The following is a 144179-nucleotide window of genomic DNA, read 5'->3' as shown; positions in this document are numbered from 1 at the left end:
AGAACTGTTCTGAGTTTTACTGATAAACTTGCATTGCTTTTTGAGACTGCATTTTATATTTCTGCCTATGAAAATATATTTCCCAATAAATTCTCCTCTGCAAAATGTTTCAATGCCTTCACATGTACTTCGGCAAGAGGTGTGAGGAGGACATTACAATGTAATAATATGTAATAATAATTATAGATGATGTACATAGGATACTGTAAAATATGAGTAATGTTCAGTAAAAATCTACAATTTTGTGTCTTAAAAGTATTGAATGAATGGTACATGAGAGAATTATAATATATTCTATAGAATAAATGATTGATTGATTGATTGATTGATTGACTTAGGTATGTGCGCTCTGTAGTCTGCGAAGTTGGAAGCCCAACGCACAAACCTTTGCATGCAGAAGCAAGACATGCAGTATGTTCTGCTTTGTTATACACTGACTGCAGACCATGGGTCTAATTACATTGTTGTTGGTCCAGAAACAAGGGTCCCGGTAAGCTCACCGGCACCCTTGTTTCCAGACCAGCAAACTACGAGTTTGCCTGCCGGAGCCACTGTGCCTGACAGGTCTGACCCTGCCAGGCGAAGCAATCACGTAGGCAAACCCGGCCGTTGCTAATGGTGCCGGTGCTTCTGTGTCCCCACTCCTATAGAGTCCTGTTGGACTCTATGGGAATGGGAAATGTACAAATATATGGTCGTCTGACTTCCTGGCTGCCGGACTCGAGCTTGTGGCACCGAGAAGTCAGGCGCTGGTAAATTTGTATAGGTCCGGGTAGCACCGGCATGGTTACAGCCGGGCCCATAATGAGGCCCTATGAACAGGTGAGGATCGGTGCCACAGAAGGTAAGTGGAATAGGTTGGGAGATGCGTGCGGCAAGACCACAGAGCCGAGGGGAAACACGTGATTGACCCCCCTTGAAAAGGGCCAGGAGAGGGGGCCAGGAACAAAAGACTGATATTGAAGGGGGCAGCCTTCATGGGCTGCATTCCACAAAGTCATTCTTTTCCCAGCCTTCAGACACCAACACAAATTAGGACATTTATGTAGCACACAAAATACAAAAATTGTATCAGGAATCTTTTTCTGGAATTTAGCTCTAAAGGGCTATAAGTCATTCTGTGAAGTAGACATTCTGCTCCTGTAAGGGACATGTGTGAAGATAGTTAAGGGTGCCCCGGAGTTGGGCTGGGTGAAATTTCCACCATCAGAGTGAAAAAGGCAGATTTCACCCCTGATTTTTAGCAGTAGTAGTAGTAGTAGAAGTAGCAGTAGTAATAGTAGTTTTAGTAGTAGCAGTAGTATTAGTGTATTTATTGAGCACAGATTTATCTTTGGAGAGCACTTTACAACCAAAGAAGAAACCGGTGAAGGAAGCAGATAAACAGTAGAAAGGGGAGCTAACAACAGTGGTGGGGGATGAAGGGCAATTTGGCAGATTGACAATTTGGGTTCTGCTTCTGCCTTCTTTGATTAATAAAGGACTTTAACTGGCTTTTATTTGTTTTCTCTCCTTCGGCAGAAATGTCGCCTTTCCAGTAATTTGTGCAAGCATTTGTCCAACTTGTGTATCTCTCATGCACTTGGGGGGAAGGTCAAACTTGTGTATCTCTCGTGCATTTGGGGCGCAGGATCAACTTGTTTATCTCTCATGCATTAGGGTGGCAGGGCCAGCTTGTGTATCTCTAATATGGGGCAGACTTGTGTGCCTCTCATGCATTTGTGTGGTGGCATGTTCTTGAGTTTTGTTGTGTTATGCATCCATACAGCCCTTCACCCATATCTCATATGCATTTGGGGACATGGCTTCTTCTTGTGTTGTGGTGGATACAACACCGAAATAGAGCAGGAACAGCAGGGACCCGACAAGTGTGTTTCAATGGTGTCCTTGTCAACATCGCCAGAGGTGGTAGGCTCCTGGATTATGCACTTTGAGAAATACCAGTGGTAGTTGCTTCCATGCCAGTCATTGTGGTGGTCATTATTTTCATCATCATGGTTGTGGTGGGTGCATTGTCTGTGGCCATCAGTGGTGCAGACCAATTGGCACATTTAAGGATGTTGTGGTGTCATTCAAGATAAGGTACATGGCCAATGTGCCATGTGCATGCAGATGACAGTTGCAGCGGATTCGAGATGGAAGTGCAAATTGCCTGTGGTTCCATGTGTTACTTCTGCGAGTGGTTTCAGTGACAGCTGGTCTTGCGGATGCTGTTCTGGTGGTAGTGGTGGCAGCTGATAGTCCGTGGTGGTGGCAGCTGTTGGACCAGCATTGGTGGTTGGAGCTGCTTTCCCGTGCTGCTGTTTGCAGCTCCTGGTCTGGCAAATGCTGATCCAGTGGTGGTGGCAACAGTGATTGGCCCAGTGGTGCTGCAGCACTGCTGGGCTGCCAAACATGCTATCACTAAATCTGACATCTGAAAGTTGTAAGTTGATGATTTAATCCGCTCCTGGTGTGGCCTACTTCAAGTATGCATTGGCTCCTGCTCTTTCTGTGCTGGCGGTGTGTGCTCCCACAGCTGGATGGGTACGATATGGAATCCCATTTTATGGCCCTCCTGAGCCCTAGAGAATGAATGCTCATGTAAATTAGAGTGCTTGGAAATGTCAAGGTAGGGAAAGCATGGTATGTTAAGGGAAGCAAGAGAGGAAGAGAAATAAAACATTTTTAAAAGGAGAAGAAAGGGAAAGGGAATGGAAAAGGAAGAAAGACATTGGAGAGGTGCTGCTGTGATGGTGCTTTCTGATGGTGCTGCGTGTCCTGCTGCTTTTCCTGTGGCTGTTCCTTCTGTTGCTGCCTCTGATGCTGCACCTCTCCCAAAGAGAAGAAATGTGGTGGAGACTGGGGGTAACGCTAATTTATATTGCCAGGGCCACACACAGGTAACCGATCAGTTAATGCTATTTTGAGTGTGCTTCTGTTTCTTACACAAGAGAAACATATGTTCCTCACCCCCAACATTTGTGAGTAAGTGAAATGCATGGTTCGCAACACGGAGCAACGTGTGACGCAATGTGCATGCATGTAAAAGTGAAGCATGCCGTGTGGTAATCTGGCGAGACACACAATGTAAAGCACCAGTGTGTGAAAGAGAAGCATACGTGATATCGAATCATACAGTTGCATGCATTTGCGCCATAATGTAACGCAAGCTTTGAGCGATGCAAGCAAAAGATGCATGCGTGTGAAATTGAATCACATGGCCTGCACCCCTGAGGCAAAAGCAGGATGCTAGACAAAAATGTGCACTAAAAACAAATCACCAGACCCTTCCAAGGGTGTTGCCCTGTTAATGTAATGGGTCCCTCCCAAGTGTATTGCCCTTTTAAGATGGAGGGGAGCCCCTGCAAGCATGAGCATCAGAATGGCTGCAGACTCCCAAAGAGGTTTCTCATTTAGGCCTGAAGACTCACACAATGTGAGCACGGGCCTACAGGCCATGATGCTGTGAGGCCATTGTGCCAGCAAGGTGGCAAGGGTCTGCATGGTCAGGGTATGGCCCGTCCTGCCCCCACCTAAGACCGGGACGGGCTCCCATGCTACCAATGGGTGCCGTCATGATGCCAATAGCCGGCCCCCACAACACTGACCAGCTTTGTCTGAAGCGGATGAGGAACACAAGATGCATATGCACACATTGGTACGGCAAAGCGAGGCGTTACAAGCCAAATAAAACAGAGAGTTAGGTTTTGTGGTGGGCATGTTTAAAAAAAAGTGGCCTTGAATAACCAGAAACATTTCCAAATTCCCACTCGCTGAATAGTCAGTCATATTATTTGGTGGAGGCCGAATGGTGGACCCCCGCTGAAAAGAATCAGAAGCTGGAGCATTTTGTACTTGTGTCTCGAGGATCACTATCGGACCAATTCACCTAGCCCTACCCAGGGGCTGCTAAATTCTTATTGATAATAGAAAAGCTTTATACGTTATTATTTTTATTCAATAAGGAACCATTTCGAAGTTAGAGTGATGACATTGTTATGTATAGTGCACAAAATCATGCTTGCTTAGTTGTTTTGTAGCAGGTGCAGTTGGTAGAATAATCCTTTATTTACACCAACCTAAGATGTGTTACTATAATAGAGATTTGTCAAGATGAGATGTTGAGTAATCTTGCCTTTTTGCTATATCTCCAGGTATGGGGAGATATTGAGTAATCTTGCCTTTTTGTTATATCTCCAGGTATGGGGAGATATTGAGTAATCTTGCCTTTTTGCTATATCTCCAGGTATGGGGAGATATTGAGTAATCTTGCCTTTTTGCTATATCTCCAGGTATGGGGAGATATTGAGTAATCTTGCCTTTTTGCTATATCTCCAGGTATGGGGAGATTATGAGGAGTTGTAAAAGTATTTTTTGAAAAATTAGATTAACTTGAGGAGTGAAAATCAAATGCATGCTTGTGGGTTTAGCTTTACATATGGGAGCTGGGGTCTTTCTCGTGTCTAATGTCCAATAAGAAGAAACATTAATGTGGCTTCGACCACCCAAACAGATATCAGTTTTCCCTGAATTCAGGCACAGGTTGTTGCCAAAACCTAAATCTTGGACCTTCTAAAGAAAATCAATAATGATATTTGATGCATTACCTAATTGACGGATTTCAAGTGCAATTTGTCAGTATCTACATATAGTTTGTCGTTATTGGGGAAATACTCTATTAGGTCGTTCACGGGTCTCGCATGCACATTAAAGGACGCAGTTATTAAATGGAGCTTTCTGGAACCTTGCAAAGGATAAGAAAAATGGGGGATTCTGAAGTCTATGAATTTCATTTGAGTGGAAGTTTGAGATCCTGGAGAGGGTGCTAACTCCAATGAATGGTGTATGTGTAATTCTGCAATAATATGATTACTACTGGTCTTTTGTTGTACAGCCATTTTAAGATGTTATCAGGTCTTGGTACTTCTTTTGGGTCTCAGTTCAGATAAGCTGACAATTAGTATACACAGTGCAGGAAGACAATAGAGAAGCGTTTGCTTTCTCAGGTACTTTCACCAGGCAGAGATGGGATTAATGTGTTCTGGAATGGCAAGGTTTGAGTTCCATGTTTCCAATGATGGTATGATACTAGACTATTTCAATAGTGACAACATTTCTCCTTTTTTAAGAGAGCATAAGCATTATATTTGATTTCATTTGATTTTGATTTCTTACTAGCTCCGAACGGGTTCTGTAGACAGACAAGATAACACTGATCCTGTGGGTCACTGTTCCAATTTGATTTTCACTTGATGTGCTTTGCATCCTGAAGTGTAGTGAACTGTACTGAGAATGGGTGCTTGTGGCTGGCTGACATACCCCGGAGCAGAAGTTAGGGGGAAGTGAGAGTTGGTGTGCTACTGCATTGTAGATTCTTCTTTGCTCTCTCCCCACATGTCGCCTCACCCTGCTGTGGTGCAGTTTGTTGCGATGCATTGCAGTGTAAATATCGTGGAAACAATGCATCCTAGGGCATGGACATTGAGTTTTGTTCCTCATGTCGGGACCGATCCTTCTATGACCACAATGATGCTTCATTGATTTCTGTCTAATGTGTGAAGCTGCTGAAATCTGGGGTAAGGTGTGGGATGTCCAGATGTCATGTAGCTAGTAATGACTGGCCGTTCTAAGAGGTAACTATGAAATATTTGGTGCAGATTGGTGAAACAGTGTGGAATTGTGTAAGGAACAATGCTTTGCCAAGCCACAAACCAACAACCACATTTTGACGTGTGCTGAAATATGGTGGATGCGGTGGGGTGTCCAAATGTCATGTCCCCAGTAATGTGTGGTGAGTCCTAACAGAAAACTATGCAAAATTTGGTTCAGATTTGTGAAACGGTGTACTGTCGACCGACATGATAACACTGATCCTGTGGGTCACTGTTCCTATTTGCTTATTGCATGATGTGCTTTGAACCCCGAACAAACTGCACTGAGAATGGGCATTTTAGGGGTGCGTGGGACACCTGCGGTCACTGCATTATCAGCTTTGACTACATGCATCATGTTTCCATGGAGGCACTTTTCATGCAGGGAGAAAGAGAGACAGTGGGAATTAAATCCCCATGAGACTATATATAAGTATTCACTGCAAATGCCATCATCTCAATCAACCAGAAGAAATATCTAATATTGTCGTATGGTCTCTGGTGTCAAGTTACTCCTAAAGAACTTGCAATGGCTTCAGGTGTTGGCACTGCCATTACAGTCTCTGTAGGCAGAGATACATGCCTGTGGGTGTCCACTTCTACTTGCTCATTGGCATGCCCATGTGAGTGGGATCTTGATGTCCTAGTAGCTGTTCCTTGCTTTGATGCTGAGGAGAGGCTTCACCAGTATGTATATTCTGCAGATTCTTGTATCAAGGACTTAATATAACTAGCGCCTAGATCTAGATGCCTGAGGGTTTTGTGCACTGTAATAAATGCCAAATAAATAAAAATAAATGGTGTTGATATGTTCAGCCTTGCAATGAGAAGAGAATCAGCATATTGTTTCATCTTGTCTTTCTGATTGTGTGCTCTGACTCTGAGGGAGGATGAGTGGCAGGTGATTCATCTATTGTTGACGAATGAAGAATGTGTGTTCTGATTGTGCTCCAAAACACCAACTCTGAGGGTCATCAGGTGGTGGACGATTAAGGGTTGTTTTGAAAGTCTTGAAGTAGCTAATGGAATGCTGGGGCTTCCGGCTTCTGTATGAGTGCGCAGGCTTGTGTGACTATCCTGATGGTTCCCATGAATCTCGCTTTCACTCAGAGAGGTGTTATCGTCCATTAAAGGCATCCAAGATAGTTGGCAAAAGCCTTGAACTCAGTCCCTTTGAAGGGGCGTCTTTTTGCAGGATTTGATTAGGGGCGCGGCAAGGATTTCTGGCTATGGAATATATTTACTTTTTGAAAGAGTTTCTAATCCTAATGTTTTGTTGATTTAAAACTAGCAAAAAGTACGCATTCTCTGAACGGGTTATGCGGACAGACATGACAACATTCGCATCAGTTGTTAAAAATCAATGATCCTGTATGTCGCTGTTCCGATTCGCTTATTGCTTGATGTGCCTGCACGGAGAATAGGCGTGTGTGGCTGACTGATATACCCCGGACATACCCCCCAGCAGACGATGGTGGGAGGCGAGAGTGGGGTGCTGCTGCAAACTGGGACCTACTGCGCTCTCTCCCCACCTGTTGCCTCACCGTGGCATGGTGTAGTTCGTTGCAGTGCAAATGTCACATAAACCTTGCATTTTAATGTTGAGGACCGGTCCTTCTGTGACCACACTGGCGTAACAGCGGCCCCTGCAGCCTACGCGGTGCGGGGGCACCAGCAGCACATGTCCTGAGAGGGGGCCCCACTTGAAAAAAAAGGAAATTTACTTTTTTTTTTTTAACAAAATCAAAGTTTTTGGAATCTACTCTGCATTCATAAAGAAATTATTTCTGTAACAGAAAACATTTTTTTATGAAGGCAGAGTGACCACAAAAAGAAACTTTCTTTTTGAAGTCTGAGGGCTCCCCCCACCCCAGGACATGGAAGACCCTATGCTGTTGGCATCCATATCATGGGATTGGGGGGGGGGGCTTTATGACTTCAAAAATAAATAGTTTATTTTTGAAGTCACCCTGCCTTCATAAAGAAATAGTTTCCGTTATGGTTCGGTCCTTAACTGAAATAATTTGTTCATGAAGTTAGAGTGACTTCAAAAAGAAACAATGGGGCTCATTCTGACCATGCCGGTCCGGAAACAGCGATGCTGGTAAGCTTGCCGGCACCGTTGTTTCTGCACCAGCATATTACAGGTCTGCCGGCTGGGGCCACCATGCCCAACAGGTCTGACCATGCCGGACACAGCAGCCACGGTAGGCAGATCCGTCACGGAAGTACTGGCGCCGTTAACAACGCACTGGTGCTCCGTGTCCCCATTCCAGTGGAGTCCTATGGGACTCCTATGGGACTCCACGGGAATGGGGATTAATGAAATTACCGGTGCCTGACTTCCTGGCCTCCAGACTTAGAATAGCCCAGTGGCACCGGGAAGTCAGGCACCAGTAATAGTTTACGGGTCCGGCAGAAACCCGCTGGTAGCACACTTAAATGTATAGGTGGCTGCCTGTGTCAGTGTATGTTGAAAGGGTGCACACAAATGTATGGGTGGCTGAGTGTGATTGTATGGTGAAAGGGTGCACACTTAAATGTTAATGTATGGGTAGCTGCATGGGTGTGTCTGTATGGTGAATGAAAGGGTGCACACTTAAATGTATAGGTGGCTGCCTATGTGAGTGTAGGGTCAAAGGGTGCACACTTAAATGTATGAGTGGGTGCCTGTGTGTGTGCCTGTATGGTGAAAGGGTGCACACTTAAATGTACGGGTGGCTGCCTGAGTGTGCCTGTATGGTAAAAGGGTGCATACTTAAAAGTATGGATGGCTGCCTGGGTGTGCCTGTATGGTGAAAGAGTGCACACTTAAATGTATGGATGGCTGGGTGTCTATACGGCGAATGGTGTGTGTGCTTGTGTACGGGGGTACAACAAAACCTAAATTTCAGGGGGACTAATACGTCAAATGTTGGGAGAGGTGCAAACTTCATGGGCAGTGGGCAGGGGCAAACTTATTTGTATGGGGGCATCTAACTTCTTTACGCATTTTAATGAGACTATTCTAGTGCATCTTCAATGTTACAAGCAGTTAACTCTCTCATGTAAGTCTCCTGTTCCCTCTATACCCTTCCAATCATTCCCCTGGCATGCAAGTACTAAACCTACATCACAATTTCAATTCCCTAAGAAATGTGGCATTTGAATGCAGGTAGTAACAATGAAATGCTTTACGTTGGTAACTGCTGGGCCCTTGTTAACAGCAAAACCCAGCTGCCGTTTACCATTTGTGTACTGGTCTGTCCGAGTCAACATAGCCCAAAATTTCAGGGGGGGTGCTGAAGCCCAGTCAACTCAATGGTGTTGCACCACTACTTGTGTGTAATGTCTGGATTACTCATATCCCTATTCTTCCTTGTCCCAGTACTTATGTATGAGGCAGTATTTGTGTATGAAGCTCTCTGCCTCATACACAAGTACTGGGATGAGGTAGAGGTACATGGAGGTAATGCCTGACCTAGCTACCTGTAATCTTCATTACTCCTAGTCCCACTCTTCCTCATCCCAAGGAGCCTCATATGTAAGCTCTGGGATAAGAAAGAGGAACGTGGAGGTAATTCTGGGCCAATGAGCTGATTTTGGAGGTTGGGGTAGGGGTGTGGGGGAGAGGGGATCTGTGGGGGGAGCAGGATTGTGCGATAAATCATAATGGTTGTCCATATCCAGGCTAAGAAGGCATGATACGTGGTATTAGTAGCTAGAGAGGTATTTGGTGCAGCGAGTCTAGTCATTTCTCAGTTTGGAATAACTTTCTTTTAACTGGGCATTTTTGATAAAGCAGTCCTGCTAAATGTAATTACCTGGCTAGATTGGCATTTAGGTGCTGCCATTCTAGCCATTTCTTACTGTGGCATCGTATATTTTTCTGGCGATCTGTGATAAAATGATATGATATGATGCAAGTAATTTATAACACGCCTGTACACAAGTGTTTCTACGCACGACAAGACAAAGGAGGGAAGATAGACGGAGGAAAGACAAATGATCTCACTAGGCCTTGTGTCATTGCAAGAACGAGAAGTGCAGGGGGAAAGGGAGGGAGGCAGGGCAAGGGGGAGGGGAAAACAGGGCATCAATGCTCTGAGTAAGTGCAGCCAGGGCAGCACGGCTATGGGTAGTGCAAGGAGAACAAGGGACTGCAGGGTTACAGTTACAGCCCCTAAGTGCATGGTAGGCCTGGAAGCAGTGTACGAGTGACTGGTCAAGCATGAGCCTGGCCTCAGAGAAACTCTGAGGGTAGCCAAGCATCAAGTCAGTACAGCAGACAGGTAGGTGAGCAGGTGAGGGAGACAGAGAAAGCAGAGAAAAAGAGGAACGTTTTGAGCTGCTTCTGAAACTTCAGGTGGTCCGGCTCAAGTTTGAGAGGGGCAAGGAGGTCATTACTAAGGAAGGCACCAGCAGAGGAGAGAGCTCTACCCCCCCACTTTCTGCCTGAGGAAGCGTCTAACCCTTTGAGGGTTGGAGGTAGCTGAGTAAAGGGCTCGAGAAGGAAGGTATTTTGAAAGAGAGGTGTAGATGTAGTGCAGGCCCCGGCCCCCAGCCCCAGAAAGCCTTCTGGACAATGAAAAGGGACTTAAACTTGATCCTTGCTGCCACCGGGAGCCAGTGGAGAGATTTCAGGGCTGGAGAGATATGATCCCTGGGCTTGAGGCCAAGGATAAGTCTTGCAGTCCTGTTCTGAATTAGTTGCAGATGTCAGAGTAGAGGAAGGCAGATTGAGAAAGATGCTGGTGCAGTAGTCCAGCCTAGAGAGAACCAGGGCTCTGTATAGCTTCTGGTGGAAAGTGAGAAAGGGAAGAGTCCCTTTGAGGAGGAGCAGCTGGTAGTGGGACTTCTTTTCAACGTCCAAGATGTGAGGAGAGAAAGAAAGAGTGGCGTTGAAGATGACAACAAGGTTTTTGCCTTGCAGGAAGGCGAAGGAAGAGGGCCCAAGGTGGGTGGCCAGAGTGAGAGAGGGAAAGCAGGGGCAGGGGTCCCAATGCAAAGGATCTCCATTTTACTGGCATTAAGGCAGAGATCATTGGAGGTGCACCAATCCAGAATCGCAGATAGACAGTCAGGAATGAGCGAGAGAGGAGAGGAGGCTGAGGGAAGCCTGAAGGAAAGCTGAGTCATCCGCATAACACTGAAAGTTAGAGGAGAAGGTAGAGATCAGGTGGGCCAAAGGGGCCAAGTAGAGATTGAAAACCCAGGGTGAGAGGAAATAGCCCTAGGGAACTCCACAGGTAGAGAGAGGTGGCGGAGAGAATGGGACCAAGTTGGACCTTGGCGGGATGGGCAGTCCAAGAGGAAGGAGGTCAGTCACTCCAGGGCCTCGCCAGAGTCGATTGTGAGATGATGTAACCCACTTTTTGCTCTGCCATGCGGCATCACTGTGTTCTGATGGTGCCAAAAATAGTAAAATGGCCGCAAAACCCTTGTGCGCACCAAACCCTCTGAAAATCACGCTTCGCGAAGCACAAAAAGATGGCTGCCCAATCTGCCATGCATGGTGTCAGTAGTGGAACAGAGATCTCACTCCTGAAACAGGTCACTGGGCTCCACAACATGTGAATCTGGAGTACAGAAGGAAAAGCAGTGCTTTGCTAAAGGAAACCACAAAATCTTGTTTTAAATCTTTTTTCTTTGTTGCTGAAACTGCAGAATGTCGGTACAAAACCCCCTTAAACATCCAAAAATCTTGCTGGGTGCTACAATTCACTTAGTTTAAGAAAGCATTGTGAACATACAATGTCCTGAAAAGCTGAAAGCATTAAGGGATTTCCACAGCAAAACTGGCCTGTCTGTGGATCTGTCAAAATCTGGGTGCAGTACCCTGGGCCGCCTGAATAACAGCTGTCAGAGGCCTGCAGAATTAAACTTTAAACATGTATAAACTTAAAACAAATTTCTACAATCTAAGAGGCCTGTTATTTTAGAGTAACCCATCTTGTAATTGTTTTGATTCCATGGTTTAAAATATTGAATAAGTATTTAGCTGTGATGTGATCCCACAAGTTTGTTGTATGTTAAGGGAAGATTCAAAATAATTAACAGTTCAAATAAGCTGGCTAAAGCTACCAAACCGGAATAACAGCTTTCCTCACAGAGGCAAGGCCTCTTCCTCCAGCTCCCTCCATCAGGATAACACACCAAAGCGATAATTATAGGGTGGGGGAAGAACCTGGTCTGCAGTGGGAAAGAAAAAATGAACAGCTGCAAAGCAGGAAATACGAGGTGTGAGGACCGTCGTAAATGGACTCTGCCAAGAGCCAACAAGGAGGAGATGCTTCTGGACTGAAGGGAGAGAAAAAGAGGCAAACCCAACCAGCCATCTGTGGCTGAACATTCATAAAGAACATTTTTTTTAAAATACATATAACTTGCCACTTAAAATTGTCAAAAACACAAAAGAAACAGAATTGTAAATCTAAATGTTGGCTGCACATTTCAAGAGGTAGCAAGATCATGTGATATAATTTGGAAGGAAACAGCAGAAAATGTGATTTTACACCAAATGTATTTCTGCTAGAAGTATGAAACTTTATACACTTATGCCCAGGTTATACGTGCATACTTGTAGAAATTTGCTGATAAATTGGACATTGTGTTCCAGATGAAAAAGGCACAATTCTGTGAAAAGCAGAGCCAAGATCCCATGGCTACAGGGTTTGGGGGGATAGCTGATATATAAAATATGTGATCTATATATGTGGTTTTTAGAGAGGTTGTACATGTGTAAATATTTATTGTGATAAAAGTACATTTTGTGTTCAAGAGGCTAGGGGTGGACTCTAGGCCTCATAAACCCACACCATAAAGGTGACACACTGTTTTCCTCCTCCGAGCAAGGCAGATAGGAGATTCTGACCAATCCCTGTCAAATGAGCGAGCTTAGGCTAAACTTTCCATCTTCCTTGCTCCAGACTCCAGAAACTTGGCAAAGCAGAAAGGCCCATTGCATGGCTGAACCATTTTCAGCTAGGCCTTAAATTCCAGGACCAACCCCACAGACCCACGGGGTCTGTACTGCTTGCCTGCTGAAATAATTATCATCAGAACCAAAAAGGGCAGATCCAATCCAGTCCTGTGCCGTGCTGTGACCAGAGTGCCTTGCAGATTTGATCTAGTCCAGTGCTGTGCTGTGACCAGAGCGCCTCGCTGATTGCAAATCCAATCCGATGTGCCCAGCTGTCTGTCCCAGAACCAGATTCCCTTCCCTGACCAGGTCTTGACGGACCAGAATCCTGACGGTTCCTTTAAAAATATATCTAGTGAGTATCTATAGATAGAACTGTGTCACTAGCATATGTACCTTGTCTAGTTAATCCCTATCTTAAACCCACCCTATCTTGTATTCAGAACCTGTGTTGTTAGACATATTTTTGAATTGTCTGAACTCTCCATCCAATCCCTCCTATCTTCCTCCTGTACTAGTATTGCTAAAACTATCTTTTCTCATCTGAAGAAGGCGAGTACCCGGCAGGCAGTCATTCTGATCAAGTGGCTGTGTTCTTGTGGGGATTCATTTTGTTCATAGTCATCCTCTAGTGTTAGAAATCTCATTTGTCATTTTAAAAGGGCATTCCCGTTTTCCATTCTTGCGCCAATCTAAAAAAAAAATATCTCCACTAAAATGTCCATAACTTCCTCAGTGTTTGTGCTAGAAACAGAATGTCAACTTCTGCTTGTAGCAACATCCACAGTTTTAATTTGCATCTAAAGCCGCATCCCACTTCCATACCATTCTCCCGTTATCGTGATTATCGCGCAGTGAAATGTTTGCCGCAAATTTCGTTTTTGGGAAATTCTGACACGTTCAAAACAGATTTTGATTGCTCCCGACTTGAATTTAAGATTTCAAATTGTTTCTTGGTATTACATCATTGCTTTTGTTTGTGTGCAACTATCCAAAGCAGCTCCCATAAGAATTTATACTATTTCAGCAATTTAGACCATATTTAGTGTTTTGCCCAGTCCATTCTCAAGGTAACTTTAAAAGCCATTCTGACAGGGGGTAGTGGGATTGATATTCTGTTTGAATTCTGCCATTCCTGAAAACCTGTTCTCTCCACCTATTTCTTTACATTGCCTATTGGGGATTGAGGAGTGTGCAGGGGAAACCGCTAACCACAGTGCTATTTGTTCTGAACACACACACAAAATAATTATTTCTGTGCTGAATTGTTTTTCTCACTAGTACTCCTTGTGTTTTAAAGAGATAATTTATTGTTACATCACCCCATTGGTGATTATTGTATAACCATTAAACACAGTGGCCCTCATTACGACCCTGGCGGAAAGGGTTTTACGGCAGCGTAATGCATGGCGTACCTTTCCGCCTTACTACGAGTTCCCGTAGCACCAGGGTGGTTTTTTCGCCTGGTTTTTCCGGGCGGAAAAATCCATGGCGCTACGGGACCTGTTGTTAATTACGCCACCGTAATTTACGGTGGCGTAATTAACGCCTTCCCCACTCCCATTATACCCTATGGGGCAAAAATGGGAATGGGGAAGGGTAAATGGGGATTGGGGACTTACCGCCCCTCCAAGGTCGGAATGGGGCGGTAAGTCCGCCAACCCCCATGGCGTAATGAGGGCCAGTGTGATTATATTGTGAAATACATAAATACATACTTTAACTTTGAAATCCAGCCTGATTCCTGGTTCAGTGTGACCGGGGGGGTTCCAGGAGAGGGGCGTGATATGATTGGTACATCGTTCAGAATAAAATAACTTTTAGACAAAAATCAATAAGGATTTCAGTTGTGCATTACATGCTAGGCATTGACTTAGGTGTGTGCTGGCTTGAAAACACTTAAACGATTGATAAGCATGGCGTGGTTGACCGTGTCGAAAGCAGAGGAAAGAAGGAGGATGAGGACAGAAGGAATGCTGGAATTCATGTTTAGAGAGCAGATCTTCATGGGTGTTCAGGAGAGCAGTTTCCATGCCTTTGGCAGCTATGAAACAAGACTGATGGACATGGATACAACCAACAGATTCAGTGTGAAAAGTAAGCTGGGTTAATGGCAAGTTTTTCCAAGAGTTTGCCCAGGAAAGGAGTGATGGAGATTGGATGATAGTTTGCCAGCCAGGTAGGATCATCAGAGAGCTTCTTGAGGAGTGGGTGCACAAGGGAGTGCTTAAGGGGAGAGGGGAACGTTCCAGTGGCGAAAGAGTGATTACAGAAATTAGCCAAGGCTGGAGCGAGGGTGTCAATATGGTCATTGATGGTTCTGGAGGAGCTGGGGAGCACCTGTTTGGACGACACTCTCATAGATGGGACTAGAAACCTCATCAGGTGTTGTCAGAGAGGAAGAGAAAAAAGGAGGAGAAGATGTAGAGATGGCCAAAAGGGGAAGAGGAGATAGAGGACAGGATGTCCTGAGATTTAGCTGAGAAGTGAGAGGCCAGAGCCATACAGAGCCATACAGAGGGCCTGTGCAGGAACAGGCGAGGTAGAGACCGCAACAGGATTGACCAGTTCCTTGCATATTTGAAAGAGTTTGACTGTGTTGTTAGAGGCCACAGAGATGCAGGCTTTAATGTGTGCTCTCTTCTTGCTTCCACTGGCATTTTGGTGCAACCATTCCAGGTATGTCTAAATGTGCCCTGCATGCTTTACGTCAATGTTATTACGTGTCTACAATGGTCTACATTGTACAGCCAGTTGGACATGTTTTCACTATGGCATGGCATTTTTAATAGCAAAGCATTAATGTTTCTGTGCACTGTTGGTGACTTGCATGTATATGATTGGTGTTACCCTACAAAACAATTGCAGACACTGTGGCTTTATAGCCAATTTCTCTCAGAAAGTATGGTGTATATCGCATTAAAACACATATTTATCTCTTTCTCCAAGTGCAGTGTGTGGCATACCCCTTCAGCAACACGTTTGTGTGTATTGCACAAGCGTGACAATCTAGGCCGGCCCCGAATGTGGCCTGACCCGTGATTTGTTGCAGTGTTGGAGGGCCCTCAGCATGGCTCGCATGGGGTCCCTCGCTTTTTGTGTTACGCCACTGTGTGACCACATTGATGTTTTGAAGTTTTCAGGCAACTTCTCTCACGTGTGATGGTGCTGAATTCTGGGGAAAGGGGTGGGGGCATCCAAATGTTATATGTCCAGAGGGGCCTAACAGGTAACTCTACAAAATGTGGTGCAGATTAGTGAAACAGAGTGAAATTGTATGAGGAACAATGCTTCAACAAGCCACAAACCCACAAACAAATGTATAATTTTGTTGGAATCCGGGGAAAGGGGTTTGGTGTCTAAATGGCATGTAGACAGTAATGTCTGGAGGGTCCTAACAGGTAACTATGCAAAATGTGGTGCATATTGGTGAAACGATGTGGAATTGTATGAGGAACAATGCTTCACCAAGCCACACACCCACAAACAAATTTTGACTTGTTCTGAATTCAGGGAAACGGGGTGGGTTGTCCAAATTTCATGTAGCTAGTATTGTCTGGAGAGTCCTAACAGGTAACCATGGCAAATTTGTTACAGATTGGTGAAACGGTGTGGAATTGTATAAGGAACAACACTTTGCCACAAACCAAGCCGCCCACACATTTTCACTTTTATAAATGCCGATAAAAACTCAAGGAATTAAAATGTTGTCCCTCAACTTTCAATGCTGAATAAGGTACTCACAATATTAAAATAAAGAAGAGATGATACAACCCATTTGCTGATGTCTCAGTTATGGTTTCATTCCCAATACAATATCTAACGTATTTCACATAATCACACCTACATCCAAATATCTGAACATATATATATTCAGGGAAAAATTCCTTCTCTCATAATATATATATGAGCTCTTGGGTTTTGCAACGGGAATGTGATGAGTTCATCCGATCCTGAGTTTCCCAATGCGCTGAATTTCAAGGGCTGTTCTGCGTTAAGTTTAATCATCTTAACTGCACTTCAACTAAAGATTTGTCCTTGAATTTCATGGGTTTTGTTATTACATAGTTTATGGTTATGATCACTGCATATTTTCCGGCGCCACTGTCCATGGCTGCCGGCCCTGACCACCATATAATTTTCGGCACCACTGTCCATATTCTTTGGCGACGCCCACTGTATATTTTTCAGCAGCGCTGTCCATGTCCTTTGGCTGTGCCCACTGTATATGTTTGGTGCCGTCACTAGCCATGGCCTTCCGTTGTGCCCAATCTATACTTTCCAGCACCACTGGCCATGGCCTTGAGCTACGCCTACTGTATATTTTTCAGAGCCACTATCCATGGGCTGCGGCCATGTCCACTATATATTTTCTGGTGTCACTTACTTTGGCTTTTCCCACTGTATTTTTTAAATCACTCCCTGCTCACTAGCCATTGACTTCCACAAGAGACAGCGGCCACAGACTTTTGGCTGTGCCTAATCTCTATTATTTTTAACAATAACTGGCCACTGACCATGTCCTTCGGCCATAGCCACTAGCCACAGTTTTTAGTCATGCCCACTTGTATTTTACAACATGACCAGGCCTTCAGCCATTTAAAACACTATAAAACCACTGGCCATGGCATTTGCCATGGCCAGTGATTTTTCAACCCTGACATCACTGCAGTTGTGTGAATATATATTTTATTTGTATAACTTTTTATCTATAACTGCGGTTACATTGTAATGAACTACAGATACCTTTGGTTATACCCACAATTATTTGCACTCATTACACCTGTGGTTATTGGGATATACTTAAGAAAAACATTCTATGCCCTCACCAAGTGTCCCCGCATGTGTGCCTGCTCCCCCAATCCCCTGATGGCCTCCTCACCTCCCCTCCCCTCTCCCATTTCCCCCACAACTCTCATTGTTTCTGTAACACAGTTTCAGTTCAAATGTCAGGTAGCTGTGGTTATACCCCAGGCTATAGCTGAGGGTATGTGAAAAATGTTTGAGCCTTTTGTTGCAAACTTGTTCTGTAGCCCCAGTCATCGCAATTTACTCCAGTTGTGTTGCTGAATTTAAATAGAACAGACAGTTAGTGCCTCTGTATCCTTTGATGGGCCTTCAGTTGTTTTTGAGAAAAGGTATTTGTCTATTTGTCTTTTGAGGTATGTGCACATTTATGGGACTAGAGAGTTTTGTGCTTGTATTATTTGATGGAGCAGATGTTGTTCTGTACCAGAGAGATCTGGTACAGTTTCAGTATGTATTAGGTTTTTTGTTAATGGTTTCTTGTTTTTTGAAGTACAGGGTACATTTCTAGATGGGGGTTGTACACTACAAATGTCCTGTTGTATTCTAGGATGCAAGGAATGTCAATCTTTGACTTTGTTTACATTAAAATTAACTAGCAATAGACCATTGAGTGTACAGAGACTTAAAAGTGCTACGTAACTCATACCCTCTTTGAAGACTGTACTGCCAATGTCAATGAGTGTATGATCTACAGTAATACCTTGGGATTTGGGAATAGTGACAGCATATGCAAGAGATAGAGAGAATTGTTTTCTGCATACATACATGTCTTTGAAAGAAAGGAAATATGCTATTGTGTGGCTTATTCCTTTAACTTCTGCAAGTTTGTCAAAGTGGATATTGACAAACTGGATATTGTTGTCATGTGGATATGTTTGGAATCAAACAACTGTACCAATTTCTCCATTGACTAAACCTTGTTCTACGTCAAGGTGACGTTTTAGAATTCCTCTGTAGTTTAGACACAAAGTTAATCGTTTTTCTAATCCAACTGTGTGGGAGATATATTTGTCTAAGCTATTTTGTCATGTTGTTGCTTGTTGACACGTAGGAAGTGTCATACCATGCACTTCTAGTTTGTGGAGCTCATATGTATTATGGGTTGCATTTCTTTCTTTCAACATTATATTGATCAATTGTCTACAGCTTTTAAGGGTTGGCATTAAGAACATGCCTTTTATATTTTGTTGAGTTAATTGTGCCATTACATCAGGCCAAATGTCTTTTGTCCATTTAGATCATGGATTACTCTATTTGTTAATGATGGATTTAGCATCTTTAGTAAGCAGACCATTTCTGATGCTTTTTGAAATGTTAGCAAAGGTTAAATCTGCATACTGACATATGTTTTGGGTTAGTTCTCTGTAGCAAAAATGTTGCCAGAGATTTAAATGTCCAATGCTTCTGAGTGTATTATAGCATTGTTTGTGTCTTAATGTTTTGAAAATAGGTTGACCTTTTACTGGTGTTAACGGTAGGAGGTATCTGAAACAATAATATGCTTTCCTCCAAACAGTTCTTCGTAGTCCGTTTGTAGGACTGCTTGCATTCTGAAATGAATTTAAGCCAGTGTGAGGTTGGAAAGCATGCTTACTTCATCAATCAGGAGGATTTTAATTTGTTTCAGAATTCTGCATACTTCAGTAGTAGCTTCTGCTGAAAATTTGTAGTATTCTGATTTGTTTTGGTGTTCTACTGAAAGGAGAAGTAAAGTTACAACTCCTGTGTTGTAGCAGTTAGACGTGTGGGGTCTGTTACAAGAGCTGGAAGGTTGTTGCATGTTAAGTCTTGTAGAAATGTGCTGACTATTTTAATTAAGAATGTTTTGCCAGAACCAGCTTCACCACTTGCATAGAGGAGCAGAAGTTAATAATGCTAACAGCTATACCTTCTAGTTTCATGTTTAAGTCCATGTTCAATTTATTCAGTGACTTCTATATCAATGGTGAGTTGTTCATCATTGAGCTGTGATTTGAGCACTGACAAGTCTTCTTGAGATTGTTTAGAATGATACATAAATGGTCTATTCTACTTCATTCATAGATATTTCTGCTTCATTTAGAATGAATGGTTCACCAAGTGGTTCTCGTCTTCCTGTAAGAGAAGGCTGCATGCCTTCAGGAGTCTCATTATCTAGTAGAAGTTAAATTTCTTCCTCTTGTTGGTGTTCATTGTCCAACAATTGTTTGTATTGTTTTAAATTGAAATGTGTTATACTGCATTCATTTGCATTGAAGGCAGCTTCGAATGAGTCATGGGCACCTAATAATTCTTCTTCTTTTCTCCAAGGTTTTAAACGTTGTAGTAGGGCCATTGGTAAAGTTCTCCATGTTGCTGGGATTTAAATGATAACCATATATATATATATTACACGGCCATGGTAGTTATGGTATAGTTGCTGTTTCCATAGGAAGAACACTTTTTGGGCGGCTTATAACTTCACTCTCCCTGGACGAATCCTCACCAAACTTTGCAAAACAGTATATGGCCCACTCAGAATTATTTTGCAAAGTTTGGTGAGGTTTGGTCTAGGTGGGGCAAAGTTATAGGGGGGGTCCCAAAATGTTTTTTTTTCCCACAGACTGAATGTGGAAAAATCTTTGCTCACGCCTACAGCCCAAACTGCTGGACGGATTTTCACCAAATCTGCAGCAGGAGGAGCGGCTTTGTCCCAAAAGCATGCTTTTGTAAATTTGTTTAAAATCCGTCCAGTAGTTTTTTTAAAGAATTACCAAAAAGTAGGTCACAAAAAATGTGTGATATCTATGTCCGTTCCGTGGACACACTTGCCTGTTCGGTCCGTGCACAGTGTCCTGATTGGCTAATCGGCTTGTGTCATGTCCGCGGACATGCAACGTGTTCGCTGATTGAATCGTGAGGGGCGTGAAGTGCGTCAGATTTTTGAAAACGCCCCCCATCTTGGATTCGCGGACAGCGGCCGATGTCCGCAGACATCGCGATAAAAACATATGAAAAAACACAGCATTCCACTTATCAAACTTATCAAATAATCTCTGGGGAGGTGAGGGGTGATGAGGATGGGATATGGCTGCAAAAAGCAAAATAAATGGGTGTTTTTTGCAGCGAAAGTCCGGAAACAGTTCGGATATTCACAAACAGTCCTGTGACAGTTCGCAAACACCTTTTTAACATAGTTTAACAACGTTTTTTCTTTGAATTTCATAGGTTTTTATTAGTCCAACTTAATCATGACGTCCCTTTAACAACGTTTTTTCAGTGAATTTCAAAGGTTTTTATTAGTGAAATGTATCCATAACGCCCCTTTAACAAAGTGTTTTCATTGAATATATATATATATATATATATATCTTTTTAATTAATTAATTGTGCAGTTAGTCACATTGAAGATTTTTAACACATTTTTCAGCACATTAACATTCTTCATTAAAAATTATTTTCATGTGTATACAAACAGTAGAAGCACAAAGTATGTACAGAGAGTTAGATTCCATCTAATATATGTTATATTGTGGAATGTTTATACAATTCAATTCATTTAGAAGTTTTAAAAGCGCAATGGATAAGAACATGTCCTTCCCAGCTGATTGCCTGTGCCAAAATTCCTGTGCACTGATCCAGTCAGTATTGTGTACAAATCCCCAAACATATTTTTCTCTTAATACCTTCATGGATGTACAAGATACCAGGAGATATCTTATGTCTTGAGAATACCCTTCACTACAAAAATTACATTCTCCTGCTGAGTGATCTAAATGTTTCCAAATTCTTAGTGTTTTATTTGTTTTAACCAAATGTAGGCGAAATCGCAATAATTTGTCATGTCAGGTTGGATTGGGAAATGTTCTTATGTATGGAAGCACACACTTACTCGATTTCACACATACACTGAAGTTTATAGTATTTTTAAAGTTGCTAAATAATGCTCTTGTTGCTATCCGGTTGCCTCTCATTAGAATGCTTTTGACCTTATCAGGATTTGGCAACAGTGTTTCACTCCTAGCTTCACAATTTTGTAGAAATTCTTCAGCATCTTTTTGTAAGTTTGGCAGATAATTTCTCTTTTGTGATACTGTGCGGTCTTTAATGTCCTCATACAGTGAATTAATGTGTGGAACTAAGATCTGTGGAGTACAAGAACTTTCCAATTAAAGTACGACTTGGAGGGATTGCAATCCCAATTCTTATCTCAGTCAGGCTATTTGTAAAGACAAAGGGAGAGAGAGTGTATTTTTCCATATCCATAAAAGTGAGCATCTACATAGTGAGTTTAGAAGCTTTTTCAGGTGGCATGTATATTGGAGTGTTTTACTCTCCAACTATAAAATGTGGTCTTTTATCAATGGAGTGGATCTGAGTTGAAAGCCTAGATATTTGACATTTTTTTTACAATTGCCAATATCTGTTGGTTCATACTCCATTGCAATTTAATTTTTCTTTGAGTTTGTTGTCCTGTCCAAAATTGATTATGTTGAATTTGGAAGGGTTCATTACGAAATCATTTGCACACACATATAGTTTAATAGCTTTGTTTAGATGTTGTAGCTCAACTGAGGTGTGGTCGATGAGGGTTCTGCCATCAGCATAGGCAAGGAAATGGATTTTACGTTTGCCTATAGAAGGAGAAACAAAGATATAGGTTAGAAAAAATTCAGCGAGATCAGCAAAATAGAGATTGAAAAGAAAAGCTGTTTGTCTGAGGATAAGTCCCCCATTAGATTCAATCTGACCTGAATTGCGGTTTGTTCATGCAAGGCCATTATGATGTGTAACAGGCCTTCTGGGATGTTACATTTTTTTTAATTTGCACCATAATTTTATCCTATTGACTAAATCGAAAGCTTTTGATAGGTCAATAAAGGCAATGCAGGTCGGCATTGAGTTCTTTCCTGAACTTGTTCTTTTATGGTGTTCAAAAAAAGCCCATTCAAAATAGTATATAATCCTTTCCAACAACTGGTCTGTAATTTGTACAATTTTCCACCCATTTTTCTAGATCTTGCAGCACTAAACCCGGAAAGATCTTGCTATCACAGTCCAAAAGAGCTACTGGGTGGTAGTTTGCCATATCTGATCTGATGCCCTTTTTATAAATGGGAATTATAATTGCTTGTTTCCAAGACGCTGGCAGCTTTCGAGTTTGGAAGATATTTTTTAAGAGACTGAATCATACTTTGGATCAGGTTGCTGGGTCCGATTTAAGTATCACGTTTGCCAGGCCATTTGGGCATGCAGCATGTGATTTAGAGGATTTAATAATGAGTCTCACTATCTCTTCTTTAGCAATATGTAGCTTCCATTTAACTATGCATTCCATTTGGACATGATTATAAAATGGCTTGTGCAAGGTCTTGTGAAGTATTTTATCCAGCAGTTGTTTGTTGGGTATTATGGAGGATTGTTGTACACTTTGGGATTGTGTTTTACCATTGATTAACATCTACCAATCTTTTGATTGAGTTGGGAAGAGAGCTTGGAGCATGATTTGGCCATCTTGAAAATTGCACATTAATCTTTGTCCACGTGACCAGTATTATATTTGTTCTTTAATGTGTTAATTTCCAGTATATAGGTTTGTGTGTCAAGATTTAAGGCTTTTAGATCATGTCGTTTTTTACGAAGGTGCTTTTTTTCTGCATAAGTAGCTTCATCGAAGGTATGCAAGTGGATCTTTGGTTTTATACCTTTCTTAGATTTTGGGGGATGAAGATCCCATAGAAATTCAACAAAACTTCCTGGGTCACATAACATTTCCATTTCTAATTCAGTACCATATTCAACAATGTGTTCTTATTTTGCAATTAGTTTTCAGCCTTGATTGCTCAAACAAACAATATAATTTCCTTGTGCATTTACTTGTAGTTTTGAGGTATATGAATTTTTAATGTTATATTTTTCAAAGAAAAGGAAACTTCTAGTGAATTGTGATCACTATAATTCATAGGGGTAACATTAAACTGAAGAAAACACTGAAAAATGTTCTACTAATACTATTAGATAGTCAATTGTGGATTTGCTTTTACCGTTTGTCCACGTGGCTATGGGGAGTCAATAGTGCCTATGGTACCATTAAAAATGGTTAGATTCTAATCAGAAAACATCTGTTCCCACATTTCACCAGTAGATTTGTTAATATTTGATTTCAAAGACAGCCTAACTATGGGGGACCAATGTGCATTAAAATTGCCACCCAATGAGATTAGGACCTCGGGGAACAAAATATTTGATTCAGTGAGGATGGCAGATAAATCTTCAGGATATTATAGTAAATCCCTAGTAGCAGGGAGGATTCCAGTATATATTGATCAATTGGAAGCCTCTGGTTGTTGCACCCCACCTTATGACATACAGGATGACTAGAAAGCCTGGGATTCTATTGCTTAGACACTGTTCATCATGACCAACAGTATTTCTAACTTCTGTTAGGAGACCCCCAGATGGCCGCCCCCCCATTAGTACAAGTTGGTAGTTGAAAGACGGCGGTGAACCCATCCATGTATATTTCTTTCATGACCCATGTCTCTTGGAAGAGAACTAAGTCTTGATCTGGTTAATTGGTTTCTGAATGACAAGGGATCTCTTGTATTCCAGCTCAAGAGCTTGAGTACCTCCTTTTTCTAGAGCAGATCTAAGGCAACATTGAGTCTCTGGAATACCTCAGTAAAGATATGCGTGACTAAGGTCTAGAGCTTGGATGTCTCTTTTTTTGCAATAGGTGACTTTGTGCTTCAAAGAAGTGTTTCAGTTGTTTCAGATGACCGTGTTTGTGTAGAGGCTTTTTGCGCATTGTCAATCGAGTCCGCTCTTACATTTTCTGATTTGCTCAAGATGAGGGGCGGTAAGGTGGTGAAAACCTCTACTGCTACGTTTTTTAGTTCAGTCACACACATTTGCAAAGCTTTTACTCCTTCAATGGTTTTTAATATGAGTTCCTCTATGTGTGTACTTTTTTCATAGGGGAAGGATGAACACTCAATATCCTGTTTAGAGAACAGATGAAGGTCAGACACCTTTTAGTGTATGATAGTATGTTACTGTGATTGAGTGCTTTTTGACCTTTTTCTTATTCACTTGGTAGAGCCACACTTTGGGGACCACAAAAGGTTTACTGATGCTGATTTGTTCAGAATTTGAGCTTACATATTGTGGTATGTGTGCATATATTATTTGTGGATTGATCCACTGTCTTTGGCGATGTTGGGATGGAATCAGTTGCTGTCTGCTAATTTTAAATGACTCTTCTTACAAAAGATAGGGGCCAGTTACATCGGTTTGGGAGGTGTATGCACTTTAACCATTGTTTCTTCGATTTGTGACCCAGTACTAGTCTTTAATTTCAGATTGCTTGGATGTATCGTAATTAGATCCTCTACTTTAGAGTCAGTCAAATCATTTCTCACTGTTTTTTTCTTTTGATTATACTGAACAGGTTGTTGGTCAGAGTTCTTTGCTTTGGACTTCTTTCCCCTTTGTTCATTGGCTTCCGTGATGTTATTTAGGGATTTTAAAAAGTTATTTTTACCATATTTTTTCTGTTTCCCAGCAGTGTGCTTTCTTCCCGTCTTGGGTGTTTTCCCAGGATCTTCTATTAGGATAATGGAGTCATGTTTTACTGCTTTTCTCCTGCTTTTCATTTTCTTACATTGACATTTGATTGGCAAAGTCATGTCATCTGTGAATTTTGCTGCCATGCATTTGCCCTGCTATGCAAGACAGGCTCTCTAATTGGTACTGGGGCGGTACTTTGTGGGTCAGATGATGATAGTTCTTTTGCCTGTTTTGTTCCTTGTTTGAGTTCTTGATCATTGACTTTTTGAGCCAGTCTCATGAATTCTTCTAAAACAACCGTTGAGAGTGAAGTGTCATCTCCATAAAAGATTCCATATGATCAATGTTGGATTGGTGTTTTATATTCAAGTTGGAATTTGTGAAATCTGCTAGGGTATATTTAATTTCCATCCACATTGATTCGTTGTTACCCTTGAACAAGATAAATTCCTTTGTTAGATCTTTGAGACTTACTGTTCCTTTTCATTTGTTGTTAGTTGGATTAACAGGTATTTTAGTTGATTACTCACTGCTACTTTTAGACCAATAAGAGAGGATTGGCAGCTTCCAATTCTTTTAACAATTCCATCAGAATGCCTGAGTACATATGTACCTCTTATTTTACGGATTCAAACACACTTACAAGTGAGTTTAACACAAAGTTCAATGCTGTTAGAGTTGGGTCCTGAGGTTTGTATTCATCTGCTTTGTTATTCAGGTGGGTTGGGTTGTCAATACGGGGCGGGGTGGGTTATGTCTTTCTCTTATGTTAGTACTTTCACTGTTTGAGACAAACTGAAGGCATCTAGGTGCAGCTATGATTGGGAGAACATCTCCTTGAATGTGCTCCTCTTGTAGATTTAGATCAGGATCCTCACAAATTTTGCAAAAAGCACCCTCATGAATATGTGAATCATTTGTGCTTATTTCATTATCTTGCATTTGGTGAATTGTGCTTACTGCCAATGACAAATTTTCCAAAGCAGTAGGGTTTCTGTTCTCTGTTTCATTTCTGCCAGACTGGAAATTGTTTGTTTCATGGTAGAGGTTTACACTGTATATTCCATGTTCAGATGCAAATCATTCTTAACTAAATGGATTGGGGCTGGGAGAGACTCTGGTGGATGAGAGATTGTCATGACTGAAACACTTTCTTTGCCTGCATCAACCATTTCAATTGAGTTTGGTTTACCAAGCATGACAGAAGTAGGATTAGTTGCAGGCGCAAGTCACTGTGATATTCCGTTTCAGGCACCTTGCGATCATCTTTCGATCATCTCTTTGAGTGTGCTTCTCAAATTATACATTCTGTTCTGGTTAGTAAACACCAAGGCTACGGAGAAAAGATTATGATATAAAGGTAAGCAGTGTGTGACTCTGTAGATGCTACTTCAAGGTGCTGGAGAGTGTGTGAGGGAATTTTATACAGCTAACCCCACGTACTGCCTCTGTTTGGTGTGATCGAGCACACAATGGCATGCACAGGCAATGAACAGGGAAACTGATGTCCATGCCAGTCAAGTGGAGTGGTCCACTGATGGTGGGTCTGGGTCCAAGTCCGGGTCCCCGGGTAACATGGCTAACATGCTCACAGCCCTCCGATGTGCTTCACTTGTCAGAGATTTTAAGGGAAGTTCTTCCTCCTGTATAGGGGCAAGTGAAGAAAGACTCATAAACAGTTGGGTGAAATGAAAGAATAGTGTGCAAGTGGCACGTTAGAGCTCCTTCCGACCTATCCTCCCTACTCTCTTTCTACTCCCCCTCTCGTCCTCTCCCTTGTGCTGATCACTTCCTACTCACCGCCCCACCTGCACCATGTGCCCCTTCCCGCTTCTGTTCCTTCCAGCTCCTTCCCTCTCCAATGGAACTCTCTTCCTCTCCCTATCTGCTCTATCTCCTCTTACTCATCTTTTTGCTCCACCCTAAAATCACACCTACTCCTACCCTCCTCCTGACCTCCCTCTACTACTTCTCATCTTTGATAACCCACTCAAGTTGTTCTCCAACCCCCCCCCTACCATTCTACACCACCTTTTTACCCACCTTCTTACCCTGGTCGTTCCCCAATGAACTCTGCAAATTGTTCTATATATTGTTCTTGGTCTCTTGGCTCATGATATGTACTGTACTGCTTCTTATGGATTCTTCTTGTTTCATGTCAAGCGCTTTGGATTAAAGCGCTATATAAAATGTAATAAATACAAATAAATACAATAAATACACTTGCAGGACTACATCTTTATATGATTAATTAGGCTATGTTTGGTTAAGATTTACCAGGCTTCCTTCACAGGTTGAGACTGAGTATTTGCCAGTTGTCTCATCTGGCGTGACATTGTTTTTGTAGGAGCTGTTTTGGGCTATGTCACACAAGCATTTGTTTTCCAAAGCAGTATTTCTGTTTGGGTAGTATGTGTCAATTACATTGTTGGGAATCATTTGCGGCTATTGTTTCTCTCTCTTGGTAGGATTTTAGTACCATTTTTCATGATTAAGCTGGACCAAGGTTTAGCCAGACAATGGGCCTCATTACGAGGTAGAAGATAGCCATGGTGCTATTAGCACCATGGCTACCCCCTTACCATATTCCGGGTCTGGGTTCCCGAAATAGGGATTTACCGGGTCATTCCAACCTTGGAGAACCCAGTAAGTCCCCATTACAGGAACCATTCCCCATTCCCATTTGAGCCACCATAGGGCTCAATGGGAATGGGGATGGAGCTAATAACGGTACTGCAATTTGCGGAACCGTTATTAGCTCTGAAGTCCCTTAACGGGTCCCTTCCACAACACCTGGTAAAACCAGGCGTTAAGGAAGGGACCCGCTAAGGGCCTCAGAATAGGGTGGTAAGGGATTACCGGCACCGGTGTCCTTACTGGTGCCGGTAATCCCTTATCACCTACCTTGTAATGAGGCCCAATGTTTTCAGATTTTCCATTTAAGGGTGTACCTGTTAAATGGTCTGCAACTTCTGTAACTGAATTTTTATACCAAAGCCTAACAATTTCTGTGACAGGGCTTTGTCGGACGATATGTTACCCCAAAGGTCTTTTAGCTCTGTCTTCGCAACTTTGGAGAGATAGGCTGTGACATATGCAACTGCAGTGGAATTGTCTGCAATGTATCGTATGCCTATATTTGCATTCCAACAGAGGGCAATGATTATATTGTAATCATTGATGTACTGGGATGCCTCATCCCTTTTAATGTTGTATGTGTTTCAGGGGATTTTCCTTGTACACTGTGTGTAACAGAAGACATCAAGCTATTTACTTATCATTTTATACAACCTGGCCTAGGGAATCCCAGGCAACATTTGGTATAATATTTACCTTTGTTTTGTATCAACATTGTCAGTATTTGCCCCACTTATGGTTTTGGAAGTGTTAGATTGGTTTACATAGGTCACTATTATGTGTGGTTTCTGAAGGGTTGTCACAGGTAATGTATGTTTCAATACATTTTAAAACAGTGGCATCACTGTCATGGCCAAATTTGGGAACATCATTTTCCACATACGCATGTGGATGTGTGGTGCTCCTCTGGATTGATATTCTTTTCTCCAAAAGAAGTGTTCTACTTCTCCGAGTGGAGGGGTAGTTGTATTGCAGATGAAGTGCAAAATGGCAATGAAGCGATTGTGGAAGTACCTTGAAACACTGATAGTGTCAAGCGAACAGAGTTCTCCTGCTATTTTTATATTTATTTTGGGTTGCAGTGCATAAGAATTCATGCAAGTCATCCCATGCATATTTCGGCACACCTTAAAGTAACAAACCATGTGGGTGGGCCTAGGTTCCTTAGCATACAACATACATCAGTGTGACATCAGAACTAGTATTCTTTTGCACCACGCATGTTTGCCAAGATATTTGTGATACTTGACTGCAAAACATTATCATTGTCTTTTATCTTTTGAAGCAATTAGGTAGCGGACATGTTTAAGAAATTAGAGCATGTTTTTAATTTGTATGCAACTCCATAACTTAGAGTTGCTAGTTCGCTTTCAAACAGGATATGGAAAATGTATTCTACATTTTGTCTGAATCTTGGATCTTCTGACTACATTCCTAAGGAGTGATATTCTGATGCAGCAGGTTGCACGGATCTTTCGTTGTATCTTTGTCCTTATCCCTCTAGGAAAGAGTGGAGGAAAAGAACATGCTTCTACACTTTTCTCCCATATGCTCATTGAGCATCCCTTGGCTTGACACATTTGATATTAATCTAATGCATCTTCTATGATTTGTTTGGAATGTAGTGGGTGAATTGTATTCTGGTTTGAAATGTTGGCTTCAGTTACAGGATCTGCACATTTAAATTGGCCAGTTTGTGGTGAATCTTCAATTATTTGGTGGTTTCTCTTAAGTTTTCCTCTATGTTTATATCTCTGTAGTAGTCATTGTTTTCTTTAAGATATTTTAGGTCTTGTCTAACTTTGTTTAAGTTGACTAGTTGTTGCCAAATTGAGTTGTCTTTTTTTGGTACACCATTAACTAGTACAATCAAAGATTGATCTATTGGCTGCTGTACTCCTAGAGTTTCTACATTCTCTTTAAGATCTTATGACAAATATACCACTTTTCCACAAATGCCTTTTATAAACTCAGAGGGATGTACTTTGGCAGCTTTGGCTAGAAGGCGTATTATAGCTTGAAATTGGTTTACGGTGTGGATTATAATGCTGTCATACAAGTTCAGTTGTTAGCGAGCTTTTGGAAGCTGAAAGATCTCTAAGCTTAGTGATAGTATGTGATGGCCTCTGGTAATTGTCAAGCTTTCTATTGCAGTAAGTGCAAACTATTGAGGGGTCCATTATTTTGCATTTATTTTCTGTGGTTAGATATAAGCTAATTGGAACCATTGTGCTTCCTGACTATTGTCTATTTTGTAGGCCATATCTACTATTTGTGTGCACGTTTTTTATTAAGGTTTCTGTGACAACAGACACATACTTTGGTATTTCAACTGCTGTGTCTTGAATTTTTGCTATTTCTTTTTAGTATCTGTGTGCTAGGAGGTTAGTATTTGTGAGGTGTTCGCTAATGTTTTCTAAAGTTACTGAATTTACTATGTCAACTTTAGTTCCAAAATATTTACTTTGGATGTTTTGTATTTCTTGAAGGAGTTATTTGGCTGTTCCATGTAAGAGAATGTTATTTATTTTTGGAGTTGTAGAGCAGGACGTTTTGCATAGTACAATCAGTGGACAAGGTTGTGTATCGAGGAATGGTGTGTTGCTAACATTTGATGTTATGGAAGGTGCATTTGCAAGCAGTTCCTGAAATGCAGGCTAATGAATGTCCTTGCAGTCCAGTGTGGATGTGTACTTGCAGTAGTCTATGTTTTGTAAAGTTTTGATTATACTTTTGTCTTTTAGTTTCACCTAGCGATTGAGGAATTGTTGGAAAGATTTGAAGGATTGTTGGTGCATGTTACATAGTGAGCTGCATGTCCATTTGTACACTGTACAGATTGTTTGGAGAAAAGGAACATTTGGTCAAAGGTTTGTTGGGGAAGCTTTTTCTATAAGGGTTCATTTTGCCATAATGGTGTCTCCTGCCACTTTATAACTACTGGCCGCTATTGTCTATGGCAATTGGGTTTATTTGTTCTTGTTTATAAGCCTCTTCATTTAAATATGGTTTTGTGCTGTGCGTGTGAAATCATTCACCTTCACAAAGGTTTGAAAATGTATCTATATTGAGATTGCACATGATTAGAATTACTTTTTGCAGCATATTGATTTATTTAGTTATTATTTATTCTGTTTAAGATAAATATAAACTACTTTTTCTTTAGTAGAAATCCACTGTCAATCAGAGCTTCTAGAAATTTAGTTTTGTGCAGTAGTTTTTAAGCATAGAGCGTGACTATTTAGATTTTTTCATGAGATTATTAAGAACTCGATGGCGGAAATTCTATTGTGGAATTTTTATTGTGGCTATGTTAACGTTAGATATAGTGCTAGGTTCATTTTTTGGTCTACCTTTATTTCTACATCTTTTTTTACTTCTATTTATTTTAAAGGGGGCTTACTTTTTTAGTGCTGATTGGTTTAATTTTATTGAGTGAGGTTACTAGCTGTTTTGTTTGAATTTTACCTATACATTGTTTTAGAGGCAAATGACTATGTGGCTTGTTCTTATTTTTATCTGCTCTATATTTCTCATTGTTTTCTACAGAGTTGGGTTTTAGTAGGCATTCTTTTGTGTCTGTTGGGAAAAAGGAAGTGTGTTTTAAAGTTGTGGAATGTTTATGCATGTATTCAAATGATGGGTGTGTGTGTGTCATTGTATATATGAAATGAGTGTTGTGTGATTGTGTAGTAGGATGATAGGTGTAGATGGGAAGGTTGTTAGAGTAAGAGGCTGCATAGGTGTGATAGGCTTGGGTAAATATGAGATTGAAATTGGGTGGTGTTGAATAAATTAAGTATATTTATGTGATGGGGAATGGTTAATTAAGTATTGATAGACTGTGTTGAGCAGTACTGGTGTTAGTGAGTAAGGGAGTGGTGGTTTGATTCAATACGTGGGAATATTATGTGTTGAAGAAACAGTGGTTGCTGCAATAGGGTGATTTAGTGTGCAAGTATGAGGGTTGTGTGGGTATAACTGAAAGGTTTTGAGGAAGAATGTAAATGGGTAGCAATGTGTGTTAGTATTTTGGAATGCAATGGTTGTGAAGGTTGTTGGGTTGGAATTGAGGACTTGAGGTGGATAGGGTTATGGAAGAATAAAGAAATTACATTGTGGTATAGAAGTTCTTGAGAGATGATTGTGCTGCTAGGTAATAAGGAATTGGTGGTGTATTGAATAAAGAGCAATTATTACATAGGATTAGAAAGAGTGTGAGTGGTACAATAAAATGAGTAAGAGTGAAATTCAATATTGTTGAATAGAAAATAATACTTAATACTAATATATAGTGAAAGTATGTTATTACAATTAGAGAGATATACATGCTATATTAATACACTTACTTTCTAGGATATGAAAAGTTTTATTACTTTTGTAGTTGTCTTTGTGAATCTTCTTTTTTTCTGTAATTGTAAAAGAACGTTAGGTGGTACATGTGGTTAATGATGAAGTTGTTTCAGTAGCAAATGTTGTTATTTGTTAAGGTAGGGGGAGGTACTGGAAAAAAGAGTGAATAGAATAGTGTTATGCGTGGAGTGCTAAAGTATCTTAAATGTGTTGTTAGAATGATTGGCAGCAGGAGAAAAGGATGCATGTTCAGTGCATTTTTGGAGCACAGGAATGTTTGCAGTAGGACCAATATACAAGGATATAAGCTGTACAGCAAAGTTTGCCTTGATGCATAAAAGCATGACAAGTTCATACTTTTGGCAGTAGGGCAATTGTTTTCCTGGTGCTTATAATACGTGAAGTGCACTTGGTGTGGTAGAATGGATTTGTAATGTGTTGCAGTGTTTTTAAAAAGTAGGCTAGTGGTAACACTGTGGAACAGTGTGTCTTGTTAGTATGTGGTGTGTAGCAGTAGTATTTGAAAAGGACTAATCTTTTTTATATGAGGAAAAGTGTCATATTTATGTTTTGTGTTTGTAGTAGGAATGTATTAAAAGGGGAAACGTGTACATACATTGACACTATACACACAGAGGTTGGCAAATATGATATTTATTTCTAAGGAACAATGCTGTTGTTTTAAAAATGTTTGTTTTATGAGAATTGTGTTTAAAAAAATGCATATGTGCATGTAGAGGTGCTGTGTTTGTAAGTAAGTGAAAAGTAGTTGCAAAAGATGTGTACAACACTGATAAGTGGCGGTTGGTGTGAGGAAGACCAATATGTTGGCAGTACATATAAGTAGCTTCCACATGATGGGACCAGGTGCAGAATATTGCAATACATGGCATTTGATAGCAGTAAAAAGGAGAATATGCTTGTTGAGATGCTTATTACAGGGTGCATTTTACAAAACAGGTTGTCCCCTATTGTGTCCAGGACTCTCTTTTTTTTCTTTTTTTTTTTACAGTAAACACAAAAGATTTACATGACAGGAAATTGGATCTGAATCAGGAAATGTTTTCCTCTGATTTGTAAAGTGTAAAGTATCCCAAGCAAAATTCAACGATAGATGCCTATAACCATTTTAATGTAAATTGAGAATATTGTATCTTGGTAATAAAGAAATCATTTCCAAAAACATGTTGATATTCATTCTTTGCAACATGCAGCATTATTTATTCTGTGATTATTTTGGCAAAGCATATCCATATATGTTAAAAAAGGGGGAAAACATATAATACATTACCTAAATGCAATATTTCAAAATGTGGACAAATATGCTTAGAGATACAATAAGCCTTCAATTATTTGTTATTGACATTACATACATGAAGAAAATTATAAGAGAAAAGAGATGTATAAAACAGGCACTTAGTTCTCCAAAAAACCTTTCTAGATATGGGAGAACCTCTCTATCTAGGTAATAACAACATTCCATTGTTACATAACCCGCCACAAGGGTCAACTTTCGGGTTCAAGGGTCTACGTAGAACTACTTATGTGTTATTGTCCCTTATATATGTCACTGTGTTCCTACTGATTGGTTGTAAGAAGACATCCACAAACGTGCATAATGAATCGAGCCTCAGCGCAACACAATTGGTCTGCCTTGCAGTGCGAGAGGGTTCTTATGTATTTTTGGTAAGGTATAGAGGGTAGGAGTTGTTTGTTCTAAGTTGTTAAGATGTTCAAATTCATCTTTAGTAATCTACCCCCAATGTACTCCAAATTGTGTGGTTTCCAGCATTTCATGTTTTATTTCCACTGATGGATCCATCCTCAGGAGCCGCTGATGCTCTTCATCATGTAGTCGTTCTAATACAACGTTATTATATTGGTCATTATTGAAGATAAATATTGTTGTAATATGAAAGAAGTGTGTCTTAGTAACTGCTGCAATTTGGAATTTTAGAGACAGTTTATGATCCAGGATAATGCACAGGATTCTTACTTCCCACTTAGGCTCCAGGCATTGGCCAAATGTGTTTGACCAGCAGGATGGGATCCAATGGCTAGGATTCTCATTTACAATCATATTCGCAATGTTGTCTCTGTTTATCTTCAACAAGTTGATATCTATCTATTTAATTGCAATCAGACATGTTCTGACTTTGGCAGATAGAAAGTCATCAGATTGACCTAGATATACTAAGATCTAGGTATTACCTGAATAGTTATAAAATACTTAACCTAATCGTTGCATTATTTACATCCCGGGACGAACGTAGATATTGAACAAGGTTGGATACAACGTGGATCCCAGAGAAACCCTGCAGGTAAAGCAGGTAACTTGAGAGGTAAAAGAGCCTAAGGACCTGTTTCGATCAATCTGTTAAAAAAGAAGATAGCAATTGAAGAACAGAACCTTGAAATCCATAGTGTTCAAGTATAGTATAGAGGATTTGACGGTCTACTGTAGCAAATCAAGCTGACAGATCCAGTAAAATCAGCGCACCCAAGCTGCCCTTATCGCATTTTTCCTATAAATTAGCTCATTTTTTAAAGTAAGTGGTATGTAGGGACTGAAGTACCAAGGAGAGTACTCATCCAATCAACGTCTGCCTGACACTGTAAAGTGTGGGTCAGGTGAAAACCTCAGTAGATGCATGTTACATGAAGAAAACAGCAAACCAAAGAACTGTACATCATTAAAGGACTATGGACACCCAGAGTAAACTGTAGTCTTATTTTGGCCAAGTTGGATTCACAACTTTCAGCCAAAACTAAAAGTAGGACAAGATGCTAATTAAATATGGGGCCGAATGCAGATTAGTCAGAAAAACATCCATAATATTTGAAGTGGTCCAGTATCACTTGCCAAGAATGTAAAGCAATGACATTACCCAACCAGGGGTGTTCCATCAGTATTTTCAACAGCTCTATTTAATGTTGTTACCTCATGTCAGCACTTCACAAAAGTATAGGGGCCACACAATTACAATAATTAACTCTGAGTTACTCTTGGAGAGGGCTGTTCCATTCAGAAATAAGTTTATATGAGTACATTTGACTCACTCCTGAACTTCCCATTACTCGTGGCTTGTTGTAATTCAGAGCTACTCGTGACGTGATAATGGAATATCCCTGCCAAGACATACGTCAGGGAAACCAAAAGTATGCATAGTAACACTTTGTGATTTGTATTTATTTATTTATAAAGTGATTACACCTAAGTGCTGAATAAAAGGACAAGTTGGTACAATTTCATATGTAAAAATGCAAATTTACAATAATGTAAAGTAGAGCTAAGAAGGAGGAGACAGAGAAAGGTTTTGGGTCTGGAGGGGAAGATAAAGTACAAGCAGAGCAAATTAAAAGAGGGAGGGATTTCCAGTACCTCGCAGCAAGGAGAGTGATAGATCGGGAATGGGCTTAAAGAGGCTTAGGAACAGCAAGAAGAAACAGAGACTGAGAATGGGGAGAGCACAAGGAGAGTAGGAAGAGGAAAAGCGAGCAGAGTGTGAATTGAAAGATGGTAAACAGAGCACAGTGGGAGGAAATGATAGGCAGGAAGACCAAACAGGAAAGAAGAAGAATTGAAAAGGCAAGAAAAGAGAGTTTTGTAAGCAGACAAAGACAAAAGATGACAAATCTTTCGGTTATTAAATAAGTTAAACTGACAGATGCGGTCAGTAGAATGAATGCGGTGAAAGAAAGAGAGGGAAGGGTCAAAGGTTACGCCTAGATTATGAGCCAAATTAGAAAAAGGCAATAGAACAGGGGGAGGAGGAAACATCTGAAACAGAAGGAGAAAGAGCAGAAGAAGATGGAAAAAAGTTGATTTCTGCCTTGGAGGATTTTCGAATCCAGCAGTGGTATAGAGAGTACATCCACTGCTGGATTCCAGTAAGACACGAGGAGAGACAAGTGTTTAGAGCATAGGAGAAGTTGGAGAAGCAAAGGAATATCTCTGTGTCGTCTGTGTAAAAATGGACAGAGAACCCACATTTAGAAAGGACGTCAGAGAGAGGGGGAGTACTAAAAAAGAAAAAAAGAACGGGGCTAAGATTAAGCCTTTTAGTTGATTTTGCTCAAACCCCTCTTGGCTATCAGCTGTGTGTTGACAATCTCCTTTTGGCCACTTCCCGTTTTGATCCCTGAGTCATCATGCATATTCTTTCAGAATGGCTTGTGCAATAGATATTCAGCACGTCTTGAGGTAATTGAAGCATGTTCCATTCACTTCCGCTGGAATTCAACTATGTTTGGACATGCAAGGATGATGCTGCAGTTTAGCAATCCTCAGTAAACATTTGCCCTAGGTTTCTTTTTTGCAATCTTAATTGGAATTTGGAACCTTGCACACCTTGTTTCTTCAAGTAATGTCAAACGTTCTTGATTAAGCATAACTCAAAGGGACTGTCAGCCTGAATGCAGCTAGTCAATGAAGTTGTTTCTGGTAGTGCACTATAAAGGAGTCACCTTGAGCTTACAATTGAAAAAGAAAATAATTGCAATTGATCCACGAGTAGTATTTTAAACGAGCTACCACACAGCCTTTCACGCTGTAGGAGCCTTCCAAATCACATGGCCGAGCCACTATTTGAACTCACCAATCCAATAAACGGGCCCATTGTCCTGTAACTTGGACATGTGGGATTGCTGCCTTGTGAATAATCCTTCAGGGCCAACATGCTTCATGCCACCTGAAAATTCCTCATGGGCAAAAGTGTAACATCTCAGTTCATGTGATGTAAAGGTTTCTGAAATTAACAAGTGAAAACAAGTACACTGTGGGTAGCAGGGCCAGGAATGCATTGTACCATGGACAAAGAAGAAAGATCAACACACCCAAAGGGGAAAGAGTAAATGCACAACTTGGAATGTGATTGAAATGGGAGGAAGATAATACAGCAGCTTGAACACAATCCATGTAGTGTTTCCAAATGTGATACGAGCATAATGTACAATGTACAAGAAACAGAAGTGTACTGCATGCCTGTGCTGTTTGAATGAGTAAATGTGCTTGAACTAGGCCATGAGATTAAAATTGGTGGTGTCAAATATTTAACAGACGTACAGCCACAACGGCAGCATAGATGTCATATAGGTACACCGATGTGTGACAGTATGCAAACAGAATTGTCACCAAAGAGAATTTGACTTACTACCTGGGCTCTACGTTGATACAGAGGTGGAGCTATAGGGGCAGAGTGCAGTACAAACATCTGATCAACACAAGCAAGACACATGTCCCCATGAGTGTCCTGCATCAGCTCATCTGCATAACTGGCCATGGCCCAACATGTCGTCCACGTGAAAAGCAATGCACAAAGGTGACGTGACATTGAAAGGAGAAACATCTGCTCAGCTTGCAGAGGTTATGCACAAAACTAACTGGAGAAGAGTAATACCCCAGGAGGGAGTGTGTAAATACATTGATGTAGGCGCCAGAAGGGACTCATTTCCCAGACACACATTTATCCAACAACACAAAAAGAAATCTATCTCATGTCCTGAGTTTAGGAATGAATCTACAGAGTCTAAAGTGGTGGTGTTTATATTATTCATTTATTTATGTATCTGTTTATTTATTTATTTAATTGAACTTTGTTATACAGCATTGGCCCTACCCAGAGGTTCTTGGAGCGCTTTGTAACTCGAGTCTTGGGAGGATAGCTCAGCGGCAACATGCTCACCTTGGAAGCAAGACGACACGGAGCACCACAGGTTTCATCCCCGGGTCCGTGCTAAGAAACCTCTGGGTATTAAGTGCATTATAAATAACCTATCATATCATCATAACTATCAAAGGTAAGAGGTGACAAAGAAGTTACAATTATTCGCAACAAGATAGAAAGGTTAGCCTCCATTTTGCTGAGTTGTACATTATCTGTTGCAGCCCCTCTAATTTAGGGTGCGTTGTTTTATACACAAAGAATTGAAAGGGCAGTTATTCTTGTTCAGTCTTTCACTAAATATAAGACCCCCGATGAGCTGCCATTCTGGTTATGAATGACCAGAAAATAAATGTCACATGAGTCTGGTCTTAAGTAGATGTATGAGCCTATCCACGTGGAAGAGTGGGTACAGCAATTTCAGTTTATATATTGCATAAGTCGTCTTGAACAACCTACAGGGTAATTCATAGAATTTCGCAGAAAAGTGTCGCAAGCGGCTGGCGCAGAGTGTCCGCGTGCGATTGACTGCGCCAGGCACGTGCGCTAAAACCGATTTCCGCGCACAGCGTATTCATGGATTTCAGGCTCCCAAACCAGCCGTGGCGCAGAGTATCGCAGCGACCCTGCAGCAGCGCCAGTAACGCCCCCAAGAACGCCCTCGCGCAAGGAAAAGCCATCAAAATCGCTAAATCATCGCAAAGGGCAGCGCTAACCCTGGACCAGTCCACAGGGCTGCCAAACAAGGAACGCAAAGCGGGTAACATGCATATCAGTGGTACGCGTGAAGTTTTACATGCGATTAGCCAGGGCACGTGTATCACAGGGGTACGCAGGAATTATCACACGCGATTTGGCTGGGTACGTATATTACAGGGGTGCGCGGGAATTATCACACGCGATTTGGCTGGGTACGTGTATTCCAGGGGTGCGCGGGCATTATCACACGCGATTTGGCTGGGTACGTGTATTCCAGGGGTGCGCGGGAATTATCACACGCGATTTGGCTGGGTAGGTGTATTACAGGGGTACACGGGAAGTTCTACATGCGATTCGGCTGGGTACGTGTATTACAGGGGTGCGCGGGAATTCTCACATGCGATTTGGCCAGGTACGTGTATTACAGGGGTGCGTGGGAATTATCACACGCGATTTGGCTGGGTAGGTGTATTACAGGGGTACACGGGAAGTTCTACACGCGATTCGGCTGGGTACGTGTATTACAGGGGTGCGCGGGAATTCTCACATGCGATTTGGCCAGGTACGTGTATTACAGGGGTGCGTGGGAATTATCACACGCAATTTGGCTTGGTACGTGTATTACAGGGGTGCGTGGGAAGTTCTACACGCGATTGGCCAGGGTACGTGTATTACAGGGGTATTTGGGAATTATCACACGCGATTTGGCTGGGTACGTGTATTACAGGGGTACACGGGAAGTTCTACACGCGATTCGGCTGGGTACGTGTATTACAGGGGTGCGCGGGAATTTTCACATGCGATTTGGCCAGGTACGTGTATTACAGGGGTGCGTGGGAATTATCACACGCGATTTGGCTTGGTACGTGTATTACAGGGGTGCGTGGGAAGTTCTACACGCGATTGGCCAGGGTACGTGTATTACAGGGGTATGTGGGAATTCTCACATGCGATTTGGCCAGGTACGTGTATTACAGGGGTGTGCGGGAATTATCACACGCAATTAGGCTGGGTGGGTCCTCACAGGTGTTCCCTGTACACCCTCCACAGCCCCTGCAGGCAGCCCACAAAACAGGGGACTACCCTGCACACCTGCTCATGTCCCCCTGCACCCCCACCCCCCAGCAGTGCAGGGGCAGCCTCCACCAGGCCCCCACTCATGTCACCCACCACCCCCACCCCCCAGCCACCAGGGTCACCCTCCACCAGGCCCCCACTCATGTCTCCCACCACCCCCACCCCCCAGCAGTGCAGGGGCAGCCTCCACCAGGCCCCCACTCATGTCCCCTATCACCCCCACCCCCCCGCCACCAGGGGCACCCTCCACCAGGCCCCCACTCATGTCTCCCACCACCCCCACCCCCCAGCAGTGCAGGGGCAGCCTCCACCAGGCCCCCACTCATGTCACCCACCACCCCCACCCCCCAGCCACCAGGGGCACCCTCCACCAGGCCCCCACTCATGTCTCCCACCACCCCCACCCCCCAGCAGTGCAGGGTCACCCTCCACCAGGCCCCCACTCATGTCTCCCACCACCCCCACCCCCCAGCCACCAGGGTCACCCTCCACCAGGCCCCCACTCATGTCTCCCACCACCCCCACCCCCCAGCAGTGCAGGGGCAGCCTCCACCAGGCCCCCACTCATGTCTCCCACCACCCCCACCCCCCAGCCACCAGGGGCACCCTCCACCAGGCCCCCACTCATGTCTCCCACCACCCCCACCCCCCAGCAGTGCAGGGGCAGCCTCCACCAGGCCCCCACTCATGTCTCCCACCACCCCCACCCCCCAGCCACCAGGGGCACCCTCCACCAGGCCCCCACTCATGTCTCCCACCACCCCCACCCCCCAGCAGTGCAGGGGCACCCTCCACCAGGCCCCCACTCATGTCTCCCACCACCCCCACCCCCCAGCCACCAGGGTCACCCTCCACCAGGCCCCCACTCATGTCTCCCACCACCCCCACCCCCCAGTAGTGCAGGGGCAGCCTCCACCAGGCCCCCACTCATGTCTCCCACCACCCCCACCCCCCAGCAGTGCAGGGGCAGCCTCCACCAGGCCCCCACTCATGTCCCCTATCACCCCCACCCCCCCGCCACCAGGGGCACCCTCCACCAGGCCCCCACTCATGTCACCCACCACCCCCACCCCCCAGCCACCAGGGTCACCCTCCACCAGGCCCCCACTCATGTCTCCCACCACCCCCACCCCCCAGCAGTGCAGGGGCAGCCTCCACCAGGCCCCCACTCATGTCTCCCACCACCCCCACCCCCCAGCAGTGCAGGGGCAGCCTCCACCAGGCCCCCACTCATGTCTCCCACCACCCCCACCCCCCAGCAGTGCAGGGGCAGCCTCCACCAGGCCCCCACTCATGTCACCCACCACCCCCACCCCCCAGCCACCAGGGTCACCCTCCACCAGGCCCCCACTCATGTCTCCCACCACCCCCACCCCCCAGCAGTGCAGGGGCAGCCTCCACCAGGCCCCCACTCATGTCCCCTATCACCCCCACCCCCCCGCCACCAGGGGCACCCTCCACCAGGCCCCCACTCATGTCTCCCACCACCCCCACCCCCCAGCAGTGCAGGGGCAGCCTCCACCAGGCCCCCACTCATGTCACCCACCACCCCCACCCCCCAGCCACCAGGGGCACCCTCCACCAGGCCCCCACTCATGTCTCCCACCACCCCCACCCCCCAGCAGTGCAGGGTCACCCTCCACCAGGCCCCCACTCATGTCTCCCACCACCCCCACCCCCCAGCCACCAGGGTCACCCTCCACCAGGCCCCCACTCATTTCTCCCACCACCCCCACCCCCCAGCAGTGCAGGGGCAGCCTCCACCAGGCCCCCACTCATGTCTCCCACCACCCCCACCCCCCAGCCACCAGGGGCACCCTCCACCAGGCCCCCACTCATGTCTCCCACCACCCCCACCCCCCAGCAGTGCAGGGGCAGCCTCCACCAGGCCCCCACTCATGTCTCCCACCACCCCCACCCCCCAGCCACCAGGGGCACCCTCCACCAGGCCCCCACTCATGTCTCCCACCACCCCCACCCCCCAGCAGTGCAGGGGCACCCTCCACCAGGCCCCCACTCATGTCTCCCACCACCCCCACCCCCCAGCCACCAGGGTCACCCTCCACCAGGCCCCCACTCATGTCTCCCACCACCCCCACCCCCCAGCAGTGCAGGGGCAGCCTCCACCAGGCCCCCACTCATGTCTCCCACCACCCCCACCCCCCAGCAGTGCAGGGGCAGCCTCCACCAGGCCCCCACTCATGTCCCCTATCACCCCCACCCCCCCGCCACCAGGGGCACCCTCCACCAGGCCCCCACTCATGTCACCCACCACCCCCACCCCCCAGCCACCAGGGTCACCCTCCACCAGGCCCCCACTCATGTCTCCCACCACCCCCACCCCCCAGCAGTGCAGGGGCAGCCTCCACCAGGCCCCCACTCATGTCTCCCACCACCCCCACCCCCCAGCAGTGCAGGGGCAGCCTCCACCAGGCCCCCACTCATGTCTCCCACCACCCCCACCCCCCAGCAGTGCAGGGGCACCCTCCACCAGGCCCCCACTCATGTCACCCACCACCCCCACCCCCCAGCCACCAGGGTCACCCTCCACCAGGCCCCCACTCATGTCTCCCACCACCCCCACCCCCCAGCAGTGCAGGGGCAGCCTCCACCAGGCCCCCACTCATGTCCACTATCACCCCCCCCCCCGCCACCAGGGGCACCCTCCACCAGGCCCCCACTCATGTCTCCCACCACCCCCACCCCCCAGCAGTGCAGGGGCAGCCTCCACCAGGCCCCCACTCATGTCTCCCACCACCCCCACCCCCCAGCAGTGCAGGGGCAGCCTCCACCAGGCCCCCACTCATGTCTCCCACCACCCCCACCCCCCAGCCACCAGGGTCACCCTCCACCAGGCCCCCACTCATGTCTCCCACCACCCCCACCCCCCAGCAGTGCAGGGGCAGCCTCCACCAGGCCCCCACTCATGTCTCCCACCACCCCCACCCCCCAGCAGTGCAGGGGCAGCCTCCACCAGGCCCCCACTCATGTCCCCTATCACCCCCACCCCCCAGCAGTGCAGGGGCAGCCTCCACCAGGCCCCCACTCATGTCTCCCACCACCCCCACCCCCCTGCCACCATGTGCAGCCCCCACCAGGTCCTCACAATGTGCGTAATGGTCAGCCTCCACAGCCAAAAAGCCCTACCAAGTAACCCATTCACCCACATGGAAATGGAAATCACATGTTACACCCCCAATGTTCATGAAGCAAATGAACCCATGTCCGTCACACACATATTTTCCAAATGAATGGGAAAACACACAACATGACATGCATGAAACCAATGAGATGAAACCACACAGTGAACAATGTAAAAAAAAATGTATTAGAAAAAAATACGAATGCTAAAGAAAGAAAACTAACTACAATGTAAATGTGAAAAAAGAAGCTGCATGTCCGCATAAAAACACAAAACTAGAAAATCTAATCCAAAAAATGTTGTCCAAAGTGAAATGTCAAAACTCTCCGTGCAACAAAGAACTATGTACAAAAATAACAAGGGTCCATCATCACAACAGAACTAAGGAAACCTCGTAAAAAACCTACCTAAATATCAACTATATACAAAAAGTGGAGCAGTGTCCGTCGACTCCAAATCATAAGAAAAAACAAAGGAAACCTAAAACTAAAGAACTATATACAAAGGCGGCGGGCAAGTCCAGCGGCTCACTCTGTGGTGTTCCGGGCCAGGGCATCATCGAACTCCTGTTCGATGTCCCGGAGGCGGTCCAGTTCCATGGCCCCGAGGGTCCGCAGGGACGACGCCGTGTCCTCCTCCAACCCCCTGCGGATTGCCTCGAGGCACTCGGCCCGCCTCAGGGCCCTCCGCATGGAGTTCTCCGCCCTGACCATTGTGAGCCGCGCCTCTTCCGCCCGCCGCCGCTCCGCACCTATGGCGTGGCCCAACCGCTGCCACACGGAAGACACTCTCTGTCCTGGGTCCTCCTGCCCTCTGGCCGATGCCTGCCCCTCCGATGTCGAAGGCCCCGAGCCTTCATGGCTCCCACCATCTTGCTGCTGCTGCTGCTCTGCCTCTGCCCGTGCACTGCCTCCTGCTGCCTGCACATCCTCCGCCGGCTGGGGTGCACCTGTTGATGTGGCCACCCCTGCTGGACGTCCGACTCCCGACTGTGGCAGGGATGCCTCCTCCACCAGCCTGGCCGCACTGTCAGAGGCAGCTCCACAGGGCACCCAGGTGACTGATGGGTGGGAAGATGGCACAGAGGACGACTGGCGCGTAGGGGGTCCAGTTGAGGAGGGGGTCGGAACAAGCCCCATCAGACGGAGGAATCCGGTCTGGGTGACGTGTCCCAGCAGGCTGACGTGGTCAACGAGCCATTCGAGATGACGTGCAGTCTCTCCATGAAAAAACTGCAGGTCACCTCGCATGGCCCGTTGACGCAACGCCACACCAGCCAGGACAGGCTCAACCCGGACCTGGATAGCCACGTCTGCAGGCAGAGGAAGGCCAGTTGACGTCAGCTCATCCCCTGCCTGAAAACGGGTCTGGACGTAGGCATCCCTGCTGGTGCAAGATGATGCAGGGACAGGATCGGGGACAGGATTGCACACAGGCACCTCCGCGGCCGCCTGTGCTGCCTCCTGTCCCTGGTCCTGGACTGCACCACTAGCACCAGTGGGATCCCCACCTCCAGACCCCGTCTCTGGTGCTTGCACGGCCTCCTCCTCCACCAAACCCCCCACCAACCTGGATGACTCTGTGCCATCTTCCCCTGTTGGTCCCTGTGGGGTCCCAGCTGCCCCTTCTGCTGCCGAGGAGTCCAACTGCAACCTCCGCCTCTTGGACCTCCCCCCGGCAGCTGCGGCCTGGGACGCGGCACCGGACTCCTCACTCCCCGACGAGATGACAACACGGGAGGGGAGCCGGGCCTTGCGTCTCTGGCTGGCGGTCGGATCCCCGCCGCTGTGCTCCACAGCACCTTCTCCGCCCTCTTCATCAGTTGACGCTGCAGACAGGGAGAAACAAAACACAGGCATCAGGGCACTGTAAAATGGACACATACACGCATGACAGTTGCACATGAGTGGCATTGGCAAACCTCAGACATGTCATCACAATCCCCAACACACATGTCATTGCAACTGGCACACATGAGCCATACCACAGCCATATCGCAACTGCCACCACCATCCCTACACATACAACAGCATCAGCAGCCAAAGGGGAGCCATACATCACATGCAACACAGGAAGTGCACCACACATGTACACACACCACCACACTTGCATGCATGTCTACACCTCTGCCAAGTGTCGCACTGTTCAGACGGGCATCCATGTCACATCTGCCAATCAGGCTTCCACATACCGCTGTCACATGCATCCATGTAGCATCACTGTTGCACCTTTGACAAATACACACACATGCACATGTACACAGTGCTCATACATGCAGCCGAAAACAACATACATGCCTGACATCACGGACATGTCTACTTACATACACATTCATCCAAACATGTGTGCACGCACAACTGCATTTGCCATGCAAGCCCACACACACAAGCACCATCCATGTCTCACACATTACAGCCCTCGCATGTGTCAGCCCCACGGCCCTGTACACCCCCACCCATACTCCACCCCATACAAACAGATGTGCAACCGGCACAATGGGGAATGATCACCACACGCCCTGCTCACAACCAGGATGCATGTACACTCACCGCTCGACTCCAGACGGCTCTGCTTCTCTAGGACCTGGACGTGGAGCGCTGGGGATATGCGTTCCAGGACCCCCATCTGTTCTTCCGACAAGTGGCCCCGGCGCCCCTTGGCATCCGCTGCCTTCAAGAGGCGCCGGGCCTTGTTCAGGGTCCTGGACCTGAAGTCCTCCCAGCGCTTCCTGACATGTTGTAAGTCCCGGACTGCCACCCCCTCCGCGTTGATGGCAGTCACAATGTCAGTCCAGATCCGAGTCCGTCCTTCCTTGTCGGCGCGGGAACTTCCAAAGAGGGCATCATACTGCCCCAGGACTTGCTCCACCAGGACACCAACTTCGGTGGCACTGAAGCTGGTGCCCCTCTGCCTCTCTGGCCGGGGGTTGTCAGTGGTCACAGATGGTGTTAGCCCCGACATGACAACCCCAGAGGCAGGAGTGGGTGGGCAACTGGGTCCTGGGGCTGGGCTGTGGAGCGATGGAATTCCAGTCGGGAGTCTTCTGTTCCAGCAGGGGTGGTCACAGCAACAGCACCCCTGGCTGATGTGCAGGCAGCAAATGGCAGTGCACGTGGGCAGCAGGCAGTCAGGCAGCAGCAGATAGCAGGTGGGAGCGTGCTCGGGGCTCTGGGGGGCAGTAATTCGGCCTTCTGGGCAGGAGCGTGGTCTCCCGTGTGCTCACGCGTGGCCAGCTTGGTACGGAGTGAATTGGCACGTGAAAATCCTGCACGTCAGCGTGAAAACCGAGGAAAGGCCCTTAGCGCGTAAGCGCGTCAGCACGCATACGCGATTCCATTGGACCAAAGGCCCTCAGCGCGTAGGCGCGTCTGTGACGTGACCCGCACGGGTGTTTCCCACACAGCACGTGATGACAGAGCACACGTGGAAAGACTGCACGTCAGAGTCTCATCGCGTGTAATTGGACAAAAGTGCGTGTACACGCGATTGGCCTATGTACGTGTATATGAGGTGTGCGCGGACACTTACACACGCAAGTACGTCAGCGCACCTGTATCCCGGTGTATGGCCATTTCCACCAATCACACGCGATGAGACTCTGACGTGCAGTCTTTCCACGTGTGCTCTGTCATCACGTGCTGTGTGGGAAACACCCATGCGGGTCACGTCACAGACGCGCCTACGCGCTGAGGGCCTTTGGTCCAATGGAATCGCGTATGCGTGCTGACGCGCTTACGCGCTAAGGGCCTTTCCTCGGTTTTCACGCTGACGTGCAGGATTTTCACGTGCCAATTCACTCCGTCCCAAGCTGGCCACGCGTGAGCACACGGGAGACCACGCTCCTGCCCAGAAGGCCGAATTACTGCCCCCCAGAGCCCTGAGCACGCTCCCACCTGCTATCTGCTGCTGCCTGACTGCCTGCTGCCCACGTGCACTGCCATTTGCTGCCTGCACATCAGCCAGGGGTGCTGTTGCTGTGACCACCCCTGCTGGAACAGAAGACTCCCGACTGGAATTCCATCGCTCCACAGCCCAGCCCCAGGACCCAGTTGCCCACCCACTCCTGCCTCTGGGGTTGTCATGTCGGGGCTAACACCATCTGTGACCACTGACAACCCCCGGCCAGAGAGGCAGAGGGGCACCAGCTTCAGTGCCACCGAAGTTGGTGTCCTGGTGGAGCAAGTCCTGGGGCAGTATGATGCCCTCTTTGGAAGTTCCCGCGCCGACAAGGAAGGACGGACTCGGATCTGGACTGACATCGTGACTGCCATCAACGCGGAGGGGGTGGCAGTCCGGGACTTACAACATGTCAGGAAGCGCTGGGAGGACTTCAGGTCCAGGACCCTGAACAAGGCCCGGCGCCTCTTGAAGGCAGCGGATGCCAAGGGGCGCCGGGGCCACTTGTCGGAAGAACAGATGGGGGTCCTGGAACGCATATCCCCAGCGCTCCACGTCCAGGTCCTAGAGAAGCAGAGCCGTCTGGAGTCGAGCGGTGAGTGTACATGCATCCTGGTTGTGAGCAGGGCGTGTGGTGATCATTCCCCATTGTGCCGGTTGCACATCTGTTTGTATGGGGTGGAGTATGGGTGGGGGTGTACAGGGCCGTGGGGCTGACACATGCGAGGGCTGTAATGTGTGAGACATGGATGGTGCTTGTGTGTGTGGGCTTGCATGGCAAATGCAGTTGTGCGTGCACACATGTTTGGATGAATGTGTATGTAAGTAGACATGTCCGTGATGTCAGGCATGTATGTTGTTTTCGGCTGCATGTATGAGCACTGTGTACATGTGCATGTGTGTGTATTTGTCAAAGGTGCAACAGTGATGCTACATGGATGCATGTGACAGCGGTATGTGGAAGCCTGATTGGCAGATGTGACATGGATGCCCGTCTGAACAGTGCGACACTTGGCAGAGGTGTAGACATGCATGCAAGTGTGGTGGTGTGTGTACATGTGTGGTGCACTTCCTGTGTTGCATGTGATGTATGGCTCCCCTTTGGCTGCTGATGCTGTTGTATGTGTAGGGATGGTGGTGGCAGTTGCGATATGGCTGTGGTATGGCTCATGTGTGCCAGTTGCAATGACATGTGTGTTGGGGATTGTGATGACATGTCTGAGGTTTGCCAATGCCACTCATGTGCAACTGTCATGCGTGTATGTGTCCATTGTACAGTGCCCTGATGCCTGTGTTTTGTTTCTCCCTGTCTGCAGCGTCAACTGATGAAGAGGGCGGAGAAGGTGCTGTGGAGCACAGCGGCGGGGATCCGACCGCCAGCCGGAGACGCAAGGCCCGGCTCCCCTCCCGTGTTGTCATCTCGTCGGGGAGTGAGGAGTCCGGTGCCGCGTCCCAGGCCGCAGCTGCCGGGGGGAGGTCCAAGAGGCGGAGGTTGCAGTTGGACTCCTCGGCAGCAGAAGGGGCAGCTGGGACCCCACAGGGCCCAACAGGGGAAGATGGCACAGAGTCATCCAGGTTGGTGGGGGGTTTGGTGGAGGAGGGGGCCGCGCAAGCACCAGAGACAGGGTCTGGAGGTGGGGATCCCACTGGTGCTAGTGGTGCAGTGCAGGACCAGGGACAGGAGGCAGCACAGGCGGCCGCGGAGGTGCCTGTGTGCAATCCTGTCCCCGATCCTGTCCCTGCATCATCTTGCACCAGCAGGGATGCCTACGTCCAGACCCGTTTTCAGGCAGGGGATGAGCTGACGTCAACTGGCCTTCCTCTGCCTGCGGACGTGGCCATCCAGGTCCGGGTTGAGCCTGTCCTGGCTGGTGTGGCGTTGCGTCAACGGGCCATGCGAGGTGACCTGCAGTCTTTTCATGGAGAGACTGCACGTCATCTCGAATGGCTCGTTGACCACGTCAGCCTGCTGGGACAGGTCACCCAGGCCGGATTCCGCTGTCTAATGGGGCTTGCTCCGACCCCCTCCTCAACTGGACCCCCTAAGCGCCAGTCGTCCTCTGTGCCATCTTCCCACCCATCAGTCACCTGGGTGCCCTGTGGAGCTGCCTCTGACAGTGCGGCCAGGCTGGTGGAGGAGGCATCCCTGCCACAGTCGGGAGTCGGACCTCCAGCAGGGGTGGCCACATCAACAGGTGCACCCCAGCCGGCGGAGGATGTGCAGGCAGCAGGAGGCAGTGCACGGGCAGAGGCAGAGCAGCAGCAGCAGCAAGATGGTGGGAGCCATGAAGGCTTGGGGCCTTCGACATCGGAGGGGCAGGCATCGGCCGGAGGGCAGGAGGACCCAGGACAGAGAGTGTCTTCCGTGTGGCAGCGGTTGGGCCACGCCATAGGTGCGGAGCGGCGGCGGGCGGAAGAGGCGCGGCTCACAATGGTCAGGGCGGAGAACTCCATGCAGAGGGCCCTGAGGCGGGCCGAGTGCCTCGAGGCAATCCCCAGGGGGTTGGAGGAGGACACGGCGTCGTCCCTGCGGACCCTCGGGGCCATGGAACTGGACCGCCTCCGGGACATCGAACAGGAGTTCGATGATGCCCTGGCCCGGAACACCACAGAGTGAGCCGCTGGACTTGCCCGCCGCCTTTGTATATAGTTCTTTAGTTTTAGGTTTCCTTTCGTTCTTATTATTATTTGGAGTCGACGGACACTGCTCCACTTTTTGTATATAGTTGATATTTAGGTAGGTTTTTTAGGAGGTTTCCTTAGTTCAGTTGTGATGATGGACCCTTGTTATTTTTGTACATAGTTCTTTGTTGCATGGAGAGTTCTTACATTTCACTTTGGACATAATTTTTTTGATTTGATTTTCTAGTTTTGTGTTTTTATGCGGACATGCAGCTTATTTTTTCACATTTACATTGTAGTTAGTTTTCTTTCTTTGGCATTTGTATTTTTTTCAATACATTTTTTTTTCCATTGTTCACTGTGTGGTTTCATCTCATTGGTTTCATGCATGTCATGTTGTGTGTTTTCCCATTCTATTTGAAAATATGTGTGTGACGGACATGGGTTCATTTGCTTCATGTACATTGGGGGTGTAACATGTGATTTCCATTTCCATGTGGGTGAATGGGTTACTTGGTAGGGCTTTTTGGCTGTGGAGGCTGACCATTACGCACATGATTGGGGATTGTGAGGACCTGGTGGGGGCTGCACATGGTGGCAGGGGGGTGGGGGTGGTGGGAGACATGAGTGGGGGCCTGGTGGAGGCTGCCCCTGCACTGCCGGGGGGTGGGGGTGCAGGGGGACATGAGTGGGGGCCTGGTGGAGGTTGAGCCTGCACTGCTGAGGGGTGGGGGTGGTGGGAGACATGAGTGGGGGCCTGGTGGAGGGTGACCCTGGTGGCTGGGGGGTGGGGGTGGTGGGAGACATGAGTGGGGGCCTGGTGGAGGCTGCCCCTGCACTGCTGGGGGGTGGGGGTGGTGGGAGACATGAGTGGGGGCCTGGTGGAGGGTGACCCTGGTGGCTGGGGGGTGGGGGTGGTGGGAGACATGAGTGGGGGCCTGGTGGAGGGTGACCCTGGTGGCTGGGGGGTGGGGGTGGTGGGTGACATGAGTGGGGGCCTGGTGGAGGCTGCCCCTGGTGGCTGGGGGGTGGGGGTGGTGGGAGACATGAGTGGGGGCCTGGTGGAGGCTGCCCCTGCACTGCCGGGGGGTGGGGGTGCAGGGGGACATGAGTGGGGGCCTGGTGGAGGTTGAGCCTGCACTGCTGGGGGGTGGGGGTGGTGGGAGACATGAAGGGGGGCCTGGTGGAGGGTGACCCTGGTGGCTGGGGGGTGGGGGTGGTGGGAGACATGAGTGGGGGCCTGGTGGAGGCTGCCCCTGCACTGCTGGGGGGTGGGGGTGGTGGGAGACATGAGTGGGGGCCTGGTGGAGGGTGACCCTGGTGGCTGGGGGGTGGGGGTGGTGGGAGACATGAGTGGGGGCCTGGTGGAGGGTGACCCTGGTGGCTGGGGGGTGGGGGTGGTGGGTGACATGAGAGGGGGCCTGGTGGAGGCTGCCCCTGCACTGATGGGGGGTGGGGGTGGTGGGAGACATGAGTGGGGGCCTGGTGGAGGGTGACCCTGGTGGCTGGGGGGTGGGGGTGGTGGGTGACATGAGTGGGGGCCTGGTGGAGGCTGCCCCTGGTGGCTGGGGGGTGGGGGTGGTGGGTGACATGAGTGGGGGCCTGGTGGAGGGTGCCCCTGGTGGCTGGGGGGTGGGGGTGGTGGGAGACATGAGTGGGGGCCTGGTGGAGGGTGACCCTGCACTGCTGGGGTGTGGGGGTGATGGGAGACATGAGTGGGGGCCTGGTGGAGGGTGACCCTGGTGGCTGGGGGGTGGGGGTGGTGGGTGACATGAGTGGGGGCCTGGTGGAGGCTGCCCCTGGTGGCTGGGGGGTGGGGGTGGTGGGAGACATGAGTGGGGGCCTGGTGGAGGGTGACCCTGGTGGCTGGAGGTGGGGGTGGTGGGTGACATGAGTGGGGGCCTGGTGGAGGCTGCCCCTGGTGGCTGGGGGGTGGGGGTGGTGGGAGACATGAGTGGGGGCCTGGTGGAGGGTGACCCTGGTGGCTGGGGGGTGGGGGTGGTGGGTGACATGAGTGGGGGCCTGGTGGAGGCTGCCCCTGGTGGCTGGGGGGTGGGGGTGGTGGGAGACATGAGTGGGGGCCTGGTGGAGGGTGACCCTGGTGGCTGGGGGGTGGGGGTGGTGGGTGACATGAGTGGGGGCCTGGTGGAGGCTGCCCCTGGTGGCTGGGGGGTGGGGGTGGTGGGTGACATGAGTGGGGGCCTGGTGGAGGTTGCCCCTGGTGGCTGGGGGTGGGGGTGGTGGGAGACATGAGTGGGGGCCTGGTGGAGGGTGACCCTGCACTGCTGGGGTGTGGGGGTGATGGGAGACATGAGTGGGGGCCTGGTGGAGGGTGACCCTGGTGGCTGGGGGGTGGGGGTGGTGGGTGACATGAGTGGGGGCCTGGTGGAGGCTGCCCCTGGTGGCTGGGGGGTGGGGGTGGTGGGTGACATGAGTGGGGGCCTGGTGGAGGGGGCCCCTGGTGGCTGGGGGTTGGGGGTGGTGGGAGACATGAGTGGGGGCCTGGTGGAGGGTGACCCTGCACTGCTGGGGTGTGGGGGTGATGGGAGACATGAGTGGGGGCCTGGTGGAGGGTGACCCTGGTGGCTAGGGGGTGAGTTGTGATGGGATACATGAGTTGGAAATCGGTGGGGGCCTGCCGGCAGGTGCCCCACAGTACTGGGGGGTGGGGGTGGTGGGGGACATGAGTTGGACATGGGTGGGGGCCTGCTGGCAGGTGCCCCACAGTGCTGGGGGGTGGGGGTGCAAGGGGACATGAGTTGGTGTTCATTAGTTCAAGGAGACATGTGCCTTTGCTGGGGGGCATGCCCATGGTGGGTGGGCTGTCTGCGGGACATGACCAGGGATGCATGGTAGTCCCCTGTGGTGTGGGCTGCCTGCAGGGGCCGTGGAGGGTGTACAGGGTACACCTGGGAGGACCCACACTGTCAAATCACATGTGGAACTTCCCGCGCACCCCTGAAATACACGCGCCCAGGCTATTCGCGTGTGGGACTTCCCGCGCACCCCTGAAATACACGCGCCCAGGCTATTCGCGTGTGCAACTTCCCGCGCTCCCCTGAAATACACGCGCCCAGGCTATTCGTGTGTGGAACTTCCCGCGCACCCCTGATATACACGCGCCACCAGGCTATTCGCGTGTGGAACTTCCCGCGCACCCCTGAAATACACGCGCCCAGGCTATTCGCGTGTGGAACTTCCCGCGCACCCCAGAAATACACGCGCCCAGGCTATTCGCGTGTGCAACTTCCCGCGCTCCCCTGAAATACACGCGCCCAGGCTATTCGCGTGTGGAACTTCCCGCGCACCCCTGATATACACGCGCCACCAGGCTATTCGCGTGTGGAACTTCCCGCGCACCCCTGAAATACACGCGCCCAGGTTATTCGCGTGTGGAACTTCCCGCGCACCCCTGAAATACACGCGCCCAGGCTATTCGCGTGTGGAACTTCCCGCGCACCCCTGAAATACACGCGCCCAGGCTATTCGTGTGTGCAACTTCCCGCGCTCCCCTGAAATACACGCGCCCAGGCTATTCGCGTGTGGAACTTCCCGCGCACCCCTGATATACACGCGCCACCAGGCTATTCGCGTGTGGAACTTCCCGCGCACCCCTGAAATACACGCGCCCAGGCTATTCGCGTGTGGAACTTCCCGCGCACCCCTGAAATACACGCGCCCAGGCTATTCGCGTGTGGAACTTCCCGCGCACCCCTGAAATACACGCGCCCCCAGGCTATTCGCGTGTGGAACTTCCCGCGCACCCCTGAAATACACGCGCCCAGGCTATTCGCGTGTGGAACTTCCCGCGCACCCCTGAGATACACGCGCCCAGGCTATTCGCGTGTGGAACTTCACGCGCACCCCTGAAATACACGTGCCCCCAGGCTATTCGCGTGTGGAACTTCCCGCGCACCCCTGAAATACACGCGCCCAGGCTATTCGCGTGTGGAACTTCACGCGCACCCCTGGAATACACGCGCCCAGGCTATTAGCGTGTGGAACTTCCCGCGCACCCCTGAAATACACGCGCCCAGGCTATTCGCGTGTGGAACTTCACGCGCACCCCTGGAATACACGTAGCCCGCTCCCCCAGGCCCGATCGCGTGAGGAACTTCACGCGAACCCCTGTAATACACGTAGCCCGCTACCCCAGGCCCGATCGCGTGTGGAACTTCCCGCGCACCCCTGAAATACACGCGCCCAGGCTATTCGCGTGTGGAACTTCCCGCGCACCCCTGAAATACACGCGCCCAGGCTATTCGCGTGTGGAACTTCACGCGCACCCCTGAAATACACGTGCCCCCAGGCTATTCGCGTGTGGAACTTCCCGTGCACCCCTGAAATACACGCGCCCAGGCTATTCGCGTGTGGAACTTCCCGCGCACCCCTGAAATACACGCGCACAGGCTATTCGCGTGTGGAACTTCACGCGCACCCCTGGAATACACGTAGCCCGCTCCCCCAGGCCCGATCGCGTGAGGAACTTCACGCGAACCCCTGTAATACACGTAGCCCGCTACCCAAGGCCCGATCGCGTGAGGAACTTCACGCGAACCCCTGTAATACACGTAGCCCGCTCCCCCAGGCCCGATCGCGTGTGAAACTTCACGCGAACCCCTGAAATACACGTAGCACGCTCCCCCAGGCCCGATCGCGTGAGGAACTTCACGCGAACCCCTGAAATACACGTAGCACGCTCCCCCAGGCCCGATCGCGTGAGGAACTTCACGCGAACCCCTGTAATACACGTAGCCCGCTCCCCCAGACCCGATCGCGTGTGAAACTTCACGCGAACCCCTGAAATACACATAGCCCGCTCCCCCAGGCCCGATCGCGTGAATAACTTCACGCGAACCCCTGTGATGCACGTACCCTGCTGAAATCGCGTGTTAGACTTCCCGCGCACCCCGGTATACACGCACACGTATTTTTTGTCAGCGGGTGTCCGTGTTTGTGGGTACCCCTTTGCACGTCATTTTTCCTGGAGGGCCACAGTATGGGACATTCATCATGGCAGTATATAGGTGCTATTTGTTGGCGCACCTTTTGGCGCACATTTCTTACAGCCGCAGAGACGCTACCGCCTGCTTTCTTGTGGCGGTCGTGTTTGTGCCTGTGCGCTGGTTTGAGCGTGCACTTTTTTGCCCTATTCTATTCCATGAATACGTGTTGTAGGCGAGCGTGTGGGCGTTCCGTGCACTTGTGCCCTGTACTTCCCCCGTGACGCCCACGTTTTGACAAGTTGTTCCCCATTCCGAGTGTTACGCCCGTGTTCCGCCTACTTTTGTTGCGTGCGCCGCGCTATGTGCGAATTTCGCTGTGCCCTGTGCGATTTTCGCTGTGACCTGGCGCACGCTGTTAGATGGCCTGTGCGCCAACGTGCGCCGCGCACTTTTTTATCGCACGTCCGCTGGTTTTCTCGCGCACGGCCTTCCATGAATCGACGTGCGCTGCTTTTCGTGCGATTTTCGCAATTGCACTGCGATTTTCGCTATTCCACTGCGATTCGCACGTTTTTGCCCACTTGCGCCGCGCTAATTATTCCATGAATCGGCCTCCTAGTTGTTATGCTGGCACATCTTGGTTCTGTTTGCAGAAAATGTGTAAACAGTGCAATGGTGCGTTTGTAGAGATCTTTTGGTAGTCAGGCGGGCAAAGTGTTGTAATGTTTTTCTGTATGTCACTGGGGCGAAAACATATTACGTACATTCTGGGGCTTTGTGTTAGGTGATGTGAGGCATACTTTGCGCTAGTTCATAAGATCACAGTCAAGAGTCAAACGGTGCCAATATCTCTTCAGATTACCGTAAAATCAGAACGGTCATTAGAAAATGAAGGTGCACTTTCGACTCCATGTTTTGCTATACACCGAAAGTACTCTCCATTGGTATAACTAAGTATGTTGTAAGGAATATTTCCCCATTCACTGTGCGCCTTTTACCCCTGCTGCTATTGCTATTCAGCACTCCACTGCTTCATGCTCAATAAATAAACACAATAAAATAAAATCTACAAAAATGTAATGGTAAGAACTGTCTAGCCAATCAGGAAGGTGGCATTCCGGGAATTGATTATGTGTTCAGGATAGCCTTGCCAATCAGGCTTAAGAATTGGCCTACTTTACCTTAACATCCACCTGGATGATACCTGTCCTTCTTCTTCTGGACTCTTTCGCAACCTCTGCAATTGTCTTTCTCTCTCTATTCTTCCATCTGGCCCGACTCACTCTGCAGGGAATGCCTTGGATGTTCTGATCTCCTCAGACCACCACTCTCTAACCCTCTCACCACTCCTCTCTCCTGGAGTGACCACTTTCTCCTCTCTTCTCATCTCTCTCTCTCTCTCTACACGTCAGGCCGAGCCAACTCCAGCACAGCCACCCACCTTCTCGGTCATCCGACCCATGAAGCGTGTGTCAGTTGAGGCTTTGGCCACCAATTTCTATCCAAGTCCTGCAGCTCTGGCTGACTAACTTCCTGACACAGCCCTTTCCAACCTACATTCTTCTATCTCTGATACTCTTAATGTACCTGCCCCTGTCATGAGGATCCGCTGGAAACACAAAGCCAAGTGCAACTCTTGGTATGACTCAGACCTCGTCATCCTAAACGCAAGTGTAAGGTGCTGAGAGGAAATGGCAGTCATCATGTGCACCCTCTGACAAAATGGCTTGCCGCCTGCTCCAGATGCAGTACTGACTCTCTGTCCACTCTAAGAGAGCTCACATCAAGCCTGTGTCTCTGCGGCATCTAACAACTTGGCCAAACTCTCTAAAATCAGCATGGAGCTGGGCAATTCTGCTGCAATCTCTACCTCTCCTGTTCCCTCCCAGGCCCTCTGCATGGCTTTGGCTTCAAATTTAATCTCTAAAACCCAGGACATCCTGTCCACCCTGTATTCCTCTCCTCCTTCTTCCTCTACTTTTTCCTCTACTTCTGGCCTTCCTGTTGCCACCTTCCCTCCACCCTTCACTTCCTTTCCTTTGTTCACCCCTGACAATGTTTCTAGACAAGTCTGATCCATGAAAATCTCGTCAAAACAGGTTCTTCTCTGTTCATCCAAAACATCAAGGACCATATTGACACCCTCACTCCAGCCGACTTCTGCAACCACTCTTTCACCACTGGACCCTTCCCTTCCCCCCTGAAGCACTTCCTTGTGTACTCTCTTCTTAAGAAACCCTTGGCCAACCCCTCCTGACTGGCTAACTATTGCCTGATCTCCATGACTCCTATTCTGGGCAAACTCATGGAAAAGCTGGTCATCTCCTAGCTTAACCTTCACACTGAATCTGTTGGTTGTCTCCATGACCATCAGTCTGGCTTCAGAGCATCCAGAAGCACGTAAACTGCTCTCCTGAACATCTGTGAAGACCTGCTCTTGACACTAACCAATCTTCTGTCCTCATCCTCCTCGATCTCTCTTCTGCTTTTCATACTGTCAACCATGCCATCCTGCTCAACTGGCTCCATGATAACCTGGGTATCATTGATCAGGCACTGGCCTGGCTGACCTCCTTTTCTCTGACTGACCCTCCTAAGTCCAACTTGGGTCCTTTCTCTCCTCTATCTCTCTCTCTACCTCTAGTGTTCCCCAGGGGTCTAATCTTTCTCCTTAGCTGTTCAACCAATAGCTGGCACCTCTCACCCACTGCTTAGCTGCTCTCTGCTCCAACTTTCAGTGCTATGTAAATGACACGCAGCTAGCTTTGAGGCTCCCCTCAGCCGCCTCTTCTCCCTCTCTCATCTCAGATTGTCTGTCCGCAATCCAGGAGTGGTGTGCCACCATTGATCTCTGCCTTAATGCCAGTAAGACGGCTCGCCAGCACCTTCCTTTCCTCCCACTCTCCAGCTGCCCACTCTGGGCCCTCTTCCTGCTCTCCATCCTCTACAACTCATCCAGAACAGGACTGCAAGACTTCAAGCTCAAGGATTGTATCTCTCCAGCAATAACATCTCTGCATTGTCTCCATGGGACAGCAATGAGCAAGTTCAAGACCCTCTGCATCGTCCACAAGGCTTTCTGGGGCCTGGGACCGCAATACCTCCAAAATATCTTCCTTCTCCAGCTCTTCGCTCCTCCACCTCCAACTCCTTGGGGGTAAATTGCTTCTCCAAGCAACAGGTGGGGGGCAGATCTCTTTCTTCAGCTGGTGCCTCTCTGAAACTTGAGCAGAACCAACATCTTCCTCTTTGCTGCTGTCTTATCTCTTCCTCTCCCCTGCTGATCTCCTGTCTGATACACACACTGTTCACCTGGCAACACTCTGAATTCGGGCCCAGGTCCCTGCCTGGTCATCTGCAAACCCAAACTGCCTCTTGGCAGCCCCTGCACTTGTGGTCTGTATCTGTAACCCTACAGTCCCCTCTCCGGCACGTATTAGTCACATGTTGTCTGCGCTTCTAACACTTGCATTTGCAACTTGTTGGTTGCACTACTTGTTGTTTCCTGATTTCTTGTCCTGCACGTTTCGATCCCCCCATACACCCTTCCCTTAGCCCCCCAGCACTCCTCTCCCCCTCTGTTCCCCTGCACTTGTCACTAGGACTAGTAAGAATGTTGTTTCTGTCCTCCCTCTGTTCCCCTCCCATGCCTTGTCTCACCTTGAAACACTTGTGTATAGGCACGTTATAAATGCCATATCATATCATATTTGTGTGACCAGTAATCTCTTGCCTTTTTATAATGAACTATCTATATCAGGCCTTACCCCCCTTTTCGTTGTATTTCATTTTTTTCATGTTGCTTCTTTGAAATGTTGTTACTTTGTAATTTCTCGGTACTTGTATACTGCTTTTCCGTCTTCGTGGATAGAAAGCAACATAATTTAATATGCAAAAACTGAAATAAATAAATCCATGTTCATACTCAAGTTCAGTATAATATAACCAAAGCTCATTCTCAACCAGATTTTCCTTAGGTGGCATTTATACGAACACCAAACAATAGAAACACGATGCAGGCTGCTCCAGGCGTGAGCTGCTCGCAGCTATCAATCCAGCTAATATAGAGACACGGAGAATAAAGAGTGTTTATTTTTCGCACGGTCTCCTTTTGCTTAATGGTAAACATGCCATGTTTAGGGTTGGCGATGTTTACTTTGGCTCACATCTAACTTTAAAATAGGCCTTTGTCAAAACAGCTGGCGACTTTAGATTGGGTAATATATGGGTTATTCTGGCAATCTTCAGCGTGCTTTATAATTTGCTAACACAACATATTTCTTTAGAATCTCAGAAAACTGCATTTTAAAGAGTTTAAAAAAGTTAAGTCACATATGGACATTATGCATAGTTGTATCATTTCACCAAGTGCTGTCAAAAATATATTCCTTTAATGGCTGAAATGAACTGACCAAAGAGACAATTACGGTCTGCACGCAGCTTAGCCCAATGCACAAAAGACAGCGCCATCTTGGGCAACGCAGAATACGTCACTCTTAGAAGACTTTAGAGCAGAAAGCTGAAGTAGTGGGGACGGTAAAGGTAAGGGGTTGAGCCAGGGGTAAGCAGGTGGAGTGCGACTGGAGAGGGGGCTGAGGGGATAGGCAGTTGGATGGGGTTTGCATGGAGAACCTACCAAAATGGGCAGGAGGAAAGAGGGGAAACATAAGAGAAAAAATGTGGGGCCTTCAATGGAAAGTATCACACAAAGTCGCTCTTATGTCTACATCCTTCACCCCATATCCATGATAAATACCGGGTACCCAGAAAGCTCTGCATAATTCTGAGTTATGAATCCATTGTTTTTCTTCTGCATTATGCACTTCTCTATGACTCAATGGAATCCAGTATTTGCAGAAAGTGATTCTACCTATATGTGGTGTTTACCTACTTCAACACAAAGCGCACGTGCTAAAAAAGAGTTTTGGTAATGGGACTCGTAGTTTGGCATGCTGACTTCACTTTGCATTAAAGTATCAATTAGAGCTGACACGATATATGGCCAAAGGTCAAAAGTGCACACTTGCCTCAAATCCTGGCTGACATCTTAACTCAACTGTAATACTGGCCGAATATTGTTTTCTCACTCAGTCATATCAGGCAAAATTGAGGCACAACCTGTGGGGTTTGGGTTGAAGGGTGTGAGGGGCAGGACACAGGTATGGGGTTCTTAATGTTGGGGATGAGGAGACAGGACACCAGCCATGGGTTTGGTATTTCGGTGGGTTAGGGGGCATAACAACAGCTATTGGTCTGCGTTGTTGTTCAAAGTCCATGAATGACCTTCCAGTTTCGGAATCACACGTTCAATGCAACAGAAACTTAATATTATTCATCCCAACTAATATGTATATGAGGTGTCTTGTATTCCCCGCTGCTGCTTCATCTGTGCTGTAGATTGTCTGGCATGTGCACTTATGGAAGGCAAGTCCATGCACATTATAGTCCAGATTCATGGAAATATCTGCGCGGGAAACAGGGACTTTGCGTGCCAAACCGCGTGTGTAATCCCGTTTGTTGATTCATGGATTTGACGGTGTGGTACTTTTTCATACAGATACTTCGCACAGGCTCGGCACAGCACTGCGAGAGGCAGAGTGCCTTGCGCAAGACACCAGGCAGAGCATGGCCATGACTTGCGCAGAGTGCAGGGTAGGGTGCGGAACTTGGAAAATGAGGAAGAACAAGGGAAAATGTGGGCTTTACAGGGGATGCCCTGCAGGCAGTACATTGCATGGCCACTTTTGCGTGGAGCAATACGTATTCATGGATCCGAGTGTGCAACCTATTGGCGGGGAAATGGCCTCATACTATCTGCCACCTGATGGCAGGTGCACAGACACCTGCCTTCGGGTGACAGACACTTGCACATAGGTTTTACCACACAGAGGTAAGTTCGGGTGTCAGATTTAAGAGTGTTGTACGCAGCTGCGGTTATGATCTGACTTAGGGGTGCGCGTACGCAGTGTAGTAGTGTGCTGGAATGGTTTACGGGGGTCTGCATGCAGAGTTTCTGAGTTTTATCCGAGTTATGATAAATCATACTCATGTTGTCGGGGTGCCGGTAACAGTTTTGGGGGACCTCACGCAGGTTCCTCAAGATGCAGGACTGTTTGCGGGGGAACCCAAGCTCTGTTTGAAGGGTGCATGTATACGCGACGGGGGAGCATGCAAAGGTAGCTGTTCTGGCTGTTTTTGCTTTGTGTGGGAGGTGCCGGGGGCGTTCAGGCTACGACTTGCATATGCGGTTATTTTGCACGAACAATTCCATGAATACGCGGAGCATGCTAAAAAACTTCTGCGTGCAAGGTCATTCTCAGCACATGGGCTTTGCAGGATCTCTGCACACCTTTCGATGAATCAAGCCATATGTGATTCGCAACTTAAAGGAAGGCTACTGTTATACAGTGGCATGTCCCAAATTTTTGACTGGTATGGCCTAAGTGCGGCACTGATTTATGCATGGTTGGAATGCAGAATGAGCACACACACACATAATGATCATAGCTTAGTATAATTGACTGGCACTTTGGGTGGCCAGTCAGATTCAAGGGGTAGCACAGGCCACTCCATGGACACACCCCTGTTGTAATATTGCCTGTGACTAGCGAGGGCCTATTCTGGTAGGCTGCATTCTTAGTGTTTCCTGCGATTTCCCCGACCTGGAAACCTAAAAGGTCTGTAATCAGCTACAGTGGACCAAATAAAGAAGAAGATTCCAGGGCCAGCCAGAAGGTTCATTTATTAGTGGAAATGCTGTATAGCTATTTCCATTCAGTTTTTACCTTGAGAGAACAGAATGGAACAACCTTTTAAGAGGATCTGGCGACGACAGATCTTTTTCCCTGATCCAGAAGTCACGGCTCTCGCTCAATGCTTTTTCAAAGCAGCACAGGCTCTTGACTGAGTTCTCCCAAGAGTTCTATTCAACATCAACACCTGCACCCATTGTGAACACTAACCAGTGAACACCGAAGAGTTTTGCAATGTTACTCATCAACGGACTGACTGTTTTGTCAGTTAAGTCTCACAATATATGCAGTGAGTTGACAGACTGTTCCTACTTTCAATAATGATGAACCCATCAGTTAAGATAGTGCTCGGAAGGGAAATTATAGATAGTTGATTCCATGTTTAATGTATTTATATTTATGTATTTATTTATTTATTTATTAATTTATTTATGTTTTTCCACCACATTAAAGTTAAGACACAACTGACAGAAAAGGGAGGAGTGGAAGTGGGGACAAGGTTATTGGAGAATGGGGTTAGTGCAATAATCAGGCAATATACAGCTCTACATTTCTGACTAATAAAACATGATATGTAATACAAATATTATTAGTACCGGCGAAAAATGTCTAGCCAATCAGGCAGCTGACAGCATGGGTGGAAGGCATCAGTAACCCCTGTGTTCTCTCAGTCACCTTAGCATGTCCGCCAGATGTCTGCTTATTGTTTTCCAGCCCTGTCACCTTAGACACCTTCTGCCTTCCCCATCCACTTTCCCACCCGGCCCCTACGGAATCTCGCCCTGTTGCCACTCCCTCAGCTGCTGTAGTTGGCATCTCGCTTGTGCTCCTTCCCAATGGCCTCCATGAAAATTGGACATGGACTTACTTCTTAGCTGTTTTGCATTGCATTCATCTTTGTTGGCAGTTTCTTTTAGAGAATTTGGACATGCACAATAGATGTGGAGCAGATTTCCTTAAAGAAATCTCTGACACCATAAACACCCCAGAGGGAATCTTGTTGCCTAACAGCAACAGCCCCTGTCTTCAGGCGTGCACAGGGCTGGTAATGGCTCTTAGCTCTCAGAGATGCCATTGCTTCCTGAGGTCCTACTTTTGCACAGGCTGGCAGGCCATTACAAGCCTTGTCCATGCAGGAACATGGAGTTCATCTCTATACTGTCTTGCCTTGTAAACACAGGCCATGGAAGAAACAGCAAAGTGCCTTGCTTAGATAAGTGATGGGATAATCATAAGATTCAATCACAAAGTCTGCTTCAAATTTGAGCAAGTGTTCTCCTGTTTGGTCTATATTGGTTGGATCAGATCATCAATCTAGAAATTTCCTCCCTTAGAATTCCATCTGAAAAGGACAGATTTGAATGATTTTCTTAAATGTAATATGGTGATTTCCAGGTCTTAACTCTTTAGGCAAATTGCTCTTGATGCCGGGAGCCATAATAGGAGCAGATCTCGATCCATGACAAAATCCTGTACATTTGGCAGACAATCTGATTTTCCTTGAAAAATTATAAATACACTGCAGAATCGGAAAAATAATTATGGGCTTGCACAATGAAGATTGTGATAGTGATGCAGAGAATGTTGGATTCAATCTTGGATTCTACAGTTTTACACTTGATATCTTTCAAACTTAGTGTGATGATGTCCTGCAGCTTAACACCAGGGATTAAGTTGCAAATTCAATAACCAGTTTTGGCAGACTCAGTGACTATTGCATTACATCAGGCTAAAAAGAAAGTATGCTCTAGTTAGCTTAATGTTGTGGTATGTCTGTCGCTCGAGTGTGGAGTCAGTAATAGCTCTTAAAGTTATGTTGTTTACTTAAGGAGCCAAGGACATGTCAGAATACAGAAAGATATCTAGAATTTGTACACGCCCTATCGAGAAACTGAGTCTACCCATAGGAGCTGGGCATTTGAAAGGCATTGGTGTGTGGTCAGTGAACCAAAGTATATGATTTCGGTTTTCTGGGCAAGGAGGCAGAGATTGGGAGGAATCAGAGAGCCCTGAACCATGTCAAGGCACTTGTTAAAGGTGGGTTTGACATAATGTTTAGACTTCAGATTAAACTATGTTATCTGTATAGATTGGACATTTGGATGAGAAGCATTCAATTATGGAAACTAGAGACTTGTAATATTTCTGATAGAGCCAGAGGGACAATATTGAGCTTTAAAACACTCCTCTTTTTATTTATTCAGGAAAGAGGGAGAATGGATCTCTTCAGTTTGCCATGCGCTGAACACTCAAAAATAAATCAGTAAACACATTTAATCCCAATTTAATGTAACTCAATCCCCAAAGTGAACTGTAGATTATTTTATCAGAATGGCATGAAATCCAAATAAATAAATAAAAATAAACAAATAAATGATCTACAGTGTCATGAACCACTGTGATGACCCTGAGGGCAGCCTCACCTCTTTTCCCCATGTATCCTCCTCTCGGGTGGCCAGGGAAAGGCCATCGCTCTTGATTCCTGCCCCTGGGGGCGGATATGCTAGGGAGGATCACCTGGGTTGAGGCAACTTGGGGAGTCGTGATGAGGCGCCCTTAGGTGAAACATGGTATCCCCAATTTCCCTTTCACAATCAATCTTCCATCCCGCATGCCTGTATAGGCTATTGTCAAACCTTTCCCCATTTTTCCCCTGAAACATTCCCCAGTAAACACCAGTTTGGTACTGGGATGAGGAAGCAACCAACTAGAGAAACACATCCTCACTTTATTAACACACACAAACATCAGTTGTGTACTGGGACGAGAAGCAGGCCAGTAAGAGTAATGTAGGACTCCTGATTCAACAATGAGCAATCTAGTCCTTTTTGGACAAATCAACCTGATGGGAACTTCAGAAGCAGGAAGTACTGTGAACATGGAGTCAGCTGTGGAATCAGGTCTATGGACTGCTGGGCAAGAGCAGACCTCTCTGAGAAGGCAGCATTGCAAGCAGAGAACCTTTGGTGGATGCAGAGTGTATGCAGCGGGAAGGAAAACTGAAGGACGCTGGAGGCTGGAGGCTGGTGGCGGACTGTGGAAAGGGAAACAGCATGACCAGGCGGAGCAGTCGTATGAGGCCTTGTCTCCAGGAGAAGCATTGTAGAGAGCTGCTGTGAGAAGGAGCGAGGCACCAAACGCGAGAGAGAGAGCTTGCGGTGCCAGAAGCCCTCGCTGTAATGCTGTAAGCTCTGACCGGTGAGTTAAACAAGCAAGGTGGACACTGAGATGGCATGCAAGTATTCAAATCTAGTAATGCATTGGCAAGAGCCAGGAGAATCTAAGAACGAGTAACAAGTGATTGGTGGCAAACGAAGCCATGATAGAACATCAAGAGCTGTGAATGAATCAAACACTGCTGTCAAGCTGAAGCAGTGGCAACATGGAGGTGAAAAAGAAGCAAGTAGGATGTGTTGGATGCATGACCTGTAATGGGTGGACCGTGTGGTCTGACAACTGTGCATAGACCGAGTGCACCACTCTATGAAAAAGCCACTGAAAGCACACACAAAGAAGCTTGTGTTTGAATAGCAAGGATATATTGTGTTTTCTGAAGTCAAGGAACTGAATTATACAAATGCATTGGTGAAAGGTAACCAAATCAGAAGAGCTGGGAAGTGTCCCAAGGGAATGTGCTGTTTTGGAAAACTGAAAGACTTGAATACTTGGGGAAGTCAACCCCTGTGCATTATGAACTATTTTGAACTTGAGCAAGTGAAACCTGTTTACAAGCCAAAAGCTGGAAGAAGCTCTGAACTTTTATGTGAACACTACTTGTTTTGATGCTGACATTCCTACACATTGTATACATTTAGATATGAGGATAAGTACAGGTTTTGGACACAGACAGACATTTGCTTTGGACTTCCTGACACAGTCTATCCTTAGTTTCTTTTAGGTGGGGAAATCACACCTCAGCATACGGAATGTTAGACCTTTTTCCATTTCCATTAAATAAAAATGTATAGATCAAACTGTAATCTGTTGTCTGTGTCTGCTTCTTTACGCCTTCACAAATGGTGTCAGAAATGGGATGTTGCTCAACTGATACAAGTTGGGGAACCCTAAAGTTTGAGCAGTTAAGTCCCAAAGTGTCCGACCCCTCAGTAGCAACAGAAGGCTCAATTGGGTTTGATATCTGTAGCAGTAGGGATGAAATCATTCCCCCAATTGAAAGAAGACCAATACCTACTGATCTGATTATGATTCCACCCCTAAATACCTACATTAGATTGTCTCCCAAGTCAGGACCAGCATGGAGATTTGGAATTGATATGTTAGCAGGTGTTATCGATCAGACTTCAGGGCTAACATAAAAAGTTTATTACAGAATCATGGAAAGATCCCTCCCAGATCTGTCAGGGGGATACAATTGTACAAGGGGTGCTTGAAAGAACAGTATTTCCTAAGGCAAAGGAAGAGGCTAGGAAAGAAGTAACAGATCGAGGTACCTGAGGCTTCAGGGAGGCTGATGATACACCTGACACATCTTAAAATCCCAAACCCAGAAGGGTTAGGGAAGAAGAGCCAGAAACTCCTCCCGACCTAGCCTTTGCCCAAAGAAATTACCCATTGTTGGCTCTAGCCTTCTTGAAAATTGTACCTGAACAAGAGGGCCATGAGAGAGGAGGACCATTTTTCTTTTTAAGTTATGGATTAATGTACCGGGGAGGCACCACTTCAGCGGGCATAGTAAAAACACTGTTAGTCCTCCCTAAATGTCATAAGCACGTTGTCTTGGAAATAGCTCATTCCCATCTGACGGGTGGTCACGTAGGGCAGACAAAAACTCAAGCACAAATGCTTAACAAATGTTACTGGCCCAGAATTCATGCAGACATTAAGACCTTTGTACAGTCCTGTGCAATCTGCCAAAAGCCCAGCACCCATACGCTACCACCAGTAACCTTACAACCACTCACAATCATTGAAGTTCCATTTTATAGAATTGGCATGGACATTGTAGGCCCCCTGGAAACTTCAAAGTTAGGAACAAGTATATACTTGCAATAGTAGATTATGCTACACAATATCCAGAAGCATTTCACCCTAGAGCCAACACCACCCATCACATCCTGAAGCACATGCTCCCCTTCTTTTTGTGAGTATGGTTTCCCAAAGAAATCTTAATGAATCAGGGCTCTATATTCATGAACATACTCATGGGGGAAGTGAACCAACTATTACATATTACCACCTTAAGAACATGAGTAAATCACCCACAGATAGATGACCTTGTTAAAAAGTTTTACACGACCCTGAAGACCATGTTGCAGAAATTAGTGGAACAAGATGGAAGGAATTTGGATCAGATGCTACCTTGGGCTTTATTTGATGTTAGGAGAACCCCACAGGCTTCTACAGGAATCTCCCCATTCAAATTACTCTATGGACGGGACCCTCCAGACTTCCCGGATATGTTTCGAGAGATCCAGGGAAGAAAGGGAGGAAGCACCAATTCTGCTCTCCCAAATGGCAAACTATTTTAAAGAACATATGAAGGTAGTCTGATCCTTAGTCAAAATCCATATGGCCAAGGCACAAGAACAGCAGAAAACCTCATATAATAGAAAGGTCACTGTAAGATATTTTTCAGTAGGCCAAAAGGTGCCAGTATTGTTTCCCACCTCAGAGAATAAGCTAATATTCAAGTGGCACAGCCTTATGAAGTGCTCTAACAGGACCCTGTAACTACAACATTTTCCAACATGACCGTCCTTTAAAGACCCTGGTATACCAAATTAACCTTTTAAAGGATTGTAAGGAAAACTCTACAGGTTCTACTACCACCATTCCGTGTTGTGTATTGCCTGACGACTCTGATAGAAAGGTACGTATCCTGCCTGAACATAGTAATAACCAGAAACAAGATCTCTATGGCCTACTCCTACAGTTTACCGATGTATTCAGAGAGGGACTAGGGAGAGTAAAAGGAATCTACTACCATATCCGAAACTCCTGAATGCATAGTGGCACACCTAACACCTTATAGACTACCTGAGACAAGGAAAACGACCATCATCAGGAAGTCAAGCAGATGCTTGAGGCTAACAGTATTGAACCATGTAATAGCCCCTGGTCTTTGCCTATCTTGTTAGTGGCTAAACTCGATGGGATCTGGAGATTTTGTATTGACGTCAGGAAAGTCAATGCCATTTCTGCCTTTGATGCGTAAACGATGCCCCGTATTGATGATCGCATTGATCGGCTGGGTAATGCTATCTATCTCTCTACCATAGACCTTACAAAAGGCTATTGGCAGGTTCAATTGCACGGTCCTGACAAAGAAAATAACTGCCTTTGCCACACCCCTTATTCTGTTCCACTTTTAAGACCTCCCATTTGGACTACATGGGGCCCACACAACATTCCATCGGTTGATGGATAAGATCTTACAACTCTACTCTGATTTCTATGGGGATTACATAGACGATATTGTGATACACAGTATGACTTGGAAAGATCATGTCTATCACCTCTATACAATCATGAGGGTCTTAAGAACAGCAGGGTTAACAGCTAATTCTAAAAAATGTAAATTGGCTCAATCTGCAGTCAAATGTTTAGGATTTTTCATGGGGAATGGCAAAGTAACAGGAAAGGTTAAAGCAGTCCTAAATATTCCTACACCAAAAACAAAGAAAGACTTTAGGGCTTTCTAAGTCTGATCGGCTACTATCGCAAGTTCATCCTCAAAACATCAAGTAGCACCGTGATACTCAGAGAACAATTGAAAAATGCTGAACCCCCAAAGCATCAGGTGGAACGAAGAAGTTCAGAAAAGTTATACAACCTTGAAAGAAACCCTGTCAGATCCCCATTTTAAAAGTAACTGATTTCTCAAAAGATTTCATCCTGCAAATGGATGCCTCCTAATGTGAATAGGAGCTGTCCTTTCCCAAGCCCATAATAGCCTGGAGCATCCCATACTCTACATAAGTAGAAAGTTATTCCCCAGAGAGAAAAAACTATCAATTATAGAACTTGAGGCCCTTGCCTTAAAATGGGCCATTATCTACCTGAAATATTATCTGTTGAGGGGGGGGGGGAGATTAAGACTAGTCACAGATCATTCACCTCTAGTGTGGATGAGCCAACAAAAAGAGAGAAACCTGTGCATTATCCTGTGTTTTTTGAATCTTCTAATGTACTGTTTAACTGTGGAACACCGTAAAGGTTGAGCTCAAGGAAACATTGGCTTGCTTTCTTAGTTCTCCTGTGAAACATCCAGATCCAACCCGCATATGGAAAGGGTATGTGAGGAACCTGAGGGCATCCTCACCTCTTTTCCCCATGTATTCTCCTCTCGGGTGGCCAGGGAAAGCACATCGCTCTTGGATCCTGATACTGGGGGCTGATATGCAAGGGAGGATCACCTGGGTGGAGAAGACTTGGAGAGTAGGGATGAGGCGCCCTTAGGTGAGACCTGGTATCCCCATTTTCATTTCACAATGAGTCTTCAGTCCCTCAAGCCTTTATAAGCTATTGTCAATTGTGTCCCTATTTTTCCCCTAAAACATTCCCCGTGAAACACCAGTTTGGTACTGGGACGAGGAAGAGAAGACCTAGAGAAACACATCCTCACTTTATTACACACACACATACAAACATCAGTTGTGTATTGCGATGAGGAGGAGGCAAGCAAGAGTAAGGCAGGACTCCTGATTCATTAAGGAGCGGTCTAGTCCTTTCTGAATCAATCAACCTGGTGAGAACTTTTAAAAGCAGGAAGTCCTGTGAAAATGGAGTCAGCTGTGGAAGCTGGTCTATGGACTCCTGGGCGAGAGCATAAGCATACCTGTCCGGGAAGGTGGCATGGCAAGCAGAGTGCTCTAGAACCTTTGGAGGATGCAGTGGGAAGCAAACCTGAAGGACGGTGGAGGCCGGTGGTGGGCTGCGGATGGGAAGTCGGTGTGACCAGGAGAAGCGGCCCTATGAGGCCTGGACTGCAGGAGAATCATCGCTGGGTGAGTGAAGCCACTGAGAGCCGCTGGGAGGAGCAAATCTCTGCACGAGAGAGAGAGAGCTCATGGTGGCAGGAGGCCTTGCTGGAACGTCATAAGCTTGGGCCAGTGAGTCAACCATGCTAAGGGGACACTGGGATGGCAGACAAGCATGCAAAGCTAGTGATGCATACTGATTTGAATGAAAGCAGGTATATTTTTGAATACTGATCCAACTGAAAATGATAATAAGCACTTTTGAATACCTATCTGGGTGAAAGCAAGTTTGTGAAACTTCCTGATACAAGGGATGTGTGATTTGCGTAATCAAGCATTGGTGATCATGGTTTGGTAAGAGAATTTAAGGTACTGTCGGATATGAGAAAACAAATATTGTCAAGAGCCACGAGCAGCATTGGTGAAGAAGCATTGGCAAGAGCCAGGAGAACATAAGGAACTGTATGAGAAAACAAGCATTGGCATGAGCCAGGAGAACATAGGAAAGTGCAACAAGTGTATTGTGGAAATACTAAGCCATGATACAAGAGGATGTGACCTGTGAATGAATCAAGCACCTCTATCAAGCTGAAGCAGTGGCAATGGGTTGGTGAAAAGGAAGCAAGTATGGTTTGTCAGTTGCGTGGCCTGTGAACCATGTGGTCCGACAACTGCGACTAGACGGTGTGTACCCCTCTATGAAAAAGCCACTGAAAGCACCCACAAAGAAGCGTGCATTTTAATAGCAAGTGACTCTTGGGTGATCTGAAGTCAAGGAGCTGAACTATATTTATGAATTGGTGAACGGTAACCAAATCGGAAGAGCTGGCAAGTGTCCCAAGGAATGTGTTGTTTTGGAAAACTGAAACACTTGAACTCTTGGGGAAGGGAATTCTTATGCATTGTGAACTATTTCAAACTTGAACAAGGGAAACCTGTTTACAAGACAAGAGATGGAAGAAGCTCTGAACTTTTATTTGAACATGATTGTGATGCTGACATCCCTACAAATTGTATACATGTAGGTGTGAGGGAACATTATAGGTTCTGGACACAGACAGACATTTGCTTTGTACTTCCTGACACAGACTATCATTAGTTTACTTTAGGTAGGGAAATCTCAGCTTAGCATGGAGCAAGTTAGGCCTTTTTCCAGCCTGCCTTTTTAGTTAAATAAAGGTTTATAGATCAAAATTTTAATCTGCTGTCTGTGTCTGCTTTGTGAGGTCTTAACCCCACATACATATCTAGTAATATTATTAACATACTGAAGTTTCCATATAGAGATTTTACTCTCATGTAAAGCCTGGAATTCTTAGAAGTATCATATGGTCTAACATCTGACGAGGGGTCAAGAGGTATTCCATTATTCCCTCTGGAACCTATTATTAGGGTTGTCACAATGGCTTCCAAATTCTAGTTGCAAGTTGGATATTTGAAATAGGGCAATCTTTTTTGACATTCTCCTTGACTGGATTAGCTTTTTTAGAAGTGAGGTGATGGTCCATTCACAAGGCTGGTATTTTGCCCAATTCAAAGGGAACATTGAAATTAAAGTGTTAAAAGATGCTGTTAGGCTAGTGATGCAATAGAAAGGATTTGACAAATCATTTATTCCATCACATCAGGAAAACTGCTGGTGGAAATAGATTTGTTTTTTGTACCTAGAGGACAGGTGGAAGGAGGAAACCATGGCCCTCATTCTGACTCAGGCGTTAAGGGGTTTACGGCGCCGTAAACGGCGCCGACCCTTAACACCTGATTACAAGGTCCCCTTTGCAGGATGGCTTTTAACGGTTGCTTTTTTGCAGCCGTTAAAATCCATGCCGCAAAGGGACCTTGGCGATAATTACGGCACCGTAATTTACGGTGCCGTAATTATCGCCTTTCCCCATTCCCATTATGCCCTATGGGGCGAAAATGGGAATGGGGAAGGATAAAATGGGAAATGGGGATTTACCGCCCCACTCACCTTGGAATGGGGCGGGTAAACTATGTTTACGCCATGGTGGTAAGGGTACGACCCAGGCGGTAACTTACCGCCTGGGTCGTAATGAGGGCCCATATATTTGTTCCATGCACCATCTCAGCCTGCAAAAACCAATAAAATTCCACGTAGCACAACAAATGGTGGTAAAGCACCTACTTCATGTTTAAATCGGCTTTTTGCATCACGTTTTGTTCTCCAGGCACCAGGAAAATCAGGCAGGTTGTTTTGCATTTCATTGTGCAACTCCTTGAGTATATTTTAGAGTCAAGTTTGACATTAGAAATGTACGTTTTCTGCCAGGTAGGGTCTAACTATTTCAATTTTCATATGATGATGTTTAATTCCTCATCAAGCATTACATTTAGATTCAAGGAAATGTTGGGAGTTAACACATCTGGTGTTCTAACAATTCCCTGCTTCAAGGTGTCCAAGTGAATATTTGGATTTATGATGTGGCAGTTGTCTAAGGATGTATTGTTGAATGTTTGATTGTAATTTCCTATGCTTCACATTGCTCATAATGTTGTGATTGTGCAATTTGTGAAATATTAAAGAATTATGGGAACTGGATTGTAGTATTCGGCTATTGACTAGTAATGGATGGTCGACCAAAGAACTGTTATATAAATGATTATGGATAAAAGTAGTTTGTCAGAGTAAGTTAAATCTAGAAAGTCACCCCTTTTATGTGTGGGTTTTGATATCCATCTCTCATCTCCATAGGTATAAATTATGGCGCTGAAGCTCTGGGCTGTAAGAGGATTCAATTCAACACTACAACGCCTAGTCTATAATACTGAATGAAAACCCTTATTGATATATCTTTAGGTCAAGTTCATGCGTTCTGGATGACTACCCCTATATAACACCCCTCTCCTGGAATCCCCCTGACCCCACTGAGCCAAGAAGTAGTTCTGTTTTGCAAGTTTAAAAGGTTTATTTGATAATTTAAACAATATATATTATATCACGCTTTATAATAAATTAATAATTGAATAGCACACTTAATCTGATATGATAAAGATCAACAACGGAGAATCTGGCACTAACACGCTTCTCTATAATCAATAAGGAGTTGACATGAAATGGATAAGATAGCACACAGGTGAATAGGAACAAAAGAAGAAGGTGGTACAGAATGCTTTATGTAAGCTCAGGTGGATGCAATATTCAATGAATGCAGTACAGAAAATACTCAATATGATTTCAACCAAACAATGTAATCACTTTTCTCTGGCAATCCCCTCCCCCCCTTGATGCAAGGCAAGGAAATGGAAGGAAAACACACAGTTCTCAGAAATGCAATCAAATGTGATTCAGTTCACCCCAGCAAGCTTAGACTACAGAAGTTTGAAAACACAGGCCCAAATTGCTTTGATATGTGCTGGCAATGAATTAAAAAATATGCTAAAATACATTTAATTCCCTTTCAGAGGTTCAGGGTGAGTGGTATCTAGTTAATATTAGTCCAGGCTCACACTAGCAATGATGCAGGGATAGTTAGCAGGTTAAACGAACTTCTGGCAAATGGAAGGCAAAACTGCTGTCTTTTTACACGTGAAGAAAATTGCAAATCGCGGCAAAATTCGCGGATGCGCCGAGCGCTATTACAGAGGAACCACAAGGACTATCTCTATCGTTTTGGGGTCCCAGGAAAGCCTAGGATCTCAGCTTCCAAATGAAAGTTACTGCAAGTCTCTAGCCCAAACGGTTACATAGTTATGACCGATTTAATAGAGGTCGTTTTTGGTTTTGCAAATTTTAAACGCTGCACTTTTTCAGTTTTAAAATGATGGCAGGATAACACAATTTCTAAGCTACAGTTCTACTTAGGTTAAATAGATTGAAGTAGATGAATTTAAACTAAGAGATTGGTTCTACACAGTTCTGCTGGGTACTCACACTATATTCTTGAATTAAATGGGCCTCATCACGGATCTGGTCAGGGTTTTAAATTCGCCTCTGGTCTCTGCACTTCACAGTGATCTGGGTCAGCTCTCTCTGGTTCTCTGGTCTGGGTCTCTAGTTCTGGATAGATTGAAGTCTCTAGTTTGGCTCTCTGGAGGTTTGATGGAGGTAAAGCATGGATTTTTCTGGCAGAGCGTCCCGCTGCAGATGGAATTGAAAAAGTCCCTATCTGTCCTGTCTGTCTGCTTTTATGTGTTTAGAATGTGGGTGTGTTCTAGCATCACTGACCCTACCTCTCTCTCAGCTTCTAATTGGTCAAACTTCCATTTATCATTTGATTGGGGAATGAACTGTGAGTCAGAGGGATGTCATTTTATGGCTTGCAGATAGGACACTCCTCTGTCAGATTGCACACATTCTATATTTGATAATAAAAGACATATTTTACAGTTACACAGTTGCTTGAAATTACATATACATGGTGTGGCTGAATTTAGCCATGTCTCTGTCCAAATCTGCTGTTTCTAAGAGCTTGCATTCAGAAATGGCACATAATTGACTTTTTAACTGATTTTTCACTTTCTGACATTGACCCAACTTTACATACATGTGTGCAGGGAGTAGGGACATTAACTGATGAAGTTTCAGATTTTTAACATGCATACATTTAGAGTAATATCCACTTTTCCGCTAAAACCCCCCTGAACATGCCACCGGGTCGAAAAACCTCTTAAAATGTGGGCAGAAAAATCACAAGAATTATGGTATCATTTATAAAATTTTCACATGTCCGCTCTATGAGTTATTCATCTTTTTAAAGTTATGTTCTGGCTCCAAAGGGGTGTGGTTTACCCTCAGCACAAGGTTGAATTTCTGGTTTTTCCAGTTCTGCCAAGCCAGCTTGCTCTCACAGGCAGTGCCCCTCCCCTTTCCTCAGGAGGAAGCCACTTTTTACGACCATTTACGACTCCTGCCAATAAAACCTTTGCCTGAGCCAGGACAGGGCTTTGTTCACTTTCCTGCAGAGCACAGGTAATTCAATTATCAGATAGATGGCATATCCTTAGTGTGAGCAGCAAAAGGGCAGCTAGGCCTGGGAACACAGCTGTGACTCAAGTTTCACTCCTGATGGGGGTAGTTGCCAGGCAAATTGGAATCTCTTTAAGCTGTCATTTCTGTTCCCCAGTTTCTGCATTCAAATAAAACTAAACATTTTTACATATGCAGCTAGAATGCTGATTCTAAGTGCAAAACTATGACATTTCAACAGTTACAAAGGCATGTGACACCAAACATAGGTCACTCATTTAATCTAACATTTTCGATTTTAGTGTCTTTAAATACAGTGCAACTTAAACTGCTGACTCCAAAGCTCAGCCAGTCTTGTTATAAGCATTGTTCTGGGCTCTTCATTTCCCAGATTTTGTAGGCACACAAAACTCCATTCTACCAAATGTCTGCTGGTGTTCAGTGAATATTTTGCACATATTGCAATGTTTGAATAGGCACTTTGGCTTGCCTTCAGAGAAACACAGGGTGGTTTTAAACTGCTGGCTTTTGGATAGTGGTGAGTACTGGTACTGCACCCATTTTTGGGATTTAAGAAAATGAATTCCCCACAATTCTAGGTTGCATTTGGCAATCAGCATTGCCATTCCCAATGGTTTCAGACTACTGTGCGGGTAGTCCAATGGTGGTTTTAGGCAGTGTCCTTCTGTGCCCATAACATCGGCAAAAATGGGTGGCAGCCTATTCTTCCTGCATTTCCCTGTGCATTTTCTGGGAAGCTCTGGCCATCATGATGTTTTCATGTCAGTACTGCACAGTTTTGAGGTAGGGCTCGGATGCATGGGTAAATACATCCCACAAGCCCCCCTCTTGCGATGGCCATTCGGTTTCACTGATGGGACTCGCAAGATCTGGGATGTTTCCTCATCTTCTTCCAATAGATGGCACAGTTCAGCATCTTTTCCTCCATCCGGTCGGATCGATCGGTTCTCCTCGCCGGTCCTGATGGGAATATTGGGCGGTACCCCGAGCCCGTTGCGTCTCAGCTCCCGGTCTCCGGATCGTCCTCCTTGGCCCGTCTCAGGTTTTCATTCTCCTAGGACGACAAAGGAAGAGCGGCAATACCTACTCATAGACGTTTTTCCACCACTGTTGAGATAGTGGGGCAGCATATGCATTTCATCATAATGAAACATTACATTCTTATTTTGAAAAAAGAAAAACAGTATAACTAAGAGACAGTTTCATGCAAATCACAATATTTTAGATACTAGATGTGGTATGTTTTATGATTGGAACTGAATTAGTTTGAGACAGTACCCGCTAGGATTCCAGAGGATTCCTCCAGTTGTTGAAGAGTGTGCCTGGGATGGCAACATTTCAACTGGTTTATGCGGACCCACTTGTCTTCCCCCGCTGCCAAAGGACCTTTGGGGATGTGGATTTTGTAGGCCACAGGGGAGATCTTGTCGATGATCTCAAAGGGTCCCTTCCATGTAGGCAAAAATTTGCGCTGCTTGGCCTGGTTCCTTTGGAAGTTGTATAGATAGACCCGGTCTCCCACCTGATATTCCTTCCTGGAAGTTTTCAGGTCATAGTGGGTCTTCATGCTATCAGCTGATCTTTCTAGATTCCGCTGAGCATAAGCAAAAGCATGTTGGAGGTGTTTCCTTAAATTCTCTACATACTCATGAGTAGTGGAGGCATTTATCAGTGTCTGCTCTTGGGTCCTGTAGAGCAAATGCTGAGGAAGCACCATCTTGCGCCCAGTCATCAACTCAAATGGTGACATTTTGGTTGCAGATGAAGGGGTAGATCTGATGGCCATTAGGACCAGAGGTAATCGGATATCCCAACTTGGCCCAGAATCTGCCACAAACTTCTTTAATATGCTCACAATTGTCCGGTTATATCTCTCTACTGCCCGAGAAGAAGCTGGCCGATAAGCAATATGCAACTTCCTTTTGACCCCCAGTATCTCCCACATCTTTGTCATTACTTCACTGGTGAAGTGGCTACCTCTGTCTGACTCAATCCTTTGAGGTAGACCAAAACGGGAAAAGATGTGGTTAATCATCAAGGCAGCTGCAGTTTCTGCCTTGCAATTTGGGGCTGGGAGACATTCCACCCACTTGGTAAACAAGCATGTCACAGTCAACATGTACTTATTCCCCCTAGCCGAGCGAATCACAGGGCCTACAAAGTCGATTTGTAAATCTGACCATGGCAGTGTCATCCCCCTCTTTTGGAGAGGCGCACGGTGTGTGAGGGATGTTGGCTGAAATTGTGCACACACAAGACACCCCTTCAAGTATTGGTCGAGGTCCTGCCCCATGTGTGGCCAGTATGCAACCTCTCTTAAGCTTTCCAATGTTGTGTGAAACCCCCTATGACCGGCGGTGGCCGCATCATGGGCGTGACTTAACATCAGGCTTCGGAATGAGGTAGGAACCACCCACTGGTCATGGCCAGCTTTGGATTTCCTTACCAACAAACCGTCTTGGATTCGGAACATTTTTGGACATTTCATCAACACTCTTAGGTCCTCTTTCCCAATGTAATCGGTATCCGTCAGGGGAAAGTTCTCAGGGTCCTCAAGGTGCTGGTAAAACTTACCAATAATTGGATCCCCCTTCTGAGCGGTAATCAAATCAGCATCAGGGGTCTCCTTACTCCATTGTGCAATTGAAAGGTCGTTGTGAGCATTTGTCTGGGACCTAGTGATGGCAGTGACCTGGATTTCCCCCAACAGGGACTCAATCTCAATTAGATCCCCTTGGATGGCCCCGGTTTTGGCCAGCTGATCAGCTAAGTCATTTCCAGTTTTGTCTGGTCCCTCTACTTTAGAATGACCCTTGATCTTTTTCCAATAGATGGTCATCTCATTCGAGGTGACCAAATCATCAATATTTTGGATCAACTTCCCATGTTTCAAGGGTTTGTTGTTAGCACATAACATGCCTCTGGTTTTCCAATTAACCAGGTGCTCCACGAACCCGTTCCGTACATAATCCGAATCTGTGATTATGACCAGTTCGTGGAGTTGATGCTGGACAGCAGTGAGGATGGCCTGATGCACAGCCATCAATTCTGCCACCTGACTACTTCGGGGACCAATTTTGTATCCAGCGGAGGGTTCTGGGGACTCATTCACCCATGCATTCCCTACGCCGGCCACCAGTTCTTTCTCCCCGTTGTTGTCAACATGGTAAGAGCATCCATCCACATACACAGTGGGCATTCCCTCACACTTGTCTTCTTCAAAGACTTTGTGTGGGGAATTAAGGTATGCCTCCATGTTGTCCTTGATTTTTAGACTTTCGTCCTCGAGACAGTTTTCTCTGGCACAATCATGCAAGTCAGCCAGACCTTGCGCGAGGGGACTCTTCTTGTTTTGGCCATATCTGACCTCCATAGGAAAGCCTTGCATTGACAGAATCCAGGAAGTAATTCGGGAATTACTCACATTTCCGGCCCGGATTCTGTCACTTTGGAGATATTGCAGAGGCTGGTGTGGAGTCTCCACTATGATGTGTTCCCCCTGGATAAACGGGCGGTAATTCTTCAATGCCCACACCGTTGCCAGGAGTGCCTTCTCACAATCGTTGAATTTTTCCTCCACAGAGGATAAAGTTTTGCTCGCATAGGAGATTACTTTATTGACCTTGTCATGCTTTTGATATAATACTGCCGTCAAGCACGTATTAGAGAACCCTGTCTCCAGGAAGAACTCCTTGTTTCTGACCGGGTAAGCTAGGCAAGGCGCTTGTGAGAGGCTTCTTTTGAGTTGTTTTACTGCCTCGGCTTGTTCTGGACCCCATTCCCACTTGACCCCCCCCTTTAGGAGATGAATCAGGGGTCTGGTGATCTCTGCGTAGCCCTCAATGAACTTTCTGCTGTAATTAGTCAGTCCAAGGAGGCTCCTTAGTTCCCGCAGAGTTGTGGGGTCTTTCAGTTTCTGAAGTGCTTCCACTTTCTTTTCCTGGGGACAAAGACCCTGAGGAGTAATCTCATGCCCCAAGAAATTAACACGGGTTCTACACCACTGTGCTTTCTGAAAGGAAAGTTTTGCTCCGGCGGCCCTCAACTGCGTCAGAACATAACGGATCTCCGCTATGTGTTCCTCCACAGATGAACTTTTGATGAGGACATCATCTACATAAGCCAGGTTACCCCTTGCACCCAAGTCAGGCATGGCCTTGTGTAGAAAAATGTTGAATTCATTGCCGGAGTTGAGGTATCCGAAGGGGGTCCGGGTCCATGTGTACTGCTGGCCCCCAAAGGTAAAAGCCAGTTTGTATTGGTCCTCCCTGCTGACAGGCACGGTCCAGTATCCATTGGTCAGGTCTATTGCTGTGAATACCTGTGACCCCTGGATCTGGGCCAGCCCTTGGTCAATGTAGGGCAGAGGCCATCGGGAAGTATGGACCCGTTTGTTGAGCTCCCTGAGGTCGGCGCAGAGTCTCCACTGGCCGTTCGGCTTCAATATTCCCAGCACCGGGTTATTGAAGGTGCTGTGGACTGGACGGATTATTCCCCTGGACTCAAGGTTCTTAATTATTTCAGTAAGGGACTCCATTGATGCGAGAGGCAAGCGATATTGCTTCACAAACACAGGAGTCATGCCAGGGTCCGTGGGGATTGTGTGGATGTCAGTGCGACCACAGTCATATGAGTCTACCGCAAAGAGATCTTGGAAATCCAAGAAAACTTGTTTCAACTTTTGCTTTTGTTCCAGAGTCACACAGGCATCAGCTAGGTTGACTCTCTCTTCCACCATCTGCCTGAAGCCTGGAAAGACTTCTGGTTTGGCTATTTCAGCGGCCTCCTCCAGCTGGGTGGAGAAGTCCCTGGTCATAGTGCTGATTTGGACTGGAGGCTTCAGGTGGGAAAGGCAGCCCTCATGGACCTGGAAAATCACCTCATCCCTCCTGAAGTCACAAGTCACATCTTCCTTACCATACGGGCAGGAAGTGTACACCAGGAAGTTCCCCCCATGCCGGGTAAAAATCCTGTCTGGTGTTGCGTTGTCATCACTGTCACTGTCAAAACAGTCCTTGGGGATTGGTCCTAACAGTTCATTTCTAAGATCAATGGAGAAATGTCGGTCATCAACCGCCATTCCAATAATGGTGCCTGCGGCTAGAGTAATACTCTTTAAGTCGCTGTTATCCACCTCTATTGGAATGGTGTCATATTCTATGTTGACTAATGGTGTTGGGTTTACCCCCAACCCTTGCTGTTGGAGAGAAGCATTTAGATGTATGTAAGCATCAGGGTTTTTCAACTCTTGTCCTCTTTTAACTTTCACTTCCAGGGAGAATTGTCGGGTCCTTTCTGGGATGGTGACTTCCTCTTTAGTCTGAATTTCAACTGCATAAGGTAGCAATTGAGCTGACCTAAATGCTTTTTCTGGATCATCAAAGCCCATGGGATTATCCGCTAATCAAGCTTTGAAGTTTATTAGGTCCAAACTAATGGCAAAGCGATTGAGAATGTCACTGCCTAAGTAAAAGGTGGCAGGGACGTCTCGCACGACCCAACAATTGTGGACTATGCTCTTGTTGCCAATGGAGATTTTGAGCATACACCTGCTTGGCAGGAGATGTTTGGAATTAGGTGCTTCCAGGTCCATTTCCCATTTGTCTATCAGTTTGAAGGTGGGAATGGCTGGATCTTTTGGGAGTTGGCGGAACATGGCTTCGCTGATGAAGCTCTTACCGTTGTTCACACACACTCGAGCGAGAACAGAGTCCTTCCCATCATTTAACTGAACAGGGATGAACAACTGCTCTCCAATTTGCTGAATATCAGCCAGGCTTTGAGCTGATTTCACATCTTTCTGGACTATAGGAGTGGGAGTTTCAGATTGTGGATTGGTATAGAATTTCAAAGTGTTTCCTTCCAGCGTGGAATACCACTTTAGACTGGAAGGAAGGTTGATTTTCAGAAATAGAGAGGACCCCCCATCACCAGTCTGTTGTCCTACTGCTATTACTGTCACGTCTGGAATTTGGTTATTCTGGAAGTGAAATTCTACTTGGTCAGATTTTTGTTCAACCATGTGGCAGGTGCCGTTTAAACTAACATGGTTGACACTCTTTTTTAATTTTATTGGTCGGCTAGTCTGGGTCCAGAGGACCTTGTTTACGCAATCTATTAGGGGTGACAACCTTCTCAGGAGGTCATTCCCTAGTAAACAAGGGGTGCCCTCTGGGGTCACAACTATGACCGGGTGTTTCAACTTGTGTCGCCCGATCTTAATGTCCAAGTCTGCAGTCCCCTCAACGGGAATTTCCTTCCCGTCAAAGTTCTGCAGTTGTCCAGGAAGAGAGGTGAGAGGAATTTGGTAATTCTCTCCCCTTCCTGCATTCAGTTCGTCAAAGGCCCTTCTGGACAGAAGGGTAGCTTGAGATCCAGTGTCCACCAGCGCTGAGATTGTACCCTGCCCCTGTACTTGTACCGGGGCATAATATCTTCCCTCCTTCTCCTCAAGGGGGCACAGATAATGTACATTTTTGGACAACTGGTGGGCTAACTTTCTGGTCTTGGACATGGCGAGAGAAGAGATTTGGGCAGAATTCGGGGGAGAGCCTTGGGAATCTGAAAGAAAAATTTGGCAACTGGAGATCAGAGCCATTGTGGGTTCCCCTGGCTCCGGTTCTGGGCCGCCCCCCCCTTTTTGGAGGCAGTCACCAGGATGAATTTGAACCAGGGGATTTTCTTGCTGTTGGTTCTGGGATGAGATGGTGGGCGGCGGTAGCTCAGTCTCCACCTCTCCCCAGTCTGGATTGGCATCCCTAGGGACCCATTTTTCTTTGGGAGGAGTTCCCCCCTCTCTGAAGGGGAAGATCCTTTTCCCAGGATCCTCTGAGGATCCCTCTCCCTCAAATTGGAAGATCTGTACCTCCTCCTCAAACTGAGTCTGTTTGGGTCTTTTGTTTCTCCTACCCCCCCCTCTGCTCCTTAGGAGGCAGACTTTCAGGGGCAAGAGATCTTGTTTCCGGTTCCTGGGTTTCCAGGGGCTGTTTACAAGTGAGGAAGGAAGCTTCCTCCAAGGCTTTACACCCCCCTTCCCTTTCTGCCTCCTCCCTGGGAACCGGTGAGTTATCGGGGTGCTGCCCCCGTCATTGTTCTGGAGCACCAGGTCCAGAGTTGGGTGCGTTCTGCGCCGGCACGCCCATCTGAGGGTTCTGCTGAGCCCTCAGTATGTGACCCAGGTCCCGCGCCATGTTTTGAACCTGGCGCTCTAACTGGGAAACCCGCTCAGGCTGATACGGGGCCCTGTTTTCTCCCCTGGGCTGATCCCGGGAAGGGTAGCTGTCCCTCCTCTGGTAATACCCCGGGTTGGGAAGATTTGGGTACCCCTCCACCCTTGGCCTCCCCTCTCCCGGATTCAGTGGTCTGGGCTCAGGGAATTGGGGAAAGAAGGATGGATGGTTTTGGGGCTGGAAGTCGGGTGGATATCTGGGGAAAAAGTTCTGCCCAGGGTTTGGTAAATTTCTGCCCTCCTGTGGGAAGTTTGGAGGGAAGTTCCCTGGGTTAGGTGCTTGTCTGGATCCCCCCCCTTGGGCTGGAGGAGTCCACACATAACCCAGGATGGGTCGATTTCCCTTGTAACGGGGACTTACATAATCAGGAGAGCGAGGGATCCCATTTGTGGGGCTGCCTCCTTGGCTCCCTGTCTGTGACTGACCCGAGGACCTTCTGGGCCTAGCATTATTAGGTGCAGGCAGGTTTTTAGGCCCCCCCATCTCCAAATCCAAAACGGGGGTGACCTTTACCTCTGCCACCTTGGCAGCAGCAGGGGTGCTGTTGGCTTTGGGGTTTTTCTGGGCATTACTTTTGCTATCTATCGGTTTCTGCACCTCATAGATCCGGGTAGCCTGTTCAATGACCCAGTCTAAAGATCTTTTCTCGTGAAAATCCCTCACGAGCTGGGTCATGATATATTTGGGCAAGGCATGGAAAAACGTATTTATAAATTCCCTGCTATCCGTGCGCACCCTTCTTGTGGTCTGTGCAAAAGCACGCTTTAACTCCTGCACAAATTCTTGTGGGGCCTGATCCTCCCCACATTGCAAATTGTAGGCTGCCTTGCGAGCCTCTTGAGGATTTCTGTGAACAGAAAAATGTTTCAGGATGGCCGCCTTATATGTGGACCATCTTAAATGATTTTGGTCCTCCAGCCCCGCAAAGAAACTGGAGTATTCCGGGGAGAAGGTCCACTTTACATATTGAATACAGCTTTGGCTGTCCTTCAAATGGAAAGTCTCCATCATTTGTTCAAACAACTCTAAGTGCTCCCAAACAGAATACTTAGCGTTCTTATGGTAAGGCGTGATGACGCTCCTGATCGCCTTAATCTGCTTTAAGGGGTCCTTAAGCAAGGCCCTTTTTGCCTTATTGGCCTTTTTGGTTCGGGTAACCCTTGTCCATTCTTCCTCGGACTCAGAGGCACTGCTCCCAGAGGTTCCCGTCTGTTCTTCCAGGTTTTCCCGGATTCTGCGAGCCTGGGAATGGCTGGCAGAATGTGGGGACCTGGTCTCCTGTGTCCTGCGCAGTTCAGAGGAGTCTTCAGATTCCTCCTTGCTGCCAGGATTTGATGGGTACCCCCTCCACTGACCTAACTGGGCAGAGGTTTTCAGGATGCCCTTAATGGGCCTACTCTCCTGGGGTTCCCCATTGAACTGTACTGTACTTGGGTGCCCATACCCGGATGCCCACCCCTCCATTCCTGAGTGGTACTGGCCTATGAGCCCCATACTCTTAGCTGGATAGTAATCTGCCATCCCTGTGGCCCTGTGCTCATGTGCGCCAGGGGACATGGGGGTGGTAGAGTCCAGGGACTGGGGGAGATGAAGGCCCCTGGTGTTAGGGCTCCTGCGGTTATGGTCAGGAGTCTCTCTTTCCCAGCGGACCTCATCTCTATCCGCCCCTGCTCCCTGTTGCAATGCAAGAGCCTGCATTTGTGCTTTCAGTTCCTCTGTTAAGGCCTTACTCGACTCTATCAGTCTCTCCTGCATCGCTACCTGTTGTTGGAGCCTATCATTGTGTTGACAGAGGGCCTCATTTTCCCTCTGTGCTTCCTGGTTGGTCCTGGAGAACTGGGCCAGTCTTTGCTGCAGGAGGGTTACCTCCTGAGCTGTGTCCCTATTGGCCTGCTCCTTTCTTGCTAGAGCATCCTCCACCCTCCTGGTGTGCTCTAGCAAGTTCTGGTGTTCTTTTTGGAGGTCACCCAGTCCCTGGTGGGCCAGGTGATTTTCTTCCATTTTTCTTTTTAAATGGCAGACTTCCTGGCCTAAGGTATCCCTTTCCTGACTAAGAGCCTGCATCTGTGCCGCCAGGTCGTCCCTTTGCCTTTGGAAGGCACCAGCATTCTGGCGCTCCTGATCAAACTCTGCCTGGGTATCCAGGTCTTTCAGAATTAGTTTGTTGCTCTCCGCCTTCACTCTATCTAGGTGGCCTTGCAGGGTGACTACCTGCTCAGCACATACCCTGTTGAAGTCCAGTTGTTGCTCCAGCTTTTTCTGGTTTTGCAGTAGGGAGTCCAAACCTTCTTGGTATTCCTTCTGCAAGGCCAGAAATCTGGTATCCTGTTCTGACTTTTCCTTTTGCAGCACATCCATATCCTCCTTTATTTTAGTGATGTACAGTCTGCTGTCATTTTCTGACTCCTGGCTCCTCTGCAGCCTCTGCTCAGAAGAGACCAGGTCAGATTGGACCTTCTCTAACACCATCTGTTGCCTATTTGCCAGATTTTGGCTTTCAGCACATCTATCCTGCATGTCTCCCATATATAGGTACAGGTATGCTGCTATCCTGGCAATCTTATTGTGTTCCTCTTTGGCTTTAGGAGCCATATATAGTTCACTCAGGGCCACATGTAAGGGACCCTGATCTCTATATATATCTGACCCTGTTTCAGTGACCTGTCGCGTGATGGCCTGCAACCAGGCATCCTGGCCCTGTTCGGTCCATTCACCTCTCACAAATAGCTTATGCAAGAGGTGCTCTCTGGCTATTTTCATATCTACCAAGGTCGTCATTCTAGAGATTGGTCTCTGTCCTGACTTACAGAAGTTAGTATTTTATTTTTGCCGAACAGAACTTTTCTTGGAGTGTCCCTTTTGAGGAATGCTTCACAGCGTAATGCAGCGTGGTGATCCGACTGGATGTATGTGTCCCGTCAGTTAGCACACTGTATTAAGCTGCACAAGTGGTAAATCTAACCCAACGTCTCGGCTCGAGCCCCCAATTTGTAAGAGGATTCAATTCAACACTACAGCTAAGTCAACGCCTAGTCTATAATACTGAATGAAAACCCTTATTGATATATCTTTAGGTCCAGTTCATGCGTTCTGGATGACTACCCCTATATAACACCCCTCTCCTGGAATCCCCCTGACCCCACTGAGCCAAGAAGTAGTTCTGTTTTGCAAGTTTAAAAGGTTTATTTGATAATTTAAACAATATATATTATATCACGCTTTATAATAAATTAATAATTGAATAGCACACTTAATCTGATATGATAAAGATCAACAACGGAGAATCTGGCACTAACACGCTTCTCTATAATCAATAAGGAGTTGACATGAAATGGATAAGATAGCACACAGGTGAATAGGAACAAAAGAAGAAGGTGGTACAGAATGCTTTATGTAAGCTCAGGTGGATGCAATATTCAATGAATGCAGTACAGAAAATACTCAATATGATTTCAACCAAACAATGTAATCACTTTTCTCTGGCAATCCCCTCCCCCCCTTGATGCAAGGCAAGGAAATGGAAGGAAAACACACAGTTCTCAGAAATGCAATCAAATGTGATTCAGTTCACCCCAGCAAGCTTAGACTACAGAAGTTTGAAAACACAGGCCCAAATTGCTTTGATATGTGCTGGCAATGAATTAAAAAATATGCTAAAATACTTTTAATTCCCTTTCAGAGGTTCAGGGTGAGTGGTATCTAGTTAATATTAGTCCAGGCTCACACTAGCAATGATGCAGGGATAGTTAGCAGGTTAAACGAACTTCTGGCAAATGGAAGGCAAAACTGCTGTCTTTTTACACGTGAAGAAAATTGCAAATCGCGGCAAAATTCGCGGATGCGTCGAGCGCTATTACAGAGGAACCACAAGGACTATCTCTATCATTTTGCGGGAAAGCCTAGGATCTCAGCTTCCAAATGAAAGTTACTGCAAGTCTCTAGCCCAAACCGTTACATAGTTATGACCGATTTAATAGAGGTCGTTTTTGGTTTTGCAAATTTTAAACGCAGCACTTTTTCAGTTTTAAAATGATGGCAGGATAACACAATTTCTAAGCTACAGTTCTACTTAGGTTAAATAGATTGAAGTAGATGAATTTAAACTAAGAGATTGGTTCTACACAGTTCTGCTGGGTACTCACACTATATTCTTGAATTAAATGGGCCTCATCACGGATCTGGTCAGGGTTTTAAATTCGCCTCTGGTCTCTGCACTTCACAGTGATCTGGGTCAGCTCTCTCTGGTTCTCTGGTCTGGGTCTCTAGTTCTGGATAGATTGAAGTCTCTAGTTTGGCTCTCTGGAGGTTTGATGGAGGTAAAGCATGGATTTTTCCGGCAGAGCGTCCCGCTGCAGATGGAATTGAAAAAGTCCCTATCTGTCCTGTCTGTCTGCTTTTATGTGTTTAGAATGTGGGTGTGTTCTAGCATCACTGACCCTACCTCTCTCTCAGCTTCTAATTGGTCAAACTTCCATTTATCATTTGATTGGGGAATGAACTGTGAGTCAGAGGGATGTCATTTTATGGCTTGCAGATAGGACACTCCTCTGTCAGATTGCACACATTCTATATTTGATAATAAAAGACATATTTTACAGTTACACAGTTGCTTGAAATTACATATACATGGTGTGGCTGAATTTAGCCATGTCTCTGTCCAAATCTGCTGTTTCTAAGAGCTTGCATTCAGAAATGGCACATAATTGACTTTTTAACTGATTTTTCACTTTCTGACATTGACCCAACTTTACATACATGTGTGCAGGGAGTAGGGACATTAACTGATGAAGTTTCAGATTTTTAACATGCATACATTTAGAGTAATATCCACTTTTCCGCTAAAACCCCCCTGAACATGCCACCGGGTCGAAAAACCTCTTAAAATGTGGGCAGAAAAATCACAAGAATTATGGTATCATTTATAAAATTTTCACATGTCCGCTCTATGAGTTATTCATCTTTTTAAAGTTATGTTCTGGCTCCAAAGGGGTGTGGTTTACCCTCAGCACAAGGTTGAATTTCTGGTTTTTCCAGTTCTGCCAAGCCAGCTTGCTCTCACAGGCAGTGCCCCTCCCCTTTCCTCAGGAGGAAGCCACTTTTTACGACCATTTACGACTCCTGCCAATAAAACCTTTGCCTGAGCCAGGACAGGGCTTTGTTCACTTTCCTGCAGAGCACAGGTAATTCAATTATCAGATAGATGGCATATCCTTAGTGTGAGCAGCAAAAGGGCAGCTAGGCCTGGGAACACAGCTGTGACTCAAGTTTCACTCCTGATGGGGGTAGTTGCCAGGCAAATTGGAATCTCTTTAGGCTGTCATTTCTGTTCCCCAGTTTCTGCATTCAAATAAAACTAAACATTTTTACATATGCAGCTAGAATGCTGATTCTAAGTGCAAAACTATGACATTTCAACAGTTACAAAGGCATGTGACACCAAACATAGGTCACTCATTTAATCTAACATTTTCGATTTTAGTGTCTTTAAATCCAGTGCAACTTAAACTGCTGACTCCACAGCTCAGCCAGTCTTGTTATAAGCATTGTTCTGGGCTCTTCATTTCCCAGATTTTGTAGGCACACAAAACTCCATTCTACCAAATGTCTGCTGGTGTTCAGTGAATATTTTGCACATATTGCAATGTTTGAATAGGCACTTTGGCTTGCCTTCAGAGAAACACAGGGTGGTTTTAAACTGCCGGCTTTTGGATAGTGGTGAGTACTGGTACTGCACCCATTTTTGGGATTTAAGAAAATGAATTCCCCACAATTCTAGGTTGCATTTGGCAATCAGCATTGCCATTCCCAATGGTTTCAGACTACTGTGCGGGTAGTCCAATGGTGGTTTTAGGCAGTGTCCTTCTGTGCCCATAACATCGGCAAAAATGGGTGGCAGCCTATTCTTCCTGCATTTCCCTGGGCATTTTCTGGCCATCATGATGTTTTCATGTCAGTACTGCACAGTTTTGAGGTAGGGCTCGGATGCATGGGTAAATACATCCCACAGGGCTGATTTGTTAGATGCTGAATCGGGTCAGAGATTGATATGCACAAGGATCAGAGTTTTGTTGGAGATGGTTGGCAGGCTTGTTAGTAAGTCTATCTATTTAATAGGAACTTGGGACTATACACTAGCAATCGCTTGCAGAACACTTTTGGGGAAACACTGCTCCACCCGTCACATTAGATTGTCTACCCTGTTCTTTGTGCTTATGCTATAACCATAAAGTAGGAGGAGTGTATCCAATGATGTGGTAAATGTATTAAAGCATGATTGGTAGAGGCAAAGCGTTTCAATATTGTTTGTTCATGCCGTGGCATGTAGGCACCACATATTGTATACCTGATTTTGCATTCAATGTACAAATTGTTATTTTAGGCAATGTCTTAGGTCCAGGTATAACCAGTATATTTCATTTTATATTTCTTTCACCTAACTATATGGGCAATTTGTCTTGGTTTAAACCTACAGAAAAGTGAGAAGCTTGTTGTGCCTGAACATCGTTGGTATAATTAATGGTCTGCCAGGTGATATTCTGTTTTTTCAGGCCTTTGAATAGTATTTAATTGCTAAAACACTGGGCCTCATTCCGAGATTGGAGGTAGTCATGGCGCTATTTGCACCATGACTGCCTCCAATAATGGGTCCGGCACCAGTGTTGTTCAACGGGGACTTACCGGTGCAGTCCGTCCCTGGCGGGACCGGTAAGTCTTCATTGAACAAACCATTCCCCATTCCCATTTGAGCCCCAGTAGGGCTCAATGGGAATGGGGAGGACGCTAATAACGGGCTCGCAAATGGCAAGCCTGTTATTAGCGCCTTGGTCCCTTAGCAGCACCCGTAAGGGACATGTGGTCATACCACACATTCCTTACTGTTCCCTCCAAGAGACCTCGGAATAGGGCGGTAGGGGATTACCGGCACCGGTCTCCTTAGCGTTGCCCAGTATCCCTTACCGCCCTACTCCTAATGACCCCCACTGTGTTTTGCATTACTTACTGCAAGTGGATTAGTAGAGGAGTGGGTGTTAGTTGCTTGATTTCCTTTGGTCAAAGAGCTGGACTCAGTAAGGATAGTATTTTCTTTTATATTTGTGATTATTAATATGGTCCGAGTCTTTGCAAAACCAAGTAAATCAGGAAGGATGTGGGATCAGGAAACCTCAGTCTTTGGCTTGCAATACTATAGTGAAATTTCTATATGTATTGATGTTTAATTTGATTCCATTTGATTTGTTTATTTATTTTTGAATTGGATATTTATAATGCTCCTATACACAATGTGTTTCGAGGTGCAACAAGACAAGAGGGTGGGGGAACAGGGAGGACAAATCATACATGATCCTACTAGGCCTTGTGGCATTCGAATCGTGTAAGTGCAGTAATGAGAAGTGCAGGGGAGAGGCGAGGGTGGTGAAGTGCTGGCCAGGGTTGAAGGGCCCATGAGAAAAAGCGAGTGCCAGAGAGAGGCCAAGTGGACAGAGGCAGGGGAAGTCACAGAGTGCAGGGGAAGGAAGGTCCATGGACTAAATGTGAGGTAAGCAGCTGGAAGGGCTGCAAGGGTGCAGGCCCAGCCAGACTAGTGCAGGGGGAGGGGCACGGAAGGGCAAGTGCAGTTTGAGTGAGGGGAGCAGAGGAGACCAAGTACAGGGGTAGACTGTACTGGGGTGCTTAGTTCCCTGTAACACCCTGAAGCAACCAGGCAGCCAGTGAAAATGCCACCAGGGACATTAGCAGGGGAGGGGGAGAGGGAACGAAGAAGAGAGAAGGATGGTCTGGAGAAGCTTCCCGAATTTAAGGAGATCCGGCTGAAGTCTGAAAGGGGCAGTGGGGACATTCCAGAGGAAGGCACCTGTAGATGAGAGAGATCTATGCCCCACACTCTGCTTGGAAAAGCATCTGAGCTGCAGAGAGTTAGAGCTAGGCAACCAAAGGGCTCTAGCAGAGAGGTATTTAGGGAGAGAGAGTTGGATGTAGTGGGGTCCCAGGCCCCAGAAAGCCTTGTGGATGATGCAGAGGGCCTTGAACGTTATTCTCACAGCAACCGGGAGCCAGTGCAGTGATTCTAGGGCTGGACAGATGCAGTCCCTGGTCTTGAGGCCAAGAGTAAGTCTTTCAGTCCTTTTCTGGATTTGTTGAAGAGCGTGAAAAGAGGAGTTTGGCAGATTGAGGAAGAGGCTGTTGCAGCAGTCCAGCCTGGAGAGGACCAGAGCTCTGGAGACATTGAGTTTCTGGGGAAAGGTGAGGAAAGGGAGAATGTCTCTGAGGAGGTGCAGCTGAACATGGGCCTTCTTGGCAAGGTCTGTGGTGTGAGGAGAGAAGGAGAGAGAGGATTCTAAGATGACACCAAAGTTGTTTGCCTCGCAGAAGGATGAGTTGAAGGGGCCCATGGATGGCGGCCAGAGTGTGGGAGGGAAAGCGGGAGCGGGGGTCCCAATGAGAAGGATCTCAGTCTTACTGGCATTAAGACAGAGATAATTAGCAGTGCACAATGCCAGAATAGCAGACAGGCAGTCAGGAAGGAGAGAGGAAGAGGAGGCAAAGGAGGGAAGCTTGAAGGAGTGTGGCATGTCCTTCACATAACACTGGAAGTTGGAGATCGAATGGGCTAGAGGGACCAGGTAGATGTTGAAAAGCCAAGGCAAATGGATAGAGCCCTGAGGGACACCGCAGGTGGTGAGTGAGATTTTGGAGAGAAAGGGGCCCAGTTGAACCTGGGAAGGTCGGTCTGAGAGAAAGTAGGTCAATAAGTCCAGAGCCAGGTGCGTGATGCCAAGGGTGTCACAGAGCGAATTTATCACGGTGGCATGATTGCCTGTATCAAAGGCAGAGTAAAGGTCAAGAAGGATCAGAATGGGGGGAGAGCTGGAATTGGGATTAGAGATCAAGTCTTCACGGTTGTTCGGAAGAGCAGTTTCCTTGCCTCTGGCAGCTCTGAAGCCAGACTGGTGGGCGTGGAGACAAACAACAGATTCAGTGTGTTGGATAAACTGGGATATTGCCAGCTTCTCCAAGTGTTTGCCCAGGAAGTGGGTATTAAAGATAGAGCAGTAGTTTGCCAAACAGGAAGGGGTGTCAGAAGGCTTTTTGAGGAGAGGGTGCACACGGGAGTGTTTGAGGAGTGAGGGGAAGGATCCAGTGCATAAGCAGTGATTGCAGAAACTGGCCAAGGCTGGAGCAAAGAAGACAATGTTGTCCTTGAATGTTCTGAAGGAGGAGGGAAGCACCTGTTTGGATGACACTTTCAGAGAGCTGAATTTTCTAGAAACTTCATCAGGTGTTTTGGGAGAAAAAGAGTAGAGTAGGAGGGGATTGGAGAGGGGGCTAAGGGTGGCCTGTTAGCAGATGAGGAAGAAGGGTGTGGAGTAGAGGAGAGTGATGACAAGTTGTCCTGAGTTTTAGAAATGATTTGAGAGGCCAGAGAAGTGCAGATGGACAGGGAAGGCAGAGGAGAAGTGGAGACTGCAGTAGGGTTGTCACGTTCCTTGAGGATTTTGAAAAGTTCAGCCTTGTTGTTAGTGGCTTCAGAGTTACGGGCTTGGATATAGGACCTCTTCTTCGAGCAGATGGAGACTCTGTATTGCCTTTGGAGCAGGTGGCTGGCAAGTTTGTCAGAGGATGTGCTCGAAGCCTGCCACTTCTGCACAGCTGCTCTGCACTTGCTTTTCAGAGCAGCCAGGTCAGAGTCATACCAGGAATTGCACTTGGAAGCAGGTTTCATGCAGATCCTCATGACAGGGGCAAGGATGTCCATCACAGGACTCTTTTAGTACTTTTCAGGAATATGTGGGAAAAAATTGTTAAAGATGTTTCTCCAGTTATCACTACTGTCATTGAACATCGAATTGTGTGTATGTCATTCATTAGCAAAGCTGTACAGTAGCTGTCAGTAAACGGTACATTACAGTTTCATTCCAATTTTTGTTTATTATGTTTCTTTCTTCAATTTAGAGATGTGATATGATTTGGGAAGATTGTTAAAGGTAGGAAAACATGATGGACATGAGAATGGACATGTCCTTCAGAATTGCGCAGAGAAATGGCCAGACTTAGGGCGGCAAAGATTACAGGAAACATATCTGGTCCTCCTAAACTGCAGAAGGGTTATCAGTGCCTGGGCAGTTTGAAGCCTGCCCCCGTGGGAAGCTTAATTGGTGTGACCACATTACATATTTCCTAAGGAAGAACTGGAGAGATAGGTACCTCAGTACTTGCCAAGGGAGGGAAATCTCTATTCAATCGGGTAAATGTGGATGGGTGTACATGCTGTAGGCTTGGAGGGATTAGCAGTAAATAGTTTAGAGATTCTGTATAATCCTATAGGATTATGGAATGTGCAATGAAAGCCAGGAGTTTAGGTTATGATATGGCAAGATGATAAGGAGAGACCCACCACCCTTAGTAGTACTCTTAAGCATTGTCCCATCCCAAAAAGCACCCCCAGTAGGACTTTTCTAACATGGGAAATTGTCCTTTCATGTGAGAAGGATGTCTCATCAGTAGCAGCACGTTTTGAAATCGTCAACAGACTTAATCTACTGTTTTGCATATAACAACTTCTTCACATTCACATTAGGGATCATAGGTGAATGCCTAGAACACAATAGAAATCATACCATTACTGAATTGTACATAAACAAGACATACAGACATTGCCCAAATAATCAGGTTTCCCGTTTGGTTAAAGTCCAATTTGTGGCCAACCCGCCTTATGTGTACAGGTACTTTACTAAACACAACAAACATGTCCTCAATGCAGGAAATGTGACAGGGCAGCCGGATGAGTATGAACAAACAGGCTGATAGACTAGTAGTTATCTGGTGATACAAGAGGAATTTATTTCAAAAGCAGATAACAATAAATAAATAGCAAGTGATGTCTTTTATCAAAAGTGTAAAGTCTCTTAAAACAGTTCCCTGAAGTCGATACAGTACCCTACTCAAATGTTTGATAATCAATCCTGTTATTTCTTTTAGTGCTTGTTAGACCCTAGTCAATTGCCTTCCATGGGTGGTGCACTCTGGGCTTGGATCAGCTAATGAGTCTCTTGTTGGAGGTCTAGACAATAGGTGAGCTTTGCAAGGATGATCCCTTCCCAGGGTTGGTTGCAGGTATATTCTTTGACGGACCACCTCTCTGAATGATGGTGTTGGTTCTTGAGGTATCCCCTTCTCTGAACAAAACTATCATAAACTACCTGCCACTGGTGAGAATACACCATCGTATACCTCCTCCAACCTCTGAGTTCTGTCTTGGACTGGCATGGAATTTACTTCAGTCTTAAAAGTTATTTTTACAAAACATGCGTTAAGAAAGATGCAATTCAAAACATGTACAATAAAAATAATCCTAGAGGCTAAAGATCCACTGCACCGCTTTTCAAGGGAAAACAAGGTTTATTACATGCAAAAAGGTATCAGATGGTCAATTAGAACCAAACTAACATGGAGCTTGTCACCCCCAAGAAGTTACAAGTTATATAGTGGTAACCGCATATCAACATACATAGGTTACAATGTTATGCCACCACCCTCATTGGTTACCACTTATAGAACATGCTAATACCCGCTATATTACCTGCACCAATTGGCCACCCCTTATCTAAACATGTTCCCCTATCCACGTGGCCCACTACATCGTCACTATTGAATCTAGGTACATTATTGGCCGACAGATTCAGTAATATGCTAATAAATCATGACCATCACATGATGTGCACCCATCCAACCCAGACACGTTCAATGTAAATCTGGTGAGTTCAACACTGCTTTGATAAGCCATAAAGGCTTCTCATTATACCAGATGCTGTGGCAGACACAAACTTCACCCCAACCTTGTTCTAAATTTACTTGCATCACCTTTGCTCTTCCTATCCCAAATAATGGAACGATACAGACACGGCTTCCCACTTATCTCCTTCAAACCCCAGGTGGCCAGTAATGATGTGACCAGGGCAGAATTCTTGAGTCTGAATTTCTGGGATTTATTTGCTTTGGTTGTGCTTCTACTTGTAGTTCAAATGGGTTTACCGCTCTTTGGGAGAGGGCAGTAGTGCTCGAAATCTTCGCCTGGCCTACTTGAAAGGGGCCCCCAGGGGTCCCTTACGTCTATGGAAACAAGGCAAGTCACCACACACAATAGATACGCCAGACACGAGGTTGTATTCCCAAAGCTAGGGTTTATTGCAAAGCAAATAGTCTCAGTTGGCCAACTCGGTCTCACACCCCGCGACGTGCATCTCTAGACCTCGAGGGACGCAAGAGAATGAATTACGTACATCAGTTACATATATACAAAATGCATATCATACAATCAGCTATGACATGTTTAATACCCTCCTTTATTGGGTTTCTTTGAACTCGGTGTGATGATGGACACTTTCGACAATTATGACACCTTCAAATATCTATTCTAGTAACAATATGCAATTTTGCAAGTGCGGAGGCATCTTTTAGATGTTGAACAGAACACAGTGCTTCTGTTCTTGGAAGCGAGCTACATACAGGGGAAGAGTCACATTCCAGAACTTGCTATCTATGAGGTGCTATTTGTGTCCTGGGAGCCGACACGCTCTACAGGGCTCAGTATAGGGGGGCCATGAGAAGAGCATAATTCAAGCCTTTAGCTGCTTTATTCTAACATATTCTACCATATAACGAGACTGGCTGGCAGCTGTGAAAAGATTAAATGCCCTGCAGCTCTGCTTCAAGACTACATTTGGGAGGGAGCCGGGCATTCCTTCCCAGCGCTGCCTACGTTGTGTTTCAACAAACTCTTATTAGCCTTGTGGCCCTGCGGCCTTGTCCTTTCACGTTCAGACAACAATATTAACAGTCGAGCAGTGTAAGCAGAAAATGTGCTGCGAAGCAATTTGAACAGAAAGCAATGAGCAATTGTTAGAAAACAAAATTGCGATCCTTGTTACATCAAAATGGCCGTTCATTGGTAAACTCGGAAACCTGTATTTCTATTGTATCGTGCATGAGACGGTTGGCCCACAGCCACCAAAATACGTTTGCCATCAATCATGAGAGGTATCCATTTTTCTAGACTGACAAACCCTCCTTTGGCCGTATGCCAAACGTCTCATTCATTTATTGTATCCTCCTCTGAAGACGATAAGTCTAAAGTACTTATGTCTGAGTTTTGCATACTACTATAAGCATCATCATCTCATCATCTTCATTAATATCTATAGCCATTAATTCTTTCACTGTTTTCATTTCATTTGTGTCTCTGTCATCCCGGCCATAAGTTTGTTTTCTTTTTGTTATCATATGCATACATCCCTTCGTACATCCCTCAGTTACCTCAGTGCAAACTAACGGTAGGCAGTGTACGCAGCAACAGCACGTTATGAATATTCCAAACACCACTACTAATATCGAGATCAACTTCCATCCCCAAGAACGCAATATTCCCCAGAACCAAGACTCAATTCCCCAGCCCCCTTCTCCAGTAGGGAGTTTGGAGCTTAGGACATGCATTTTCTTTATTGCTTCCAAAATCGTAGGGGAATAGTCATCTACAAATACACAGCACGCTGATCCCACAATCTTGCAAATTCCCCCATGATCAACCAGGATCACATCAAGAGCCATTCTATTTTGCAGTGTCATTAACCAAATTCCTGTTTCTTCCAACGTCATGTTGAATAGTATATCTGTTGTTGTGTTTATGGTATATTTTAGTATTCTGGACAGCTGCCTTATGTTATAGGAGTTCACTATCTGGGACAAGAATGGAATGAATGATTTTGCTACATCAGTCGCTATCAAAACACCTTCGCTACTCCTTTTGGTTCTAGATCTGGATAGTCTGGCCATGTCTGCTGTTTCTAAGAAGAACACTCCTGGGAACAGTAGACCTAGGTAACATGTACCTCCCCAGTTTCTGGGCAACCAAGGATATACCTTCTCTCCACATATAAAATAAAATGGATCTCCCACATATACTGGTTCTATTTCCCATTTTAATACCACTGTATTCATGCATCCAGTAAATGTTCCGACTGAATAGGAGCCTTTCTATTTTAGACAAAAAGGGACAGTACTCGGGGTATAATTCACTGTGTAAGAAGGGGGAACTGCATCTTTGGTCCCGTCTGTTCTTACCCGAAACGTCATCACAGATGTTTTAACTGGTGGGGACAATCTATCTTGTCTATTTTGTCGTGTTATTTTTCGCATACTTTTCCTCGTAGGTTCTGGGGTCATCACTTGTGCTTTATGGAATATGGAACAGCCCACAGGCCTGATAATTATTGTCTTAAACTCATTCATGTTTGTTATGTCTGATTGACCCGTACCACTCTTATTCCATTTCCCATAGAACATTGCACCTAAAGATGCACTACATGCAGAAAGTAATGGTAATGGTTGTACATACCAACCTATTCCTTTCCCAGCATGCTGCGGTAAATGGGCACATACCCAGCAATTTGTTTTCTTTAGAATTGCATGTGTCATATTCATAATCAATAACAGCGTATTGTTCCCAAACCCTTCCCTGTGTCTTTCTTCCATCGGGGACAAGGTATAAGTAATCACCTGAACCGGGCTTTCAGTAGTGGATATATTAACTATTGGTAAAAACATTCCCAATGGGTGTATCGATTCCACATACCATAATACTAAGGCTGTCGTTATTGGTGCTACCACACTCATGAAGCACATGATTATTGTCAGTGCCAGCATACAATTCTTTTTACCATGCGTTTTCCTTAAGCTTACAGTCTTTACAATCAACTTATTCTCAGCAGTGGTGCAGGAGGAGGCTGAAACTGGTCCCGACATGTTTTTCATTGTCCTTCTTCTTCCTTATAAGAGTTTGTCGTGGATATCTCTCTTCATTGCACTTGTTCTGATGTCAATAAGTTCAACGGAATTGTCACAGTTCAGTTCTGCCAGTCCTTTATAGCCTGGATTTACTTATTTGTTAATAGGCAAGATCACTTGTCCTTTCTCCTACTGCTCAGAGGACTTTTGATCAGTTATCTATTGCCTTAGTAGCATGTGCGCCCAGCTTGTCCGCTCTGGTTCCAGACACATGTACTTTTTATGATTGCACCGAGGAGCTGCGAGTCTTGAATTGTCCGACCTGCACAATTCTCACGCTTCTCTCCTCTACACCTCTAGTTCCTTCTCCGTCCATGAGCGGAACCAGAGGTTAACATAGGCACCAAAGAACTGTGGATCACTTTGTCTTTCAAGGCCGTAAATCATATCGCCTCACTCCTGGTATTGTGTGATCCGTGAACAGTGCCGGTGCACTTCCAGATCCAGTCTTAAAGTCAGCCTGTGGCGCTACTGTAGGTGCTGGTGTGCGCCGCGCCAGTGATGCAGATTCGGTCTTTGGCATGCTGGCAAGTGCTGGTGGGCTCCAAAGGGGTACACGTTTAGTGTCTGCCGGTATTTGTAATGCAGATTTTGTGTCAGCCAACAGTGATGTAGATTCTGTTGGGCAACGTTGGGGTATTCTTTGCCCTTCCCCCTTTTTGGCAATCTTTTCAGGCTTTGTTTCGAGTTTCTCTTCTCGCTCGGACAGATTTGGTGGCAGCTTACTGGCAACAGTTTCTTTCGTTTCTGGGACCGCTGTCTCTTTCCGGTCGTCTGGGTCAGGCAAGTCTTTCAGCGAAGTTGGGATCTTTTTGGCATGGGTGGCATGGATCCACGACTTCCGTCCATCCACCCGTATCGCTGTCTGCGTTGCGAAGAGTACTTGATAGAGGCCGCGCCACCTGGGTGCTAATGATGATTTTCTTTCAAAAAATTTAGCAGCACCCAGTCGTCTGGCTCCATGCGTGCCCCGGACCGGTGTATCTCACTGGTAGAGCCTCTTGCACCTGCTGATAAATCAAATGCAATTTCAGAATTAAAAGGCCACAATAAGTACTAAGCACAGGATGTTCTACCTTGCTAAGTCGTTTTGGCTGAGGTGCGCACCAAACATTCGCTGGCCTCCCCATTACGATTTCGTACAGGAGGAGCCCAGTTCTAGCCTGTACAGACGTACGCATGCATAATAGCGCTATGGGTAATGCATCCACCCAACTCAACTTGCTTCCTGCACATATCTTGCTTATTTTTTACTTGAGGATCCCGTTGTGCCTCTCCACAAGACCGGCCGAACTTGGATGCCTTGAACTATGAAATCTCTTATCAATCTGAAGACCTGCACATATCTGTAACACCACTGCGCCCACAAAATGTGGACCATTATCTGACCATAGGAGACGGGGGAAGCCAAAACGGGAAAAATATTCTTTAAGCATTCCTTTTGCCGTGCTTATTGCTGTGCAATCTTTTAAGGGATATGCCTCCACCCACTTGCTGAATGCACAGATCACCACTAAGACATACTTCAAGTTTTCGCATCTCTCCATCTCTATGAAATCAAAATGGATTACCTCAAAAGGCATAGAGGGCGGGCCAAAACTGCCTATTGGAGTCACTGTTCCCTTACCTACATTGTGTTGTAAACACGTGATACAGTTCCGCACCAACCTCTCTGCATTCTTCTTTATGTTTACATTCTGCCACACTGTAGATAGGTGCTGTATTATCTTTTTCGCACAGATGTGAGTAGGGCTGTGGGCCATTGTGACCATTGCAGTCACATAAGAATTTGGCAGCATGCAGTTTCTAGTTCCCTTGTCCACCCAACAACCCTCCAGATCTAACTCAGCAGAGCCCTTTTCCCACCCTTGTATTTCATCGGCCATGGCTTCGGCCTGCATTTCTTTGACAGTGGCAATTCCATTTTCTATTATACAGGGTACTTCCTCGGTCTGGACTGTCATCATTTTAGTATTTCAGTGGACGTTTGTTTCGCAATTCTGTCTGCAAACACGTTTCCCTCTCCTACTTTGCATGTTACTTTTTTATGTGCCTCGCATTTCACTATTGCTAGGCGCTTTGGAAACGTGAGTGCTTATAGTAATCGTACAATCAAAGGGCCATGTTGAATTCTGGCACCATGTGATGTCAAGAAACCTCTCTCAGCCCAGAGTCGACTAAAGTTATGAACCACCCCAAAAACCATACTGACTATCAGTATATATATTCACAATTAAATTTTCAGAAATATTGCAGGCTCTGGTCAATGCTATTATCTCTGCGGCTTGTGCCGAATTGTAGGGGATTCTTTTGCTTTCTACAATGCTCTCTAGGGTAGTGATAGCGTAGGCGGCAGTTGTCGTGCCATCAGGTAATTTAAAATAAGAGCTGTTACAAAATAACTCTCCTTCTGGCTCTTTCTGTGGGGTGTCACTTAAATCAACTCTCCCCTTCATTTCTTCCTCAGTGACCATTAAGCAATCATGGGGGGGTGATTCGTTGTCACCAATTTCTTTTATGGGCAGTGGCATTAATTCTGCAGGATTCAAAGCGCTACACCTCATAATTTGGATATGGGGCGCGAACAAGATAATCTCATATCTTGTCAATCTAGCAGAGGTGAGGTGTTGCGTCTATGTCCTATTTAATAGAACGTCTATGGCATGTGGCACCATCAGAATTAAAGTATGCCCCAATACCATCCCTTCCGTTTGTTTCACCGACGCAGCAGCCGCCGCGAGAGATCGCAAACATTGTGGTAGAGCGCGCGCTACAGGGTCCAGCGCGGAAGAGAAATAGCCACATTGCCTATTCCTTCCACCTTGTTCCTGTGTCAAAACCGCCAATGCACATCCTTCACTTTCACACACAAGCAGTCTAAAAACCTTTTCATAATTTGGTGTGCCCAAAACTGGAGCAGAACATAATGCAGTTATCAATTGATGAAACGCTCTCTGACATTCCTCATCCCACTGTAAAGGCATAGCCGCATCCTTTCTAGTCAAATTCACCATCGGTTTCACAATTAACGCAAAATTACTGATCCATTGTCAGCAATACGAAGCCATGCCTATTATGGCTCTGACTCCTTTATGTGTCTTTGGAATAGGCATACAAGAAATACTTTCTATGCGTTCTGGCATTAGCCTTCTCCCCTCTTTCAAAAGTAGGTAGCCCAAATAAGCTACCTCCTTTCGATTATATTGAAACTTCTTCAAACTAGCTTTATGGCCATGTGCCGCTAGGTGTGACAGTAGTAATACAGTGCTTTTTTTACAAATCTCTTCTGTGTCAGCAGCTAACAACAGATCACCTATGTATTGCAAGAGTACGCAACCCACTGGTAATTCTAGCATGTCTAGCTGCTCTTTCAATGCTCTACTGTAAATACTCAGACTTTCCGTGTATCCTTGCGGAATCTGCGTAAATGTAAATGATCGTCCTCCTAATGTGAACGCGAACAAATATCTGCTGTCTTTGTCCACCGGAATGCTAAAGAACGCATTTTTCAGATCAACTACACTAAAGTATGCTGCTGAGACAGGTATCATTGTCAATATTGTAGTGACATCTGGGACTAAAGGAAATTGTGGATCTACTACTTTGTTTAGCGCGTGCAAATCAATTATGAAACGATATGGTACTTCATTGCCCCCTTTTTTATAAACTGGAAGAATCGGGTTGTTGCATGTACTACCTGCAATTTCTTCAATCACCCTAATTTCACCAAATCTGTAACAATACTCTTCAATCCTTTCTCACCTTCAGCCAAAATTCTGTATTGGGGAATTCGTGGTAGTGTAACACCCTCTTTCAAAAGGATCCTTACAGGCTCTATTTTCAAGCGTCCTACATCGTTGTCAGGCATTTCCCATATACAGGTTGGCACTTTACTTAGCTCTCCTGGTAAAGTTTCAGACATGAATCTTGACACAGTGACATCCTGTGGCCAAATCGTCAGGAACACCCCGTCTGCCGTGCAATGTATAACAGCACCTAACTTTTTCAACAAATTTAATCCCAACAGGTTCTCCCCACAATTTTATCTTAAAAGGAAAGGACAATGTTCAGTGAATGGTCCTATGGTAACTGGGACTTGTTGGGACACTGGGTTTATGACTGGTGTACCTGCGAACCCTACGGAAACATTCTTTTGCCCTGACAGTGGTATATCCGGAACCAAGTGATGGTCTATTGAACACTTTTGCGCTCCTGTATCTACAAGAAAGCGGTGCTCCTCATTCCCGACTCTCATTTCTACGTAGGGTCCTCTCTGATTCACGGGAATAGACACTGGTTCCGACCCCTGTCCTGGGCTGTCCTATTGGGGAAATAACACATCGTCCGATGTGTAATCATTACTATTACTGTAATACGTATTTGGCTGTGTATCGAAAACGTTCCCACTCTTCCCTCTATTTCCCCCACTCTGGTTTCCATTGTACTGTTGGTTTTGTTGACCCTGACTCTGGTTAGGAGCACTTTGGTTTTGGGCTGGGTTTTGATTACCTCCATTGTTGTGGTGCTGCTGCATACTATTCCTATTTGGTCCATTCGCTTCTTGGTGCCCTCTGTGCTTTCTTCTCTGACCAGACCCATTTCTATTCTGCAGATGTGGACATTGCGCTCGCCAGTGTCCTTCCTCCTTACAGTACGCACACTGATTTGGTCCCAATGGCCCCCCATGCATATTCGAATTACTCCTTCCTTGTGCATTCCCTCTCCCTCAATTATGTCCTGCTACTTGCTGCAGTAGCACCCGTGTCTTCAGATTTACCCTATCCTTCTCCTCTTTTTCTTTCTCCGCAGTCACTCTGTTCTCATAATATTGGGCCATGTGTAATACTTCGCCCAGCAATTTTGCTTGCCATGCACTCTCTGATGTCATTATTATATTCTGGATTGGAAGTTTTAACCCCCTCACATATTTTTCAACAAATAGCCTCTTCCCCGATTCCGAGCTCACATCCTGCCAACTGAAGTCTGTAAATACTTCTTCAAACCTATTAAAATAATCTGTAGCTAACTCATCCTTGCCTTGTACACATGCAGTCAATTTGTCCCATTGAATTCTTTTTTCTGGGACAATTTCTTTTAATTTCTGTACTATGCGTGCTGGTAATGCTACCATGTTCACTCCCGGTGTTCCTCCAACCGCTTTATTTCTGTTTTCTATTACCAACTCTGCCCATGTGGCGCCAAAGGTCGTTACGTCATCCACCTTTCTTATTTGCTTCCATATGTCTGTTGGCAGAATCACTGGGAATATTAGGTCTATGTCACCCATGGTAAGCACGTATGATTGTAGGCAGGACTCTACTTCCTCGTAAAACCCTGCAGGATTCTTTCTTATATCGGGAATTGTCTGCTTTATGTTGTTCACCTCCTGTCTGGAAAAGGGGACATGCACAAATTGGGTGGTATAATGGGCTGGTGTTACCTGCGCCGCTACGTTGCCCATTGCGGGAACCTCTGCTTTGGGCACAAAGGTAGGTGGGACCTCTCTCATAGGAAATGCCCCACTTACTGTCCCTCCCCCTTCTCTCATGTGTAATAATATTCCCAGATCAAGATCTCCTGTCCCCCGCTCTAGTGCTCTTTTATATACTGCCATTATTTCGGGTGGGCTGGCCTTGTCGTTTTTTATATCTTTGTCTAGTAAATGTTCAGCCATCGACTGCAGTGCTTTTCTTTTCATGGGCATGGAATATTCATCAAATATCTCATGTATCTCCATTGTGGGGATACTGGGATCCAACATCCATCTAAACGCTTCTCGTATACATACTTTCAATTTGTCGCCCCTCTGTACTGACGACATTGAATGTCGACGTTGTATATATGGCTCTACCGCTTCCTTCCTATGTCTCCCCTGTACCCAGGTGCAGTAAACATTTCATCATAATCATTATCTAATTCATTTTTAAGTTCAAAAAGTCCATATACATGCTCTCTCACTTTTCATCCCTCTCTCTACAGCGTGCTAATGCATTCAAATCTAACAATCGCTGCGGTGGTAATTTTCCAATTAACTGTTTCATTCTCTCCACCAAATATTCACCCATACATTCCAACACTACCTGTCTTTCGTTGCTTCTTCAGAAGTCATATATCGAAGCCAATGTTGTGGTCCCATCATTCCCGTCTATATACATTTCTGCCTGTTGCTGTAATCCACCTTCCTTTCTTTGCTGATCACACTGCGAGTTATCCTCGTGCATCTACTTTGTTCTGTCCCGCCTCCCGCCCCGTGGTTTCTATTTCACCCCCGGGAGGGACGGACGGTACCGAGTCTGTATCTAAGGTGGGAGGTGCGGATGGGACAACAGAATCGGGGAGTCTCTGCTGTGGCCTGGTTGGCTAATAGGAAGTGTTTCGTGCGCGGTCTGTGGCTGTGGGAAGGCTTGAGCTACGGGAGGGAGAGTTTGGACTTCGGGAGGGGTTTGGGCAATAGTTACTGACGTGCTTGACCTCGCTTCTGATCTTGGGCCTTGTTTTGTATGGATCAATATGTTTTCTATCTGCTATGTGCAATTCTCATTGTGGGTATATTTTTTCTATATTCAACTGGTCACATCTACGTGACCTCCTCAGACTCTCAGCCCACCCCTCCTCTTCTTTTTCCTCCGCTACTTCACCTTTCGATTTATGCCTGCGCGCATGCTTCGCTCTACTTCTAAGTCAGAGCATTGCTTCCCTTCTCCAGTCCTTGACAATATGAAATGCTGCAGGACACGCTTTCTTTCTTATCAACACCCTTTCCAGGTTATCTATTCTCGCTATCTAAAAACTACCATTAATCGGCCACTGATGGTCTTGTTGCTTTCTGGTTTGCCTATGCCAAGTCTCACAGAATATTATTGCACCCACTCCATACTTCACATACATCTCATATGCCGGCGTTCCCCCAGGTGGTGCAATTTGGCCATCTTCCAAAGATTGTCTACCACAGCGGAAAAACCCTGCTAAGGTAGACAATACCCCAGGCATGTTTCAACCTTCGCCCTGGTTAATCAACCTTACCTAGGGCGTTTGATTTTGCAAAGTCAACTCTCAACCAATATCAGGATTACTTTGAATCGGGGAATGACTGACCTGATAAATCAATTTGTCCTTCAGGACACAAGTCGTCTGTATATTGACGCAACCAATGACGTCATGTCTGTGTTTCTTGGCTTCCGCCTCGTTTCGGGACCCTCGCCTCCTTGTTCTCTAGCCGGGTACGTCAATCAGGGATCATATGTGTGCAGATCTGCAAAGGAATCTCTCATCTCTTCTACAGGGCGCCCCGAACACCTCTTGATCCTGGCTCGATCGTCCCATCCTCGCCGTTCTCCGTCTTTACTCAATTACAACGTATATGATGGAACAAGTAGGGGAGGGTCCCTATTCGGGCACCATCTTGAAAGGGGCCCCTAGGGGTCCCTTACGTCTATGGAAACAAGGCAAGTCACCACACACGATAGATACGCCAGACACAAGGTTGTATTCCCAAAGCTAGGGTTTATTGCAAAGCACATAGTCTCAGTTGGCCACCTCGGTCTCACGCCCCGCGACGTGTATCTCTAGACCTCGAGGGACGCAAGAGAGTGAATTATGTACATCAGTTACATATATACAAAATGCATATCATACAATAATCTATGACATGTTTAACACCGCCCTTTATTGGGTTTCTTTGAACTCGGTGTGATGATGGACACTTTCGACAATTATGACACCTTCAAATATCTATTCTAGTAACAATATGCAATTTTGCAAGTGCGGAGGCATCTTTTAGTTGTTGAACAGAACACAGTGCTTCTGTTCTTGGAAGCGAGCTATATACGGGGGAAGAGTCACATTCCAGATCTTGCTATCTATGAGGTGCTATTCGCGTCCTGGGAGCCGACATGCTCTACAGGGCTCAGTAAAGGGGGGCCGTAAGAAGAGCATAATTCAAGCCTTTAGCTGCTTTATTCTAACATATTCTACCATATAACGAGACTGGCTGGCAGCTGTGAAAAGATTAAATGCCCTGCGGCTCTGCTTCAAGGCTACATTCGGTAGGGAGCCGGGCATTCCTTCCCGGCGCTGCCTACATTGTGTTTCAATGAACTCTTATTAGCTTCGCGGCCCTGCGGCCTTGTCCTTTCACGTTCAGACAACAATATTAACAGTCGAGCAGTGTAAGCAGAAAATGTGCTGCGAAGCAATAAGAACAGAAAACAATGAGCAATTGTTAGAAAACAAAATGGCGATCCTTGTTACATCAAAATGGCCGTTCATTGGTAAACTCGGAAACCTGTATTTCTATTGTATCGTGCATGAGACGGTTGGCCCACGGCCACCAAAATACGTTTGCCATCAATCATGAGAGGTATCCATTTTTCTAGACTGACATACTGACATTATACAACTGTGTGGTCTGTTCTCATGAATGTGTCCTTCAGAGGGTGCATCCCTACCTGCCCTCCCCACAGCTAACATTCCATTCCCACCTGGTTCAGACTATGCAGCTGGAAACATCTAATGTTTATCTGTGCACTGTGGATGCCACTGGCCTGGGCTTCTATCTTGGTGGTCAGAAAAAGGATTTGTCTTGGAACTAAGCTAAACAGAGCTACAGCTCCACTTCAGGGCCTTCTTTCTGTTCATTGTGTAGTAGGCCTTTATCCAGAATCGGACTGCAAGACTTATCCTTGGTAGCAAGCTCAGGGACCACATCTCTCCAGCCCTGAAATCTCTCCACTGGCTCTCGGTGGCTGCAAGGATCAAGTTCAAGACCCTTTGCATTGACAGCAAGGCTTTCTGGGGCCGGGCCTGGACTACATCCAATGCTCTCTTCCAAAATATCTTCCTTCCCGAGCCCTTCGCTCAGCTACCTCCAACTCTCTAAAGGTTAGATGCTTCTCCAGGCAGAGAGTGGGGGGGTAGATCTCTCTCCTCTTCAGGTGCCTCCCTCTGGAATGGCCTCCCAGAACCTCTCAAACTTAAGCCAGAACACCGGAAGTTGCGGGAGCAGCTCAACACTTCCCTCTTCACTTCTGCTTTCTCTCTCTCTCCCTCCCCTAATGGCCTACCTAACCTACCTGTATGCTGTACCAACTGGCTGCTTGGCTTCCCTCAGTGTCTCACTGTGTACCAGACTCGTTTTTAATCAGTCACCCTTGCACTGCCTCTGGGCCTACCACATACTTAGGGGCTGTAACTGTAACCCTACAGCCTCTTATTCTTCTTGCACTACCCAGAGGCGCACTGCCCTGGCTGCACTTACTCAGAGCATTGCTGCCTATTTTCCCCTCTCCTCTCTCTTGCACTTCCCCCCTCACTTTCCCCTTGCATTTCTCATTCTCGCACTTGCACGACCTGACCGACACAAGGCCTAGTAAGATTGTTTGTCTTCTCCTCCCGCTGTCTTCCCTCCCTTGTCTTGTGGCACCTAGAAACACTTGTGTACAAGCATGTTATAAAAGACTTATCATATCATAATATGGCGGCACTCCTGCCATGTTGACATGCCAACCTTGCTCTTTCCACAGAACCTTTCTGACTCCATTTTCTACCTATTTCAGCTCTCTCCTCACGCTTCACTTAAGAACATAACTGTGTGTACCACTTCTAAATGCGGGGCATACAACATTGCCCTAACTAACATCTGCAACATTAATATATTTGTTGCTTCTTCTGTTTTACTAAATGTGGGTATATACTATGTATCAAAACTAACTACAAGTGATGTGTGTGCCTTCTGCTGTGCAAAACTCAACCTGCTCACACTGTGGTACATGATTTTTCTCAGCCTGAACCTTTATGTCTGGCTGGGACGCTGTACATGTATCCCAACATTCTCTCATATTGTTAATACTAAATTAACTAACCCTGCTGCTTCCCTTCTTCTATAATCATCATATTTCGGTACCCATGCCCTATGCACATGGCGTAAAGACCGCCCTGCCCCCCTCGGTCTTATTTTGCGGGAGTGCCCGTCATAAAAAACACCCTCCATCTCCTGCTAAGTCAACCCAATGCTCTATATAATTCTCACGGTCAGGTGATACCATCCCATTTATCAGTCTGGTTATACATGTGTTTTTTTAGAGGAAGAGCTCTTCCCATTTTTATTGACACCAATATAGTTGCACTCTTCAGCAGGGCCTTCGTACAACATCTCAATTTCGTCTGGCAATAGCTCAAAATCACCACCAGAAAAACCTTAATAGGAGGCAGTAACTTTTCTGCTATTTCCAACCACAATGGGGCCCACGAGAACATTGAATTGAACCAATCATCAGCATTTACTCTTGCTTCTTTCTCCATGGCAATCATCAAGTTGTGAAGGGCCCCTATCGCATGGGTTAAAGCCTATTGTCTGCGTCCATTGTGGGGCTGTGCAACAAGACGAGTCAATTTTCTTCCACACACCACCCTCCATAGTTGTGAGCATACCCTGACCGTATCAGTTCTGGAGGGTCATAAATCATTTCGCCCGTAATTCAGTCTGAATGGAATTGAGACCCTGGTCTGTCTGGTTAACTAATTGAAGCATCTCCCACCTGTTGATCTGCAGCCACTTGGCATTTGCTGCTGTCTGGATACCTGGCATGAGGAGGGAGGTGAATAAGGTTTCTGTCCTGGTGAACAACCAAAAATGGTCCGTGATCGCCTTCATTTTATCATATCAGTCTTGCAACAAGTAATTGGATCTTTTCTGGTGATGAATCTTTGTTGAGCAGTGGGCACACTTGTTGGATGGGGCCTTAGTTGTTTCTGGTGGTGGCACATGTATAACTGTCAAATGGGTGACAGGAACAACCAGAACTTCTGAATGCAAGGTGATCAGTGAACAGACATCCCTCCATGATGGTGGGAGGTGTAGATACTCATATTGTACACATACCCAATACACATCCATTAACACTGCTGTGCCTTTGGTCACATCAGGGATAAAGAGTGCTTGATTTCAGCACATGTTTGTTACTACAGGTATAGTGGCATTTCCTCGGAGGCAAAAAAAATAATCCACCGGTATCTGCAAATTTGCGGGCTTCTCACTTAACTCGATCCATGTCAACTTTGGCACGTCATTTCCCAATATTCTGCCACAGTTATAATTGATGCGAGCCATTACATCCTCCAAGAACCCCAGTAAGGCCCTCACTCCACAGCTCACTACACCCATCTATCATTGGAATAAAACAAACCTTCCATTTTCAGTAACAGTCTTATTTTACAATGGGCTTGGTCTTTCTTCTTGGCACACCCTTCATCGTCTCTGTCCATTATAACTGCTTGGACCGTGTGCCCTTGGAAAAGACTCTGTACTCTACACAGGGCCAGGTGTACTAAACATTGGGCTATAAGAGGCTGCATCCCCTGAGCTATAAACAGCTTGGGTGTACCCATCGCATGAGGTATCAAAAAGCATACATAACAGCATTCGTCTGGCCTTGCCCGCCCCACTTCTCGCATTTGATTATACCACCTTTAATATGTCTCCGGGTGGTGCACATATGCCATGGTGTCCAGAATTAAGTCTTTATACTAATTATATTCTTTCTCTGCCTCAGTTTCCCTCCTGATTCGTTTCATCCCCAAATGCATGCCTGGGTCAGTGCCAGTGTCATTCCAATACCTCCTTTGTATAAATAACCACAGTGAAACAGTACAAAAAAAGCATAAAGCATATACAACATAAAATATATATTACATGATGCTTGTGATCTTGAATCTACAGAGCGGGGTAGAAAGAAGATAAAAAACCTCCAGAAAAAACACTAATATTCATCACAGTATAATTATTCATCCATTGGAACATTGTAAGAAAACATAATGCAAAGTATACTCCTACATTTTTCAGTAACTGCTTCATTTTCTCGAGAAAGTGGAATGATACCGGGTGGCTTCTAAACATCAGACGAGTGAATCCAGTACTGCAGCTCCTTCACACATACTGCAAGTGGGGTCTCAAAGACCACAGTCTAGGGTCCTTGGGACCGCTGTTCATGCCAGTGACTCACAACATTTTGCACATAAGCCTGGTCCCTTGGATATAGTTGTGGCACTGGCTAGTTCACTGGATCCGTTGATGATGTCTCAGCTGTATCTTCTCTTCTAGGAGCAATCAGTCGACATAAAAACATTATACTTTTTGTTAGCTCCCTCAAGTACCCCTGAAACTCCTCCCCCAATACTGCTGCATGCTGCTGCCCTAGAAGCATCTGATGCTGTGCGTGTAAGAGGTGTGTGCATTCTTATCCCTGTCACTATCTCCTGTAGGGACAGGTGGTTATCCTTACCTGGCTGCGTTCTCAGGCTAAACAAATCCAGTGGGAGCCAATGAAGCTAATTCATCCCTAACATAGTACACATTTTAGACAGTATTGCTTTCAACAGTCTGTTAAATTTTTTCCACAATCCTCTTGGCCTCCGGGTGGTAAATCAAGCATAGTTTGTGTCATATCCCTAATATGGAAGTAATTTCTTTAAACAAATCGTTAAAAAAGAGAGTCCCATTATCAGACTTTAGGTTCTTGCATAACCCCCAGCGAGGAAAAACCTTACATACTAGAAATGTAGCCACTGATTTAGCATCTTGTTGTGCGCAAGGGCCAGCCTCAATACAACGGGAAAATGTGCAAACCACAGCAATAAGATAACAGAGAGTACTGCACCTGTTTAACATGTCCACATAATCAATGTGTTCCCGGAAGTGTCCAGTTGGATGGGGCAATGTGAGACGCAATGTCCTGATGGTGTTTCCTGGGCTGTAAAGATGACAAGTAGTACAATTTGCCTCAAATTCATTAACGTGTTTATGCAATTTGGGGACAAACTAATCCTCCTGAACATTAGCTGCAATGTGCTGTTTAGAAGTAGGTGCTCAGTGATGCAGTTGCTCAAGAGCAACCATGAGCAACTCCTGTGGTATTACTACTTTACAGGCAATGTTTTGTCTCTATATAAAATCAGTCAGTGAAAGTGAACACCCCTTTTTAACCTGCAGGCCCTTCTCATCCTGGGGTGCTTGAACTTGTAGCTCAATTATTTGTGTGAGCAGTACTGCAACTGTTGAATTGCCACCTCGGGATATGCAGTGAAATCTGGTCCCACAAAATACACTGCTTCTTTGATGGCCTTATCTGCTTCATCATTGCCAAGTGAAACAGGGGCTGCATTTTGGGTGTGGGTGGCTCATTTATCCACCTCCACCAGTGTTGGATGGGACAAAGTGCAAATTAATCATTAACAAGGCCGTGTGCGGCACAGGCGTGCTATTAGACCTCCTAAATACTCTCCTTTTCCATCTTGACAAACCTGAATGTACAGTGGTGGTCATGTATGCGGACTCAGAGTATATGGTCACTAAACATCCTTAGGATGCTTCTAATGCTTCAATTATTGTGATCAGTTCTGCTGCATGTTCCAAATAGTGTTTTGGTAAACTCTTTTGAACTACACCTCATACTCTCCATTTACAAGGCGCATCACTGCTGCTATATGTCTCTGTCCTGTCTCCTGATCAATCGTCAGTGACCCGTCAGATGAACTGATTCTTTAAGTGCATCCTCCCTTGCTCATATTAAATCATCCTCAGGACCTTCATATGTAATGCAATCATGCACCTCCTTTTCTTGCTGAGTAGTGCTGAGTAGGTATTGCGATAAATGTGGCAGGGTTCACTGTGTACTTGACAAAATTACTTCTCATGAAGGCACCCTTTGTGTGGTTAGAGTGGTCTTGGATATTTCAAGAATTGAAAAGTCTGCATGCTCTACATATAACGTCACATTGAAACCCATAGTGATTGTTGAGGACAGGCAGCAGTAGCCAGTGCCTGTTCAAAATTGAATTGACCCTGCATCACTGAGTCGAATTTGCCAAGTAATATGCCAGGGGCTTGTATTCCATAGATGTTTGCTGCGTCAACTCTGCTGTCATGAACTCACTATTAGAATGTGAAAACAAATATAATTATTTTGTGTAATCAGGAGTTGCTAGTACTGGGGTGTTGCTTATGGCATTCCTATAGTTCCTGGATACATGTAATCATTTCTCCTGCCCATGTAATTGTTCCTTTGCTTTTCTGTGCTTCAATCCCTTCAGCAAATGCTTTGTTTAACTAGAATAGTGGAAACTTCTCTTTGGGGTTGAAAGACCGAGTGACAAATGTTCAAGGGAGAAAAGACAGAGGATCATTTTTTCAAAATAACCTTCAGTCTTTTCTCCCCTGCACATTTATCACTCGGTCAAACCCCTCCCCACTCATGACCCCTGCACACACACCCAACACACACCTACCACACCCCCATCTCAACCCTCCTACTTACCTTGCCTCCAACTCGCTGGTCCCTGTGACGCCTGTTCCCTTTCACTTCTGGGATCGGGAACTGGCGCTGCAGGGGCCTTTCCTTTTTTTCTTTTTTGGATGAGCTGCGGGGGTGTCCCCCGTAAACCCCGCTCACTATACTTAATAGTATAGTGAGCGGGGGTTGCAAGGGAAACCCCTGCAGCCCTTTTTTTTCAGGACTGCAGGACAGCTGCGGGGTACACCCTCGCACCGCCTGCTCACAGTATAGTAAGTGGGGGTTGGGCGGACACTCCCGCAGTCCCTACAGCCCTAGACCAAAAAAAATTACGTACCAAACCAAAACCAAAAGTTGAACTTTTAGAAGGTAGAACTTTTAGTAGTACCTTATTTAGGACTTTGGGTTGGGTTGGTAATTCTTTTCAGTCTTTTTGGACGAAACTAAAATTCCAGGCTCTACAATAGTTACACAAGCCCAGAAACAGTTGCATTTCCTTTACTGTGCTTGGCTGTGATGTGTTTCTTACTGCAGCTGCTCTCTCTGGTGTTACTCATTTTGCTGCAGATGATATAATGTGTCCCAAGTACACAAATTCCTTCTGACAATGTTGCATTTTATCTTTTTCTACATTTACCTCTTCTCTGCAAGCAGTGTCAGAAGTGTTAGTGTATCTTCTCTACACTAGTCCTCTGTCATGCTACATACTAGGAGATTGTCTACATGCAGAATGATGATGCTCTGTACATGTATGTTACCCAAGTCCATATGGAGTACTCTGTTGAAAATGCTGGGGGATTCGCAGTACCCCTAGGGGAGTCTGGGTATTGGAATCTTTGCACGCAATGGGTGAATGCATTTTTCAAGTCAATCACAGTAAAATATGTGGCCTCAGTGGGTATATTGCAAAGGATCGTGGCAGGGTTCGCTACTGCTGGGAATTCTGCTTCTACAATATTATTCAATGGGCAGAGTTCCTCTATCATCCTCCAACTTGACCCCTTCGCTTGTTTGACAGGATATAGCACTGTGTTGCATGGGGACTCTGAAGGTATTATGTTAGTCTATATCCATAGTGCCACAATTGTCTCATGCAGGGCTCAACATTTCCACTCACCACTTGCATATGGTGAGTAAAAATTGGACTGGGACGAGTAAAATGTGAGGGGTCATAGTGCCTCTTTAAACAGCACTGCCATCTAGCAGGTGTAGAGAGAATTGTAGGCCATGCTAATGATGGGATGTTTTTATACTTTTGAAACCGTTCATATTGCAGTGAAATTTCGACTGAGGATTTACCAACCAAACAAGAAATACTTGTATACAGATGTGGTATGTCATTTGTTGCAGTTATTTTGATTGTGGCTTTCAGTCTTTGAAAGAAAATGACAGTAAAGAAAATGTCCATGTCTATTTCCCCTTTTCCCCCAAATACCATTGGAGATGTGTGCACGATCACCCCAGCTCAGACCTCAGCAACATTGGTAACCCTGTATAGATTAAACAAAAAAAAAAAGGAATGTTTTCCATAGTGAGGTCTTGCCCCATTCCCTTGCTAGTTTAGTGACAGTGCTTTTTTATTAGCCCCATTTCCCTTCCCTCCCTCTCATCGGTCAAACAAGCAAGTGCTAGATGTTAAGCTGATGATAATTCATAGTTCCTTGCTATATAGTCCAGCACAGAAATATAATGACACTCTCTTCATTGCCAAAAAGTGAAACAAGCTTTGCAAACACATCATAAAAGAAAGAGATTCCACGTGCAGAAGGCTATGATTTCAGCAGGTGCTGTGGCAATAAGCCCCGAGACTACGGGGCCAATACCTCCCCAGGTAATGCCCCGGAGCTGTAGTTACAGTCCCGAGTATAGCAAGGGCCTTAACAAAGCCACAGGGCCATTACCATGGGCGGTGTTGGACCGCCATCGAGGGGCTTATAGACATTAGTACCCCGACCTGTTAGACCGGGGTACTGCCGCGTTTTGTAACAAGAAAAAAAAAGAACATCAAATAAAATGGCCGATTGGAAAGGGAAAATGTAGTCCGTTTTCCCTTTCCATAGCGGCCATCGGGAGCAGACACACTGGGAACAGAAGTGTTCCCAGCGCGTTTGCTCCCAAGAAAAGAAGAAAAATGAAGGTAAGTGGGTTTGGGAGGGTGAAGAGGGGATAGTTTGGAGGAGAGGGGTCGAGGAAACAAAATAACATACCAGAGTCCCCCGCGGGGGATGAACGCAGCCTCCAGTCCTGGGAGGCTTGGAGCGGGGATTGCCTCATTTTGAGCTTCTTCATTGGCTAGGGGGCTGCCACGCCCCCCCTCAACAGGAACAAAAGTAGGCACGTAGGTGCATCCACAGGATTACAGCACGGTATGGCTCGGAAACGAGCCCATCGCCATGGTGTATTCCTTTGGACACACCCACGCCGGGTACTAATGAGTGATATACAATTCTTCAATTCTGGCTGTTATTACCAATTCATTTCAATTCCCCCAAATCCAGGAATGCATTTTGGATTCCTTCCTAAAAATAGATTTTTTTGTTCACGTCCACCATGAATGTGTTTCATTACCTCAATTTCACCAAAGTTCCTTCAGCACAAACTGGAAAATAAAAACAGGAACTGACTTTTCACCTTCATAGGTACATAGTAGCATTTATGCAGGAACTAATTGTAATTCTGGAGCGTATCCAATTAACCATCACAAAGGCACTGAGGAAATTCAACATTGGAAGTGTACATTGGATTGTTTTGTTATTATGTGTTAATTTAAAAAAAAATGGGTGTAATTGGATAACGTGTTTTAAGTACCTGCACTTTATATAGGGCAATATTCAGTAATATCTTAAAATCAATTTGAAATCCAAAAGATTTTTCATACAAAATGGATCTAGTTCAAATTGATTGTGTACTATCTACTGGGTCTACATTATTGCCATTATTTGTTTTCAACCTATGGCAACATAAGACAAACTACTCAACTCCCTGAGAGAAATCCTAAATTGTGATCCCAGGAGGTGACGGGCAGGAGAGGAGAGACAGGGGAAGTGTCGGGAGCTGTGAGATCATGAGGGAGCTGGAGAGTAGGGCCCTGTGAAATTTCCGCCAGCATTGCACAACTGCCAGATTGTGCACCCATTCTCATTTCTGCATGTTCATTGAATCAGGAGTCTTCCTACCAACCCTCCCCCTACCACTCAACCAGGCAAGATATTTCACCTCATGGGGATTTCCCACTGGCATTCTGCCCACCGCAGGCCATTTTCACACAGAGTTACGCATGTCATAATACGCTTTCACATGCAATACACAAACATGAATTTTGCGTCATCCGACTCAATATGTAAAGTGCCTATGCACAAACTAGAAGTCCATGTTTTTCAATAAACTGAAACCAAATCCTGCTGCTGCACTTCTTTCATAAATGGGGGTGAGTAACCTTTGCGTGTGGTTAGTGGCCTTCAACTTGAAATTATGCACCTTGGTCACATGTAGTCCCTCATTTGTTTCTCTCAAAAACAGACACTGCGCCCTGATTCAACTTGATTCATACTGCTCTTACGTTCTTCAAGAGCTCTGCATCATGGGGATTCTAAGTCCATAAAGTTCTGGGTGCCTTTGCCATATCTTCCTGCAAATATGTGGGCATAGTTTTGACAGTAAGTTTAGGGTAAGGTATTTTTCTATGCTGAATAATTATTTGGCATGGAAAGCAAATCTCAAATAAATTTCATCTAGCCATCATTGTCAATGTCTTCAATCAACTATCCATCCAACACCCTGCTCAGTGTCTGTGCTTGGTCAATACACAAAATTGTCCGCCACTCATCTCCCACCTTGTCAGTCCCTAGTAACACTACTTTGTAGTCCTCTGTCAACACTGCCAAATGAATTTGTGAACACATTTTTTCTGTGTTCTTGTATTTTAAAAATGGTTTTATTTTTGCAATTGGTATGAATAAAATCATTTGATACTTTCTTAATAATGTTTGGATTATATCTTTATCAAGATGCCTTTTAAGCCTGAGGAGGTTCTTTAGTGTTTGATGGTTAGTGTCAATACCGGTATATACCACAGTTAACCGGATCCCTCTTGTATGTTCAAGAGATGGAATTTACTTGTCCATCTCCAAGATCCTCTCGTCCACTAGCACTTTCATTCTGCCCAAAGTGTCATAGGCCTCCAACTATGGGGCAATGAGATATAAACATTCCTGCAATTGTTCCCTGATTTACGGGAGAACCAAATTAGGGTGGTCTGGTGATCCCTAAATGTGTCCTCCATGTTCAGCATCCACTGGCTCAGGTTGGTAACCTGCCCCATTGACCACACAATGGAGGGTTGCTGATGTTAGGCATGGGGCTTTGTCACAACATAGAATTACTTCACATACTCGCATTACACATATAGAGTAAAATGTTACCTCTCACGTCTCAATCAGCCAGGACACCTGTAAAGTCTGATTCACATTGTGGTCAATCGAGAGCTTGCTAAGCACAACACATTCCTCAATTTTGAACTTGAATTCCATGAAGAGAGAAAAAAGGTTATTTCATCATGTTCCTTCAAAAGGGAATCAATTCTCTCACACATCATTTACAAATACAGAGTTTGATTTTGAATGGCTCTCCACAGGACTCACTTTGAGGGCCCAAAAAAGGGGTTTTCATACATGTTTATAAATAGTCTATTGTATTTTCCGAGGTAGAGTGATGATTTATTAAAAACAATGTTTTAATTGTGCATCACTTCATTATTAATCAACTGCATGTTGTTAATGTACTTTCGATTTTAGGAAACACTTTTGGATGGTAAATTGTGGTTGCTTCCAAAAAGCACACAGCATGTGGTGGATCCATTCAGTGATTTTAATCTTGCAATCTTTTTAGCACCATTTCAAACATTTTCCTAATCAGTCCAGGAACCAGGAGTGAGACAGAGCAGGGACCTGCTTTGAGAGTCCACCCTCAGGAACCATACAGAACATCAGACAGAGAGGTGGTACACACATTCACTAAGTAAGCATGCACTACGATCACCTAATGATGAATTGTGCAACATATCCCTAGTTTATGCCCCTATATGAGATAGCATTAATTGGCATACATGACCCAGTTGTAGGATGCCCACATACCACCACTGATGAACCCAGTCTAAGGTTTCTATTTGTGTACATCATATGGAAGAGCCTGTACAAGAAGCCACCGATTGATCCCACTCAAATACTCATGAATTGTTTCTGCACTCATTGGGATCAAATTGCCCAGACATTCTTGAGACATAGATTAGAATCAGCAGTTGGCAGCACATGAAGGTTGAGTGTTCTAGACCTTCTTTGGTGGTTAAACATCACGTAACCTCAGCAGCCCTTAAGGTGTGTAGGGCACACCAGTGAATAACTGATGCATGAAAAGAGGAAAGGCATTTTTATCAAAGATTAACCCAAAATCTAGAGTATTTGCAGGCTATCAGACAGGATTCAGGTCAGAAGACTTGCTTTCAGTGATTGATGTGGTTAGGGATGTCAGCAAGTGCATGTGCACATATATATGGCTAGACAAAGTGCAATTGTCACGCTCACCTGATTCCCATGGAGGCGCAGGTCTGGCTTCGAGTGCTGATGCTTCTTCAATGGTGAAGCGCAGGACTCTGATGATGGACAGGAAGGGCCCCTCTACTCTGGCTTTTCTGGCTCGCAGGAATATTCCCCTGTGCGTGAAAAGGGAGTATTACCTACTGACGGAATAATGCTCAAGCCTCCCACTCCCTTCCAACCCTCCACGATACCCTTCCACGATTCCCCGTGAAGTCTCACCTTAGGGTAAGGAAGGATGAGTTCTCCATCCTGCTTCTGATGCAGGGGCGCGTTGAAACCCAGTTACTTCACTGGATTGAGGTTTGATGGAAGTTCAAAATAAGCTTGACTATTCAGGTGAGGCGCTGTAAGAGTTCTGTTGCAAGTTCAAAAGTTCAAGCTTAATAATATTGTTCATTGTCCTATTGCAGCAAGCGCTAATGCTTATGTCTTTTTCCCCTTAGGGGCCGGGGTTCGGAATGCCGGAGATATGGCGCCGACCCGAAGTGTAAGTTCTGGATGAGCGTTCAGGTAATGTCTTTGCATTCGCTCATTCAATGTCTTTGTCTTTTTTCCCCATAGGGGCCGGGGTCCGGAATGCCAGGAAGCGGCAGGAACCGAAATGAAATGGGAATGACCCAACAGGTAAGTCTTAGAAGGAAACTGAGCTTTTCCTATTTCCCTTCCTTCTCTCACCTTGTTTTCTTGTTTTTTCTCTCTAGGCTCTGGGAAGTGGGTGCTGATTCAGATGATCGCTGCTGAAGATGGAGGCGCCCAGGAAAGGTGAGTGAAATGCAGCGCTGCAGCGATCGAAGCGAAATGCTTTTAAAATGATGTCTTCCCTTTCAGGATCGTCGGTGTGATGTCTCCGTGATGCAGCTTTAGCAGGTGAGGTCTTCTTTCTCACCAATTCTATCTTATGTCCCTTTGCAGGCGACCCAGGATGCTGACAGGCGTGGCTGAAGTCCAGATGCAGGAGCTGACACGGTGAGCGTCCAGCTGCGAGGAGCAGAACAACGCGAAGCATGAGTTGCTGATCGGGCGTGGTTTAAATAGCTTTGGAAGAAGTTCCAGGCATGTATACTTCCACCGATCAGGTATGTATCCTTCCCCGACCACACCCAGGTGGAAAGTAGTCCCACAGGTAAAGTAGTTCCATTCAGGCCTAAAGAGGGCCTGGATGTAGCAGCATGGTCTGCATCAGGTAAGTGCACATTAAAACACTTGAACACATGTCTAGCTTTATGAGCCTGGCGCCTAAGGCGCCAGGACAGGGGTCCAACATGAGCCTGGCACCTAAGGCGCCAGGATTGTGTCCAAAGGGCCCCAGCTTGGGACCGCTGGCACTTCCCTGGGGGGAATGATGCCTGCCTCTGGGGTTGCTGGGTCGGACCTGGCTCCTTGGAGGTAGGCATCATGACAGCAATGCCCCTCAGGTCTCCACTTTGGAATTTAGATCATTTAGCAGGCAACTCCCATAGTTCCTTCAATGATGGTCATTTCCCTTCCTATGAATGAATGGATCCTTCAGAAAATAAATGACTTGCAATTTTTTTTTCTCCAAGAGCCCAAAACCACCAGAGAGGGCATGGTGGCAGGGAATGTCCTGGAAACACCTCCTTTTCAGGTGAGCCTTCTTTACCAAGCAAGCAAATCATGATCAGTGGGAGTAAAGATTCCATACTTCTTAGGCACATAGTGTAATGTTTCTGAAGGCCATTGGATACAAGACATAGTTGTCTGTCCCAGGGCAGGTCAATCCACTAGCTACAATCAGCATATGCAAATGGGGTTTGGGTCTATCAATAGAATTGTGGAAGGAAATATTTTGCAACATCATCTTTCTGATCAAGTAGCAAGACATGTTTTTGCTCAGTATTCAATCGAAAGGTGTTTAGTCAATATCAAAATGGAACCAAATGCTCAATTAGAAGGCCTACTGAGTTAAAAAGATTGGTTAGCAGGCTTATACCTACAGGTGGTGTATCGTACTGTTACCTTATAGGAATGCCACAGATGTGTTCTTTGTCTTTGGTGGGGTCAAAAGAATCCTCAACTTTTATTTTACTCTCCAGGTTTCCTCTGCCTGACAGTGGTTAACAAAATATCTACATCCACTGCCAGGGAGCCTGATGATCATAACTTTCTATTCAGTTGGGTGATAGTTTGATTAGAATTATGAGTTTGTCTCATACACGTATACAAGTGACTGCCAATTTCATTTTGGCAGGATGTTGGGTTCAGGATAAACTAGGAGAAGTCAGAAATAAAACCCTAACTGAAGAGGCAATTCACAAGGTTTATAATCAGTTGTCTGAATTCAAAACTTCATCTCCCTTGGTCAAAAATGATGACAATCAAATAGTGAGGCTTATCCTCTCCTCTTGCATAATATTTTTTAGACACTTGTACAGCGTAGCAGGGCTCCTGTCAGCCTCAAATCAGGCAATGTTTCTATGCCCCCTGCATAACATAGCCATACAAAGGTCTTTCCTGCTTCCGGCAGCAACTTTCAAATTCCTCTTGGATCTTATGCATTGCTAGTACTTCCTTAATAGTGAGTACCAGACTCCACCTCCTGCACTGCACTCCCTCCAACCTGCTTTCACACCTAGTATTTAAACATGTCTCACTAGGTATTCGTGTTGATGCCATCCTAACCTAAGGACAAAGATATCACCTGTGTTGGCCTTTTATGGACAGGTTATGGCAAATTACCAGAAACCCTGCCTTTCGCTCATTAGGACACACTAACCATATGTCTCCACCAGCCCTTAGAAATTCCCACACTTACGTTTTAAAAGACCATGTATTTGATCGTCCATTTTCCTTGTTGGCCACACAGTCACTTGCTTGTTCCGTAGAAGTAGGGTCGATAACAGGCATTGCTCCTTTGAAATGAAAACTAAGTAGTCCGTTTGCTGGTGATCTCCTGATCACGCGTTTTATTAGTCTTTCCCCTATCCCCAGCCACCTATTTTCCTTCAGATACAAAAGATGGGGCGAAGGATAAGCCCTATATTTATTTTCCTGTGGGCACAGCTGAACCATGCAGTAAGTCTAGCTCCGTGGACGCAGATTGTACCTTGAGACTCCTGGTACAGTGTGATCTGTGAACAGTGCGTTGTTGCTTCCTGATGGAAGTGATGAATTTGCAGCAGAACCTAACAAGGATGCAAAAGGATCTTCAGGAGAATGTGGAGATGAAGCAGCTGTTTCCTGAGGCCGCACGGGCTCAGGGAGTGTCTCTGAAGCACTCTCAGTACTGCTCAATGCTGAATGATCGTTGGGTGAAGAGCAAGTAAGTTTCTCCTTTTCTTCTTCATCGTGTGGCAAAGGGATAGGTATCCTCTTGACAATCGACGCATCTATCCAGTGTTTTCTCCCAGTTACTCCTACCGCCGTCTGTGTGGCCAGGAGGACCTGGTGGGTCCCTCTCCACCTTGGTGCGAGACAGGATGCTCTCTCAAACGATTTAGTAAGCACCCAGTCGCCAGGTCGAATGCTGTGACCTGGCCTCTCGTATTTAGGTGGGAGGGCTTCTCGCACCTGTTGATGAATCAAATACAGATTTTGAGTTAACCGTTCACAATATTCAGAAATAAGTACATGCTCACTATCCCTCAATACCCTAGGTTTTGGAAGATACCAAATGTTAGCTAGCCTACCCATTACCCCCTCATATTTGGGGAGAGCCCAGTCCTAGTCTGTGGGGTGGTGCACATCGAGAGTAACACTATCGGTAAGGCGTCCGGCCATTTCAAATTGGTGCCGGCACACGTCTTAGCAAGCTTGTTCTTCAAGATTCCATAGTGTCTCTCTACCAATCCAGCACTCTGAGCATGTCTGGATGAATGGAACCGTTTATCGATCTGTAATCTCGCGCATATCTGTAGAATTACAGCAGCGATAAAATGTGGACCATTGTCCAACCAGATGACCCTTGGCAAACCAAACCTAGGCAAATATTCCTTAAGCATGGTTTTTGCCGTTGTCATTGCTGTGGCACCTTTTACAGGAAAGGCTTCACCCCATTTACTAAAAGCACAAATAACAACCAAAACGTATTTCAGATTATTACAACGCTCCATTTCAATAAAGTAAAAATGAATCACTTCAAAAGGGACAGAAGGTGGACCAAAACTACCCATTGGTGTTGATGTACCCTTTCCTATATTGTGCTGTAGACAGAACATGCAACTCTGGACAAAACGCTCAGCAGTTTTCGGGATGTTAGCATTTACCCAGACAGTTTCTAACATTTTGCAAATTTCCTAGCGCAGATGTGACTGGGACCATGAGCCATCAAAACCATCATAGTAATGTACGCATCTGGCAGTATCCATTTTCCCTCTAGGTTATCCACCCAACACTCATCATCATCCAACCTCGCCAGCCCTCAGCCCATTGCTTAGTTTCTTCTAGAGTGGCATCGGCTTGGATATTCTTTATAGACTCAATTCCTTCATCAATGGTACAAACATTTGTGGCTTCCCTTGTAGTGTACATATCTGAATAATGATCAGTAGCAGCCTGTTTGGCTATCTGGTCAGCGAAAGCGTTCCCTTATCCTGCATCATTTATGATTTTCTGATGTGCCGCGCACTTCATAATTGCTAACTGAGTGGGAAGTGCAAGCGCTGAGAGTAGCTGAACTATCAAGGTGCCATATTGGATCTTTGTTCCGTGTGAGATCAAGAAACCTCATTCTGCCAAAGTCTACCGAAGTTGTGAACCACCCCAAAAGCTTACTGACTATCAGTATATATGTGTACTCTATGCCCTTCGGAAAGTTCACAAGCTCGAGTCAAAGCAATAATCTCTGCGGCCTGCGCAGAGTTATGCGAAATTCTTTTGGTCTCCACAATCGTGCTTAGTGTAGTGATGGCATAGCAGCAGAGGATGTACCATCCAGAAGTTTGAATCAGGAGCCATCGCAAAACAGTATCTTTCAGATCAATCATGCCTTTAGTTTCTTGTTCTGTAGTATAAAGGCAGTCATGTGACATTTCGTCACTGCAAGCAGTATCTTGCGGGAAAGGTAATAATTCAGCCGGATTCAATACACAACACCTCTGAATTTTTATATGCGGTGCAAACAAGATCAATTTGTATCTAGTTAATCATGCGGAGATTAGATGTTGTGTTTACGTTCTATTTAATAGAACATCTACAGAGTGAGGTACCAACAAGGTTAAAGCATGGCCTAGGACCATACCCTCGCTCTGTTTTACAGACGGAGCAGCAGCAGCGACAGCTCTCAGACATCTCGGCCAAGGGCATGCTACAGGATCAAGGGTGGAAGAAAAGTAACCGCACAGCGTATTCTTCCTCCCATGTTCCTGCGTTAACACAGCCAAAGCACATCCATCACGTTCATGCAAATACAACTCTAAGGCCTTTTCATAATTTGGTGTGCCCAAAACTGGTGCTGAACACAGTGCAGTCTTGAGCAAATCAAAAGCTTTCTGGTGTTCCAAGTTCTACGGCAATGGCAAAGAAATGCCCTTCTTTGTCAAAGACAACATTGGTTTGATCACTAATCAGAAGTTCGGGATCCACTGCCTACAGTAAGAAGCCATTCCTATCAAGGCTCTGACTTCCTTCTGTGTATTTGGGACTGACATGCTAGAAATTATTTTAATCTGTTCAGGCGTCAATCTTCCTCCCTCCTTTGACAGGAGATAGCCTAAATAGGCGACCTCCTGTCGACAATATTGAAACTTTTTCAGTGAAGCTTTATGTCCATGCTTTGCTTGGTGAATAAGCAATAACACAGTGCCCTCCTTACAGGCACTTTCTGAATCTGCAGCTAAAAGAAGGTCATCGACATACTGAAGCAATGTACAAGTAGCAGGCAACTCAAGTGTATCAAGCTACTCTTTCAAAACCCTACTGTAAATGCTCGGACTTTCCGTGTACCCTTGTGGTGCACGGGTGAATGTAATTGAGCGTCCCCCTAGGGTGAACGTGAACAGGTATCTGCTATCCTTGTGTGTAGCAGAAGCTGGAATCATTGTTAAAATCGTTGTCACATCAGGCACAATAGGAATTTGTGGAGCAAAAATCTTGTTGATAGCGTGAAAATCAATAATAAAACAAAAAGAAATTGCATTATCACCTTTCTTATACACCAGTAAAATCAGACTATTGCACAAACTACCTGCAATTTCTTCAATTACCCCACGGTGCACAAAATCAGAAACTATACACTTCAAAGCTTGCTCACCATCAACCAAAATCTTATACTGTGGAATACGTGGCAACTTTACTCCTGGTTTCCAAATGATTTTAACAGGCTCAATCTGTAAAATACCGACATCATTATCATCAATCGCCCATAAACACTCCGGAACGTCACTAAATTCCGGTGGCAAGGGTCTAGTCAGAAACTGTGAGACAGAAAATTGCTGTAGTGAAATCGTCAAATGCACTCCATCCGAAGAACAATGAATCACTGCATTTAATTCCTTCAACAGATTCAGCACCAGCAAATTCTAACCACAGTTTGAGGTCAAAAGAAACGGACAGTGATCCGTGAATGGACCCAGTGAAATTGGTACCGGCAGAGAAACCTGACTAACCACTAGCGTACCAGAAAACCCTACAGAAACATTAGTTTGCCCTGACAGTGGAATGTCTGGAACCCGTGAATGGTCATCGGTTCCAAACCCTACTTCGGGCAATCCTAGCAAAACAATATATCATCAAAGGGAAGGTCTTCAGAGAGATAAGCTGTGGAGGGATGATCAAAAATATTTCTATTATCCATACTCAGTGGCTGATTGTCTTGCGAAAAGGACTGAGGATTCTGAGAAAACTGGCTTCTACCAGGACCCCCCATCCCAGGGCGGCCTCTGGATCGTCTATCCATAATACCATATGTGTTGTTCGACCTCTGCTGGAGGATCGGGCATTGTGCTCGCCAATGACCCTCTTGTCTGCAATAAGCAAATTGGTTTGCATGTACAGGACCCAACAGCACATTACCTTGTGGAACATACTGTCCCCTAAACTGTGTACTACCTCTCTAGGACCTCTAACAATCTGTTGCAACAACACCTTAGTTTTCAAGTTTCCCTTTTTCTTTTCAACCCTTTCCTTCTCATTATTGACTCGGTTTTAATAATACTGAGCCATATGCAATACTTCAGACTGAGACTTAGCTTGCCAAGCGCTCTCAGAAGTCATAATTTCTGAGTGGACGTCAGGTAACAAACCACGCACAAATGTGTCCACAAATAATCGTTTTCCAGACTCTGTGCTTAAATCTTGTCCACTAAAATCTGAAAATACTTGTTCAAACCAATTAAAGAATTCAGTAACACCCTCAGATTTTCCTTGGATACAAGCAGTAAGTTTGTCCCAAACAATACTTCTCTAAGGAATTAAGGCTTTCAGTTTTGTCACTATTCTATCAGGAAGAGTCAGTATTACCTGCGGTGGTCTCTCACCAGCTTTCCTTTCTCTATCTTGCCTCGCCAAATTATCCCATGTGTCCCCTAACTCTGCTACATCATCTACTGTCCTAATCTGTTTCCACAAATCGGCAGATAGGAGCACAGGAAATAACAAATCTATGTCAGCCAGAGTAAATACTGACGACTGCAACACAGATTCTATTTCTTTATAGAACCCTGTCAGATTCTTTCTAATATCTGGGATAGATTGTCTGATGGTGTTCACTTCCTGTCTTGAGAACGTGAAGTGAACAAACTGTGATACATAATGTGCATCAATGTCATACGCAGCTACAACCATTGCGGCGTTAGCCGGGACCTCAACTTTAGGGACAAATGTTGGAGGAACCTCTTTCATAGGCAACTGAGAAGTAGGCAACTCCGAACGCTTACTGAGCAACAGAGCTAAATCGAGCTCTAAAGCAGCTGTAGGAGTGTCAGATGAAAAAGCTCTCTTAGAGATATTCAATAATTCTGCGGGACAACAAATCTTTCTTTTTATACATTCATCCTGTAGGTATTCTACCATTACCTGTACCACTTTCCTCTGCATTTCTGGCATATACTGACTATATGTGTCATATACTTCTATGGGAGATATCGACATGTCTGAAATCCATCTAAGTGCATCTCTTGTGCAAATTCGGGTTTCTTCACTCATCGATTTACAAAGAGAAAGGAACCGTTTCTGTACAAACATAGCGCCCAAACTATCACCATCTATTTCATCATTCTGTAACCTTTCTAACTCCCTTCTATACTCAAAAACCCTCTCGACGTGCTCATATACTTTCTCTGCAGTATCTCTTGAATATGCTAAAACATTCAGATCCCTCAACCCTTGTGGGAGATCTACATCATTCAGTCTTTTCAACATTACGGATACATGAATTCCCAACCCTTCAATAAAGACATTTTTCTCAGGAAAACCTTCTAGATTAACGAGTGTAGCAAAAAGACCAGATTGTTCACCCTTCTCCATGCACTGTCTAGCCCATGCATTCAGATCTCGCTTTCTTTCTTTAGACACTGTATTACGAGTTACAATTTTCGATTCCGCTCCCTTATCAACTATAAGCAGAACAGAACCACTTGGAAGAGAAAGAGTAGACAAATCTTGTACACTAGGTAATGAAAGTGCTATCACTGGTGGAAAAGACAAATCTACCAAACCCATAGCAGCTGGCAAAGGTGGAGGTACAGGTGGAGGAGCAACAATAAGAGGAGCAATAACTGGAGGAAGAGGAGCAATAGGAGGAATGATAGGAGGAGCAGGAATTGCTACGGGAGGCGGAACAACAGAAGGAAGAGGTAAAACAACAGGAATAGGTACATAAGGAGGTGGCGCAGTGGCACCAGGCCTCCGTTCATTTAAAAGCTTGTCAATTAATTCATCTGACGCATGGAAATCTTTAGATGGGTATATTTTCTGAATGCCAAGTTGGAAAGCCCTATCCATATTTGTAACTGACTCTGACTGTTTTTGTTGATCATACAATAACGCTTTCTCGGCGTTCGACATAGGTCGGCGTGCATGTTTCTCTCTACTTTTAAGCTGCTGCATAGCTACTTTTTTCCAATTTTGTAATACATTGAACGCTGCAGGTCTAGCTTTTATCTTTTTATCTTTAACAATATAGATTCTAAATATTCTATGCAAGAAATCTCAAAGCTACCATTGATTGGCCACTGAAGTTCGGAAACATGTCTAGTTTGTCTGTGCCAAATATCATTAAACACTATACTACCAATGCCATGCTTACAGTACATAGTACATGCCAGCGACCCCTCCTGTGGTGCCAGACGGCCAAATTCCAAAGATTGTCTGTCTCTGCGGAATAATGACCTGAAACAGGCAGACAATTTCTCAGGCATATCAGATTACTGGTGTTACCTGCTCAATAATTGTACTTGCAAGGACAATGCGGCAAATCAAATATCAGGATACTTAGGAATCGGGGCACGACTCACCTGATTCAAAGGACAAAGGGAGGTCCGATCGGATTATAAAGGATCGAGGTGGCTGGCGATTCTGGCAAAAATACCCGCCCCGATATGGGGACCCTCGTCAAGATGCCGTCTTGGACCGCGAGCTCACCATCCACGGATCAGGCCATGCAGTACTGCTGAGGTGTTGTGTCTCATCCAAGAAGGGGCCCCCCTTCTCACCGTCTGGTCCCGGTCCGATAGCCGCATCAAATCTTCAACAAGATGGCATCAATCTTGAGGGTCCCTATTTGGGCGCCATCTTGTAAAATCAAGCAAATATCGAAGCTTGGTACCACCCAAAATTTGATCCGCCAGTCACAAAGTCAAAGATTTATTCTGTACAGATTCACATATCAAAGCAGATAGCTATCTGGTTCACAGCACCTCGCAGTGTGTACCAAAAACACTGTGAGGGGAGAGAGTCCTGGTCATCACAAAAAATGCAGTATTTATACACAGTCCTGGTCATAGCTAAGCCCATCTCCAAACTAAAAGGTTACAAATTTGGGTTTGTACCCAGTTCGCATGGCAAATACAAAACTATTGTCTTTACACACTTCAAGTGTTTTCCAGTCTTCAAAATACAATGGTTACAACTTTGTTCTGTCTGGTCATGTTGGTTATCCAGCTTAGGCTGATCCTAGTTTCAAGAAACAAATTCAATAGCTTATTGTTAAGGTACACAGTTCTAGTTTGTCTAACATTCAGTTCTTATGTTTGAATATGGCTAAGGCTATTGATACAAAAAACACTTTAAATTGGAATTCACTTTAGCTCCAAGGTTCCATAAACATACTGACAAACTTTGTTGTCGTCAGCTGTGTGGATCTTTAGCTTTCTAAAGTAATTCTATTTCCAGAAATGTACACAGGATTCCTTCAAAAACACGCAGCATTAGTTTACATTCATTGTATAACACTTTTTGTGGGAGGATGAGTTGTGTAGACATAGATAACACTTTGAATGAGAGTTCGTTCTGACTACAAGGTCTTGTTTGCACAGGGCAAATAGTCTGCTCTTCCAGCCCTACTGTTGATATAGGCTCAAAGGTCGATTCTGCTGTAGCAGCTGAAAACATAGCTAATCATTACTGAAGAGTGAGCAGAAGTTAGAACCAAGATGGAGGACTTTTTCCAAGATGGCAGTTGAAGTCAATTCTAATTCAGAACTTTGCAATGCGGTTTTCCCCATGGAGCAACTAGGCTTAGGTCAATATAAATCAAAAGGAGGCATAATATGATTTCCGTTTAACAACTGAAGAGCGGTTGGGTGGCGGTGAACTGGGTGACTATGGTACTAGCCACTTCGGGGAAAACGGTATTCTGGTCAGCTCCTCCCCCATGAAAGAGCATGATAGCCCTATGGGTCAAACAAATGAGAAATCATGTGAAATCTCTGAAAATATCTTAGATAGGTTGGCAAATGAAACTGAGGAAGAGAATACAGAGCTTACAGATAAATCAAGATCAAGTGAAGAGGATGGCCTTGATCTTTGCCCTTGCGGATCACCACAACTCCCTGACAAGGGTGAAGGAGTCCAGGGTGAGAGCCATAATTCAAAAATTGCTAATGACGTCGAGCAGGCCACTCTGATTGGGGAGGGGAGGCCCTCTCCAATTAAGGAAAAGAGTGACTTCTTATCGCAAAATGAGAAGAAAAACATCTTAGAGAAGGATTCTAACTTATCCATGGATGGCCCCAAAGGAGCAAAGGCCCTGGCTGAACAAACCCCATGCTCAACCTCTGCATCGGAGGCCTTATGGGAAAATACAGATCCCTGGGATAAGGCCGATCTAGGCCACTTGGAAGAAGCCCTACGTGACTCCTATCCTGTAAAGGAGAAACGTTTCCATCAGTTAAAACCCACAAGGATTGATATCTTCCTGTCTGATGAGGAAGACAACCTATACCAAGGAAACAACTTGCCTAAACATTAAAAAAAAACAACCAAAACGAAGCTGGGGTTATGGAAAAAAAAACAAGAGGAGACAAAGGGAGCCAATATTTAAGCCCCTTTCAGGATAGGACCATGGTAGAGCCTAACGATGGGTGGTGTGATGATCAAATCTCAATGCTGGTAGAGAGACCTAAACCATCAGGAAGCCCAAGAGAAAATGGAAGTGAAAAAATGCCTGCATCTAACCTGAGCAACTCAAAATTAGCGAATAAAATCATGCAAGAATAACGATCCTAACAGGGAAAATTGAAAGAGAGAACAGGAAAAGCTTCTCCTTCAGAAATGAGAAGATGGCAGCACTAGATAAAGATCAAGATATAAAGGGTGCTCTGGGTGATAAAGTCCATGGAAAAAACCTGACTAAGCCTCATGAGAAACAAATGTCAACTAAAATGTCTCAAACACTGGCTGTTGCTGAAGAAAGGTTGGTTGTAGGAGAGATGACTGAAGAGCAAATCTCACAATTAATCAATCAAACCTGCAAAACTGAAAGGTTAAAAGATACTGAACATATCCAAAAAGTGATCATGGCGTCTCTAAACATCACACTCGCTCCATTCTTAAAACTTTATGAGGTGATAAAGAACTCTGGGCCTCATTACGACCCTGGCGGAAATATCGCGGTGCTAAATGCACCGCGGAGCACGGCGGAAAGCTGCCGATAGCGCCATGGAGGTTGGCGGATTTTCCGCCCCATGCCGACCTTGGCGGGGCGGTAAATCCCCATCCCCCATTTTACCCTTCCCCATTCCCATTTTTGCCCCATAGGGTATAATGGGAGTGGGGAAGGCGTTAATTGCGCCACCGCAAAATACGGTGGCGTAATTAACATCAAGGTCCCGTAGCGCCATGGATTTCTCCGCCCGGAAAAACCAGGCGGAAAACGTTCCATGGCGCTACGGGAACTCGTAGTAGGGCGGACGGGTCCGCCGCGAATAACGCTGGCGTAAACCCACTCCGCCAGGGTCGTAATGAGGCCCTCTGTCCAAGAAGTAACTTGCACTAACATACAAATCAAAGAGGCAAATGTGCAAATGGAATCCTCTCTGCAGAGAATAGACATACAGATGAATAAGGAAGCAGAACAAACGCTACTCTGGCAAACCCGCCTTAGTGATTTAGCGAGAAAAGATGCAAATGATAAATCACTACTGATGGAGGCAGTCCTAGAGGACTGCAAATGGATGAGAAACCTCTTTAAAAGGAACAACGAGTGGGAACCCCCGGGAGGTAACACAAAGCCTGAAAAGGGTCCAATGAAATTGAAACAAGGAGAAGGTACCCAACCAGAACAAAAAGGCCGACCCCTAGATGATGTAATCCTAAACTCTCCACAAAAGAATGCAGATGAGAGAGGAGAGTCCGGGCCCGAACCGGATCAAACAAATGTTGTAATCTGCGCAGGGGGCACCTCAAATGGCCAGGAACATCAAGGGGGAAAAGTGGCTTCGAAAAAAATGGAAAAGGTAAAAAAAAAAATAATGAATAAACCCTAAAACGGAAAGTAAATGGCTCCAGAGCTTTTTTGAGGATTTTAAGAACGCCGCCTAAAGGAGAAAGCTTGCAAAGTGGAAAGAAGCCCAGAAGGGAAATGACACTTAGCGAGCCAGGCATGCTGGATGAACACTGGACAAATGGTGCTAAAAACACTAATGAAGTAGATGAGGAGGCCGGGGATGAGACAGACCAAACTGCAGATTTAAGTGATCGCATTGAAATAATAGACAAAAACAATGAAGAGGAGGAATGGGATAGCATCAGTTTATCTGATTGGCAAACCATAGATAACTGGGAAACTGCTGACCTGGGAGCCCAACTAAAAGATCATAAGATGTTGAAATCCCAAAGAGAGAAACTGACAAAGGCGTTACTGAAACCAGATAAAAAGACAGTCCCTTTACAGAGGGCTCCCCTCCGGGAAGATCAAAGAGTTCCCTCACCATTTAAAACCTTGGAACAAAAAAGGAAGCAGCTGGACATCAAAGACAAAAAAATTCCAAATAGAGCCAGGAAAGTTCCAGCCAAAATCAAATTGAAAAATAAAACGAGGGGGATAAAGTGGAAGATGAACTGTGCGAAGGCTCCCCTCCCCGGAGTCCCAGGGGAGCAAGGCCCCTAAAGGGTGCTACCTAAAGCTTGAAACAACATCAAAAGGCCCTACACGGGCAGTGCTAAGTAGGAGCTATGTGATGACTCCTTTCAATCAAACTTCAACCCTACACACAATAACAACAGAGGACATATAAATTGTGCAATTTCCGGATCAAAGGTGGATGGACCAAGTTATTGTACACCTACACTCCAACAAGATCAAGCACAAATTGTTGGAGCCTAGTGATATCCTTAGGAAAAAGGGTTTCCGATTAGAAACCCTGGAAGATAGATCAAACGTAAACAATTCAAAAGAAACAAATAAGGCTATAAAAGAACACAAGGAGGAGAAAAAATCACATAAAGAAAAAAAATACACAGATAAGAAACTGAGTGAAATATCCAGACCGATCCTATGGGATGAAACTAAAAAGGACTTAAGAGAAAATGCAAAAGAACAATCGAAAACTCAGAGGAAAAGTCCATTCACAATTTAAAAAAAAAAGTTCTAGCAAATGAAAACCCTGAGATTTACTGTGGATAACTCAGGGAATATGAGGAAGAGTAAAACCAACCCCAAGGAAGGAAAAAAGATCCCCAATGACTGGACATGGATGGCAAGTACTTTAAACACAAAGAAAAAACAATATATTGAGGGGGAGCCCCAAAGAAACGTCTATTGTGCCTCATGGAACACCAGAGGCTTTAATCATTTGTTTACTAATGACAGTAGTTTCCTGGGCAAATATGACCTCATTTCCATGCAGGAATCCTGGTTGCGGGACACACCAGTCTGTGAGGGATATGAAGTGTACATTAACCCAGCCAGAAAGGGGCCTAAAGGGAGACCATACTTATGATTTTTTTTTTAAACTAGACAGCCCCCTGCAAGTTCTGGAACACCACATCCCAAATCCCTATGTGCAAATATTGAAAATAGCACTCCATACAAAGGAGAATGAGAGGCCATCAAAGATGCTATTGATAAACACCTACTGGTGTGAAAATATGCCTAACCTGGAAGGCTACTTAAAAGACATCTTGAATGCCATCGACAAGTCAATGGCGGAGGTCAAAGACTAGCTGATACTCCTTAGCGGAGATCTAAACATCACATTGCTGGATATGGAGGGTAAGATCAAAAAGATAGATCATCTAGTAGGGAAAGAACAAAAATGGATGGAGGATATGCGAATCCGAGACATGAGGAAGTTAAATAGCCAGGTGAGAGGCAACCTGACAGGAGCTAACACATGGCAATGTGGAAAAGCCAGAGCTTGTCTGGACTATTGTTTTGTAGGAGGCAATACCCTAGAATGGATAAGCTCCTTCACAATAAAGAAACAATCAAACAGTGACCACAGCTTGCTGGAAATGGAACTCGCTTGGAAAATAAGATCACCACCGAAGAGAAAAGGACCAATGGAAAAGGAAGTCTCCTGGGGAAGACATCGACTAAGGATTAAAAAACAGTCAATTCCATAGGGAACGGAGAGGATGTGGTTGAATATAAATGGATGCTTAAAGCCTTTGAGGTCAAGCATGATCCAAATAAGGTGAAAACCATTCAAAAGAAACATGCATATGATGAGCTCGTAGTGGCCAGAAGGAAACAATATAGAGCTGAGTGGACACGCATTAAAAAGGCTAACTCTAGTGATAAAGACGAACAATGGAGGAAGTGTCGGCAAACATACAAAAACGGGCTCCGCTCAACTCGATTCATGAGAGCACAAGGAGATGCGGAAAAAATGCTTGCCGCAGTGTCAGCTAATAATGCAAGAAGTTTCAGAGGAAAACTGGGTCAATCACTACACCTCATTATATGAGGGGGAAACTAAGAAAAAGGCTATAGACAGGGCCCCTGAAGACACTCCCTGGGCTCTAGAATTCGACAGAGACAACATCGTAATGATGATTAAAAAACTAAGCACTTCCAGGGCAGCGGGCCCAGATGGCATCTCGAATAAGATGCTGAAAGATAGCTGTGAGGAATGGTCAGATTTAATCTATGCATTATTTCAGCAAATAAGACGATCAAGACAAATCCCCTCCTCCTGGAGAGAGGCCTACATTATACCAATCTATAAAAAAGGGGACAGAGGGAACCCCAGAATTTATAGACCAACAGCGCTGCTGGACTCTATAGGCAAACTATTTGTGTCTATCTTGCTAAGAGACCTGCAAAAATGGGCGGCACAAGCAAAATCCTGGATGAGAGACAAACAGCTTTTATCAGTGGAGTAGGAACAGCTTTAAACCTATTTCTAATCAATCTCATTAAAGCAAACGCCCTGGAAGGAAAAAAAGCCATCTATTTAGCCTTTATTGATCTCGAACAGGCGTTTGATGGGAAAAACCGGGAATGCCTGTGGCAAAAGTTTGAAAAATGGGAATGCCCGGTACACCTTTTAGAAGCCATCCAAGCCCTGTACACCAACTCCACGATACAGGTTCAAACTACAGAAAATGAGGGGTGACCAAAAAGATCAGAACATCCCATGGAATTAAGCAGGGATGCGCCTTGGCTCCTTTCCACTTCGTCATATGCATGGCGGACATGAAGAATATGCAAGGCCAGACCCGTGCCTTCGCCCCAAAGATAAACGGGACAGTAGTGCTATGGATGTTGTATGCTGATGATTCGGTATTCGCTGACCAAACGCCCATCGGATTACAGTGAAGGATAGTGGCCTTTAACAAGTACCTAATAGGAAATGATATGAAAATAAACATCAGGAAATCCATGGTACTAATAATAAAGTCCAGTCGTGGAAAAAGCACGGCAATGAAAAATCATGCCTGGTGGTTAGAGAATGAAAAACTGGAGGTGGTGGACACAACATTATATCTCGGACTAAGGATAAAAAAACTGAAATGAAGAAGGCCACTATGCATTGATGCGGGAAAAACTAACAACGCTAACTAATCAAGGGCTGATAATAAATGGAAGGTATGGAAGGTTCTCCTTGACACCCGTTACAGCCTTTTATAAATAAAAGGTGTCAGCTGTAATTACTTATGGAGCGGAGGCCCTGCTAGCCCTGAGCTGGAAAGTATGGAACGTTTATGAGTCTTACTTCTGGCGGAAAATCTTAAGTCTCCCAAACTCGCTGTCGATTGAGCTCATAAGAACTGAACTAAGGCTCCAATCCTTGGTGTCAATTGTGCTGTGGAAAACTCTATCTCTTTACCGCATATGCATTCTTGACAAACCACCTCAACCATATGAAATACTAGCCCAGTCAGGGCCAACAAATAGAGATACGATACTCCAACGCTGGAAAACGAAATGTAAGACCATCCAAGAACAGTTCAGTATCTCGGAGGACACTTTGAAATATAACCCGGATAAGGCAAAAAGAACGATCCAGGAAAAAGACTGGGATGAAACTCAAATGAAGAAATTGACAAGAAACCAGTGCAATAACATCATATGGGAACAAAAAACTTTGAACACCCTCCCACCATACCTAAAGAAGTTCCCATCAAGCCACTATAGAGACCTCCTGCTGAGATGCAGACTTAACATCTGGAACTCTAGAGAGGTAAAATGGTGGAGAAAGCTAATAGAAATATCAAAAGCACATTGTAGATACTGCTAAAATAAAGATTACTTGGAATCTGTTAGACAAGTTATGCTAACCTGCCCGGCCCTGGCATTGAAGCGCCAGACAGCTATGGGGAGCTATACTTCCAATATCACACCAGAAATGGAGGAGGAATATTGGGAGAGAATATTGACAGTTGAAAAGGTTGGCAGAACAATAGACGCCCTAAAATTTGTGGAATCCTTGAAATTGGGATTGGAGGAATCCTTGAAATTGGGATTGGAGGAGGAAGGAACTGGAGAGAGAGGAAAATAAATGGGCTCTCATTACTTCCCTGCTTAAATGGCAAAGGAGAACAATAGTATAGATCGTTAAATAACGATATTTTGCCTTACGTGACAAGACTGAAACTGAAAGTGAGTGTGAAAAATGTTAAAGGTTTAAATGGTTTAACCAATAAAACATTAAAAAAACAATGCTGCCTACAATCTTGACACCATCTTCCATCATCATCAAAATACCTTTATTCTACTGGATGTCAAGGACATGAACAATGGTTCACAAAATTGATCACAGGATATAAAACAAGTAACCATCGGTATGACAGATAAAATCTAGTGATATTACTATAAATAATTTTATATACGATAAATAACAATAACCATGAAATCCAAGAAATTATATGGATTGGAGAATGTAATGTTAGCAGCCAGTTAACACATAACGTTCAGGGATCAATTCATCAAATTAAATTATATCAGAGAATTTCATCTCAACATGAAGCAAGGATGCAATTCATGTAGTAAATAGGAGATGGTGGGCCTCATTCTGAGTTTTGCGGTAATTCTGTTGAATTACCACTAAGATCGGATACTCGTATCACTATTTGGTCCCGTGGGTTTACCAGGGGATTACAAGTGGTGGAAGGGTGGTGTTAGTCACCATTTATGGCGACCTTTGGCATTTCCGATGATTTTTGGACAAAAAGTGGACTCCAAAAATTGGTGGAATTACCACTCAGTAATTCCGCTGGTGGTAACTTTCCCACAACTTGTAATTTGGCAGTGCGGGAAACATTTAGGTAATTCCATGACCACCAAAAAAGAGGCAGTAACGGAATTACCTCCATGTTTTTGCTGCACCGCCAAACCCAGTAATAGCAATCCATGAAATGTAAACTCTGCATACAAAACAGCATACATTTCACTCCATTTAAGTATTACATTAAAAAAGATAATATTTCAGCAGCCAATTTGCATGCAAGGTTCAAAAGATACTTCCTACAAATCCAAGCTCTTTGCATTGATTTATATATATGCCACTGCTTCTTATTTTCTGATCTACATACACTCATAACCTCTGCATTAAGGCGACTGTCACATTAAAAAAATGAGGGTTTTAGGTACAGGCTCCTATATCAAATATGCAGTGGACATATTAGCATAAAATGAATTCTGTTTCTTTTTCGTTTGAGCAGTGAAGACGTGCATCCGTCATAGACGCACCCAGAAATTAACAGGATACGCTAGCGGTAGAATACCAAACCGGAAGTTGATATAAAGGGATTGTGCTTACTTTGGCGTTAGATAATTTAAGTAGAACTCGTAATTGAACACTAGTTAACCTCCCATTATCTTATGAGAAGTGCAGAACGTAAAGCTCTACCAAAGACACCCTCTTCCTCCTTCAGATATGATTCTGTTTTTACTAGAGATTTGGTGCTTGTATCTATAGAGGGCGGATTATGCCAAAACTTTTCATGGACAATATAATAAGATAGATCTTTAATATGTCTGCACCAGGGTAGTGAGGTGGCTTCGGTCTGTGATAACAAAAGCTGCAGGGCATCTCTGTACTTAGCTAATCAAGTTGTGCCTCAGATTGGTTTCCAATACAGGAGAGCTTTCCGTGCAACAACACCGTCTACACCATGCAAGTGAGTATCTCCAGTATAGTGACAATGATACTCTGGTAACAGATTATTCTCAGTAACAGACACCATTGCACATGGGCAATAAATAGCCTGAGTGTTCCAGGCCATATGATGCTGCTTGTCAGTCCTGGAGCCCATGAATTTTCAAAGCCGCTGCGGACCAGGACAATGCACCTTACCAAATCGAACAGTTGCTGTGGTGTATCTGCAAAGAATTAAATTCAATTTCACTAGTTGGTCATTCCTAAATAGTCCTATTTTTAACCTGCTTTTTTGCATTTTTTTCAATTGATAAAGCACACTTGGGCTGCTTCTGACAAGGCAAAGTAAAAACCATAGATTCGGTTTTTATACAGTTAATGAAAAGACCACTGTCACTGCAAAAATTACAAAAAGACTGAAACTGCTTTTTTAACCTTGAGGCGGTAAGAGACGCCAACACCAACATCACATCATCTGCGAACAAGAGCAATGGACACTTATCAGCATAACGTGTTGGAACGTTTGTGGGAATGGACATTACTTCATTGATGAATCTATTGATGTACAAACACAACAGTGGGGGTGCTAATACTCACCCCTGTCACATGCCCTTCTGAACTTTAAATGGGGCTCATTAGCCATCCCCCACCTAAGTACCACTTTATTATCAGTTTTAGAGAGCCATGATTGCATTAAGCAATGGCAGGGCACATTTAAGATCCTTAAGGTTTCCCACAGATTTGCACGGGGTACCCCACCAAGGCAGCTTGTAGATCAAAGCATAGAATACATAAGTTTAATTTATTCAGAAATACATATGTCTGCACTATAAGGACAGCTCTAAAACACAGTTGACTGTACTTACATCATGCTGAAGCCCCACCCGCAGATGACAATATTATTTTCTTCCAAGAGACCTACCAAAACTCTAGCGTAAATCTTTCCCGCTACACCCAAAAGTGATATTGGGGGAAAATTTGACAGATGTTCCCATCAACTATTTTTATAGATAGGGACTATTTCCACCATTGTCTAGGATGATGGCCCCTAGTGGCAGAGCCGCAGCTGCATTAAATAGACTTAAAAGAAAAGTGGGCCATATACACATTCACATTCGGATATTTCAGCAGGTATCCTAGTCGGCCTAGAATGCCTTATTACATTTTGAGGCCTTAATAGTAGCATGTACCTCTCAGGTGAACGCCAGAGGGTTTACAGAGCTATCATCAAGGCATGAGATATTGGAGTCAAACAGCAGCTGTCAAGTGTCGGCTGTGTGTTGCGTTTTGGCGAGCAGCAGTCTTTTCTCACTGCGTATTGAGAAGAGGAAGCAAAATGAGCGGCAAGGCGTGGAGCGCTGCTGAGTCTGCTGAGTCAAACAGAAGTTGTCAGCAGTGTCGGCTGTGTGTGGCATTTGGCAAGCAGCAGTCTTTTCTTTTTCTTTTGAGAACAGCAAGCAAAATCACTGGCAAGGCGGCAAGAGTCTACTGAGTCAAACAGCAGTTGTGAGCTCTTTGCGGAGGGGAGCAGCCTCCCCTCATCCCATTTTACTGCTCTCCTTGGGCTGCTTTGATCTGCAAGGAAGGAGCCGGAAAGCAAAACAGTGCGTGGTCGGACGAGGTGGCAGACACGCATTCAAGGTGAGCTTGCCCCTGCCTTCCTTTTCCCGAAGCGTGGATCTTTCCTCCTACTCCCGAGCTGTCCGGGTTCCTCCCCTTCATCATTCCTCTGGCCATGGGAACCCGGAAATCCCTCCCTTGTGGAATCTGGCAGAATGGTCTCAGCCCATGTACTGGACATTACCGATGAAGAGATGTTGGGAATTGATGGTGGTAGCCCTGCCGTGAATTATGTACCAAATCTAGAGGGCCGGACTGTTACAGGCAATCTTGATCCTGACATAACTACATCCAACCCTCCAACAATGAATGAGCCTAATCTGTTTATCATTGAACCACAGCCCCAATTGAGAACAACAAATAATTTGAACACGTCGCTGAGCAATGTGGACAAGGTCAGTAGGTCCTTGGCGACATCAAATGACTTCCCTTTGCTGATGGACAATGCTGCATTCATTTTGAAGAGTCCTTTCAAGGGTACAATTGTGGACAAGGCGGGGGAAGAGTCCCTGATGGCTCTATCGTCCTCCATGCTAGCTTTATGCTTGTCACAGGACATAGCTCTCATCCAAGCCTCGCTAAACAACAAAGCCAATTGGAAAAGGAACAACCATCCTGCGCAGGTGACTGACTTATTAAAGGACCTTGCTTCCCCTATTACCTTAGGGAGAACTAACTCATTGAGTCATCTATCTCAAAATTCATGGATCTCCTCTACTCAGTCTCGGGAGGATAGCTCAGTGGCAACATGCTCACCTTGGACATGGAGCCACACAGGTTCGATCCCCGGGTCCACGCTTAGAAACCTCTGGGTATCAAGCGCGTTATAAATAACCTATCATATCATATCATTCTCAGGGAAACATTATCGTCTGCAATCTCGACAGAATCCACAGTGGATTCAGAAACATCCAACCTGAATGATTCAGTCTTCCCTCTGAATATTCACAGTCAAAATTCCCAAGGTGGTGGTCCATCAATGCAGCGAACTCCCTGATTCCTGATTATGTCAGCACTATCGATCTCTTTGACATCTTTCATCAAACTATATGAAGCAATTAACGAGGAGTTCAAGGACCAAGCCACTCTTTTGGCAATGGTCCACTCCAAATTGACTTAGAAGCTTTTTCAAAAAAACGACAAGCGAGGCTAGATCATGAAGCTGAGGAATCTAGAAAGGCAAAACAGGCTTTGTGAATTGGCCTGTGTAGAACAGCTCGATAAAATGGGATTAATGGAAGCAATCTTGGACTCTCAAAAATGTATTAAAAGATCAGCGGACCTAAGAGATAAGTGGCACCAATGCAGCAACAAGTAGGTATACCACTGAGAAAACAAATGTATATAAAATAGTAAAACAGGTTCTTGGTCTGAGCTGTCCTTGCTAGAGATGGGTTATAAAGTCCATACATTCCATCATATCAAATTCTACTACCTGTACTGTAAAAATCTGTGTTGTTCAGTTATGGGTACGTGCATTAAGTGTACCAAATTCTAGGAACAAATTAGTTAAAGATAGTGGGAATACAAAAGAGAAGGTAAATAAATAATGTGGCTTTATTATCAACAGTAACATGTGTCATTACAATGAACTAGGGCAAACCAAATAAATTAAGTCATAGAACTTAAACAAAAGGACAAAACAGTACAAACCAATTTGAATCCATTCAAAACATAAACAGAGTCATGGTCTACAATTAAAACAAAGTGTCTACCTAACCAGCTTCCTAGCATGGGTCATAGGATACCACGGGCAGTATAGGTAGAGAAAAGGAAAGGAAAGGACTAGAATAAAGTAATCACTGTATGAGAGATTGCTTTTGTATTCCTATTAGTGTTGAATTTCACATTCCTTCGAAACATAAAAAATAAACGTTCATTATATTTCAGTGAACGCTATTTTCTCTGTTCGTCAAAACATTTAAACATAAATTTGCATATGATTACAATCAAAGACAGGACGACCAAGGCAGAGATGACAGGAGAGTGATCGCCCCTCCAACAATTCAGAGGTTTCAAGCTTCATGGGCGACCGTCCCTCATTGATTGAAGTGTGCGAAAAGGCTCCCGAGTCAATAACAGCCAATGCTGAGGTCCCAGAACCAGTATTAGTGACAGCAATGAGAGACAATAGGCCTCATTTTGAGTCCGGAGGTAGCCATGCCGGTAAATAACGGCATGGCTGCCGGCGGAGTCATGAATTTACTGGCACCCAGCAATGGGGATTTACCAGGGCATTACAGCCCCGGCAGACCCGGTAAAAGCCAGTTGCCGGGTGCTGGTAATTATTACTCCCCATTCCCTTTGGACTCAATGGGAATGGGGAGGCCGGATGCACCTGCACCATTCACGAAATGTGCCGGTGCATCCATTGAGGTCTGCTCATGGGTGCCAGTACGCCCGCCAGGTTAGACCTGGCGGGCGGAAAGGCACCTGCGAGCAGAACTCGTAGTTTGCCGGTCCAGTATCAATGGTACTGGCAAGCTTACCGGTACCATTGTTACTGGACCAGCAAACTTGTAATGAGGCCTAATGTCTTAATGGAGGGCCCACATGAGCCTCCAGGAGTAAAGGCGTCCAAAGACTCTAGAACACAGCCTAAAAACTCAGATGGCACCAAAGCGACTTAGTCCATCTTCTGTAAGAAACGAAAATCCAAACATGCAGGGTTGTTAATGCAAAGGAAACAAAATGAAAAAACATGCCCCATGAGGGAAAAAAAACAATGTCTAATTCCTCAAGAGTCTTGATACAGAACTTAAAACCGTTACAGGATCTGGCTCATAATTTCTCGAACTCGAGGAGTGTGGACGAAATTGCTCCTGATGAACCTCTCATAATGATCACAGGACCTAATGCTCCGTTCAGTGTTCATCATCTAAAAAAGGAGGGAAGTGAATGTACATATTCGAGTGAGTCATCAGAGGAGACCCTTCAAGGAATCCAATCAACGGTAGAGGTCCTAATCCAGAAGGGGGTATCAGGAAAGTCTAGTCATGCTCCTCCACCGGCTCTGAAGCCGGAACAGTCCAATACTTTTTTAGATGGAAAAGAGAGCTTCATCACATTGACAGAGCGAAGGACAATGGAGAGGAAAAAAAAAACTGGTAAGTGCCAAATCACCTCCAGAAAATGAGGTCTGTGGCCAAGGATGTGGGAATAAAGAGAGCAGTAGCCATAACTATATCTTTAGAACATTGAAACCAAGTATGTGATGGCCTCATATTAAACAGATCTAACGTAATGATTCTACTACACCATATACCAGCGTTTCACTTCCTATCATCTAAAGATATCCTTGTGGTTGAGTTCGTACAAGAAGACAGAACAGATTGGGTTTGATTGCAGGTTAGATCAGAGCAGATCAAGAAAGCCCTATGAGGCACTGCTTCGACCTTTTGGACCATGGGATTTAATTTAGCCCAAGAGTTAAGCTATGAAGCCTCCCATTCAGAATCAATACACAAGCCTGAGGCTAATTCAGCGAGGGCCCAGAAAGATAACTGGTCCTGTGCTAAAGAATAAAAACATGGAGTTGTGTTACCAACTGGGCAGGACCAATCATTAAAAAATTACCTTATCTAGTAAGTCTCCGGCCGGAATATCAGTTCAGTATGGACATTCCAGGATCTTGCCTCTTCCGAAGGATGAAGACTGGTCCTGGATTCACGCTGCCCTGCCGCCATCTAAGGAGCATTAACACCTAAGGAATGACAGAAGAGCCTCACTGCAAATTGGATCCTGGAAAACCCAGGGATTTTCACATCTAATGAATGGAAACCCCACAGACTATTCACACTTTGACATTCTACTCTTTCAGGAAACATGGTGGCGAGAACCTCCTATGTATGATGAATACATTTCCCTTCTAAATCCAGCTTCAAAGGGTCAGCGGGGCAGACTTTACTCAGGATTGTTGACACTCATCAAAAAGGACAATTCATTAAAAATCTTAAAACATTGCACTCCTAATCCATGGGTTCAAATAGTAACAGCTCAATGGACCCACAAAGACTCTTTTGAACCATTCGGGCCTCTCTGGATTAATCTGTATTGGATCCCCGCCAAAGTGGACTGTGATCTATTATAGATACAGTGATGGAGACGATGAGGCCAGGTCGGATACAGTAGATTCTTGCATTATACTGGTTGGCGATCTAAACATCAGGTGTGTGAATGTTGAAATGCCCACGCCCTGGGGGGATGACTCAAACAAGGCCAGCAGAGCAAGAACGAAAGCATGGCTTCAGGAAATGATTGCCAGGGATTTATCAATGTTAAATAGCAATACGGCTGGTGACATTCCTGCAAAACATATGTGGGGCCGTGGCCGCTCTAAGGCAGCAATAGATTATGGCTTTGTCTTGCGCAATGTTCAGGAATTGATTAATTGGAAATCATGGAGATAGATTCCAGTGATCCTTCTCTCTGAAAATATGCTGGGCCGGACCACCTGTAGCAAAGAGGGCCTCCAAGGCTTTGACTGTATATATTTCCCAAGGGCGCAATAAACTCCGCCTGGTCCCGCAAGATGTCTTAGACATAACTACCATCATAAGTTTGATATTTGAAATAGGTAACAATGTACTAAACTATGTGCCATTGTTGGCAGAATATGAGCAGGTGGACCGCAAAGGTGGCAGACCAGACTTCATTCATAAACACAGATTTTAATAGTAGATTGGTGGTAGAGTGCAAAAAGTTTAGGATACATATCTTCAAATCTATGCCTTTGATCAAATGAGCCCAAAAAAAAGAAGCAGCAATATCAAAACTGGTTGCCTGGCTTCCGAGCAGATCGTATACAAGTGGAGGGGGACATTGTATTGAATGTATTCAACAAAAAGAATTCAAGATTAACATGCAAATGGATTAACAAAACTGGAACCTCCCAGAATGCTGTACACATGCAAATGGTGGATGAGCAGAAATGGATTGAACATTTTGGATTACTCTTTTCATCTAAATCAATCAATCCGGCTACTCAGAAGCCCATTAAATCTTCCCAGTGGTCCTGGAATCAAAATAAGCCTGAAATACCCGACTCAATTCTAATGCTGAAAACCGCCAGGGCACCCGGCTCTGAGGGTCTATGCAACTACGCACTGAAGCAAGCGCCAGAGGAATGGTCGGAATTTGCTTATGCTCTCTTTTGTCTGAATCTATTTCTATTGAACCTACTAAAGCTCCAGGCCATCAATGGAAAGACTAAACTCTATATTGCCTTTGTTGACCTGGAGCAGGCTTTTGACAGTGTGAACCGAGGTAGATTATGGACAAAGTTGAGGGAATGGAATTGCCCTAAGAATCTAGTGGAACCAATGGAGGCATTGTATTCAGACACAACCATTCGGGTCCGCCATAACCAGCTATTCAACAAGAAAGGTCCCCCAGAAACCATCCATGTAGCCCTTGTTAACCCTAGTCTTGAGATCAGGTGTTCTGCAATTGCCACATGGTGCACAGTTTTAAAGTGTCAAAGGTCTGTGATGCAGCTATTTATTTTACCCACCCCTATTCTTTGTTTCCTCAGTAAACCTGTAGTTCTACTATTCTGCCAAGCATCGTTTGAAATGTAATCGTGGAGAACCAGGTGACATGTTCCTTGTTAAGTGTCTTGAAATGATAAACTATATGGTTATGATTGCAACCAAACAAAAGGAAAGGGGTTGGACAGCTTTCAGATCATAACCATCAGGACTGAGTAGTTGAAGAAGGGATTGTTGAGTGGTTTGAACTATCCCTCATGCTGCAGGTGGTAAGCAGGCAAAGGGGCTTCTTGTGTTCAGTATTGATGTCAAGGCAGTGCCATGCAAATGTGTGTGTGAGCCACTTTGGCACCAACCCTCTGCCCACTGAGCATAGATTAAATGCTCCTGTTCATTTTAGGGCACACATGGAACAATGCATTGCTGCATAAAGTTTAGTCTGTAATTTAGCAGTTCACCAAAAGGGTTGGTCTGTATTTCAGCATGCCTGTAACTGGGTAGCATCTGCCATAGCATGGACTTCCGTGGCATCAATCTGAAAATGTCTATTTTAAGTATCTGTCTGAAAACTTGGCACTCCAGCCTGAGCCCACAAAGCAGCTTTCACCTTACGTGGCCTGAATTCCTCGTTATGGATGTCACTGAACCACAGCATCATCACTTTGTGCCTCAATTGTCCTGCTCATTTCTGCTGCATGGTGTTAGCTGCCTTTAATCCCCTGGACACTTTGAATATGCATCTGAAAATGCTCTGAAACAGGAGTTGTATTCGCCAATGGAATTGAGGCGGATGAGGTACTTGCAAGACGTGAGCAATGTAAAAGTTGTGTCATTGGGGTTTACCTGCTCCTTGTGTCCTCAAAGCACTGGGATCCAGATCAAGCATGCCATATATGTCATCCGTGTCAATGAGCCATAGCACATGTGCTCTAGGAGATGTGGCTCTAAAGGGATTGTTTAGGATGAGGTTTCCAGATGTATGATGGTGGGTACTGTGGGTTGGGACAGAGGTACCGTGTAATCCAACTTCATTCCCTCACCACATTGATCTTCACCTTTGCCACCCTCCTCATCAGTAATTGTTCTCTGTTTGGTTTGCCACCCTTAAGAGGGTGCATATTTTAGGAGCAGGTAATGATAGGTGTCATAGGGTGCACTGAGCAGGTCAAAAGTACAAGTAAGGGTATAACAGGTAACAATTATTTTATTTTAAGACAATTGAAGACATATTGTAACTTTTGATAGAAGTATGCAATGAGGAGCCTCTCTCTCTCTATCCCCCCTCTCTCGCTCTCTCTCTCTCTCTCTCTCTCTCTCTCCCACACTCTTTCTCTCCCCTCTGCCTCTGTCTGTGCTCCCCCACCCCTGGGTTGTCCTTGAAATCACAGGTTACAGCTATGTTGTTTGAGCTTAGCTGGCCTGGGACTGTGTAGGTTCTCCTGCGACTGCCACTTGCCTTTGCATAGGGTTCCTGTTGGGACAGTCTGGAGATCCCCCTCTGCCTTTTATGAGTCCAGCATGCACTAGCTCAAGGTGACCCCCTGGGCCTTTTGACCTTTCCATTGTCGTGCCACAAGGTTGGGCAGTGGATCTTGCCACATATCTCCCACATATCCCCCGCTCTCATGTGTTAGCCCTCACCCACTGCGGATGATCCGTAGTGGGAACCAATGGCATACCTTTCCATCCTGAATCAGATTTCTTTTCTCTGCCTGATGTGAAAACCCACGGTTCTCATAAGGATCTAGAAATCAACCTCACAAATAACATCTATGATTCCTTTGGAGTTGTGATTCTCTAGACAGGTTGTATGTGCACTTCTTCTTTTTTGCACAAAGTCTGGGAGGAACTTTCTGTGAATAACTCATTTTGGTAGCCCGGGGAACATGTCTACCTCTCTCATTCCTAGCATGGAAGCATACCCAGGCTTTTGTATTCATTTTCTGGTTGCCATGTACACATGGCATGCGATGCAGATAATGGGCACAACTTTTTTAATGTAAGCTTCAGGGTACACCAGTACTGCTTGTTTGACAGAAAGGCCAAATCCATGAGTTAAGTATCGTCGCATTAGTTCTACCAAGAACTTGACAGGAATGTAGTAGGCCAGGCACAGGGGCAATCAGTTCATCAATTCAGTTTCCTATCCGGGCTGATACGCTTGCCCCTACTACCAGGTTTGCTTATATTCATTCCTCTGTTTCCATAGGGGCAACGTAATATGTATTCAAAGGTTCAGGAGGAGGCAAAGTCAGGCAGATGACGGTAACAAGTCAAAGCTTCCCACATGCATCATTTAATCTTTCATTCTGGAAGGTTGGGTCACATTTTCTTTGTCTCCACAGAGATACCTCGGGTCAAGGTAGTTGGTTGTGGATGGAGTAGATGGTACTCTAGAGCTTGCAGGTTTCCTTGTGTTTTACTAGTTTCTTCCTCTTTGATATTGGTCCCAATTGAGCTTCCATAGGTTCTCTCTGGTTCTGGTTTACTAGTAATAGGGTTTGATGCAATGTTCCTTCATCTCCCATGGTTTTCCTGTGTTTGTCTCCCTGCAATATGGTTGCTGTTCATTAAAATGAATGTCTCCAATGTAGCCTGTTGAAATTGCAAAGAGGGTGCCAGTGAGTTTTGAAACTG

Source organism: Ambystoma mexicanum, chromosome 5q (assembly GCF_040938575.1).
Source record: "Ambystoma mexicanum isolate Mex_15411 chromosome 5q, UKY_AmexF1_1, whole genome shotgun sequence".
NCBI classification, from domain to species: Eukaryota; Metazoa; Chordata; class Amphibia; order Caudata; family Ambystomatidae; genus Ambystoma; species Ambystoma mexicanum.
This window is presented reverse-complemented; position numbering follows the sequence as displayed.